Source organism: Saccopteryx leptura, chromosome 6 (genome assembly GCF_036850995.1).
Source record: "Saccopteryx leptura isolate mSacLep1 chromosome 6, mSacLep1_pri_phased_curated, whole genome shotgun sequence".
In the NCBI taxonomy this organism is placed as follows: Eukaryota; Metazoa; Chordata; class Mammalia; order Chiroptera; family Emballonuridae; genus Saccopteryx; species Saccopteryx leptura.
The window spans coordinates 36,913,041-37,057,219 of record NC_089508.1 but is presented as its reverse complement, the minus strand read 5'-3'; the positions used below and the strand labels follow the sequence as shown (position 1 = coordinate 37,057,219).

The 144,179-nt window shown below is 42.0% G+C and overlaps 2 protein-coding genes across 3 annotated transcripts; one reads left to right on the top strand and one right to left on the bottom strand.

Moving 5' to 3' along the window:
* Positions 1–52,711: 52,711 nt before the first annotated feature.
* On the bottom strand, positions 52,712–109,185 carry SGPP1 (sphingosine-1-phosphate phosphatase 1). Of its 2 annotated transcripts, XM_066342800.1 has the most exons (3): positions 108,341–109,185; positions 69,036–69,125; positions 52,712–55,101 (listed from the first exon to the last, which is right to left on the bottom strand). In XM_066342800.1, the coding sequence occupies exons 1-3, from the start codon at positions 109,034–109,036 to the stop codon at positions 54,550–54,552; spliced, it is 1,338 nt and encodes a 445-aa protein (XP_066198897.1). In that variant the 5' UTR covers positions 109,037–109,185; the 3' UTR covers positions 52,712–54,549. The 2 variants fall into 2 exon arrangements, with proteins under 2 accessions (XP_066198897.1, XP_066198898.1); XM_066342801.1 differs by lacking the exon at positions 69,036–69,125.
* Positions 109,035–129,310, top strand: LOC136377037 (uncharacterized). Its single transcript, XM_066343614.1, has 3 exons — positions 109,035–109,595; positions 127,594–127,680; positions 129,221–129,310. The coding sequence occupies exons 1-3, from the start codon at positions 109,035–109,037 to the stop codon at positions 129,230–129,232; spliced, it is 660 nt and encodes a 219-aa protein (XP_066199711.1). The 3' UTR covers positions 129,233–129,310.
* The last annotated feature ends 14,869 nt before the right edge of the window (positions 129,311–144,179 follow it).

Genomic DNA, 144,179 nt, shown 5'->3' with positions numbered 1-144,179 from the left:
ATATATTACTTTGGAGAAGAAAAGTAAGCACTATTAGCAGAAAACCTTACTAGCTTCCCTGCTCCCTGTTGCCTACATAATAAGCCTTAAATCTCCACAGCATGCTCTTTAAAATCAGGCCTCACCCTGCCTTCTTTTTTTTTTTAAGACCCTTTATTTTACTTTATTTTCTTAGATTTATTCACTTTTACTGGAGAGAGAGAGAGACAGAGAGAGACAGAGAGAGGAAAGAGAGAGAGAGAACAAGGGGAGGAGCAGGAAGCATCAGCTCCCATATGCGCCTTGACCAGGCAAGCCCAGGGTTTTGAACCAGCGACCTCAGCGTTCCAGGTCTAAGCTTTATCCACTGCGCCACCACAGGTCAGGCCCACCCTGCCTTCTTATCTTCTCTATCGCCCTCCCTCCCAGCCTCACACTTCCTGTACACCAGTCAATTATTCCTTTAGGAACATGTATTGTGTTCCTACTGTGTGCTAGTGAATATGGAAAGATGTTTAACCATTTTCACAGAACTGTGTAATGGCAGAAACAGATGCACAAAAAACTGACACACTCCAGTGAATTTGATGTATAGATGAAAGCATGGACAATGACCTATTCTATGAGAATCCCAAACAGAGCAGAGTGTTGCCCAAGTTTGTCTTTCAATGGTGACTCCATGCCCTTGATAATGCTTGTTTGTGTGTCTGGGGCTTTTTGTGTATGTACAGAAGGACAACATGGTGCTTTCTCTTTCGAGTCCTGCCCCCCGCCTCCTCCAAGAAACAAAGGCTTTTTCTTCCTTGCTGCCCAGTTACTTTGCCCATTGTGCTCTGGTTTTATTTCAGTCAAAAAGTATTCATTATAAGATATTAAGAACTCCAGCTTTGGTGTCAAGGCACTCCTTAGACAGGTGACAGAGCAGGCTACATATCTGCTTAGCATCCAGTTGCTTCATTTCTTAGATGGACAGTAGAATTACCGGTATAATAGGGTTTGTTTGCAGATTATGTGAAACTGCATTTGAAGTGCTTGGCACGTAGTATTTATTATGGTCATGTCAGTCTCCCCCATCGGATACGTTCCTGAGGGCAACAGGCAGTGTGTTTGATTCAACTTTCCAACTTTCTGTCACCAATGTCTGGCCCAGAGCTTAACCCAGGGGTAGTCAACCTTTTTATACCTACCGCCCACTTTTCTATCTCTGTTAGTAGTAAAATTTCTAACCGCCCACCAGTTCCACAGTAATGGTGATTTATAAAGTAGGGAAGTAACTTTACTTTATAAAATTTATAAAGCAGAGCTACAGCAAGTTAAAGCATATAATAATAATCACTTACCAAGTACTTTTAATTTTTTTTTTTTTTTTTTGTATTTTTCTGAAGCTGGAAACAGAGAGAGACAGTCAGACAGACTCCCGCATGCACCCGACTGGGATCCACCCGGCACGCCCACCAGGGGCAACGCTCTGCCCACCAGGGGACGATGCTCTGCCCCTCCGGGGCATCGTTCTGCCGTGACCAGAGCCACTCTAGCGCCTGGGGCAGAGGCCAAGGAGCCATCCCCAGCGCCCGGGCCATCCTTGCTCCAATGGAGCCTTGGCTGCGGGAGGGGAAGAGAGAGACAGAGAGGAAGGAAGGGGGAGGTGGAGAAGCAAATGGGCGCTTCTCCTGTGTGCCCTGGCTGGGAATCGAACCCGGGTCCCCCGCACGCCAGGCCGACGCTCTACCGCTGAGCCAACCGGCCAGGGCCACTTACCAAGTACTTTATGTCGGATTTTCACTAAGTTTGGCAGAATAAGTCTTTATAAAACAACTTACTATAGTTAAATCTATAAATCTATCTTTTAATTTATACTTTGGTTGCTCCGCTACCGCCCACCATGAAAGCTGGAACACCCACTAGTGGGCAGTAGGGACCAGGTTGACTACCACTGGCTTAACACCTACCAAATAGATTGCTGTGATGATATGAGAAGAGAGAGACTGTGGAATCTTCATGAAGACTACAGGATCTGAACTGGGTTAAAGTATGGATAACATCTGGCCATGTCATGGGCGTGGCCAGTAAACAAAGTGCATCATTGGGAAAGAGCATGTGGTAGCCAGTGAGGCCATCTGTCCTTCTGTGGAGAGGGCATGTGCTGGGTTAATGGGAGATAAGGTTGGTAGGTGGCATCACATTGTGAGAATGAACACAGGCAGAGGTGTTTATATCTCAGGCGGTAAACAGGGACTCTGTAGGCTCTTGAGCAAGAATAATATGACACTAGCAGGATGCAAGACAATTCCTGACCTGTTTCTTTCCCTCACTCAACACACCAAATGAGTCACCACGCTTGGGATGGAGCTAAGGGAAGAGCATGCATCTGAGAAGTTTTGCAATAAAGGAAAAAGAGAGATGAGTCAGCGCTACCTATAAAAAGCAGCATAATCAAGCAAAGATGAATTTGAAAAGGAGAGCAGATTTAGGATTAAACTGGGAGAGCAACTTTCATTTTTTAATTCAGCAAATACCAAGAAGTACTGTGATGAATACAGAGTTCTTCTCTCTTTACATAGAGGGAATGATACAGGTATACATATCTCCATGTACAAAAGAAAACATTCGTGCTGGGAGAGAGAAGATGAATGAAGGAGAGAGCATTTTAAAACAGTAATTCTCAAACTTTTAGGTGTCAGCACTTCTCTCTTTCACTCTTAAAAATTACTGAGGGCCTGACCAGGCGGTGGCGCAGTGGATAGAGCATCGGACTGGGATGCGGAGGACCCAGATTCAAGACCCCGAGGTCGCCAGCTTGAGCGTGGGCTCATCTGGTTTGAGCAAAGCTCACCAGCTTGGATCCAAGGTCGCTGGTTTGAGTAAGGGGTTATACGGTCAAGGCACATATGAGAAAGCAATCAATGAACAACTAAAGTGCCACAACAAAAAATTGATGATTGATACTTCTCATCTCTCTCTGTTCCTGTATGCCTGTCCCTATCTATTCCTCTCTCTGACTTTCTCTCTGTCTCTGTAAAAAATAAAATAAAAAAATTACTGAGGGACTGCTTGACTGGTGGTGATGCAGCAGGTACAGCATCGACCTGGGACGCTGAGGTCCCTGATTCAAAACCCTGAGCTCTCCAGCTTGAGTGCAGGCTTGTTGGCTTGAGTGCAGGGTGGCTAGCTTAAGCCCAAAGGTCACTGGCATGAGCCCAAAGGTCGCTATTCCTCTAACCCTATACAGCACAATGTATTATAAATTATTTTAGGCCCTGGTTAGTAGGTTCAGTGGTAGCGCATCAGCCCAGCATGTGGATTTTCCAGGTTTGATTCCCAGTCAGGGCACACAGGAGAAGCAACCATGTGCTTCTCCACCCCTTCCTCCCTCTCTCTCTCTCTCTCTCTCTCTCTCTCTCTCTCTCTTCCTTTCCTACAGCCATGGCTCCATTAAAGCAAGTTGGCCCCAGGCATCGAGGATGACTCCCTGCCCTCTGCCTCAGGCGCTAAGAAGAGCTTGGTTGCTGAGCAATGGAGTAATGCCCCAAATGGGCAGAGCATCACCCAGGTGGGCTTACCAGGTGGATTCCAGTCGGAGTGCATGTGGGAATGTTTCTGCCTCCCCTCCTCTCCCTGAATAAAAAATAATATAAAATAAAATAAAAAATAATTTTAGTTTTATCATCTGATAAAGTGCTATTGCTTTATAGTTTTTATTTGCATTTCTATTTTTATAAAGTGGTTTCCCTTTCAATGAGCTATTTTATTTCTTGCTTGTTTCCCTATTTGATCATTGGTTTTACTGATTTGTCAAAACTTTTTACATAAGAAAGCAATGCTGAGATGGATTCTGGCAAGCCTGGAGATATATAGTTCATGCTTGGCAAATGTGGGACAGGATGTCCCCATAACGGAAAAAAAAAAACAAAACAAAACACTGAAAGGGGCAGTGAAAGGATGTATAAGGACAGCTTTTTCTCTTTCACACATAGTATAGGCCTGTGCTTCCTGATGCAGTGATCTCCAAGATGGAGTTTATAAGGCTCGGGAAGGTTCACTGATGTTTAGGAAGAAAAATATTAGAATTTGTAAATTAAATTTATTTTTTATGTAAAAACAGGAAATTAATTTTTACTAATATTTAAATGTGGAATGCCACTAGCATCTTTACTCAGCTCAAAGGTTAGACAGACAGTCACATAAGGCAGTGGGCATCCAGGAATAAGAATAGGAATTCCACACGTGTCACCTTCATGTATTTGCTCCTTTTCCACACATACTGACACACTGTATAATTGGCAAAGTAAAAGATTTAAAGATTTACCAGTTATCTACTTATCTTCTTTTTTTTTTTTTACAGGGACAGAGAGAGAGAGTCAGAGAGAGGGATAGATAGGGACAGACAGACAGGAACAGAGAGAGATGAGAAGCATCAATCATCAGTTTTTTGTTGCAACACCTTAGTTGTTCATTGATTGTTTTCTCATATGTGCCTTGACCGTGGGCCCCCCTTGCTCGAGCCAGCAACCTTGGGGTCTTGAACCTGGGTCTTCCGCATCCCAGTCCGACGCTCTATCCACTGCGCCACTGCCTGGTCAGGCTACTTATCTAGTCTTAACTGAATTAACCTCTCAAAATGGGTGTTGAGCCTGACCTGTGGTGGTGCAGTGGATAAAGCGTCAACCTGGAATGCTGAGGTTGCCAGTTCAAAACCCTAGGCTTGCCTGGTCAAGGCACATATGGGAATTGATGCTTCCTGCTCCTCCCTCCCCCTTCTCTCTCTCTCTCTCTCTCTCTCTCTCTCTCTCATTCTTTCTCCTCTCTAAAAATTAATAAAAGTTAAAAAAAATCTTTAAAAAAAAGAAAAAAAAATGGGTGTTGATACCCTGCCACGCCCCTCCGTACTGGTCACTGCACCCATTCTCCATATGCTGTGAAACTTGGCTGCTAACAGCTCGTAACTGGACCCTTTTGCTTGGGAGAGTAGCCCTTAAATGGTGGGAGCTACCAAATCAGGGAGGTTATACACTACCGCCACACTCCCACGCTGACCCCAGGCAGCTGGTAGCCAATGACTGAATGATGAAGGGGTACAAAGCAAAAGGCCTGCCTCTTTTCCTCAAGCTGAGACAAGTCCCAGTGCCATCCACACTCCAGAGCGCCTGAGAATAAACTTGAGCAGAAAACCTATCTTAACTATTTTCTTCACCGCCACACAAATTTCATCTGACATCACCCTGTCAGAAAACCACTGGCACAAACATCCTCATCTCAAGCTGCTTTTTGAGAAACCTGGCCTAAGACAACAACCATATGATTTTAATTTAAAACAGGCATGCAAAAAAGAATTGAAAAGGTCAATAATAAAAGCAAAAGCAGCAACAATAAAAGGGCAGAACTAGATTTTCCCAATTTCCATTGCACTCTCTTCTCAGCTCAAATCTGTGATAAAAATGACAGTTTAATGAAATCCAACAAGAAGTCAACTAAAAGTATTAGAAACTATAAAGAAGAACACTTGAAATACGGGTTTCTATCCATTTTTCTAGCAAATGCATCTTGCCGTAGTGGCTTACAAAATTAGCTAATGATAACATTAAAATGCTAGTAGCAAGGTATTTAATAACTATGCACCCAGAAGCTAAATCTCAACAATCTTTCAGTGATATTTAAAATTATGTGACAGGCAAGCCCTGCCTTAGAAAGATGAAAGAATCAGAGTATTATTTGGTCACACAATGAACCCTTAAAAGAAATAAAAATATGCCTGACCAGGCGGTGGTGCAGTAGATAGAGCATCGGACTGGGATGAGGAAGGACCCAGGTTCGAGACCCCGAGGTCGCCAGCTTGAGTGTGGGCTCATCTGGTTTGAGCAAAAAAAAAAAGCTCACCAGCTTGGACCCAAGGTCACTGGCTCGAGCAAGGGGTTACTCGGTCTGCTGAAGACCCGCAGTCAAGGCACATATGTAGGAGAAAGCAATCAATGAACAACTAAGGAGTCCCAACGAAAAACTGATGATTGATGCTTCTCATCTCTCTCCGTTCCTGTCTGTCTATCCCTCTCTCTCTGACTCTCTCTCTGTTCCTGTAAAAATAATAATAATAAAATAAAATAAAATTATGTGACAGGCAAGCCCTGCCGGGCAGCTCGCTTGGTTAGAGCATTGTTGGATATTCAGAGGTTGCCGGTTTAACCCCCCCATCAGGACACATACGGAAACAGGTCAATATTTCTGTCTCTCCCTCTCTCTCTTTCCCTTTCTCTCTCTCTCAAATCAATAAATTAAAAAAAAATTAATTATGTAACATGTACTACTTCATGCAGTTTCAGTAAATTAAGTGATAAATATGAAGAGTTGTAAGATTTCTTCTGCAGTTTCTTACTTACCAGTGAAAGACAAAACAAAAGTAACAAAAGATTCCACTGGGGAAAAATTTCTTTCCTGCCACAGTTAAAGTGGCTAAAATAATTTAAAGAATTTTACCAAAGGGACAAACTAAAACACATTCTTTAGAGACTATGCATAGAAAATATTGTGGGAAGTTGAAGAAACAGGTGTTAGAACAAATAATGCTGTGTAGGAGGTTCTGATTAATTTGGATGAAAGTATAGGTGTTTCTAATGTGTCTCAGTTTATGCTATTTGTTAAATTCTGGATGGCTTCTTTTTCTTTTCTTTTCTTTTCTTTTTTTTTTTTTTTTTTTTTTTTTTTTTTTTTGCAGGGACAGAGAGAGAGTCAGAAAGAGGGACAGACAGACAGGAACGAGAGAGGTAAGAAGCATCAATCATCAGTTTCTCGTTGCAACATCTTAGTTGTTCATTGATTGCTTTCCCATATGTGCCTTGACCGCGGGCCTTCAGCAAACTGATTGAACCCTTGCTCGAGTCAGTGACCCTGGGTCCAAGCTGGTGAGCTTTTTATACTCAAGCCAGATGAGCTCGCGCTCAAGCCGGCAACCTCGGGGTCTCGAACCTGGGTCTTCCACATCCCAGTCCGACACTCTATCCATTGCTCCACCGCCTGGTCAGGCATCATGGCTTCTTTAATAAAAACTTTTTCAGGGAAAACAAAACTGATTTTATTTTTTAGTGGAGCAACTAAATTTCATGAGAATAAATAAATTTTCTGGAATACCCTTACAGTACTAATAACATAAAATCAGATCACTGAATTCTTTATTGGCAAGTAATAATAACAAGAAAGTTGAACCAGATTGTACAGACTTCTACAGGATATCATAATAAAATTATTATAATAAAAGCAAGACTTTAAAATTTTGGTGTAGACTCTTTACAGTACTTTTCAAGTATCTATAGAATAGGCATAAAATTGTTTTCATACAACAGAGAGAAGTTCACTGATATTTTGTGGGAAAATAATTTTAACAGCTGCCAAAGTGAAGATGAGTCACGGATTTTCCTTTTACAAAAAGGAAAGTGTTTCAGATTTCCTGTTCTTTCCTGCACTGACAAGTGGCTCTCTGTTAAATACAATGTTGACAGATATTTTGAGAAACAGAAAAAGGAACACTTTATCTGTTCCTTCAAGGTAACAGTGACCTTTCAATAATGAATGGAAAAGTAATTGCTTATCAAAAGCAACTATAGTTTGAAAACAAGTTTTGAAATGCTTCTATCATTCTGTGATTTTTATTGCTGAAAATGACATAAGTTCTCATCTTTAACATTTCAAATATGCTGAAATTTGGAAACAGAATTATCAAATTTGTTTAAAATTTTTCCAGATGAAGAGTACATATAATTTATTAGAGATTGGTGATCAATACTTAAAAATTTTTATGATGAATGTATGATCAACAAAGTTTGGTACTACTGGTTATACTTTAATCAGACTCTTCAAGCTACTACAATTAAATATTTTAATTGCATTCTAAAATAGGCAAAAATCCAATGAAAATTTTTCCATTTTTTTTCTTGGCCGAGCAACCTGAAATTTTACATGAAGTAACTCAGTGTGTGTAACTCAAACATCATTCCTATAATGGGGGAGTTATGTCAACAGCCTGATGCATGGTGGGTTGGGGTCTGCCGTACTTGTTGACTATAGAAAGCCAAAAGAAATGAACAACAGATGAGCCTTGCCCTTTCACACATTAATTCCACCCAGTACAGAAAGGTGATTCAATAGATGCCATATTCTCACCATTTCATCAAACAGACAAATTACTCTTACATTTACAGTGGTAGAGAGAAGACAGCAGCAGCAACCCCCTAGAGTTCCCTAAAGAATGGAAGTTTTGGCAGACATTTCTAAACTACTGGCTGCGCCAAAAATGTACAAAAATGAGAGAATGAGTTCCCTCAAAATCTTAAAGGCAGTTGGTTAACAAATTTAATTCACAAAGATTAATAGCTTTTCCATAAATGGAAAAGAACCAGTTAGAAAATAAATGAATAAAATATCTCATATACTATTTAAAAGATGATATATTCAGGCCCTGAACAGAAAGCTCAGTTGGTTAGAGCATCATCATGAAGTGTAGTGGTTGTCAGTTCAATCCCCGATCAGGACACATACAGGAACAGATCGATGTTCCTGTCTCTCTTTCTCCCTTCCTCTCTTGCTAAAGTCAATAGATAAGAAAAATTTTTAAAAAGATTGTGTATTCAGAAACAAACCTACGAAATGTGCTGGATCCACATGAAGCCAATTGGATAGTGAAGATGATCTGAGTATAATGTTCCACGGTCAGCTCAGTTGTCACTGCTTCAGGGAACACTGCCCCCACTCACCTTCCCAGATTATATCACATCACTTAATATAAGGCCACATATGACCATGTATCTCTCTCTCAAAGCTTCACAGTTTTATGTTTATACATACAATTATTTTCCAGCTTTTATTTTTTTAAGTTGATTGATTTCAACTAGAGAAAGGGAATGGAAAGAGACAGAAACATCAATATTTTCTCTTATGTGCCCTGACTGGGGATCGAACCAGCGACTTCTGCTCTTCAGGACAATGCTCTCACCAACGAAGCTATCTGGCCAGGGCTATATGTACAATTATCAATTATTTGATTAATCTGTATTTCCCCTCCTGGATTTCACAAAAGCTATGATACCAGATATATTACTTTAGTTACATTTATATCTTCAGTTCCAAGCAGAGTTCCTGGTATAATAGGCACTCAATAGATGTTTCTTGACTGAGTGATGAATGAAAGATAAAATGCATGAATAAGATGGAAAGACATATATTGTGCTTGGTTAGAAAGAGTTAAGATTATAAAAACGTTATTTCAATGTAAATTAATCTATACATCCAATAAAACAACAATTTGATATCAACAGCATTATTTTGGGGAACTTGAGAGTGTTAACAGAATTCATCTGGGGCTATTTTATTAACTATTTTATATAGATTCTGGAGATGGGTGGCGGTGATAGCCACACAACAACATGAATGCGCATAAGAAAACTGTACACTTAACAATGGTTAACCTTGACTGGTGGTGGCCAGTGGATAGAGCATTCTCCTGGGATGTTGAGGTCCCAGGTTCAAAAACCCACAGTTGCTAACTTAAGCGTGGGCTCACTGGCTTGAGTGTGTAGCTTGAGGATAAGATTATCAACATGACCCCATGGTTACTGGCTTGAGCCCAAGGTCATGGCTTGAGCAAGGGGTCACTGGTTCAGCAGGAGCCCCCAGTCAAGGCATGTATGAGAAGTAATTAATGAACCGAAGTGCCGCAACTATGAGTTGATTCTTCTCATCTTCCTTCCTGTCTGTCTGTCTGTCTGTCTCTCTCTTGCTAAAAAAAAAGTTAATCAAATAGTTCATCTCAAAACATTCTGATTAAGTTTAACATTTAGCTATAATTTGATACACTTTAAAGTATAGATAACATTAAAATTTACAACTTGCCTGACCAGGCGGTGGCGCAGTGGATAGAGCATCGGACTGGGATGCGGAAGGACCCAGGTTTGAGACTCCAAGGTCGCCAGCTTGAGCGCGGGTTCATCTGGTTTGAGCAAAAAGCTCACCAGCTTGGACCCAAGGTCGCTGGTTACTCAGTCTGCTGAAGGCCCGCGGTCAAAGCACATATGAGAAAGCAATCAATGAACAACTAAGGTGTCAAAACAAAAACAAAAAACAAAAAAAACTGATGATTGATGCTTTTCATCTCTCTCCGTTCCTGTCTGTCTGTCCCTATCTGTCCTTCTCTCTGACTCTCTCTTTGACCCTGTAAAAAAGAAAAAAAATTTTACAACTTAACTCATTGATCTCCAGTTTATTTTACATAATGACATATCAATAAAGTTGACTTGTGTGTGTGTGTGTGTGTGTGTGTGTGTGTGTGACAGAGATGGAGAGAAAGAGAGAGACAGAGAGAGAGACAGACAGACAGGAAGGAAGAGAGATGAGAAACATCAATTCTTCATTGTGGCACCTTAGTTGTCCATAGATTGCTTTCTTCTACGTGCATTGACCTGGGGGCTACAGCAGAGCGAGTGACCCCTTGCTCAAGCCAGTGACATTGGGCTCAAGTCAGTGACCAGGGGGTCATGTCTATGATCCTACGCTTGTTACATCCCAGGAGACAGACCACAGCAAACCCAAAATGAATTTTATAAGTTTTATTGCAAACCTGCACAGGGACTGCAGGCAACCCACGCAAGGGAACACTGCAGCCCCGAGCTTCTAAAATGGCTCCTTTTTATAGGGTGGCTATCTAGGCTGAGCAAGCAAGCAACGTTTACAAGGGCGGGAGAGGTGCGATTAGCTGACCTTGTTCTTAGCTAAGTCTCTAGGGTAGGGGCTTCCTTGATGTTGGGTACATAGAATTCTGTGGAAAATAGTGCTACATTTCTAACAGTTGTTTATCTTTTTTTTCCTCCAGCCATGTACTGAATGTACTCAATTTTCATGGCTGGTGGCCTGCACCGCTTGTCCTAAGATGTCACATTTCCCTGTTTTCTTCTTACTAGTTCAAATCATTGAACTTTGGTATTGCTCATCCGAACTGGGTATAATCTAGTAGGGCTGAGCTAAGACCTTAAGTCTTATAGTATCTATTCTTTCTCGAACAAATGCTGTGGTGCAATCGCAACAAACTGGAACTGGACCCTAAACTGATGTAATCAATTTGGGTTTTATACACTGATCAGTGATTAGCCCACTACGCCTCTCACAACGGTCAGCGATGAGCTCAGGGGGAGAGGGGTTTTTATCGGCAAAACCTACAAGGTTACAATGTTTTCAGCATGTTTGTACAATATTTTTGCAAAAGTACACAAACACACACTGTTTTAAGATAATAAACTACTTTCCTGCAATATCTGCAGGGCTGATACACAAGGAACGTGTCCTGCCTTGTATTTTTCTTCTCTGAACTAACTTCTTACAACTTGCACAAACCTTCTGCAACTTACATAAACCTTTAATTTTTATGCACTTTCTTGTCCAGAAATAACTGGCCTTCATAACAACTTGCTTTTCCTTTTTCTTTCAAAAGTATTTCTATACCTTATAACTTCTATTATCAAAACCATACAATTCCTTTCTAGTCAGAACTCTTGATTTAAAAATCTCTAACCTTTAGTGACAATTAAGTTGACTTTCTTTTTATCCTAGTTTCCCTTTTCCTAAAGCCTGATTAAAAGAGTCCTTAGTTTTTTTTCTCTAGGCATTAGCCATGTGTGGACCAGTTAACTTCTGGTTTGTGGCTGAAGCAGGGCATGCTGTCCTTCTCAGGGTCAGCTTACAAGGGTTGGCGGGGTCAGTCTTTGCTGTCTACAAAGGTGTCTCTGCTGGGACTGCAAGCTTCAGCTGGCTGCAGTGGACCCAGGCGGGTATGCCTTCTACCTTGGCAGTAGTGGGAGTGGTCAGGATCATGGTGTGTGGACCCGTTTACGTGGGAGTCAGTCCTTGGGTGGTGTACTTCTAGAAGTGCCTCTTGAACAGTCTTTGAACAGTTTGCTGAGTAACCTATAAAACCTGCAAGTACTTAGGGAAAGGGTGTTACATTTCTACACTTTGCAGTTAGAGTTTCAATCCTAGTGACCACTGCTTCTAGCTGGAATTAGCAGCAGGTCCCAGCCTATAATAGGCATGGGGCATTGAGATAAGAGGAACAAAGGAGATACTAAACATTAAATAGAGCAATAAAATCAGACTGTCAATACCCACAGTAGAGATCTTTGAGGGATAAATAAAACTTAAATATTCAAGCAAGGCATAGTATATGGCCCTTGCGTTTACAAGAAATGAGATTAGATTATCTGCTACTTGAAAGAAATATCTTAGGCTCGTGAACGATGTCCTTGGGCCTTCAGTGGCAATTCCCAGCACGCTGGGCAAGGTCAGGTCACAGGTAGCTGGAGCAGGGCTAGAAGAGACTGAACCCTCCCTCCATGGAGCAAGGGGGCAGGCAGCTTACCTTCTCATGTCCCTCTTTCCACAGCACAGGTGTGTCAACCGGTGGGGCTGGGAAGCCTGGCAGGCTTCAGTTCAATGACCTTTCTTTCCACTCTGGAGCAGGGCCTTGATGAAATGCTATGAAGCCCCTTAGGGCGCTGGAGCCAAAAGTTGGTATTTCCTGACTTCTTTTGGGCCTTGTTTGCCTTTTCTGTTACTTCTTTGGTCATTATAAACCTTAAAAGCCATGCTCAGAAGATCTCACTGAGGGGCTTGACTAAGAGAGCAAAATTGGGAATCCTGTATTTAAAGAAGCCTATTAGACCGAGGAAAGAAAAGATTTGATCTGTGGTGGTAAATCAGGTGGAGGTTCAGGATTATGTCTCTAGAGTTCTCCTTTCTACCTATTATGTTAAGAATTCTTCTATTAAACCAATCAATAGTAACATTTGTTACTCTAGGTTTTGTGACCTAACATTGAACAATTAACAATTACTGAATTATTATATATCCCCTAATATTTAAAATAAAATTTTAACATCACAGGCTATGAAATAGCAAATGAAAAGGAGAATTAACAAAAGACTGTTGAAATAACATATACATTTCTAACATAGAAAATGTTTTTTTGGGTTTTTTTTACAACAACAGATCCTTGGTACAAAAAGGAAGTCTTTGTATTTGACAGACTATACAATTCCATATGCTTTACTATTAGTATAAATTTAGTACGATTTACAATAAGAGATTATACACTACTATTCCTAATGAACTACTTATTTTCAGAGAAAAATAAGGAATGGTCAAAATGTAGTTACTATTTTGTGGCTTCCTAGCTGGCAAAGAGATGCTAACCCTCTTTTTACCTATAGAGCTTTACAACTTTAAGTCATTATAAGGGTCGGGGTAGTAAACTAAAAAAACACACAATTTTATAAACTTATTTTCTTAACAGTGGGGTATTCTAGTTTACATAAGGTCCTCAATTTTCTCAGGGACATAGTAACCCCATAATTCCCTAAATCTTCTCCTCTGGTCTGGCTCCACATGGAGGCAGAGATTTCCTGGAGCCAAAGCAGAGGAGGGCAGGGGCTGTAGCAAGGTGACGATAACTTCTAGCTTACTGCACTGTTATCTTTTGCCTGACTAAGCAGTGGCGCAGACCCTTAGCTAAGAAAGAAGTTTCTTTGTTATACAAAAAAGGGAATCAGGGTGCCTGGGATTCCCAGTGCCCAAGGGGGAGGGGCAAGTGCCTGAAACTGTGAGGGGAGCCTGCCGCTTCTTTTTTTTTTTCCTTTTCTCTGCCACTTCTCCTGCAGCCAGCCGCAGCCTGGCTGCCTTTTCTTTCTCTACCTTTGCTGCTATACTGGGCTGCATACTGACTGTGCCACCTGCCTGTGGGTGGGTGCTGGTGATAGTACGCTAAACTCTCTATGTTTTCTATGGGTCTAGCAATCCTTGGTTTGGCCAGTCTGCTCTTAAGTTGGCCATTCTAGTTCACAAAGAGTCCGCAACGTGGTGGAATCAACAGGAGTCCCATAGTCTCGTGCCCTGCGAGAGAAATCAGAAAAGTTATCAAGCAAGCACTGAAGAGGTGTTAGGGCAGCAGATTGCCCCTGACCCATGGCCCTTGACTCTCAAAGGAATCCTGTGAGGAAGCAATGGGTGAACAGAGAAACAAACCAAATATGCACACAAAACAAACAAAACTTCTAAACCAAAACCAAATGGAGAAGACAGCATCCTGCATTCCCCTACCAACCGACCAGGTGGGGAGAAATCAGGTGGCATCCCGCCTGCTCCACTACACCCTTTTCTAACCAGAACTCTGTTCCCAAATATTCAAAGAGGAAGCTTTCTTACCAAACAGTCTCGAGACTCCAAATGTTTCGAATCAGCCAAATTCAGTTTCCAAACGGCAACTGCCAGAGGATGGCCAGCTACCAACATCTGCTGCAGCCCACTCCATGAGGAGGGGTCTTACACAGCCTATCTCGCTGGGGCCTCCATGTGTTACATCCCAGAGACAGACCACAGCAAACGCAAAATGAATTGTATAAGTTATATTGCAAACCTGCACAGGGACTGCAGGCAACCCACGCAAGGGAACACTGCAGCCCCGAGCTTCTAAAATGGCTCCTTTTTATAGGGTGGCTATCTAGGCTGAGCAAGCAAGCAACGTTTACAAGGGCGGGAGACGTGCAATTAGCTGACCTTGTTCTTAGCTAAGTCTCTAGGATAGGGCTTCCTTGACGTTGGGTACATAGAGTTCTGTGGAAAATATTGCTACATTTCTAATGGTTGTTTATCTTTTTTTTTCCTCCAGCTATGTACTGGATGTACTCAATTTTCATGGCTGGTGGCCTGCGCCACTTGTCCTAAGATGTCACATGCTCAAGGCAGCAACCCATGCTCAAGCTGGTGAGCCCACGTTCAAGCTGGATGAGCCTGCGCTCAAGCCAGTGACCTTGGGGTTTCAAACCTGGGTCCTCTGCGTCCCAGTCCGACGTTCTATCCACTGTGCCAGGGCCTGGTCAGACATATATATATTTTTAACAATTTACAATTCACTGCTGATTAGTTTTAGGATTTCTCTATTAAAGACAGTGAACATACGTTGTTAATGTTATTTCCTGAATTTGCAAAACTCAAACATATGTTTTGAACAGCCGCAAATAAATAGAGAAGTTCTTTCTCTGGAAGAAAAAAAAACAACTACTGTTGCATTTTTCTGTGGTTACACATATTACTAAGTTTTGAAATATAAATGTAATTTTTATTCTAGTGAGAGCATGCTTCTTCATTAGATAAAAATATTGAGACTATAGTATTCTAGAAATGGCATATGCAGAAATATAACAGAACCTTTTTTTAAAATGCCAACCTATATCACCAGAGTTTATACTGAACAGTTATTTGAAATATTCCCATATTGAAAACCTTGAAAAAGGTAGTTCCCACCAGTATTGCTAGTGATATAATATATATTGGTAGGTTTATAATATTGGAAATTACCAACAAAATATTAGTCATGCTTTCTTTTGAACTCAGTAGAGAGGAAGATCTGTGTTAAATCTAAGCCACAAAGATTAATTTCCAATCTGGTAATAATACATTTTAGCCCTTTCAAGTTTAAACTGGTAGCTGGTAGTTAATTATTAACAGTTGGTAAGTCTTTACCCTTTTGTTATTGATTTATTTCAGACCTAGAAAAACATTCCTCACCTCTGCTCACTCCTTAATTCTTTATTTTGGAGTCTTAAGCTCCAGTAGCAGAGGAGTTATGTGTTTCTTTCTAGCTGATTTATACCTTTATAATTATTATGGTATTAATTTGTGGTTGTTTTTTTTTCCCCCTGCAATAGAAATGTCTTCAAAGTAAAGTATATCAAGTTCAGGACTTTAAGAAATGCTGCATAGCAGAAGATAAAGTGCTGATTTGAAAATCTGGATAAATTTAGGCAAAAGTCAGAAATTTCCGTTTGTTCAACTTACTCTGGAAGAAACTGAGTTTATTAAATACACAGAAATAAAGACCTAAATATTCACAAGGCAGAAAAGGGAGAACTTAACAAGATAAGCATGCTTTCTAGATGAAGGGCTCTTTCTAAGGGATCTGATAATTTAGAAATGCAGTGTCATATGTATGTAACAGCACTGTAACAGATGTACAGATAAACTGTTGGGGAATCAAAGGGGGAAGAATTTTTGCAGGGCAAATGTTGTAAATAGATAGTGAGCCAAAAATACACAAAACAGTATGTTGGGCACAAACAAATGAGTTAAAAATTACTGTACAGTTTTGATGTGCTAGGAATTGGCTCTGGCTGCCTGAGACTTCTCAGTTCAGGCCATGGGGAGTTAGGGAGAGGAGAGATTTTCTCACTTGGCTGGATTGCTGGTTCTCAAATGAGTAATCATCTTTCCTCCAGAAATGTGCTGACTGCCTCATTGCCTAATTCCTTTTTCCCCTTAATTCATTATCTGACTATTGCCCTGTAAAGCCAGTAGCCACGGCCACCATCACAGCCGCCTGGCCCATGCAGGTTCGCATTAGATTCGGACATACAGTCATAAAACAACGGAGCCAAGAACTGGTGGGCCATTACCTTTAATCTTAGCTTGCACCTGGCGGGCAAGAAATACACACACCGGGCTCCAAAACCCACTCATTCAGTGCTCACAAGGCTACTGACTTATCCGAGTTTTCTAGAATCAAAGGTTTCTCACAAGACTTATTGACCTCTGTTCCCCTTCTCCTTCTCTCTGCACAAACTCTGCACAAACTGGCTTCTCCTTCAGCATTCTGCCATCTTGGCTGCTTCTCCTCTCCTCCACATGGCGTTTTTCTGCTCTCCTCTCTGCCCTCCTCCTAGAACGTAATCCCTCTTCCCTGGAACAACGTGATCTCTCTTCCTTTTAAAACCTTTTGGCGTGAAAGCCCTCCCCCCCACACACATTAATATAATCATGCCCATCCCAAGCAAGGAGGGAAAATAATATTATCACCTGGGCGACGGGCTTCCACATGGGCAGCGTCATCTTTAACAAAGTGAACATAATATATTTTATCTGCCCAAAATGCCCCTACCAAATATACTAGTGAAGTTGCTTTCTTACAGGTTAGCATGAAAACCATGGCTTTTCTCTACCCTCATCCTGAATCTTTCAATTTTTTTTTCGTTTTTTTCCCTTCCTTCCTCCCTCCCTCCCTCCTTTCCTTCTTTCCTTCCTTTGTTCCTTCCTTCCTTCCTTCCTTCCTTCCTTCCCTCCCTCCCTCCCTTCCTCCCTCCTTCCTTCCTTCCTTCTTTCCTTCCTTCCTTCCTTCCTTCCTTCCTTCCTTCCTTCCTTCCTTCCTTCCTTCCTTCCTTCCCTCCCTCCCTCCCTTCCTCCCTCCTTCCTTCCTTCCTTCTTTCCTTCCTTCCTTCCTTCCTTCTTTCTTTTTTTTCATCCTGAATTTTTCTTTCTATTAGCATTTGACACTGTTGATCTCTTTGTTCTTCTGGGAACTCTCTTCCCATTAGGTCTGGATTTTAAAGGCACTCTTACACCTACTTAGTCTGTCTCTCGTGAACTGGCAAAAAAAAAAAAAAGGGTTGCCAGTAACACGAACCTGGCTTATTCTGGTAACATGGTGATTTCTGAGATATTAGAGAATTTTAAATCTAACTAGGCTGGAACAAAGAATACATTCTGGATGATAAAGGAACAACTTCTTCCTTCAGTCTGAGCTATTAAAAATAACAAACTTGTTTTACATTTAAAAATTACTTTGTGTATTAGGACTCTTTAAATCTCTGTGGGAAAAGGAAATGAAAATAATGTCAGGGAAGAGAACAGGATAGTCTTATTTATTTATCTCTTGTGGGCTCCCTGTTTAATGCAGTCACAGCAATTACCTCAAAGATACAAGAATCTTCAGAGTAGCATTGTTAGAGCAAAAATTAGCAGTGATCTGAAAGTTCATTAATAGGGTAATGGTTAAGTAAACTGTGAAAGGTTTAAGTAATTGTACCATACAGCAGTATAAAATAATAAGGTAGACCCATTTGGTCATTCATAGGACAAATATTTATTGAGTCCCTACTAATTCTAGGTACTGAGAATAAGCAGAAAAATGTGATAAATATGATCCCTGGTATCATGAAACTTCTATGCTAGTGGGGGGGAAAATATAAAGGCAAACAAATAAACAAGAACATTTCAATGCTATAAACAAAATACAACAGGATAATTTGACAAAAGAAAACATAGGAGATGGGGGTTCCACTAGATAAGGTGACCAGGGAGCACTTCATTGAGAAGATGCTATTTAAGCTGGGATCTGAATAATAAGGGTAAGTCATCCTTGGGGAGTGTTAGCAAGAAGGGTTCCAAGCAGGGAAGATGGCAAAGGCTCTGGTGCTTCAGTTATAGAACTAGACCAGTATGACTAGAATGGAGTTTAAGGCAAAGTATCTATTCTAGAGGCCAAATTATATAGCCTTTGATGACATTGGGAAGGCATTTAGATTTAATTTCAGCTACAATGGGAATACACCACAGGGTTTTTAAAAAGTGAGTGGCATAACCTTACTTACATTTTTAAATGTCTCTATGTGCAGAATGAATCACTGGATGGATAAGGAAGCCAACGTGGAAGCAGAAAGATCAGTGAACTATTAGACAGTAGGCTAGAGAAGAGTGGAAGATGATGCTTTAGGCCTTTGTGGAAGCAATGGCAATGAATTGCAGGTATTCAAATTATGCTTTGAAGGTACATGGATTAGTTTGTGAAGGGTAAGAAAAGTGGATAAACGACAATTAGATTTTGAGGTTGGCAGTACCATCCTGCGGACCAGCGCGGCTCCTAATAATGGTGCGGAATTAAGGAAACACACTTATTAAGAAAAAATGGGACTAGGAGGACTCTTCAAATGCTGATGGCAATATCCGAGTGCCCCATAGCCCCAGTTTGCTTTATTATATAGCCATATGCAAATCAAGGAAGTCCTTGATACAAAATTACACATCCAAGGCTAAAACAGGAACTCTCCCAAGGCATAAACAGGAATCCCCCCTCCATGCATAAGTGAAATCAACCAACATCTAAACAAAGAGTAAGAGGAAGGGCATGTAAATTTCTTCCAGCAACTTAAGGAAGCAAGTGAAGTGGGTGCAAATACTCAGCATCATAGCCAATATGGAGGTGAAGTGGGGAGAACTTAGCCTTTTGCTAAGCCTTGAATCTACAATGGCTTTTTGCCATTTACAGTCCACAACAGTACCACTTACTGAGATGAGTAGGATGGGTTAGGAACAGGTTTTTGGAGAAAAATCAAGAGTTCCACTTTGCATATGTTAGATTCAAGATGCCCACTGGAAATCTAAGTTGAAAGGTCAGACATTGGGATATATGAATTGAAGCTTGGTAGGGAGAAGATTGGAGTTATCCAGAAACTGACTGAAATTACCTAGGGCCAGAACGTGGACAGTGAAGGGAAAAGAGTTCAGGAACAAGCTCTAAGGCATTTCAACATCAGGGAGTTGGCAGAGGAGGAACAGCCAGCGGAGGAGAAGGAAGGTCAATGAAGAAGAGAATGTGTTATCATAGAAGGTACAAGAAAGTGTTTCATGATGAAAAGGGTGTGGACTGTGAAGAAAGCTGCTGAGAGTTCAGAAAGATGACAAGGTAACATTGGATGTAACAACATGGAGGCTGCTGTTTACATTGATAATGGAATTTCAATGAAACAGTGAGGATGGAGGTCAGATCGGAATGAACTGGGGAGTAAATGATGAAGACAAAAGAAAGTATGAGAAAGAGAAAACATAAAACAAGATGGCAGAAAGGCCCAAATATACCAGTAACTCCAATAAATGTAAATAAACCAGATTCACAGATTAAGAGAGATACCAAGACTCCCAGATTTTATTAAAAATACTAAATCTAAGTATATGTTCTTAAGAGACATACTATAAATGAGACCACATAGAAAATTGTTTATATAAAAAAGAAAATTTAAGAGAGAAAGAAGAATATGTCATGCTGATAAAAGGAATTATCCATCAAGTTGATATGACATTCATACATATAATATGTACAAGCACTTGACATCATATCTTTGGATCATGTGAAATAAAAACTGACAAAGCTGCCCTGGCCGGTTGTCTCAGTGGTAGAACGTCGGCCTGGTGTGCAGGAGTCCTGGGTTTAATTCCCGGCCAGGGCACACAGGAGAGGCGCCCATCTGCTTCTCCACCCCTCCCCATCTCCTTCCTCTCTGTCTCTCTCTTCCCCTCCGGCAGCAAAGGCTCCATTGGAGCAAAGATGGCCCGGGTGCTGGGGATGGCTCTATGGTCTCTGCCTCAGGTGCTAGAATGGCTCTGGTCGCAACAGAACAACGCCCCAGATGGGCAGAGCATTGCCCCCTGGTGGGCATGCCAGGTGGATCCTGGTCGGGCGCATGCGGGAGTCTGTCTGACTGCCTCCCCATTTCCAACTTCAGAAAAATACAAAAACAAACAAACAAACAAAAAAACAACCTGACAAAGTTACAAAGAAAATGGATACTTTTATAATCATAATGGTAAAATTTAAGTAATCTCTCTCAGGGCCTTGGCCAGGTAGCTCAGTGGATAAAACTGTGATTCTTTCCACATTACTTTAAAAATTAATGTAATAACAGTGTGGTTTAGGGAACTTAACCAGATTCTGAAGTTCACATGGGAAAATAAAGCAAATGTTTAAGACAATTTCGAAGAACAAAGGTGAAAATTCTACCTGACATATTAAATGCTCAAGTAAGAAGTATAGTATTGTAATATATTAATATAAAAAGTATAGTATACTAATGTCAAAAGCAGAGGAGACAAAGAGATTGATGAAACAAAACCGGCTAGAAATTGATCCATGCGCCCTGGCCAGTTGGCTCAGTGGTAGAGTGTTGGCCCGGCATGTGGAAGTCCTGGGTTTGATTCCCGGTCAGAGCACACAGGAGAAGCGCCCATCTGCTTCTCCACCCCTCTCCCTCACCTTCCTCTCTGTCTCTCTCTTCCCCTCCCGCAGCCAAGGCTCCATTGGAACAAAGCTGGCCCAGGCACTGAGGATGGCTCCATGGCCTCCGCCTCAGGTGCTAGAATGGCTCCGGTTGCAACAGAGCAATGCCCCAGATGGGCAGACCGTCACCCCCTAGTGGGCATGCTGGATGGATCCTGGCTGGAGCACATGTGGGAGTCTATCTGCTTCCCCGCTTCTCACTTCAGAAAACTACAAAAAAAAAAAAATTGACCCATGCAAATATAGGAACTTAATTTGTGATATAAGTAACATCACAAATAAGCAGTTCTTCAATGAATGATATTAAGATAATTAGGCCTCCATAAAGATAAAAAATAGGTCCCATAACTCACACACAAAATACAGATGGGGCAAAACAACCCAAATTCTATAAATACTAAAGAAAATATGGGAAAATATCCTTATGACCACAAGGTAGGGAAGGCTTTCATAAATAAAACTTTAAAAGCAGAAGCTGTAGAACAAAAGACAAGTTTACTATCATATATTAGAAAATGTCCATACTGCAAAAGATATGACACACAAAGTTAAAAGACAAATGACATACTAGAGATACTTGCAATTTATATGGACAAATAATAAAGAATTCCTAAAATCAATTTTATAAAGACAATCCACTAGCAAAATGAAGCCAAACACATGAGTAGGCAAGCCACAAAAGGAAACAGGCTAATAGTGGGGAAAGTGCTCAATTGCGCTAAGGAATAGAGACACAAATAAAAGCAATGAGCTCTCATTTCATGCTCATAAGATTGGCAAAAGCTGAAAAGCATAAAACTGGGTGTATTGGCTATGATGTGAAGGAAAAAGTACTGTTATTGGGAGTGTAAATGGTATACTTGCTTAGGAGAGCAATCTGGTTGTATCTACTAAAATTATAAATGCATAACTCATAACCCAATAATTCCACTTTGGATAGGTACACAAGAGAAACCCTTGTGTAATTCAACAGGGAAACTGGTACAAAGTTGTTTATAGGATCTTCTATTTTTAGCTTTTGTTTTTAAAAAATGTGCAATTCTATGTTGTTTACTCACAAAGTTGTTGCGAGCATCACCACTATCTAATTCTAGAACACTATCACAATCTTCAGAAGAAACCCCATACCCATAGCGGTTATTCCCAACCTCTACTCCCTCCAGCATAATTTATCTACTTTCCATTTCTATAGCTTTGCCTATTCCGAACATTCCATATACTGAGTTCATACACTATGTAGTTTTTTATATCTGGCTTCTTTCATTTAGCATAGTATTTTCAAGATCCATCAGTACTTAATCCATTTCTTAACATTTATTTATTGATATTGGAGAGAGAGAGGAAGGGAAAGAGAGAGAATGAGAGAGAGACAGAAATAGCCATCTGTTCCTATATGTGCTCTGACTGGGGATCGAAACTGCAACTTGGTGTATCAGGACGATGCTCTAACTAACTGAAAATCTGGCCAGGGCTTAATTTCTTTTTTTTTTTTTGAGAGAGAGAGAGAGAGAGCGAAAGAGGAAGAGAGATGAGAGGCATCAATTCTTTGTTGCAGTACTTTAGTTGTTTATTGATTGCTTTTTCATATGTGCCTTGACTGGGGGGGCTCCATCCAACCCAGTGACCCATTGCTCAAGCCAGCGACCTTGGGCTTCAAGTCAGTGATGTTGGGCTTCAAACCAGCGACCTCTGGGCTCAAGCTAGCGACCATGCGGTCATATCTATGATCCCATGCTCAAGATGGGTGACCCCATGCTCAAGCTGGTGAGCCTGCGCTCAAGCTGGTGACCTTGGGGTTTCAAACCTGGGTCTTCAGCATCCCAGGCTCTGTCCACTGTGCCACTGCCTGGCCAGGCTGTCCATATTTTTTATTATAGTAATATTAGTGTGTGAAGAGATAACTCATTGTGGTTTTGATTTGTAGTTCCCTAATGACTAATGATGTTGATCACCTTTTCATATGCTTAATGGTTACCTGCATACCTTCTTTGGAGAAATGTTTTCCAAATTTTTTGCCTATTTTAAAAATTGGGTTGTTAATCTTTTTGTTTTGAATTGAGAGGTTTTTATATATCCCGGATACTAAACCTTTATCAGATATGTGATACAAATATTATTCTCCCATTCTGTGGATTACATTTTCCCTTTTTTGATAGTATCTGTTGATACACAAAAGTTTTTAATTTTGATGTACACATTTTATCTATTTTTCTTTACTTGATTGTGCTTGTAGTATCATATATAATAGATTGTTGCTGAATCCAAATAATAAATATTTGTTTTTTCCTTCTAAAAATGTTATAGTTTTAGTTCTTAAATTTAGTCCTTTGATCCATTTTGAGTTCATTAATGTAAATCTATTTTTTTGAGATTATTGCTTTTGTAATTTTAGATCTATAGAAAACTGAGAAAATACAAAGAGTTTCCATATGTCCTCTAATTCCCTTCCCAACTTCCATTATTATTAATACCTTGCATTAACATGATACATTTGTTATAATCGATGAACCAATATTGGTATGTTATTATTAACTAAAGTCCATAGTTTACATTAGGGCTACTTCTTTGTGTTGTATATTGAAGCACATTATTTTAATATAAAATAGCATATTATTATGTGAAAGAAGCCAATCTGAAAAGGCTAATACTGTATGAGTCCACCTGTATGACATTCTGGAAAATACAGAACTGTGGAGACAATGAAAAGATCAGTGGTTGCCGGGGCTTAGGAGGAAGGAGGGAGGAATAAGTAGAGCAGGGGAATTTTTAGGGCAATGAAATTGTTTTGTATGACACTATAATTGTGGATACATGTCATTATTTATTTGTCAAATGTACAACACAAAAAGTGAGCCCTAGGCCCTGGCCGGTTGGCTCAGTGGTAGAGCGTCAGCCTGGTGTGCAGGAGTCCCAGGTTCGATTCCTGGCCAGGGCACACAGGAGAAGCACCCATTTGCTTCTCCACCCCCACCCCTCCTTCCTCTCTGTCTCTCTCTTCCCCTCCCGCAGCCAAGGCTCCATTGGAGCAAAGTTGGCCCAGGCGCTGAGGATGGCTCCATGGCCTCTGCCTCAGGTGCTAGAATGGCTCTGGTTGCAATAGAGCAACACCCCAGATGGGCAGAGCATCGCCCCCTGGTGGGCACGCCGGGTGGATCCTGGTCAGGCGCATGCAGGAATTTGTCTGACTGCCTCCCCGTTTCCAACTTCAGACAAATACAAAAAAAAAAAAAAAAGTGAGCCCTAATGTAAACTATGGACTTAGTTTGATAATGAGGTGTTACTCCTGGTCCAACTGTTATAACAGACGCATCATGCTGGTGCAGGGTGCTGGTGGTAGCAGAGGCTTTGTGCCGTGGCGGGGAAGGGATGCAGGAAGAGGTGAGACTTCTCTGTACTTTTCTCTCAGTTTTACTGAGAACCTAAAACTGCTCTAAAAATAAAGTCTACTAATTATTTTTTGTTTTTTCTTTTAAATTTAGTTTTTATTAAATTTTTAATGAAAAGAGAATACTCATTGCTGATCACTTGGTTATTTTGAAAATAAAATAAAATTTTACCGAAAAATATTAATAATCTATATTGTCCATTCTATAAGGAATAAATTAATTGTGGCATAATTATATGATGAAATACTATGTACAGCTGACCCTTGTACAACATGGGTTTGAACTGCACAGATCTATATATTATACACAGATTTTTTTTAATTTATTTATTCATTTTAGAGAGGAGAGAGAAAGGGAGAGAGAGAGACAGAGAGGGAGAGAGAGGAGAGAGACAGAGAGAGAAGGTGGGGAGAAGCTGGAAGCATCAACTCCCATATGTGCCTTGACCAGGCAAGCCCAGGGTTTTGAACCGGTGACCTCAGCATTTCCAGGTCGACGCTTTATCCTCTGCACCACCACAGGTCAGGCTACACAGATTTTTTTTAATAAATACAGAGTATTGTAAATATATCTTGTCTTCTTTATAATTTTAACAACATTTTCTTTTCTCTTGCTTACTGTGTTATAAGAATATGATATATAATAATACATATAACATACAAAATATGTGCTAATTGACTGTTCACGTTATTGGTAAGGCTTCCAGTAAATGGTAGGCTGTTAGTAGTTAAGTTCTGAAAAGTTGAAAGTTATATACAGATTTTCAACTGCGGGGAAAGGACAGCACCCCACTCCCTGTGTTGTTCAATGGTCAACTTCAGTAGGTAACATTTTTTTAAATGATGAAATCACACTAACTTTATTTTCCCTTGAAGGAAACAAAAATCTGTGAACCTCCATGATTTGAAACACTTGGAGGACCTAAGAAATGCAGTGTTTGGAATTGTAAGATAAAAAACAAAAGATCATGAAATGCTTCTAAATGAAGTAATTTATGATCCAAATCAAATTTGCTGAATTTAAGTCATATTCCACTGTTTTTTTTTCCTGAAGTTGGAAACGTGGAGGCAGTCAGACAGACTCCCGCATGCGCCCGACCGGGATCCACCTGACATGCCCACCAGGGGGCGATGCTCTGCCCATCTTGGGGTGTCGCTCTGCCGCAATCAGAGCCATTCTAGCGCCTGAGGCAGAGGCCATAGAGCCATCCTCAGCGCCCGGGCCAACTTTGCTCCAATGGAGCCTTGGCTGCGGTAGAGGAAGAGAGAGACAGAGAGAAAGGAGAGGGGGAGGGGTGGAGAAGCAGATGGGCGCTTCTCCTGTGTGCCCTGGCCGGGAATCGAACCTGGGACTCCCACACGCCAGGCTGATGCTCTACCACTGTGCCAACCGGCCAGGGCTGTAGGTAACATATTTTTTAAATTTATATTTTATTTATTCATTTTTAGAGAGAGAAGAGAGAAAGAGAGTGAAGGGGGGAAGAGAGGAGCAGGAAGCATCAACTGTTATATTATGTGCCCCGACCAGGCAAACCCGGGGTTTTGAACCAGCGACCTCAGCATCCCAGGTCGACAGGTCGACTCTTTATCCACTGCGTCATCATAGGTCAGGCAGTAGGTAACATATTAATTAAATCTACAAATTATACACATGGATATATCTCAAAAACATCATACTGAACTGAAGAAAAGCAATCATTGAATGATTCCATTGATGTAAATTAAAAACAACACAAAAATATTTATATATATATTGGTTATAGATACACAAATACGTACATGAAAGTATGAAAAATGGACTTGAGGAGTCATGACAACAATTGCCTCTGCAAAGCACGAGAGGAGATGGGAATGTGGCACTGATTAAAAGATGTTTTAGGCTCATCGGTAAATATTTTACTTCTTTAAAAATAGACTTGGTCAAGCACAAGTAGTAGTCATCTGCAGATCATTCTGTAGTTCATGCCAGGTGGCCTTGGGCAAGGCACAGGCAGTGGCTGACCTTGTACCTCCTGGAAAGCCCCCGAGCCAGTGCACCCAGTAGACAGCTTCAGACCACACTGGATTACAACCTGACCACCTCCATGAGCAAAACACTCATGAAACACATTCCACAGGCACCAAAGCCCCACAGAACTGAGTCCTACTTCATGGGACAGCTGCTGCACAGCAGCTCCTTCACTGTAGAACCAGCCAGTCTCTGCAACCGATTGGCATGGGAGATAATCCTTCCCAGTGATGTGTCAGCACAGATCAAGGCTCAACTACAATAGGAGGGTATACACAGCCCACATGGCAGACCTGGAGTGCCCGGCTCAGGTGATCGGGCTAGTTGGACCCTACAGGATAGGGACTACATATGGCCAGTCTACCAATTCCAGAAAATGTAGGAGCTCTACCTAATTGATAGAAAAAAATACAGGGAAGCAGCCAAAAAGAGGAGACAAAGAAACAGGTCCCAAATGAAAGAACAGGAGAAATCTCCAGAAAAAGAACTAAATGAAATAGAGGCAAGCAAATCACCAGACACAAAGTTCAAAACAATGGTTATAAAGATACTTAGGACCCTGGCTGGTAGGCTCAGTGGTAGAGCATCAGCTTCACGTGTGGATGTCCCAGATTCAATTCCCAGGGCACACAGGAGAAGTGACCATCTGCTTCTCCACCCGCCCTCTCCCCCTTTTCTCTTTCTTCCCCTCCTACAGCCATGGCCCGATTGGTTCAAGTGCATTGGTTCTAGGCTCTGAGGATGACTCCATGGAGCCTCTGCCTCAGGCATTAAAAGTAGCTCAGTTGCAAGCATGGTCCTAGATGGGCAGAACATCAGCCCCAGATGGGGGTTACCAGGTGGATCCCAGTTGAGGCTCATGCAGAAGTCTATCTCTCTGCCACCCCTCTTCTTAATAATAATAATAATAATAATAATAATAAAAGGATATTTATAACTTAAGGAACTTAGTGAGAACCGCAATATCAGGAACTATAAAAAAGAACCAGTCAGAAATTAAAGTTACACTAACTAAAATGAAGAATAAATTACAGGGAAGCAATAGTAGAGCAGATAAAGCAGAGAATCACATCAGTGATTTGGAATATAAGGAAGCAGAAAACACCCAATCATGGCCCTGCCCGGTTGGCTCAGCGGTAGAGCATCAGCCCGGCATTTGGAAGTCCCAGGTTTGATTCCCTCCAGGGCACACAAGAGAAGTGCCCATCTGCTTCTCCAACCTTTTACCTCTCCTTTCTCTCTCTATCTTTCTTCCCCTCCCACAGCCAAGGCTCCATTGGAGCAAAGTTGGCCCGGGCGCTGAGGATGGCTCCATGGCCTCCACCTCAGGCACTAGAATGGCCCCAGTTGCAATGGAGCAGAGCCCCAGATAGGCAGAGCATCGCCCCCTAGTGGGCTTGCCGGGTGGATCCTGGTCGGACACGTGGCAGTCTGTCTCTCTGCCTCCCCGCTTCTCACTTCAGAAAAAAAACACCCAATCAGAACAGCAAAAAGAATAAAGAATTTAATAAGATGAAGATAGAATAAGAAGCCTCTAGGTCAATTTCTTCAAACATTCCAACATTCACATCATAGTGGTGCCAGAGAAGAGAAAGAATAAGAAATTAAAAACATTGGGAAAAATAAAGACAGAAAACTTTCCTAACTTGGTGAAAGAAATAGACATACAAGTCCAGAAAGTGCAAAGAGTTACAAACAAGATGGACGTAAAGGGTCCTGTAAGGCCAGGAGCCGCCATCGTGGCCATTCACATGCAGGTTCCCATTGGATTCGGGCAGACGATAAAGAAATGGCGGAGTCAGAGGATGGGGGGCCATCCTATTTATTGGTGTCTCACCAAGACAGGCAAACCACAAAAGAAGACAAGGGAAAAGCAGAAAACCAGCTCTTCCCATGAAGGGCCAGGGATCAGGGAAGCCCCTGCAATCGTGATAGCAGGAACTGTGTGTCCAAGCTCCTGGTCTGTCCCACTTTATAGTGTAGAAAACCAAAATCCCTTAATCCAATATAAACAAGGAAGTCCCCGATACAAGTCACTTATCCAAGGCATAATTGGATTCCTCATGAGAGTGCACCACCCAGATCATACAATCAGTCAAGGGTGTGGGGAAAAGCTTAGTCCCAAAACCAAACCTCAGGCTACAACGACCTGGCCTGCTTATAGCCTGTCCCCCACACCCAATATAAGTCACAAGCGAGCAAACATATATATCATATTTACAAACTTATTTGACCAACATTCCACCCCTTTTGCTCGCTTTACAATCTAAAACCACAGGCATCTTCCATGATGGTCACTGTGCAAGGAGTAGGATACATTGCATAAACAGAAATAGTACCAACTACAGCAATAGGATTAACAGATCAAAAACTATGGGCGAAATGAGAGAGCTGTCAGTGGCACCAAGAGAGGCAAATCTTTTCCCTCTGGCAGAATACAGGCCAGAGTTTTGTCTGCAGACAGCACCGTAGCTGGCACCAGAGGCCGCCCTGAGCGGGCATACCAAACCTTATTGGCCAATACACCAGCATCTGCTGGTTCTATGTGTAGTAAAATAGGGGAACTCATTATTGGCCATAAAGAAATTACAAAGGTGCCCTTCAAAATGCTGTCCCCTTGAGCACTCAAGGGATAATACACTTCTACCTTAGGTGGCCAGGTGCTGGTTGCCCAAGGGGTCAACTGGAGGTCCACCTCTAACCCCTTTCCCCATGGTGCCAACAAGGCCACCCATCTCAGATGGGGGGCCTGTACAGTCCAGGGCCAAGTCCATTGAAGCCGTTGTCCTTTAAGAAGGGCTGTTGGAGCAGGCAAGAGCACATTGCCCTGCTGTCCGAAACCTGGCTTGAGTAAAATGTCCTTGGTGCGTATCTGCAATTGAATAGGGGCAGCTGTCCGATGCAGGAGGGCCTCTACTGGAGCTGGGCTTCCCCGTCGAGGTCGCTCATTCAAAATCCGAAGTACTGTCCATAAGCGGCGTGTCCATCCAGTAAGAGAGCCGGTGCCCCCCTCCTGCCGCAGTCCCTGCTTTAAGAGTCCATTATAATGCTCAATGATACCAGCAGCCTGGGGGTGGTAGGGAACATGGTACTTCCAGTCCACCCCCAGCTTTTGAGCCCATTGCCTCACCGTTGAACCAGTGAAGTGGGTACCATTGTCACTTTCAAGGACCAGCGGTCGCCCGTATGCAGCACTCAGGCGGTCCAGAGCCTGTATGACTGCCCTCTGGTCAGGGTTACGAGCGGGGTAAGCAGCAAGCAGCCCGGTGGCAGTATCTACACAAGTGACTGCATACTGGTACCCTTCTGACTTTGGTAAGGGTCCAATGATGTCTATCTGCCATCGTGTCAGTGGGACATGACCCCTCTGGATCTGTCCAGGTGACACCAATGGTCTCCGAGGGTGTTCCTTGGAACATACTGCACATTGCTCACAGGCTGCAAGTACCTCTGCATAGGACACAGGCAAGTTCCACGCCTTAACCGTAGCCCACATAGTTTTCTGTCCTGCATGGAGCAGGCGCCGGTGGAGCCACTGTGCCACATCACCTGCAGGTGCAGTCTCCAACCATCGCACCCTTGCCAACGTATCTGCCTCATCATTCCCAGGATGGGCTAGAGGGGCATGCCCTGTGACATGATATACTGTCACCTGCTTCTGGTGTCCTATTTCCCATAAGTCCTGCCACATGGCCTGACCCCATAATGGACGGTGCATTACCATCCACTGGTTAATGTGCCAAGTAGCAATCCAAAGGGTCAGTCCACGATAGACAGCCCAACTGTCAGTACAGATCACCAGAGGTGAAGGTTCATTATGGGCAACTAGCCAAACAGCTCTTAATTCTGCCCATTGGCTGCTTTGGCCTGTACCCGTGTCCATCCAAATAGTCTCAGTGGCCGGATGGAAGGCGATAGCCGTCCATTTGGCAGGTTGGCCCCTGCTAGAACCATCAGTATACCAGGCATCTTCGGGGATGGGCACCCGCCCCTCCTGGTAGGGACTGACCTCAGGTTCTGCCTCCTGAGCCCCAGTTGCACCTGACTCTAAGGTCGCATAGGTGACTGGACCCAAGACTTCCTGCAGTTCTGCCCTCAATGGGCTGGTGCTAAGAGCACAGCGTTGTTGCAGATAGGCACCCCACTTGGCCAGGGTAGACATTTGGGCCATACCACTACGTGGCTTAGTTGCCCAATCTCTCACCCATCCAGCTATAGGGTATGTTGTTTTGACTGTAACTGGTGTTGTGGTTGTAATACTCTCAGTTGCCAGGAGGGCAGCATACACAGCTGCCAGCTGCTTCTCTACTAATGAGTAACGAACTTCAGCACCTTTCCACAATTGGGACCAAAATCCAATAGGTTGCCGTAGGCGCTCTGTCCGCTGCCACAAGCCCCATCCAAACCCCTCCGAGGTTACATGAACATCCAGTTCACAGGGCCTGGCAGGATCAAACACATTCAAGGCCTGTGCCACCTTGACAGCTCTCTTAGCAGCTGCAAATGAACCTTGCGCCTGCTCAGTCCAATCCCAGCGAACCCCCTTTTGAATAAGGTTGTACAAGGGGCGTAGTAACTGAGCCAAATGCGGTATAAATGCTCGCCAATACCCCAACAAACCTAAGAATTCCTGTAACTGTTTTACCGTAGTGGGCACGGGGTATGCTTGAATCTTATCTATAACTGCGTCAGGGATAACTTTTGTCTTACCCGACCAGACAACTCCCAAGAATTTAACAGATAACCCAGGTCCTTGTAATTTGTTCTCGTTAACTGCCCAGCCACATGCTTTCAAATGGGATAGCAGGGTAGGGACTGCTTGCTCCAATTCTGAAAGAGAATCACTAGTTAACATAATATCATCAATATAATGGTACATGCGGACTACCTCTGGCTGTTTCCATTTAGCCAGGTCAGCAGCCACCAGCCCATGGCACAAGGTGGGGCTATGCAAATAGCCCTGGGGTAACACTGTAAAGGTCCATTGTCTCCCTTCCCAACTGAAGGCAAATTGGTCTTGACTCTCTGCAGCTATATCAATAGAGAAAAAAGCATTGGCCAAGTCTGCCACAAAGTGGTATGTCCCCAACTCATGGCTTAGCCGATCCATCATGTTAGCTATCGAGGGAACAGCAGCGTGCAAAGGGGGAACAACTTTATTAAGTTCCCTGTAATCTACTGTCATTCTCCAGGTTCCATCTGCTTTGCGCACAGGCCATACTGGGGAGTTGTAAGGACTGTGTGCTGGCCGGATGATCCCCACCTTTTCTAGTTCAAGGATTGTCCCTGTGACTTCTTCATAACCACCTGGCAGGCGGTACTGCTTGGTGTTAGTCACACGCCGAGGGACGGGTAATTGCAAAGGGGAATGTGATGCATGTCCCTGCAATACTGCCTTCACAACCCTGATCCGCAGCCGGAACTCCCCAGCTGTAGTTTCCAACCACAGTCCTTGCAAGACATCTACCCCCAAAATATATTCAGGAATAGGAGATACATACACCTTATATGGCTTAGGAGGCAGTCTCCCTATCCCCAATGGAATAGTTATTGGCTTCACTTGAACAGTTTGGCCCCCATAACCGTCAATGGCCACTGGGGTCCCTGCGAACCGCTCTGGGTTTCCATAGAGAAGGGAACATTCTGCACCTGTATCCACCAAGGCCAACACCTGTTGTACATTGGAAGGGGACCAGTGGATAGCCAGTTCCACATGTGGCCTCCGGTCCCCGCCCATCCCCGTTAGACGGGTCCCTCGGCCTTTTTCCTATTCAAACTGGTACAATGGGTCTTGGGAGTTCCCCTCTCCCTCGGCCGTCTCTATCATATAATCTTGTAACCGAGCTGTGCGCGCACCAAACGTTTTATTGGTAGCTGCTGGGGCCTTTCGTCTCAGTGGCTGGAACTTCTGTTCTGGTTTAAGCTGCCGCCAAAGCTCCAAAAGAATTTTATTAGACTGGACATCCAATTTCCCCTTATCTGCTCCAGCCGCAATCAAGTCTACCCACATCTGTGTTCGGGTAACCTTTACAGGCCCGTTTCCCTTGTTAGTTGGGGGGGAAATATAGGCAGCAGCCCTCATTGCTTTATGATCCCGAGCGGCCTCCAGCTCTCCCAAATCTGCTACCATCTGTGTAACTGCATTGATGGGCTGCCCCACATAGGGGCCCAAGATAGCCACAAGTGACCCAAAAAGGGCTGATGGGGCGCTAGCAAGGACAAATTCCCTCATTTTGGCCGTAAACACTTCCTCGTCTGGCCCACGAGACCCAGGGTTGAAAACAGCATTCTTCATACCTAGTTCTCGAAGGACCTTTACTAACTCACTGTAGCACTGCCACCGACTCATTGCCCCCGGCAGTTCTCCAGCATTCTGCCAGACCATACGAATGGCAGCCATCACCCATTCTAATAGGGTATGGTCTCCTGGGTTGCCATGGCAGTTCTGAAGACGCTGCCTCAAGGAAGAGTGTGTGGTAATGGCGGCCAATTTCTCCATCTCTGTTCCGGAGAGCATGATGCCATCTACCCCTATATCCCATAATCGTAGTAACCAGGCTACCAGGGATTCAGTAGGTTTCTGCCTAAATTGTGCCCCCAACTCCATCAGCTCTGCCTGGGTATAGGGCCGGACCACAGAGTGTTCCATTACCTGGGCAGGAGGCTGTGGCTGCCCCTGAGGGACTCTTTGTTGCTGGGTTTTTACCTTCTTGGCGACAACTGGTCGGGCTCTCAGTGTGCGTATGGCAGCTTCAGCCTGAGCCTTCTCATCCTCAGAAGAGGAGTCGCAAGCGCCTGCTCCCGCTGACTCAAAGCCAATCCACCGGCACGGATGCTGCTGCTCCTTTGGTGACCGTTTAGGCTCCTGTGGCTGCTGGCTTTGGGCCGGAAGCTGAGACTCGAGCTCTTGAATCCGCAGTTGTTTCTCCAACAACTGCCGGTGAAGACGTTCAGCTTCCAGGGTAAACTGCAACTCGCGAACCCGTAATTCCTTCTCCAGTGCTCGCTCCAGTTCCAGCCTTTTCTGCCGTTCTATTTGCAATTCATGCTAAAGCTTTTTTATTTTATTTTATTTTATTTTATTTTATTTTATTTTTTTCTGAAGCTGGAAACAGGGAGAGACAGTCAGACAGACTCCCGCATGCGCCCGACCGGGATCCACCCGGCACGCCCACCAGGGGCGACGCTCTGCCCACCAGGGGGCGATGCTCTGCCCATCCTGGGCGTCGCCATGTTGCGACCAGAGCCACTCTAGCGCCTGGGGCAGAGGCCACAGAGCCATCCCCAGCGCCCGGGCCATCTTTGCTCCAATGGAGCCTTGGCTGCGGGAGGGGAAGAGAGAGACAGAGAGGAAAGTGCGGCGGAGGGGTGGAGAAGCAAATGGGCACTTCTCCTGTGTGCCCTGGCCGGGAATCGAACCCGGGTCCTCCGCACGCTAGGCCCATGCTGAAGCTTTTGACCTCGGGCAGTTTCCTCTTGAGTAAAAAACATGTAGCCCATGGCCCCTAAAAGGACAGCCATGGGGAGCCAGAGCAGCAACCAGTACTCTATCCCACCCATCAAGGGTGGTGGCTCTGAATCCTGCCGGAAACTACGCCAGTTGTAAGGCCAGGAGCCGCCATCGTGGCCATTCACATGCAGGTTCCCATTGGATTCGGGCAGACGATAAAGAAATGGCGGAGTCAGAGGATGGGGGGCCATCCTATTTATTGGTGTCTCACCAAGACAGGCAAACCACAAAAGAAGACAAGGGAAAAGCAGAAAACCAGCTCTTCCCATGAAGGGCCAGGGATCAGGGAAGCCCCTGCAACTGTGATAGCAGGAACTGTGTGTCCAAGCTCCTGATCTGTCCCACTTTATAGTGTAGAAAACCAAAATCCCTTAATCCAATATAAACAAGGAAGTCCCCGATACAAAGTCACTTATCCAAGGCATAATTGGATTCCTCATGAGAGTGCACCACCCAGATCATACAATCAGTCAAGGGTGTGGGGAAAAGCTTAGTCCCCAAACCAAACCTCAGGCTACAACGACCTGGCCTGCTTATAGCCTGTCCCCCACACCCAATATAAGTCACAAGCGAGCAAACATATATATCATATTTACAAACTTATTTGACCAACAGGTCCCAAACCAAGACACATAATTAAAATGCTGAAAGTTAAAGACAAAGAGGGAATCTTAAAGCAACAAGGGAAAAGCAGTTAGTTACTTACAAGGAAGCTCCCAGAGGCTGTCAAGTGATTTATCAATATAAACTTTGCAGACCAGAAAAGATTGGCAAGAAATATTCAAATATTCAAAGTCATGAAAAGCAAGGACCTACCATCAAAATTAGCCTACCCAGCAAAGCTATCATTTAAAATCAAAGGAAAAATAAAGAGCTTCCCAGATAAGAAAAAGTTAAAGGAGTTCATCACCACCAAACCTGTATTACAGGAAATGTTTAAGGGTCTTTTTTAAGAAGAAGGGAACCTCACCTGCAGTGACTGGTGACGCAGTAAACAAAGTATGGACCTGGAATGCTGAGGTCGCTGGTTTGAAACCCCGGGCTTGCCTGGTCAAGGCACGTACGTTACGGGGGGAGGGGGGAAAGGGAGAGGGAAAGGGGGAGGGGCACAAAGAAAACTAGATAGAAGGTGACAGAGGACAATCTGACTTTGGGTGATGGGTATGCAACATAATTGAATGACAAGATAACCTGGACTTGTTATCTTTGAATATATGTATCCTGATTTATTGATGTCGTCCCATTAAAAAAATAAAATTATTTAATTAAAAAAAGAAACAAAAAAAAAGCAAAGCACGTACGTGAAGCAACTACTATGAGTTGATGCTTCCTGCTTCTCCTGCCTTTCTCTCTCTCCTCCCTCTAAAATCAATAAATAAAATCTTAAAATAAAAAAGGGAAAAAGAAAGATCAAAGTGCAACTCACTCTTGAGTTGTCTGTGTCCAAATGGACGGGCACTTTTCACCTCACTCCCAGCGGCGCCCACAGCCTGGCGGCTTTCTTTTTCTCTGCGGGAATAAAGCTTGCCTGGCTGGAGAGCTCTGTTGGTTAGAGCACTGTCCCAAAACACAGAGGTTGCCAAGTTTGGTCCCTGGTCAGGGCACATGCAGGAACAGATGTTCCCGTCACTCTCCTGCTCTCCCTTCTCTCTAACATCTATAAACATTAAGAAAAACCTTGCTTTGTTCTAAAAAAATGATAAAAAAAAATATGAATAATAAAATGGCAATAAATACATATCTATCAACAGTTATTTTAAATGCTTCGATCAAAAGTCATATGGAACAAATCTAGCCTTTTATATGCTCTGTATAAGAGATGCACAACTCAAAAGACACACACAGACTGAGAATAAAGGGGTAGAACCCTTGCCAAGTAATTCAGCTGGTTTGAATTGTCCCAATACACCAAGGCTGTGGGTTTGATCCCCTGTTAGGGTTCATACAAGAATCAATCAATAAGCCTGACCAGTGGGAGTGTAGTGGATAGAGCATAGACCTGAGACACTGAGGTCTCATGTTAGAAACCTCAAGGTTGTTGTCTTGAACATGGGCTCGTGTTTTGAGCATAGGCTCACCAGCTTGACTATGTGGTCATAAAAATGATCTCATGGTCCCTGGCTTGAGCCCAAAGATTGCAGGCTTGAAGCCCAAGGTCACTGGCTTGAGCAAGAGGCCATTCGCTCAGCTTGAACTCCCTAGTGAAGGCATGTACAAGGAGCAATCAATGAACAACTAAGGCACTGGTTCTCAAACTTTTTGAAGTCGGGGTGCATTTAAAATCCTACAAATAATTGTAGGCACACTATATACAAATTTCTGAGAAATATGTTATAATAATTAAGTCAAATATTAAAGAAAATAATATAGTGTCCAAGCATGATTTTATGGTAATTAAACAAAATAAATATGACAAAATTCAATTTATTCTGATATTAAAAAACATTTTTATGTTACATTTTTTGAGTTATGCTTTTTATAATTCATAATAAAGGGTTAAAAAATAAAAATGTTATCTTTTTATATATATAGATACATTCTTAGTAAGATTTAGTAAAATCAACAGGTCCCAGCATGAATGTGTTAAGTTTTATCATTTTTGTGTTTATGAGAAACATGAGCCTGATGTGTTCTAGTGATTTCTTCAATGTTTGGGCATATATTTGAAAAGCAAACTCTCATTTCCTCGTCAATACATTGAAGAGTTCCTTTCTTTTTACTCTTAATTGTGTTGAGTGCAGAATACCCCCACCATACATATCATCTTAACTTTACACGAAACAAAGGATAGAAGAAACTTGCCTCCAGTCTTTCCGGGGAACATGGGGGGGGAGTGTAAACAATCCAGCACCACAGCTTAACAGCCTTTTGCAACCTAATCAGGCAAGTGAGGTGGGGGGTTGGGCAGACTGTCAGCTTACAGCCAATTCCCCACACCTCTGTTCTCCAAAAATCTAAACTCCAAAAACCCTGTTGGTTATTTGGTCCCCAACAGGCACATATTTCTCTGGAATACCATAGGGCGCACCAGGAAATAGGGCACACCAGTGCACCCTGGCACATACTTTGAGAACCATTGAACTAAGGCGATGCAATTAAGAGTTGATGCTTCTTATCTCTCTCCTTTTTTGTCTTTCTAAAACAGGTTGGGAACCTATGGCTTGTGAGCCAGATGTGGCTCTTTTGATGGCTGCATCTGGCTCGCAGACAAATTTTTAATAAAAAATATAATAACATTAAAAATATAAAACATTCTCTTGTATTACAATCCATTATTTCCTACTGCTCATGTTTATGGTTGCACGTGGCTGGAGCCAATCACAGTTGTCCTCCAGGACAACACCAAATTTTTATTGGATAATGTGTAATGTACACGGGTCGTTGTATGGCTCTCATGGAATTACATTTTAAAATATGTGGCGTTCATAGCCCTTTTATTTATTTATTTTTTTACAGAGATAGAGAGAGTCAGAAAGAAGGATAGACAGGGACAGACAGACAGGAACGGAGAGATGAGAAGCATCAGTCATTAGTTTTTCATTGCGCATTGCGACACCTTAGTTGTTCATTGATTGCTTTCTCATATGTGCCTTGATCGCAGGCCTTCAGCAGACCGAGTAACCCCTTTGCTCAAGTCACCAACCTTGGGCTCAAGCTGGTGAGCTTTTGCTCAAACCAGATGAGCCCGCGCTCAAGCTGGCTACCTTGGGGTCTCGAACCTGGGTCCTCGGCATCCCAGTCCGATGCTCTATCCACTGCACCATCGCCTGGTCAGGCGGGTTCATGGCTCTTTTAGCCAAAAAGTTTCCCGACCCCTGTTCTAAAAGAAAAAAAAAAAAATCATTGAATACATAAAATAGTGGAACAACAAATGATATTTCTCTCCCCCCCTCTAAAATCAATAAAAATAATTTTAAAAAGGGATGGAAAAATATATTTCACAAAAATAGAAACATAAAATGTTGAAGTAACAATACTTTTTAAAAATTATTATTGATTTATTTTAGTCAGAAGAGAAAGAGAGAAAAAGGGGGAGGAACAGGAAGGAAGCAACTCCCATATGTGACTTGGCTAGGCAAGCCCAGGGTTTGCACCTGTGACCTCAGCATTCCAGGTCAACACCTTATCCACTGTGCCACTACAGGTCAGGCGGAGCAGCAAGCAATACTTATACTAGGCAAAATAGACTTTATCTTTTTTTTTTTTACAGGGACAGAGAGAGAGATAGAGAGAGGGATAGGGACAGACAGACAGGAATGGAGAGAGATGAGAAACATCAATTCTTCATTGCGGCACCTTAGTTGTTCGTTGACCGCTTTCTCATATGTGCCCTGACCGTGGGGCTACAGCAGACCAAGTAACCCCCTGCTCGAGCCAGTGACCCTGGGTCCAAGCTGGTGAGCCTTGCTCAAACCAGATGAGCCCACACTCAAGCTGGCGACCCCGGAGTCTCGAACCTGGGTCCTCTGTATCCCAGTCCAACGCTCTAGCCACTGCGCCACCGCCTGGTCAAGCGGCAAAATAGACTTTAAAACAAAGGTTATAACAAGAGATAAAAAAGGACCCAGCATCTATACTTCTTGATATTTATTCAAAGAAACCCAAACACTAAGTCAAAAAAAATGTACCTCTATATGTTCAGTGAAGCATTATTTATAATAGTCAAGATATGGAAGCAAGCTTTGTGTCCATCAATAAGTGAATGGATAAAGAAATGGTACACAGGCCCCGGCCGGTTGGCTCAGTGGTAGATCATCGGCCTGGCATGCGGGAGTCCTAGGTTCGATTCCCGGCCGGAGCACACAGGAGAGGCACCCATCTGCTTCTCCACCCCTCCCCCTCTCCTTCCTCTCTGTCTCTCTCTTCCCCTCCTGCAGCCAAGGCTCCATTGGAGCAAAGTTAGCCCGGGCGCTGAGGATGGCTCTATGGCCTCTGCCTCAGGCGCTAGAATGGCTCTGGTTGCAACAGAGCGATGCCCCAGAGGGGCAGAGCATTGCCCCCTTCCCCCCCCCCCCTCGCATGCCGGGTGGATCCTGGTTGGGCGCATGCGGGAGACTGTCTGACTGCCTCCCCGTTTCCAGCTTCGGAAAAATGCAAAAAAAAAAAAAAAGAAGAAATGGTACACATATACAATGGAATATGATTCAGCCACAAAAATGATAGAAATCTTGCCATCTGCAACAAAATGGTTGAACCTAGAGTGGGGTCCCCAAACTACGGCCGGCAGACCACATGCAGCCCCGAGGCCATTTATCCGGCCCCCACCGCATTTCTGGAAGGGGCACCTCTTTCATTGTTGGTCAGTGAGAGGATGCATCCTGTGCTCCTGGAGTACTCTATGTGGCAGCGCGGCAAAGCGCGGCATCGCTCACGTACAGTACTACTTCCGGTGACACGGGATGCACGCGTCACAGCTCCGGAAGCACGTCATATCACTTGTTACGGCTAGCAGTGACAAATATGGAACTGGACATTGACCATCTCATTAGGCAAAAGCAGGCCCATAGTGCCCAGTGAAATACTGGTCAGTTTGTTGATTTAAATTTACTTGTTCTTTATTTTAAATATTGTATTTGTTCCCGTTTCGTTTTTTTACTTTAAAATAAGATATGTGCAGTGTGCATAGGGATTTGTTCATAGCTTTTTTTTATAGTCCGGCCCTCCAATGGTCTGAGGGACAGTGAACTTGCCCCCTGTGTAAAAAGTTTGGGGACCCCTGACCTAGACGGTATTATGCTATGTGAAATAAGTCAGACAGACACAAATGCCAAATGATTTCACATATATGTGGAATCTAAAAACCAAAATAAACAGAATAGAAACAGACTCATAGGTGCAGAGAATATTTTTATTGTTGCTGGATGGAAAAGGGGTGTAGGGGGAATAGGTGAAAAAGGTGAAGGGATTAAGTAGTATTTTTTTTTTTTTTTTTTTTTTTTTTTACAGAGACAGAGAGAGTCAGAGAGAGGGATAGACAGGAACGGAGAGATGAGAAGCATCAATCATTAGTTTTTCGTTGCGCATTGCAACACCTTAGTTGTTCATTGATTGCTTTCTCATACGTGCCTTGACCACGGGTCTTCAGCAGACCGAGTAACCCCTTGCTGGAGCCAGCAACCTTGGGCTCAAGCTGGTGAGCTTTTGCTCAAACCAGATGAGCCCTCACTCAAGCTGGCAACCTCTGGGGTCTCGAACCTGGGTCTTCCGCATCCCAGTCTGATGCTCTATCCACTGCGCCACCACCCAGTCAGGCAGATTAAGTAGTATTAATTGGTAGTTACAGATTAGTCAGGGATGTGACATACGGCAGAGATGATATAGTCAACATTATAATAACTATACATGGTATCAGATGGGAATGAGATTTATTGAGGTGATCACTTTGTGATCTGTATAAATGTCTAATCATAGTATTGCATGCCAACTATAATTTAAAAAGAAAAGGAAAAACAGACTGGCTCACTAATCATCAAATAAATGCAAATCAAAACCACAATGAGATAGCACCTCTTTTCTATCAGAATGGCTATTATTAAAAGGACAAAAATAACAAGTGTTAGGAAGGATGTGGAGAAAAGAGAACCTTTGTGCATTGTTGGTGGAAATGTAAAATTGGTGGGGAAAAAAAACAGTATGGAAGTTCCTCAAAAAATTAAAAATAGAACTACCAGATTTTTCAGTGACTTTTGGGTATTTATCCGAAGAAAATGAAAAACTACCTCGCCTGACCAGGTGGTGGCGCAGTGGATGGAGAATCAGACTAGAATGCGAAGGACCCAGGTTCGAGACCCCAAGGTCTCCAGCTTGAGTGCGGGCTCATTTGGTTTAAGCAAAGCTCACCAGCTTGGACCCAAGGTCTCTGGCTTCAGCAAGGGGTTACTCGGTCTGCTGAAGGCCCACGGTCAAGGCATATATGAGAAAGCAATCAATGAACAACTAAGGTGTCGCAATGAAAAACTGGTGATTGATGCTTCTCATCTCTCTTCATTCCGGTCTGTCTGTCCCTCTCTATGACTCTCTTTCTGTCTCTGTAAAAAACAAAACAAACAAACAAAAAAAACTATCTCAAAAAAGATATCTACACTCCCCTGTTCATTGCCGCATTTTTTATGACAGCCAAGATGTGGAAGCAATCTAAGTGTCCATTGATGATGGGTGAATAGGAAAAGAAAATGTGGTTGTTGGGCAGATAAAATATATTATGCTCGCCTGACCTGTGGTGGTGCACTGGGTAAAAGCATTGACCTGGAATGCTGAGGTTGCTGGTTTGAAACCCCAAGCTTGCCTGGTCAAGGCACATACGGGAGTTGATGCTTCCTGCTCCTCCCTCTGTTCTCTCTATCTCTTTCCTCTCTCTCTCTAATAAAAAAGAATAAAAAAATCAATAAATATTAAAAAAATATATATATATATATATGCTCACTTTGTTAAAGATGGCGCTGTCCATGTGGAAGCCCGTTGCCCCGGTGATTGTATTAGTTGCCCTTCTTGCTTGGGATGGGTGTGATTGAATTCATGTGTGTTGGAGGAGGGCTTTCGCACCAAAAGGTTTTAAAAGAAGAGAACACGTTGTTCCGGGGGAAGAGTGATTACGCTCTAGGAGGAGCCCGTGCTAGAGAGCAGAGAAAGGCCACGTGGAGGAGATGAGAGGCAGCCAAGATGGTGGAGTGCTGAGGGAGAAGCCAGTTTGTGCAGTTTGTGCAGAGAGAAGGAAATGGAGAACAGAGGTGAATAAGGCTGGTGAGGTAGAAACCTTTGATTCTAGGAAAACTCGGATAAGTCAGTGGCTTTGGGAGCCCTGAATGAAAAGGAAAGTGTTTTCCCACTGTGTGTATTTCTTGCCTGCCGGGTGCAAGCTAGGATTAAAGGTGATGGCTCACCAGTTCTTGGCTCCATTGTTTCATTATCATCTGTCTGAATCCAATGTGAACCTGCATGGGCCAGGCAGCTGTGATGGTGTCCGTGGCTACTGGCTTTACAGTGGTATATATAATGAAATATTTTTCAGCCATAAAATGAAGGAAATCTTGTCATTGCAATAACATGAACTGTCAGGCAAAGAAATACAAATACTGAATGGTCTTGCTTATGTGAGGAAGCTAAAAAAAAAAAATCAAACTCATAAATACAAAGAACAGATTGGTGGTTGACAGAGGTAAGAATAGGAGGTGGTCAAAATTTGAAGCTGGTGAGAAAGGGCAAACTTCCAGCTATAAAACAAGGCATGGGGATGTAATATACAGCATGGTGACCATAGTTAGTAACACTGTATTGTATATTTGAAAGTTGTTGAGCAGTGTTAAATTTTAGAAATGTTCTAATGAACAAAGGCAGTGATGTTATGTTCTGCTCATTTAAAAAAATTTAACTTGATAATGTGCTCTGCAATTATCCGATGGTCTATCCACTGTGCCACCGCCTGGTCAGGCGGAATCTGGTCATTTTTTTAAAATAAAACATCGTGCCTGACCAGGCGGTGGCACAGTGGATAGAGCATTGGACTGGGATGCAAAAGGACCCAGGTTCAGGACCCCGAGGTCGCCAGCTTGAGTGCGGCCTCATCTGGCTTGAGCAAAAAGCTCACCAGCTTGGACCCAAGGTCTCTGGCTTCAGCAAGGGGTTACTTGGTCTGCTGAAGGCCCTCGGTCAAGGCACATATGAGAGAGCAATCAGTGAACATCTAAGGTGTCGCAACAAAAAACTGATGATTGATGCTTCCCATCTCTCTCTGTTCCTGTCTGTCTGTCTCTATCTATCCCTCTTTCTGTCCCTAAAAAAAAAGATAAAAAAAATAAAACATCGTTCAGACTTAAATATAAATAAAACAGAAATAATGTAAGTTATTTATTCTTTCTTTGCGGACAGGTACCAAATGGCCCACGGACCGGTATTGATCTGCAGCCCAGGGGTTGTGGACCACTAGTCTAGAGGGTCTATAAAAAGCGTTAAAACTTTCAAGGTAACACAATAGGGATGTTGTTTTACATATCAAAGACATTCATAAATCTTTTAGTGTCTATCTCCCCTCCTTTGCCTAGATGTATATGTTACTGTCAGGATTCCAAGAAGGGAGTGAGAGTTAAAATCAGTGTAGGGTGATATGTAAATTTTGTCTCTTATTTGAAAGGGAAAGGAAGTTCTTCAGATAAACTTAATCCTTTCAGAGAATTATATTTAAACTATATGACCCAGTCGTCCTTGTAAGTCAGGAAACTCCCATATCCTTCTCCCTCCATTCTCTAAAGCAGGGGTTGGGAATCTTTTTGGCTGAGAGGGCCATGAACGCCACATATTTTAAAATGTAATTCTGTGAGAGCCATACAACAACCCGTGTACATTAGGCATTATCCAATAAAAATTTGGTGTTGTCCTGGAGGACAGCTGTGATTGGCTCCAGCCACCCACAACCATGAACATGAATGGTAGGAAATGAATGGATTGTAATACATAAGAATGTTTTATTGTTGGGCAGATAAAATATATTATGCTCACTTTGTTAAAGATGGCACTGCCCACATGGAAGCCCATCGCCCAGGTGATATTAATGTGTGTTGGGGGCGGGCCGTGGGCAGGCAAGATCCTTGTAGCCTAGGGCTTGGTTTTAGGATTTAGCCTTTCCCACCCTTTTTGATGTGGGGTGCATGCCTCAGATAAGGGACTTTGTATCAGAGACTTCTCTATTTTGTATATTGGATTAAAGGTTTTGATTTCTGCACTATAAAGTTGGGCAGACTGGGAGCTTGCTCTCTCTCGGTTTCTGAGATTAGTATTGGAGTAGAGAGCAGAGAAAGGTCACATGGAGGAGGCTAGGAGAAGCAGCCAAGATGGCAGAATGCTGAGTGAGAAGCCAGTTTGTGCAGAGTCTGTGCAGGGAGAAGGAAGGAGATGGGGAACAGAGGTGAATAAGTCTGGTGAGCTAGAAACCTTTGATTCTAGGAAACTCGGATAAGTCAGTGGCTTTGTGAGCACTGAATGAGTGGGTTTTGGAGCCCAGTGTGTGTTTTTACTTGCCCACTGGGTGCAAGCTAGGATTAAAGCTAATGGCCTACCAGTTCATGACTCTGTTGTTTCATTACCATTTGTCCGAATCCAATGGGAACCTGCATGTGAATGGCCACAATGGCGGCTCCTGGCCTTACATTTATATTTTTAACATTATTATTTTTTTTATTAAAGATTTGTCTGTGAGCCAGATGCAGCCATCAAAAGAGCTACATCTGGCTCACGAGCCATAGGTTCCTGACCCCTGCTCTAAAGAAAGGACAGGGCAAGAAACCTGACTTTCTCTCCTAAAATACTAATATTAATTTTTGCAATTCTCTGGTACCTTACCACAATACAAGGGTATTATTTTCTAAAATGTAACATGAATCTTCAACGTTCATGTGAGATTTATTCTTCAAACTTCTTTATCCAACATTCTTTTTTTTTTTTTTTTTTGGTTGTTGTTCTGAATGAGATTCCCAAAGGAGATTTTCTTCCTTTTCTCATTTATATATCCATCTCCATTGCTAGTCTCCATTGCTAGCAAGATTTGTTGAATTTTGGAATTACTGAGGTCTTTGGGGTCTTCTCTGTCCCTCTCTTAGTTTTTTTGTTTCGTTTTGTTTTAAACAAAGAACTTTCTGCTTAGGGCGATTTTAACTCAGAACTATTAAGATAGTAGATTGGATTAGGTAACACCTAGTGATCACTTTAAACCTTGTGATTCAAACAAAAGTTATGAAAAAGCCTTATAACTTCCTGTTATTACCCTTCTTTTTTTTTTTTTTTTGTATTTTTCCGAAGTTAGAAGCAGGGAGGCAATCAGACAGACTCCCACATGCGCCCAACCAGGATCCACCAGGCAAGCCCACGGGGGGGGGGGGGGGGGGGGGGATGTTCTGCCCATCTGGGGCACTGCTCTGTTTCAGCCAGAGCCATTGCAGCGCCTGAGGCAGAGGCCATGGAGCCGACCTCAGCGCCTGGGCCAACTTTGTTCCAATGGAGCCTTGGCTGCAGGAGGGAAAGAGAGAGATAGAAAGGAGAAGGGGAACGATGGAGAAGCAGATGGGCGCTTCTCCTATGTGCCTTGACTGGAAATCGAACCCGGGACTTCCACATGCTGGGCTGACGCTCTACCCCTGAGCCAACCGGACAGGACCTGTTATTACCCTTCTCAAGCAATTAACATTGCTTCTCTTTGGAAAAATGTCTAACTTTCTTAGAGGAATGTATACAAACTTTTTACAGACAGAGCAAGATAGGGTTCTTCAGTAAAACTGGAGCAAAATTCTTTATTTTTTATAGATTTTAGTATCTTAATAAAAATAATAGAAACATTACTTTGTTTTGCATGCTTGATCTAATACAGTTCATTAAAATTTAATGTTGAAAGTTATCTTAGAGAATATCATGTCCAACTTCTCCATTTTATGTGATGATATTATGTCTCAGGAAGTGGAGCTATTGCCTAAAAGGGTCTTCTGATTTCATCTGTAACACACTAGCTTGAACCTATTTATTTTTCTTCTTCTTTTCCAAGTGAGAGAAGGGGAATATATAGACGGACTGACTTGGGTATGTGCCCAGATCGAGATCCACCTGGCAAAGCTTTCTGGGGCCAATACGCTTAAACCAATCTAGCCATGGCTGCGGGAAGAGAAGAGAGAGTCCTAGAGAGAGAGTCCTAGAGAGAGAAGGGGGAGGTGAAGGGTGGAGAAACAGATGGCTGCTTCTCCTGTGTGCCCTGACCTGGAATCAAACCCAGGACATCCACAGGCTGGGTTGATGCTCTACCATTGAGTCAACTGGCCAGAGTGGAACTTGCTTTTAAAACCTGCCACCTAGAAATCTGGGGTGGTCTGCCTCTTTCTTTGGTCTCTCCCTGCCCTTCATCAGGGACCAGTTTCAGATTACACCTGGGAAGTCTCTGAGGAGGTTGCAAACTAACATGTGGGGGAGTACAACTTCACAAAGTTTAAGCCCTCTAGGAGCTCCTCCAACTGCAACTACAGCAGTTACGATTCATGTCACCAAAACTAAAGGCCTTGAGCTGCATCCTACAAAATCCAGGAGTATCTGAAATAGTCTTATTTTCCCTCTTAATAGGTAGACAAAATTTGGAGCAAAACACATAATTCTCTTTTATCGCAACTTGAAAAAGAAACAAATACTTAATAATTAAATATCAAACAATAGTTTTGATTACCTTCAAGTTGGGTGTAATTTCATCCACTAGCTAACAAGCAGTAAATAGTGCTGCTGGTAACGAAAGGCAACACTTCAGTATACCCTCTGTTCACTGAACATTTTAACAAACTGGAAGCTTTATATCCTACTTCACCCTTGCAGGTGCCTTGATGCTCAAGACCAACTGTAATTCATTTGTTTGCCTACCATGTCTAAAACAATCCCATTTCCATGTATTGGTTAATCCTATTTCTTCTACCAAAAGTGTATCCTCTGCCCCACCACACTGCTCTTACCATCAAAATTTTATTTCACTTAGAACTGTTCAGGCCCTGGCCGGTTGACTCAGCAGTAGAGTGCTGGCCTGACGTGTGGAAGTCGGGGGTTTGATTCCCAGTCAGGGCACACAGGAGAAGCAACCATCTGCTTTTCCAGCCTTACCCTTTCTCCCTCTCTCTCTCTCTTCTTCCACAGCCATGGCTCGAATGGTTTGAGCAAGTTGGCCCCTGGGGCGCTGAGGATGGCTCCATGGCTTCGCCTCAGGTGCTAAAATAGCTTGGTTGCCCGATCAACAGAGCAGTGCCTGCAGATGGGCCGAGCATGACCCCTTAGAGGGCTTGCCGGGTGGATCCTGATCGAGTGCACACAAGAATCTGTCTGTCTGCCTCCCTGCCTCTCACTTAATAAAAAGGAAAGAAAAAAGAACTGTTCAACAATGCATACAGTCTGCCTGAATGAGGAAGAATTTAAGAAGATTGCATAGGATTACTGCTAATTAATTATAGATTTATGAATTGGGTAAGAAGTTGCCATATGTGAGTTCTGAGACCCCATATACATAAAATATTTATAATTCAGTAATCACCCTTGATGTATACAACAGAGGGAAAACATTATTTATAGAAAAGGTAGAAAATTATTTCAGATGTTATCTTTGGTTTTATAATTAATATTTATAAATTATGTTAATTTAAAAGTTTTATAACCTGACCTGTGGTGGCGCATTGGATAAAGCATTGACCTGGAATGCTGAGGTCGCTGGTTCAAAGCCCTGTGCTTGCCAGGTCAAGGCACATATGGGAGTTGATGCTTCCTCCCCCCATCTCTTTCTTTCTCCTCTAAAATGAATAAATAAAATTAAAAAATAAAATAAAAGTTTTACAGCTTGTCACTGAATTATTTAAATAAGATTTTTGGAATTACTGCCAAAAGAAATATTTTTAACATTTTTTTGTAAAGCTATTTGAAACATTTGCAGAATATAAAATGTTAGTTATGACTTTTTTTTAACTTTTACTATTTTAAAAGCATTTCACAGCATTTCAGTATGAACTGAGTAAAAATAACACTATCTAATAAAGTAAGTTTGGTAGATTTTAGCCCCTAATTCAACCCAGGTGGAAAGGGGAGTTCCCTTTAAATACTAGAGGAATTAGAATCCATTTTATTGTCACCAACCTCAACTGAATCCCATAAATCTAGGCCTGGCCGGATGTTGGTGAAATTGGTGAAGAGAATTTAAATGTACAAAGTTCCAGTTATAAAATAAGTCTGGGAATGTAATGCACAGCATGGTGACTAACTACAGTTAATACTGTATTGCATAACTGAAAGTTGCTGAGAATAGTCCTTATCATAAGAAAAAACAGCCTGACCGGTGGTGGCAACATCACCTGAATAGAACAAGTGGATAGAACATCAACCTGGGACACTGAGGTCCCAAGTTTGAAACCTAGATGTCGCCAGTTTGAGCATGGGCTCATCCAGTGCTAGTTTGAGCCCAAGGTCACTGGCTTGAGCAAGGGGTCACTGCTCAACTAGAGGCCGCACCCAGGTTAAGGCATGTATGAGAAGCAATTAATAAATAACTAAAGTGATGCAACTATGAGCTGGTGCTTCTCATCTCTCCGTCACAATAAAAGAAAAAAAAATCAATTTTTAATTATGGATAGGGACAGATGTTAAGTAGAGTTTTACTTTTTAGATTTTATTTATTGATTTTTTGAAAGGAGAAAGAGGGAAAGAGGGGGGAGAAGCGGGAAGCATCAATCATAGTAGTTACTTCCTACATGTGCCTTGACTGGGCAAGCCCAAGGGTTTGAACTGTCGACCTCAGTGTTCCAGGTAGACACTTTATTCACTGCACCACCACAGGTCAGGCCTAGACTGGTTTTTTAAAATTGATTCTAGAAAAAAAAAGAGAGAAGAGAGAAACATCAACCTTTTGTTATACCTATTTATATATTAATTGGTTGATTCTTGTATGTGCCCTGACTGGGGATCGAACCTGCAACTTTGGCATTTTGAGATGACACTCAAGCCAAATGAACTACTCGGCCAGGGCCTTAACTTGACTTATTGTGGTCATTTCACAACATTTACAAATATTAAATCATTATGTTGTATACCTAAAACTAATATAATATACTGCTCACAAAATCTAGGAGATATTTTTGCCTGACCTGTGGTGGCGCAGTGGATAAAACATCGATCTGGAATTCTGAGGTCGCCAGTTCAAAACCCTGGGCTTGTCTGGTCAAGGCACATACATACAGGAAGCGACTATGAGTTGATGCTTCCTACTCCTCTAACCCACCTCTCCCTCTCTTCCTCCCTCCCTCTCTCCTCTAAAAATGAATAAATTAAAATCTTTAAAATAAAAAAAATTTTTTTAAATCTAGGAGATATTTCAAAATGAATATGAACAATAAAACATCCCCTAATTTTTGTGAGCAGTGTATATGTCAATACTTCTGTTTAAAAAATTGTGGGCCTGGAGACCTTGGGACAAGGGGAGCCTTTCAATGTTCTTAAGTGAAAAATTGATATTTAAGCCCAGAATATGTACCATCTACATTTTAATTATAACACATTAAATATAAAATTCACAGATTGTGAAGTAGCTGGTTATACAAAAGATTAAAGATCAATGGTACAAAGTAATATTCTCAAACATATTTATAGATCTTACTACTAAAAACAAGAGAATAGTTCCTTTCAGGAATAGAGAATAATTCCTTTTCAGGATACTTTTTTTTAGTGAGAGAGAGACAGAGACAGACTGGAAGGGAGAGAGATAAGCACTGACTCATAGTTGCAACACTCTCAGTTGTTCATTGGATTGCTTTTCATCCGTGCCTTGACCAGAGGGCTCCAGCCGAACCAGCAACCTTGGACTGAAGCCAGCGACCTTTGAGCTCAAGCCAGCGACCATGTGATCATTTCTATGATCCCATGTTCAAACTGGTGAGCCTGTACTCAAGCCGGATGAGCTGGCACTCAAGTTGGTGATCTTAGGGTTTTGAACCTGGGACTTCAGCATCCCAGGTTAACGCCCTATCCACTGTGCTTCCACTTGGTCAGGCAGATTTAGTTTTAATTATAAAGAAAGTATCTTAAGTGAAAAAATTCTTACCAGATAAACTGAAAGCATTTATTTACAACCTAAACTTTAAAATAGCCAAAACAAGAAGTAACATGTAGACTGTTGTATAACTTGAAACCTTTTTAGAACACTGACTCTGATGCAAGTAACAGAACTTTTCCCCAGAAAAACTGAGTATTCATTCAATATATATATATATATTTTTTTATTTTATTCACTTTTAGAGAGGAGAGAGAGAGAGGGAGAGAGAGAAACAGAGAGAGAGAAGGGGGGAGGAGCTGGAAGCATCAACTCCCATATGTGCCTTGACCAGGCAAGCCCAGGGTTTCAAACCAGCGATCTCAGCATTTCCAGGTCGACGCTTTATCCACTGCGCCACCACAGGTCAGGCTCATTCAACATATATTAATGCCTACTGTCTCCCAGGATCCAGAATAAACAGAGGCACAAGTTACTTTTCTTCCTGGAGCTTACGCCACACAGAAGACCAAACAATTTAAAAACACACAAGTAAGCCAATTACAGGGTTAAAATGCGCCACACACAAGTAAGACGATTACAGGGTTAATATGTGCCACACACAAGTAAGCCAATTACAGGGTTAATATGTGCCACACACAAGTAAGACGATTACAGGGTTAATATGTGCCACACACAAGTAAGACAATCACAGGTTTAATATGTGCCACAATGGACTTCAGTTATGAGAACCACTAATTTAGAACAAGTGATAAACCTCAAATTTGAAGAAGTACTACTATTGTAATTAAAATTTAAAAAAGAATCCATTTTATAGCTCCTAAGAAAATGTCATTATAGAACAAAGGAAACTTAAAAATATGTATTATATCAAACAAATATTGCAAACCACATAATAGGTAAGTTTAGAAAAAATTTTTTAAATAGTTGGGGCCCTGGCTGGTTGGCTCAATGGATAGTGTTGGCCTGGAGTATGGACATTCCGTTCCTGGTTTGATCTCCAGTCAGGGCACACATGAGAAGTGACCATCTGCTTCTCTTCCCCTTCCTCTCCCCCTTCTCTCTCTTTCCCCCTAACACAGCCAGTGGCTCAACTGGTTCAAGCGTGGGTGCTGAGGATAACTCAGTTGTTCTGAGCCTCAGTCTCAGGCGCTAAAACTAACTCAGTTGATTCAAGCATCAGCCCTATACAAGATTGCTGGGTGGATCCCGGTGGGGTGCATGCAGGTCTATCTCCCTTCCTCTCACTTAAAAAAAAAAGTATAATTGGCATACATTATATTGGCTTCAGGTGTACCATAAAGTAATTTGATATTTACATACTTTATGAAATGCTCACTATACTAAGTCTAGTAACCATCTGTTAGTGTGCAAAGTTATCGCAATATTACTGACTATATTTCCCTTCACCTTTCTTTTGACCATCCCCATACACCCTCCCCTTTGATAACCCAGTTTTGTTTCTGTCTGTTGATAAATGTATGAACTTTTAAAACCTGAGATAATGGATTTCATGACATTTAAGGTTGAAAATAGACCTAATGATGCTGCAAATATCATGCATGATACAATGTTTGTATAGGTCATAAAGCAATTTTAAAATTCATTTGGATTTTGGAAAATGGGGGGAAACCCACTTAAAAAACAAGTAGATATTCTGTCATATCCTGCTGTTTGTAGTGCTAGGGCTGGGCATTTTAGACATCCATGGAAATGCAACATACAGGACTAAAGATCGTTAAAGGAAAAAGGACAAATTAGGAAATACCAGCTCATTAGTGTTTATTTCCATAAACATTTTTATTTTAAAAAACATTTATTTTTCTTTGAATTTTCCCACCTCCGTGTCTCACACAGAAGAAATGTTGTATAAGGAGCTGTAGTGGTCTGCTGTACTTAAAAATGAAGAGTTTTCTCAAACAGCCTTTACAATCAGTGTGTTAGATTTATTTTCATTGTACTATTTACAGGTTATATAAGCACAATTAAAATTCAAGTGTCAAGTTTTTTCTTCTTCATTTATATATACAATAGAAGAAACTGAAAGAACATGACCAAAATCTGACAGAATATCCAGCAGGCTCTGTGCAATTACTCTTTCTCAAACTATTACCTCTTCCCTTTCTCAAAATATCTTCTTAGCAACAACAAAAGCTCCCTTCAGAAAAACAAATTCAACTGTCAAGTTGAATTTTAAAAATTGAACCTACTGATGTCCAGATTAGTTTCACTTTCAAATCTAGACTGAACATTCTTTGTTAACAAGAACTGCTTTGGCAATAAAAAAAAAATCTTTGCCATACAAAATTGTGATTGTATATTCAAAATGAAAACATTTACATACTATACTTTACCAAATGTCTTGTGAAAATTTGCCTTTAGGCCCTGGCCGGTTGGCTCAGCGGTAGAGCGTCGGCCTGGCGTGCGGGGGACCCGGGTTCGATTCCCGGCCAGGGCACATAGGAGAAGCGCCCATTTGCTTCTCCACCTCCACCCCCTCCTTCCTCTCTGTCTCTCTCTTCCCCTCCCGCAGCCAAGGCTCCATTGGAGCAAAGATGGCCTGGGCGCTGGGGATGGTTCCTTGGCCTCTGCCCCAGGCGCTAGAGTGGCTCTGGTCGTGGCAGAGTGACGCCCCGGAGGGGCAGAGCATCACCCCCTGGTGGGCAGAGCGTCGCCCCTGGTGGGCAGAGCGTCGCCCCTCGTGGGCGTGCCCGGTGGATCCCGGTTGGGCGCATGCGGGAGTCTGACTGTCTCTCCCCGTTTCCAGCTTCAGAAAAATACAAAAAAAAAAAAAAAAAATTGCCTTTAAGTTATACTCCTATCATTGAATTAATTTTTGTCTTTGAAAGATAATTAAAAACTACTTATAAAGAAATCTAGTAAATAAAATTATGTAAACCTGAAGTAGCACTGGTTGATATTAGGTCTTATAATGAATGAGGCTCTGGAAGACATGATATTTGCATTTCACATAGCATGGCATTTAAAATTACAAAATGAAATATCCGTGTTCATTCTGCTTGAAAAAGTACCTGTTCCTAGTATTATGATTAATTCCTGAAATAATGGATTAGCAGTCAACCACCTACTGCTGGCCACAGATTTTACTGAAACATGTTTTATACAGAAGTTTTTCCAAGAAATATTTTAAAACTTTTTACTAAAAGTACAATGTCAGAATGTTCATAAATGGAGCCCAAAGTTAGCTTGAGCCTTAAAGAATTTCTTTAGTGTCTTTTATTATTGAAAACAGGATGCTGATTTTGAATAAAATGCTTCAGAGGAAAAGCCTAGTAGAACTGAGAATTCTACACATACATTTTATAATTCTCTACCAGATAATGCAGAGACAAATGCATAGAAAGCAAACAAAACAAAACACCCTGCAATACTGAATTTGGCTTTTATTTTTAAATATATTTAGCATGGAACTATCATTGAACAGAAAATAATAAAACACAAACAGAATTATTTTCAAATAATTTTAAAGCTAGATATAAAAATTAATAAGATAGTATAGCCCCAAATTATAGGAAATAGTCCCTAAAATTTAATTCATTCAACACATTTTGAAAGAAAAGTTCTTTGCACATTTTCCAAAGTACCAATTATGTTCCCAAGTGCCTTGGCTTCTTTTTCAGAGGTAAAGGTCCCAATTTAGTTGCTTCATTAAAATGATCAGATTCAGTACTGGTAAAAATTACCATGTCCCTAAATTCTCAATCAGTATTATAAAAATATGAGCTCAAAGAGTTATACTGCCCAGAATAGAAACATCTGAAGTGATGCTTCTGAATATTAAGACAGATATTGCACTAAAGTAATTCCATACCTGATGCTCATCTATATGGAAAGTTAATTCTCTCCTTTATGAAAAACTTACTACAAACAAACTCAATGTTAACCTAATTATAGTTACACTTCAAAATATAAAGGCACAGACGAATAAAGAATAGTTTAATAATATACCTAAAATTTCCACTGAAAATAAAAAAATTGAAAAAATAATAGGATCTGAATACTGATATTTTTAGATTTTATAATTTACCTTAAGTGGCTAATAAGTGGGTTTTGAAGGGTAACTGCTAAACCAAATCCTTTCCAAATAAACTTAGAAAAATGGTTTACACAGGAAGCTTGTGCATTGTCCCATCTATAAATTTCAATTACTCTTCCATTAACTGGAAACATCTATCTGCAGTATAAACAATCAAGACAATGTACAAAAAATATATCTTGTTCCTATAACTTACAATGCACAGAAAAATACCTACAAAAATGGAAATACTTATCCATTTAGTTTCCTAATAAATAAGTGAGAAAGTTTAGCCCATTCCACATTTCTTTCTAAACAAAGGCTAAAGAATTGAGGTGTTGTAACTTCTAGCCCTGTTAGCTTGACAGATTTTAAAAACATTTGCCAGATTATATGTAAGTTAAGTTAGCATATTATTTTTATATCACAGTATACATGGCATTTCTTAATACAGCAACAGAAAGGCACAATTAGCAAGAAATAAAATTCAGTACCTGAATTATTAAACTGATGTCCAGAACAACTACGAATAAATTACATTCAACATAGTATACAGAACTAGAAAAAAAAATGGATGCAAAAAGTAATTTCTGAAAATTTGGTCCATTAAAAATGCCTCCCATGTTCAACATCATGGGTAACATGATGGCAGTGTAAAATGAGGCATAAATCAGTATATGGTAGCATATGAATTAAGGTCTAGTAATTATGCATTTTAATTAGGAAATGGCTCCCATAGTAAATAAAAATTAAATATATCTGTTAATAACAACATGCCTGTATTAAGTTCAAATATACAGGCACAACTGTTGCATATTATTACTGATTTTATAATACACCCCCCAGTTAAAAAAATTAGCTATATTATTTTATATAACATATATTAGATACATAATTATATTATGTACCTTAATATGTACTATATATCTTGAATCCATAACTGCATAAAACTTCCCAAATATTACATGAACAGTCTAAATGAATACTTAATCATTTTCTCAGTGTTGAAATAGCTCAGCTCACCTAAAACAGTATCTGGATGTGCAATGGTATAAAATGCACTGACTCTATAATTTATTTAATCATTTAAGTTAAATTTCTGCAAAAGCCTAACTGATTTGGCTTTTAAGTAGAATATATTTTTAGATATCAGTAACTGAAACTTTTCTTTCTTGTCATAACATTTTTCCATCAAGAGAAACCAATAAAGAAAAATAGGTAAGGAACCAAAAATGTGATGGAGAAACCAACCATTCCATAGGTAAGGTACCGATAAGGAAGTTCCACTTCCATGTGCTGTCTTGCTCTTCGAACATCATCACATGGTATACTGAAGATTTTACAGGCTAATGGAATTGTGATCCTTTTCATTATATCTCTGACTATTAGTACAAATACCATCCCTATAAGGATCCGCAACATGGCTTTTCCAAACAGAGTCACAGTAATAGGGGGCCTAACTAAAGGTAACATATCCAGAGAAGGATCTAACTTTAGACCCATGTAATAAGCAACATGAGATCCACATGCAATTCCAGCACCACTTCCTAGAATCTCAGCTGTGTCTCCTCGGGATGTACTCCAGGTGTCAAGAGTAAAAGAAAAGATCCCCAAGGCTAAATGAAGCCCAATGATGATTAATGGAGCGTATTTGTGAGTTTGGTTGAAGTTGTCAATCTGGTCCACCCATGGATAGAAGATAGTTAAGATTAAAATGGTATACAGGAACCCAGCAACAATATCCTGGGAAAAGAGAAAAGTAGAGTTGTTTAGTATAATACAATTTTTGGTATTAAAATATATATATATATTTCATATCTCAAATGTTAATAGATACAAATTTAAAAATATGTCACATTCTCAAAGTAAACTGTACTAACTGGCCATATAATGAGGACTAAAAACTGTTTTAATGACAAAAAATATTTATTAATAATTAACTGTTTTCATATTCTATCCTTTTGGAAACCAATTTACAATGTAAGTTAAAAGTTTATATAAGTATTTATAAGTAAATATATATATAACTACACACAGACTTATATTCAAATCCTGAACAATTAAAAATCCTTAAATTGTGTAGTTTTGATTTATGAGAAAAAGAATATACTTAATTTTCAAAGATACAGTCTTCATTTTTATAATCCATAATTAAAGAGGATACAAAGTGTGGGTAGTTTTCTCATTCATTTGTACATTCATTCATTCACTGAACAAATATTTATTGAGTAAGTACATGTGCCTGGCACTGTTTTCGGAACTGAGGATACATTGCTTAAAAAATTACAAGAATCCTGCTGTCATAGAGCTTACATTATAGTGGGAAAGACTGACAATAACCCTGTAAGTAAAAAAATAGATAAATGCCTGACCTGTGGTGGCGCAGTGGATAAAGCGTCAACCTGGAAACACTGAGGTTGCCGGTTCAAAACCCTGGCTTGCCTGGTCAAGGCACATATGGGAGTTAATGCTTCCTGCTCCTCCCCCTTCTCTCTCTCTCTCTCTCTTTCTCTCTCTCCCCCGCCATATGAATAAAAAATAAATAAAAAAAAATAGATAAACATTACAATTTTAGATAGTTATACGTGTTAGGAAGAAAACTAAAACAGGAGAGTGGGATAGTCTGATGAAAGACCCTATTAGAGTGATTATGGAAACCTGACTGAGGAGGTGACACTCGAGCAGAGGACACGTGATTCCATCACGAAAAGGAGTCAGCCCTAACTTTAGATCTAAGGAAAAGCATTCGAGGTAGAGGGAATACTAAGTGTTAAGAGCTTGAGGCAGAAAAGAGCCTCGTGAGTTCAAGGAACTGAGAGAAATCCTGTGTGACTCGTAGTGAGCAAAGGAAAGAGATGTGGTGTGAAGTCAGAGATAAGCAGAGGCCAAGTCCTGTAGGGCCTTTATAGACTAGGTAGGAAGTTTAAATTTTATTTCAAAAGTGATAGGGAGCTACCGAAATAAGAATGCATCACTCCATCTGCTATGTAGCAGATGAATCGTAGAGGAAGAGACAGGAGACCACTGGAGACACGGGGGGGAGGCTACTGCAGTGGTTCACTCTAGACAGGGTTCATATCTACATGAAGAAAAGCACACAGAAGGATTTAATAAACTATTTTAACGTTTAGGTCGACAACATCAACTTGGTGACAGATTGTAGGAAAGAAGCAAAAGAGAAAGGGATCAAAGATGACTCTTAGTTTTAGGCAAGAAAATTTGGGTAGCCTAACCAGGCAGTGGCGCAGTGGATAGAGCATCAGACTGGGATGCGGAAGACCAAGGTTCGAGACCCCAAGGTTGCCAGTTTGAGTGCAGGCTCATCTGGTTTGAGCAAAAAGCTCGCCAGCTTGAACCCAAGGTCACTGGCTTGAGCAAGGGGCTACTCGGTCTGCTGAAGGCCCACGGTCAAAACACATATGAGAAAGCAATCAATGAACAACTAAGGTGTCGCAATGTGCAACGAAAAACTAATGATTGATGCTTATCATCTCTCCGTTCCTGTCTGTCTGTCCCTGTCTATCCCTCACTCTGACTCTCTCTCTGTCTCTGTAAAAAAAAAAAAAAAAGAAAATTTGGGTAGGTAAAGAAAATGATTTACTAGAGAAAACAAAGCTATTATTATAAGAACGTTTGTTTCTGGATTATTCAGACATGAACAAAACTTTCAGAATTTCCACCTTAAAACAAAATGAAACTCCTGGGATCTACTCTCTATAACTGAAAAAAAAATTTTTTTTTTCATTTTTCCAAAGCTGGAAACAGGGAGGCAGTCAGACAGACTCCCGCATGCGCCCGACCGGGATCCACCCGGCATGCCCACCAGAGGGCGATGTTCTGCCCCTCTGGGGCGTCGCTCTGTTGCATCCAGAGCCATTCTAGCGCCTGAGGCAGAGGCCACAGAGCCATCCCCAGCACCCGGGCCATCTTTGCTCCAATGGAGCCTCGGCTGCGGGAGGGGAAGAGAGACAGAGAGGAAGGAGAGGGGGAAGGGTGGAGAAGCAGATGGGCGATTCTCCTGTGTGCCCTGGCTGGGAATCGAACCCGGGACTCCTGCACGCCAGGCCGACGCTCTACCGCTGAGCCAACCGGCCAGGGCCTATAACTGAAAATTTTATCAAGAGTTGTTTATATTCACTGCCTCTAATTCCTCAGTTCCTGTTTTTTCTAAATTCATCACTACACTGAAACCACTCTTTTCATACTAGTTATCTTTAGTAAGGTGACTAATTGTCCTCCTTTAGGGAGGACAGTCCTTCTTTTGTAAGTTCCATCCTCCCTCGAAAAGTGTCCTCCTTTTTTATATTGGAAGACTAATCTGTAAATGTCCGTGTTCAATCGATGCATAGTCAATCCATTGCGTGTGATGTGATATATCTGTATCTAAATGAGTACTTTTTTCTTAGTTATTAAAAATTAATAGGCATGTAAGCATAATGACAATGTAAAATATTACAAATTTTTTTATTATGCATTTATCATATTATAGTGTATTATTGTTGCAATGAATAAAATGTTTCTTTTATTTACAATACTGTTTTCTTCAATTTATTTTTGTCCTCCTTTTCATGGTAAAGAAGTTGGTAACCGCCTAACCAGGCGGAGGCGCAGTGGATAGAGTGTTGGACTGGGATGCGGAGGACTCAGGTTTGAGACCCCGGGGTTGTCAGCTTGAGCGAGGGCTCATCTGGTTTGAGCAAAGCTCACCAGCTTGGACCCAAGGTCGCTGGCTCAAGCAAGGTGTTACTCGGTCTGCTGTAGCCCCATAGTCAAGGCACATATGAGAAAGCAATCAATGCACAACTATGGTGTCGCAACAAAAAGCTAATGATTGATGCTTCTCATCTCTCTCCATTCCTGTCTGTCTGTCCCTCTCTCTCTGTAAAAAAAAAAAAAAAAAAGTTGGTAACCTTACTTTATGCGACCCATAACAATGGTCAGTCAACATCATTCAACACAGTAAAGCAGACTAGTTTCTTAATGTTTTTCTCTTATAATTCATATTATATGATACTTGCTACATAAAGATATATGGAGTGTATATGAACTTAAAAGTTATATCTATGAAATCAATGCCCTCCAAAAGAACTATAATATTACTTTATAACAGCACGTTGAATCCACTGGTATGCCATCTCCCAATTCTATCACTGCATCCTTCCTAGAGGCCATTATAACCCTAAGTTGTAACTAAATAAACACCTGTTTTTAAAAACTGTTTTACTACATATCTTCAAACAAAATATTATCTAGTTTTGCTTCTTTCTGAGCTTTATAAAAATGTCATAATAGAGTATGCAGTATCCTTTGATTTTCATTTTACACTAAATATGTATATTAAGTTTTAAGATTCATTCATTGTATGTAGTTGTCGGTTATTCATTTTCACAACTGTGTAATATTTTTTTGTGTGTGATTATACAATTTATCCATTTTGCCACTGAGGATCATGTAGGTTCTTTACAGGTTTTGGATTAGTTCATTGGTTATGGTTGAACTTGAATACTTAATTGGTTATGTATTCTTAAGTATTAATTAATTGGTATATATTCTTAATTGGTATGTATTCTTAATTGATATGTATTCTTAAGTATTATACACAATGCTATTATTTTTCTTTTGATGTTCCCTGGTGTGGGTCTGCAAGTGTTTCTCCAGGATATAGGCCTAGGAATAGAATGGCAGAATCTTAGAATAGTGCCTGCTCAATTTTAGAAGATAGTAATGTTTGCAGAAATTTATATTCCACATATCACTGCACTTTCCTGATTATTTTTTCCTAAGTCTATAGGCTATTCCTTTTCTATACAATGTATATATTTGTGTCTTTTGGGCAAGTGTTCCTTTGAAGTTTCTTCTTGCTGATTTACATAGTTTCTTTATATAGTTTTCATATAAATCCTCTATTAATAAAATTTATCAATAATATGTGTTGTAAACATCTTTTTGGAATTTGTGGCTTGCCTTTTCATTTTCTTTATGGCATCTTTTGATGAACATAAGTTCTAATTTTAATGTCATATTTATCAGTGTTCTTGTTTAAGAAAGCCTTCTCTGATGCAAAATCATAAAACAGTGCTATTCAAAAAGTTTGGCCCTGACTGGTCTGCTCTGTGGGTAAAGCACTGGCCTAGCATGTGGATGTCCTGGGTTTGATCCCCGGTCAGGACACACATGAGAAATGACCATCTGCTTGCTTATCTTCCCCTCCCTCTCCCCCTTCTCTCTCTCTTCCCCTCTTGCAGCCAGTGGCTCAACTGGTTTCAGCATTGGCCCCAGGCACTGATGACAGATAGCTTAGTTGATTTGAGCAGCAGTCCCAGACAGTGGTTGCCAGGTGGACCCTGGTCAGGGTACATGTGGAGTCTGTCTCTGTATCTCCACTCTTCACTTAAGAACAGCTATAGAAATACAGACAATTACTAACAGACTAAGAATTTGATATTCAATTAACATTTTTTGAGGAAATAGACTATATTTTGTTCATCAAAACTGTATTTAGTACCTACAAGTAGCTTAGTATATTGTAGACACTCAAATATTTGTATAATGAATCCTTTACTGGAATTTGTTTAATCTATTTTAACAAAATTCAGTAAGTTACTCATAGATGAATATCTTTACTGTTTTTCAACAATTATTGTATTATACATATTAGAAAAATATTTCTATACAAAACAAGTTCTCACTGATATTTTCCTATTCTATAATATGAAGGTAATTTAAAATTTTAATTATTTCATATAAGTGACTCCTTTATTTATTTTTTTTTATTATTTTTATTTTTTTTACAGAGACAGAGTGAGTCAGAGAGAGGGATAGACAGGGACAGACAGACAGGAACGGAGAGAGATGAGAAGCATCAATCATTAGTTTTTCATTGCGTGTTGCAACACCTTAGTTGTTCATTGATTGCTTTCTCATACGTGCCTTGACCACGGGCCTTCAGCAGACCAAGCAACCCCTTGCTGGAGCCAGCAACCTTGGGTTCAAGCTGGTGGGCTTTTGCTCAAATCAGATGAGCCCGCACTCAAGCTGGCGACCTCGGGGTCTCGAACCTGGGTCCTCTGCATCCCAGTCCAACGCTCTATCCACTGTGCCACCGCCTGGTCAGGCAAGTGACTCCTTTTATAGTAGGTCCAGGAAAGACATAATCAATTAACAAAATGTTTCTGAAAGTGTCAACTAAGGCAATAAATACCACTGGTGTATTCAAAGTTCTTAAAAGGACACATAAAGTTGTTCATATCTAGCTTCTGCCTATCATTAAGCTTCAATTCCAGATCCAGATCCCATAATAAATGTATAGACTCAATTTTCTCTTCTTTTGGAATTACCTTTTCCACCTATATTTTAGGCAAACTATTAAATATCCTTTGAGATTCTGCCCAGGCATCTATTTCCTCCATAAACGCTCCCCTCCTACTCTATAATAATAAACTTCTGCTTCTCTGCTTCCTTAGCATTTTCTACATACCTGCTACAGCAGTTAACACATTGTTTTCCTTTTCTTTGCCTGCTTATTTCTCCCAGAGAACCGAAGGTTCACAACTCTTGCTGCCCATTAAAATCACTCATTGTTGCCTGGGCCAATCCTCAGAGATTCTGATTTACCTGAATTGAAGTGGGAATGGGGCATCAGTATTTTCAAAAGCTCCCCAGTAATCCTGCCTGACCAGGCAGTGGCACAGTGGATAAAGCATCAGACTAGGATGCAGAGGACCCAGGTTCGAAACCCCGAGGTTGCCAGCTTGAGCGCGGGCTCATCTGGTTTGAGCAAAGCTCACCAGCTTCAGCCCAAGGTCCCTGGCTTGAGCAAGGGGTTACTCGGTCTGCTGTAGCTCCCGGTCAAGGCTCATATGAGAAAGCAATCAATGAACAACTAAGGTGCCGCAATGAAGAACTGATGCTTCTCATCTCTCTCCCTTCCTGTCTATCTGTCCCTATCTGTCCCTCTCTCTGTCACAAAAAAAAAAGCTCCCCAGTAATTCTATAGTGTAGTCCCACTTGACAATTGCTGCATTATATATTTATATTACATATTAGTATTTAGACTGTGATTTCTCAAAAGCAAAGACTTTATATTACTTATACATATATATCCAGTGTCTGGCACACAGTAAGCATGCAATGAATACTTGGTTAGTTAAAATAATTCTTTAGACCCATTACATTTTGCCTGACAACTCTGTAAGAAATAGATCAACAAATTTCTTTTTGTTTTTAAGGATTTTTATTTATTCATTTTGTAGAGAGAGGACAGAGAGAGAGAAAAGAGGGGAGGAGCAGGAAGCATCAACTCCCATATGTGCCTTGACCAGGCAAGCCCAAGGGTTTGAACTAGTAACCCTAGCATTCTAGGTTGACGTTTTTATCTACTGTGCTACCACAAGTCAGGCCAAACATAATTTCTGAAACTTAGGCTAAAGACATTTTCAGGGAATAATGATACTTTCTGTACTAAAAACATTGTTGTAATAATTAACATTTATTCTCACAACCACTGTGATATGGCTTGCCTGGGCCAATCTCATTTTGCTTTGTTGTCCCAAAAATAAAGATTAAAAGTATATTTTTTCCCTTTTAAAGTGTCTAAATTTGATGAAAATGTATAGTTAACTTAATTAACCAGTTTTTAAAGAAAGAACACTAGACTAAGGTCACATAGTCATTTAATATCCTAGATTGAAGGTGCTCAATGTTTTTGGAGGAAAAAAAGGAATATTCTCAGAATTAGGTATTAAATACTGAGAGTGAAAAGAAATTAAATTTTCAACTCATTTTCTTTTAACATGAAGTCTTGCATGAAAAGTTCCTAAAACACACTAATAGTTACCAAAAAATTCTGGTTAATTTAATTTTAATGCAATTACTCAGATTCCACTAGGAAACCAAACTCTGACCATACTTTAGAATATGGAGATCTCTAATTATGTGACTGTCAAACTCTATTCTTCACTTTTCAAAAAACTCCTAATTGCCAAATAATTTCACTTTTATGAGATTATGTTCCTTTGTTTGCTATCATGTGCTTTCTTCCCTAACTTGCAATTAAAGGCAGAGGTCTCTTGCCTAACTGGTGGTGGGTGCAGTGGATTGAGCGTCAGCCTGGGACACTGAGAGCCATAGTTTGAACCCTGAGGTCACCAGCAAGAGCGCAGGCTTGTTGCCTTGAGCAGGGGGCTTGTCAGCTTGAGTGCGGGTCGCTGGCTTCAGCATGGGATCATTGAGCAAGGGTTCAATGGCTCCCTCCCCCAAGGCACATATGAAAACCAATCAATGAACAATTAAAGTGAAGCTACTATGAGTTGATGTTTCTCATCTCTCTCCTACCTTCCTCAAATAGAGATAGAGAGAAAGAGAGAGAGAGAGAAAGAAAAAGAGAGAAAGAGAGAAGAAGGAAAGGAGTGAGGGAGGGAAGGAGGGGAAAGAAAGGGGAGGGGGAGGGGGAGGGGAGGGGGAAGGGGAGGGGGAGGGGAAGGGGAAGGGGAAGGGGAAGGGGAAGGGGAAGGGGAAGGGGAAGGGGAAGGGGAAGGAGAAGGAGAAGGGGAAGGGAAGGAAGAAAGAGGCCCTGGCTGGTTGGCTCAGTGGTAGAGTGTCGGCCTGGCGTGCAGAAGTCCCGGGTTCGATTCCCGGCCAGGGCACACAGGAGAGGCGCCCATCTGCTTCTCCACCCCTCCCCCTCTCCTTCCTCTCTGTCTCTCTCTTCCCCTCCCACAGCCGAGGCTCCATTGGAGCAAAGATGGCCCGGGCGCTAGGAATGGCTCCTTGGCCTCTGCCCCAGGCGCTAGAGTGGCTCTGGTGACAACAGAGCGACGCCCCGGAGGGGCAGAGCATCGCCCCCTGGTGGGCAGAGCGTCGCCCCCTGGTGGGCATGCCGGGTGGATCCCGGTCGGGCGCATGTGGGAGTCTGACTGTCTCTCCCCGTTTCTAGCTTCAGAGAAATACCAAAAAAAAAAAAAAAAAAAGTTAAAAAAAAGAAAGAAAGAAAAAGAGAGAGAGGGAGGAAGAAAACAAAAAAGAATAGAAAAGAATAAAAAAGAGAAGGAAAGGCAGGCAGGCAGAAATCTCAAGGAGCAACCACAGGATTTTTGCTCCCCAGGACAAAATTTTAAGTTATATACTATTGTGAAAATGTTTTGAGCCTTATAATTCTCATACACCATATGTACCAAGTTATATGTTTTAAGAAAATGACAATGATAAGTTATTTACATAAAACCATATATATTTACTCTAAGGATATGTGAAAGAAGGGTTGATGGCTCTAAAGGTAGCTATTTTTTTTAAATTAGAGTTATTTTCATACTATAGATATAAATACATGTTCATTTCTGTAACTTTTTTTATACCTTAAAAATGAAAAAATTAATCAATTACATTTTAAGCCATTTTGTTTAACTTTTACATTAAGAATTCTTTAAAATGATAACACATCAATTATATTTTTAGAATATATTTCAATATGACATAAAACATCTAATATTTCTTGTACTCTATTTTTTTGTGTATCTCCATGAATATTAAACTTCTATTTCTGTAAGACTTAATATAAATCTGTTTCCCTTTTTTTTTCCCCAAGTGAGAGGAGAGGAGATAGACTCCACATGCACCCTGACTGGCATCCACCCAGTAACCCCAGTCTGGGGCTGACCTTGGGACTGAGCCATCCTCAGCACCTCGGGCCTACGCTCCAACCAGTAAAGCTACTGAGAAGAGGGAAAGGAGGAGAGAGAATGAGAGACAAGCAGATGGTCACTTTTCCTGTGTTCCCTGACAGGGAAGTGAACCTGGGACATCCATACACTGGGTTCACACTCTACTCACAGAGTCAACCAGTTCTTCCTTCTCTGATTCAGTTATTGTTTATGATATTACCCTGGACAGTAAGGGCATAGTAAACTTCCATGCAACAAAACCAGAAGAAATGACTGATCAAGTTCAACACATAAAAACAGTGGCTACCATTGGGATATTTAATGTATAAATTAAAATGTATAATTAAGTGCTTTTAAGCACTATAGTACAATGTGCAATAAAAAATATACAGTGTTGGCCCAGTGTGTGGAAGTCCCAAGTTCGATTCCCAGCCAGGGCACACAGGAGAAGTGCCCATCTACTTCTCCACCCTCCCTCCTTTCCTTCCTCTCTGTCTCTCTCTTCCCTTCTGCAACCAAGGCTCCATTGGAGCAAAGTTGGCCCAGGTGCTGAGGATGGCTCTATGGCCTCCACCTCAGACGCTAGAAAGGCTCCATCCCCAACAGAGCATTGCCCCCTGGTGGGCATGCCAGGTGGATCCCGGTTGGGCACAGGCGGGAGTCTGTCTGACTGCCTCCCCGCTTCTAACTTGGGAAAAATACCAAAAAAAAAACCCACAAAAAAAGAATATTAATGCTAAAGGTAACAAAGAACTCAAAGTAGCAAATTTTTCTTAAAGAAATTTAGCAAATAATTTTAGGTACTTATTAATTAAAATTTTTATGCTCTGGAACATTCAGGGTTATCAAACTTATGGTAGAAGATACCAAATGCCATGAATTCAATGAAGATTTATTATGTAATTAAATCTGAAATTTTCTCCTTTATATTTTTCCTGATGAAGAAATAGAACAAGAGAGACTGGTCATTAGCCGGGACTATAATTTAGAATTCTAGTTGTCCTCTAGTGGTATTTTTCTCTTAATTATAATATGATACATTTCAGGTGTATGGCTTCTAATTTTAATATGCCAGTGATACAAACAGGGTTTGCAATAAAATGTATTGTTGAAATGGACTGTTTGATTTTCTTTAAGATAAAATTTTCAAAATCTATCCTTAATAATAAAATTCCAACTTAATACATGCTCACTATAGAAAACTTAAGATAATACAGATAAACAATAACAAATAGTTATTATCCAGGAATAACCACTGTTAAAACTCACCTCTATTAAAATTCTTAGTGTTTACTGTTCTAGATCTTTCTCTATGAAATGTTTTCATGGTATTTTTAGTTAGGTTGATTTTATTTTAATTTCTTGTTATAAAAACGGGTTAGAGGTGCAGACTATTTTATAATCTCACAATCCCTTTCTAAAAAGCATTTCCATATATAGACATACAAACTTTTAGTATAATTATGGGTAGATGTAATTACAACATATTCATAATTTTATTAATATAGAAACAAAAGTAATTTGACAAGTATTCAGTCTAGTAACTTGAAAATAGCTTGTGTTTAAATAAATTAAATTTTGAGAGCTAGGTTTGATAACAAATACAGGAAGAAAATGGATGTAGTAACTTTCCTCTACTTTCCTAGGGATAAAGAAAACCAATTTAGGAAAGTAGGTGTATACTAAAAATAAATAAAGCTGTTACTCTCCGTGTTGCAATGATAACAAAGCATATGGTAAATACTGAATAAAGTGTTCATTATAAATTATTTAGAACACATTAGAATTCTCTTCTTAATGAAGATACCTGCTTAGATAATATGGTATCTAAGCACCTATTAGCAACTTCTAGGGTACACTCTGCCTATAGTTCCATACCAACTTCACAATAAACAGTGAAGAAACAAACTATGATTAAGAAAACAGTTCAAGGCCCTGGCCGGTGGCTCAGTGGATAGAGTGTCGGCCAGGGGTATAGATGTCCCAGGTTTGATTCCTGGTCAGTCTGGGCACACAGGAGAAGCAACTATCTGCTTCTCTTTCCCTCCCTCTCAGCTTGAATGAACTAAACTCAGCTTGAATATTTGACCAATCCACTACATCCACTAAATATTTCTTTTTGTTTTAAGAGCAGCATCTTTGAGATTATATATTAACTATAATCCGATTCTTATTACTTCTTGTATGATGATAATGAAGCTAGATATAGATAAAATTATTTCATATCGTTTCCTTCAAGAAATATCAAGGATTCTTTTTTTTATTACTCAAATATGCATAACCATTTGAAAGTTGTTTTTTTTTATAATTTTTAAAAAGCATTTTAATTTTATTTATTTATTTATTTTGTGACAGAGAGAGTCAGAGAGAGGGACAGACAGGAAGGGAGAGAGATGCATCAGTTCTTCATTGTAGCACCTTAGCTATTCATTGATTGCTTTCTCATATGGGCCTTGACAGGGCGGTGGGGGGGGGGGGGCTACAGCAGACTGAGTGACCCTTTGCTCAAGCCAGTGACCTTGGGCTCAAGCTGATGAGCCTTGCTCAAACCAGATGAGCCCATGCTCAAGCTGGCTACTTTGGGGTCTCAAACCTGGGTCCTCCGCATCCCAGTCAGACACTCTATCCACTGCGCCACTGCCCGGTCAGGCTGAAAGTTTTTTAAAGTAATATTGCTAACATTTTTTTGATGAGAGACAGAGAGAGAGTGAGAGAGAGGAAGGGAGAGTGAGAGGGAGGAGAGATGAAAAGCATCATCTCATAGTTGCTTCACTTTAGTTGTTCACTGATTGCTTTTCAATGTGCCTTGATGGGGGCTCAAGCCCACATCCTTGAAGGCAGCAATCTCTCTCTCTCTCTTTTTTTCTTTTTAAAGGGACAGAGAAAGAGTCAGAGAAAGGAATAGACAGGGACAGACAGGAACGGAGAGAGATGAGAAGCATCAATTATCAGTTTTTTGTTGCGACACCTTTGTTGTACATTGATTGCTTTCTCATATGTGACTTGACCGCGGACCTTCAGCAGACCGAGTAACCTCTTGCTCGAACCAGCGACCTTGGGCTCAAGCTGGTGAGCTTGGGGTCTTGAACCTGGGTCCTCCGCATCCCAGTCCAACACTCTATCCACTGCGCCACTGCCTGGTCAAGGTAAGGCAGCAATCTTGACCTTGGGATCACATTGATGATGTTGCACTCAAATCAGTGACCTCAGGGTTTTGAACCAGGGCCCTCTGAGTCCCAGCTCAATGCTGTATCCACTGTGCCACCACCGGTCAGGCAATATTGCTAACTTCTGGTAGTAGAAGGGAGTAACTCTAACAGGGCACAGAAATGGATAAAAAAACATTTTCTTGTGACAAATATTATATTTGATATAGGACTGTGATTCTTAGCCTCATTATAAAGTTACTAGAGATTAATACAAAAGAATTGTATATAAATTCACTTGTATTAATATAAATAATTATAAAAAGTCAAACAAATAATTTGCTTATTAAAGTCATATTTGGGACCTCTGAAAGTTTACTAGTGAAGTGGTAGTTGCTGAAAGCAAACAATCTAAGTAAGAAATAGGAAGCCTGTATTCCCACAGCAATGACAAAAGCTAACGAGATGTTTTTATGAGTAGAAAATTCTAAAAGAGAAAGTTGTTAAGGACAAGAAAAATCCAATGTAATTCATTAGAAAATTTGGAATCTGTGAATTAGCTCATATATCTCTACCTTTTTTCTGACCTTTTACCTATAATATAATATATAATGTGTTCACAGAATGTCTTAAGAGACATCACATTAGATGCAAGGGATAGAGAGAGAAAACATAGTTACTTTTTTCATGTTATTTATTGTCTAGTGGAGGGTTCCAGATAAGAAAAAAAAGCATTTTTAGTTTAGGATAAGTGCTATGCCAGAATTATGCTCAAAAGGCTCTGGGAGCCCTGGCCAGATAGCCGGTTCAGAGGATCATCCTGAAGCACAGAGGTTGTTGGTTTGATCCCGGGTCAGGGCACATACCGGAACAGATGGATGTTCCTGTCTCTCTGTCTCTGTCTCTCTCTCTCTCCCCCTGCTGATTCAGCAGGTCTGCGAGGGACACCCCCACTTTCATATTAAAAAGGGGGGGGGCTCTGGGAGAAGGGTTACCCAGTTTTAAGGAAGGAAAGGTGGGAAAGATAAGGCTTTTAGGAGAGAAGGACTTTTTTTAATCTTGAAGAATGGATAGGTTAGGTAGGCTAAGACAAGTAAAGGGCATTTCATGCAGAGGTTACAGCAATACTAAAGGTATGGAGGTAAGAAACACCCTTTGCGTTTGAGGAAATGTAAAGTCATTCAGCATGGCATCATAGTTTGTTGTGAGAAGTATACTATAATGAGAGACTGAACTCAGCATGGAACGGTGTCAGACCGGAAAGAGGACTACCTATGAAGAAGCTGTTGCAGTAATCTGGTTAGAGATGACTAAGGGAATGTCAATAGGGATAGAGGAAGGGAAGTGAGATGTAGCTGAAAGAAAGCACGGTCCCTCTGTTGCTGCTTTTGAAGTGGAATTGCTGCTTTCTTAAAATAAAACATCTTCTATGAGCCCAAAAACACTGTTGGGAAAGAGAAGAAAACTCGAGTTTAATATGTAAGTATAAGAGGTATCAAAATAGTTTAAGTGCTTTTCAGTTTCTGGTTAATGGGTCTTCTTTAATCAGTAGAGCTCTCCCTGGTTTCTGTGTTCACATTTGGGTTTTGACTCACTGTTAAAAGAGGCATGGAAGAGTGAGAAGAAAAATAAAACCGAGACTGAAAGAAGGGAGCAGTGTTATTCAGAGCATAACACCTGGTTACTGGGATGCTGACAACACTTTTTATGAACTACACGATTAGTATGTTAAAACTTTACAAAGTATCATGTTGACATTTTTGCAAAATACATCTCATTTAGGTTTCATGTAAGTTTACAAATGATTAAAAATTATTAAATTGCCTGTTACTTTCAGGGAAAAAAAGCACTATAAACACAACAGTTTTCTTACCAGAATGGAGTGCATGCCCATGTAAATTCTACTTAGGCAAACTAGGGAACTCCAGCAGGGAATAAGAATCAGTCCATATATAAGAGGATACTAAAGGGGAAAGAAGGTAAAATTAAATAATTAGGCTTACTAGAAATAAGCAAATTAAAAACAAATCACTGTAAAATTCCCGCCAAAACCCCAAGAGCTATGGCTTTTATTCCCCAATGCAGTCCCAGCACTAACCCTAAACATGGCCCACAGCAGACATTCAAGAAATACTTTTACATGAAATGAACAAGTGAATGAACTCTTATGTTTCCACACTCTTGATTGTGGGAACTGCCCCATTTTTCTTCTACAGTAAAGATTCAATCACCCGCATGCTACAGAGGAAAAAAACAAAACAGGTAGAAAACATACTTTTAATATGGCTACGAAATGAAAGTTCCCCTGGAATAGTACATGAATCTGGGTCTTCACTTCCCTGGGGAGGCACACAGAGCATTACCTTCCTCTCACTTCCATTAGTACCCACTATCCGCAATTCTTATTGATATTTCCCCATTTTGTATTCAATATCTAACACCTTGTAATTTGTTTTCCACTTCTGCTCCACCACTAAAATTTCAAATGGTAACCTTATTGAAAAAAATTTTGGTGGAATACTGGGAGCAGTAGGCCATGAAAAAGAAAAACAAAATGTAGGTAAGTCTTGGTATCATTGGCATCAGTTTATGAGTTGGCTTTGAATCTTCTGACATTAGAGAAAGAAAGGGTGGACAGGCGCAGTGGTAAATTTCTAAAGAAAAGGGGGACATATTTGAGGCAGTTTGTACCTCACTTCATATTTCTCAAGAATTTGAAGCCAAGGTAGTTCAACAAAAAGTGGTGCTGAAAAAAGGAAGGTGAATAGGGTTGTAAGAATAAGGCAAAGATTTAGTACACAGTTATTTTCATTTGACTTTTCTACTGCACTTAACATGGCCCACCACTCCCCTGATTTTTATAACATCACACTCTCCTGGTTCCCTTTCATCCATCTATTTTTTCCTGTTTCCCACAAGAGTGTTATCTGCTGCTTGTTCCTTAAACTTTGGTATAAATAAGAACTCATCCCTTAGTACAGCCGTTCTCAACCCGTGGGTCACGACCCCAGCAGGGTCGCCTAAAGCCATCGGAAAATACATAATGCACATCAGGTATTTACATTCCGAATCATAACTGTAGCAAAATTACAGTTATGAAGTAGCCACCAAAATTATTTTTTGGTTTGGGGTCACCGCAACATGAGGAACTGTATTGCGGGGTCACGGCATTAGAAAGGTTGAGAACCACTGCCTTAGTAGTTATTTGCAGCCTCACTTTATCTTATTTTTTAACCTTTACTTACCACACTTTCCCCACAACCACCTCAAGATCTCTATAGACTTAAACTAACAATACCTCAAGTTGAACTCATCCTTCTAGCCAATCCTCTCACATCCCCTATTTCATTCCAAAACATCATAATACAACAATCTAAATCAGGGGTCTCAAACTCAACTCAGCATGTGGGCCGCAGAGCAAGATCACAGCCGTTTGGCGGGCTGCACTAGGTCTACAAAAGGCAACTGTTACGCAACACTTTTCTCACTGCAGTTGAAAACAAAAAAAAATCAGTACAACAAGCACAATCGTACATGCAGTTTACTCAGTGTCACAAAACGACCAGAAACTGTAGTTCGCATCACAACTGCTGTTAACTAAGCTAATATCTAGCTAGGATGCTAGAGAAATGAAAAATACAAGTAGGCCCCTAGGCTTACTTAATTTTATCCAAAATATTTTGAACTTCGTGGATTAGTCTGCAGGCCGCACAAAATTGTTCGGCGGGCCGCGAGTTTGAGACCCCTGATCTAAATGATAAACATAAATTATCTTTGACTCCTTTCTCATCCCTCGTATGCAACCAATAACCAAGTTTGGCTGATTTTACCTTCTAAATATTTCTTGATCCTGTCATCTCTTCTCCATCATACTAATACTGCCCTTGTTCAGATCCTCATAGTTTCTTTTCTAAGCTGTACCTAGTTTTCCAGCTATTTTCCCATGTTCATGAGGAACTTGGTTAATGGCGCAAACAAAATGTAACTATATAATGAGGAGTATACTAAAAGGAATGGGGATTTAACTTAGTTTAAGGATGCTAACACAGCCTCCCAGATTAAGCAAGATTCAGGATGCCCTGAAAGATAAGTGGAGTTAGTCTTTAGAGAAAAGAAGGAATAAGTACAGGACAAAAAGGTGGAGGATACTACAAACATCAGGAACACCATAAGCAATGGCTGTGTACAAGACATTGTAAGTAGTGTTGTTTTCTAGTAGTGATATGGGGAACTCAAGAGTTAAAATTTTAGCTTGAGCCTGACCAGGCAGTGGCGCAGTGGATAGAGCGTCGGACTGGGATGCAGACGACCCAGGTTCGAGACTCTGAGGTCGCCAGCTTGAGCGCGGGCTCATCTGGGTTTAAGCAAAAAAAGCCCACCAGCTTGAACCCAAGGTCACTGGCTCCAGCAAGGGGTTACTCGGTCTGCTGAAGGCCCACGGTCAAGGCACGTATGAGAAAGCAATCAATGAACAACTAAGGTGTTGCAACGTGCAATGAAAAACTAATGATTGATGCTTCTCATCTCTCTCTGTTCCTGTCTGTCTGTCCCTGTTTATCCCTCTCTCTGACTCACTCTCTGTCTCTGTAAAAATAAATAAATAAAAATTAAATTAAAAAAAATTTTTTAGCTTGAGTGGCTTTAGTTATAGTCAATAAGCTTAATGGTTAGCAAAAGTAAAAGCTTTGGCCCTGGCAAGTTAGCACAGTAGTACAATGTCGGCCCAGTGTGTTGATGTCCAAGGATCAATCCCCAGTCAGGGCACATAGGAGAAGAAACCGTCTGCTTCTCCATCCCTTATCCTCACTCTCATTCTCTCTCTCTACCCCTTCTGCAGCCATGGCTAGATAGGAGCAAGTTGGCCCCGGCTGCTAAGGATAGCTCCATGGCCTCACCTCAGGCACTGAAATAGCTTGGTTGCTGAGCAATAGTGCAGCAGCCCCAGATGGGCAGAGCATCGTCCTGTAGGGGGCTGGGTGGGTGGATCCCGATCGGGCACATGTGGGAGTCTGTCTCTCTGTCTCTAAATATTAATAAAAGAAAGTAAAAGCTTTGTTCCAGGAACTAGGATACATGAATGGGCCTACAGGACTTAACCAGATCTGCAAGCAATCTACCTTTGTGCCCCAGGGACTGCAAGTAATCCACTTTTGTGCCCCAGGAGATCTGCAAATATCCCTTGTGCTCCAAGGATGAACACCCCCTGACTGTGATCCAATTCAGTTTGACCATGATGTAATTAACTATCCCTTGAAATTCCAAAACCCTTACATACCCCTTTCCTTCCCTTATAAAAAGGTTGCTCAAGACAGGAGGTTGAGACACCTGGAAGGATATATAACTCCCACCTCCTCAGATTGCTGGCCTTCTGAATAAAGTGCCCATAAGGAGTCAATCATTGTCTCTACTTATTTGGTTGAAGTGGTGACAGACAGCATGAACGCCGATAATTCAGCAGAATAACCTTACATTCTTGCTGTGGGGAAGGTACTAAATAGTACACATAAAAATATGTAATATATATACATACATGATATATAAATTTTACGAACATAGTAAGTACTATGGAGAAATAAAAGAAGATGTGGGGTGGTCAGTAATGGGACAGTCACGTGAGGAACCCAGGCCCAGGAACTTAGCTAGAACCACCCACAGCCAAGCGCATCAAAAGAAACTTCCCAGGATTCCTTGGGAAAAAAGCAATTGTCCATCAGCCAGTGAGATTTCACCACGTCATATTAGCTTGACCACCCTAGACGGGACTCTTTAAATATCCCTCACGTGGGTCACTCCGTGCGACTTCCCTGGCCTCTCTGTCCCCAGGGCCAGGGAACCTCATCGGGTGTGAAGCGCTCTGTACTCAATAAAGCCTTTTATTATTCCCCACTTCATGGCTCCAGCCCCTTCCTTCTTCCTCGGAGGGGAAAAAATACCTTACAGAGGAAACATTAAATGTTCATCAAATATTCTTTATGCTCCTCCGACATTTTAAGGTTCACCTGAAGTTAGATTGGGAACCAAGTGACTACTTTTGGCCAGTGAGCAGGGAAGATGTGACTTATGCCACTTTCAATCAGTGTATGAACTCTTTTCCCTACAGATGTGATCCTAGAATCCACGTGCATCACAACGGAACCAGGAGATGCATCACAAGATGGACAAACTTCCATCAGCCTGTGTTCTTGAGATTCTAAGTAAAACAGAGCTGTTTGCTAACCCATAATGAATTTGCAGCACAAATGAGAAATAAGTTTTGTTGGAGCACTGAGATTTGGGGGTTAAGTCATTCCCAGAGTACAATCAAGCCTCATAATTAAAACAGTAACAGAAATAGAATCAAGAGTTTGGGAGTGTGCATGGGCAGGGTAAAACAGTCCAATGCAGACTTTATTGAGGAGCTGAGATTTGAAGCAAGGTTAAATAGAGATGAGAGAATTAGTCAAAGAAATATCCAAGGGGAGAACATATGCCATGCAAGGGGATCAAGTAAAACAAAGTCTCTAATGAGGAAATGAGACTGGCAAGGCGGCTAGTGTGGCCAGATCATAGAAAGCAAGTGGGAGGAGAGGTGAGAGAGGTAATGGGGCTACAGTAAGCAGAGGCCTAGAGGCTAATGTAAGAAATGTGACCTTCATTGTGAATCAAACGGAGAGCTATTACAGGGTTTTGAGCAGAGCAGTGTCATGATGGCTGTCATGTTGTAATTAGCAATAAGGGATCAAGGGTGGAAACAGGAAGACCAGTTAGAAGGCTGTTGGTATAATCTAGGTCAGAGAGAACAGTGGGTTCTCTCTCTGTATCAGGCAGTCAGGCCTGTTTAATTTTTCTGTTAATTTTTAATAAAACTGAAGTTGCTTACTTCTTTTGCAAAGCAGAGCAAAAGAAGTAAGCAACAACAACCCAGAAACTCCCCTATGCTAGCCTCTTCTTTCTCTTTTTTAACTTAGACCAAATAAGGAAGAAAAATGTACAAAGTTATTGATGGAAATTATTTGTATACAAAAGAGTGAAGAAAAATCATTTATAAAGTCTCAAAAGCTAGAGCTGAAGATAGGGGAAAAGGAGAATTTTGGAGTAGGGACAATAAAATTGAATTTAACAACTCAATCCACATTAATTCAGGTTTACTGGGTTCAAGGTGTTTAAATGGGAGAGCTGGCAATTCAATCAAGCTAGGTACCGAGGCTAAGGAAGAAACAACAAGCTTTCTTATTGCCCTTTCCCCTATTCCAGAGCACCTTTAGACTCCACTGGGGTAAGGTGCCTAGTTGAGAAAAAGAATGAGTCTTTTATTCTTACTGATTGATGTTTTTCAGCTATTAGTCTGTACAGACTATTTCTCTAGTTCAGCAGTGGTTCTCAACCTGTGGGTCGCGACCCCGGCGGGGGTCGAACGACCAAAACACAGGGGTCGCCAGGTTGAGAACCGCTGCTCTAGTTGTTTTCTTTTTCTTTAAAGAAGCATATTTAGGGGTATATCTAGTCCAATTCTGTCTACATGACTCATATTTACTCCACATTGAATAACATAATTCTGAATCACAAAGTACCAAAGCTAAGAGAATATTATTTAATTCTAAGCAGAGTAAGAAAAAAAAGACCATAAATTTAATGACTACAGGAAATAAAAACTAGATAAACTAGATAAAATAATGCAAAAGTGGGATCATATAGGGTGGGGAGAATTATACTTAACAGATTCATGTACAGAGATGTTATAGAATTGGGCGACTGAAACCTGTATAATTATGGTAACCAGTGTAACCCCAATAAATTCAATTAAAAAATAATGACCTCACCTGTCACATTTGTTTCTACAGGATGAGGCAAAAATAAGCTTACAAGTTGTTTGTATGGAAAATAATAGTTAATAAATAATAATACAAGAATAAACTTTCGTGCACCTACAACTGTACACGTACCTTTGCCCCCCCTGTATTTAAGAATATCCAATATGTATCTACTTTTAATTTTATATTAAACTGTCTCTAAAAACAAATTTAGAATCACTACCCTCATTTAGATATAACTGGAAGGAAAACAGATATATGCAGAATCTCTCAAAATATTATAATTTATGCAGAATCCCAAGGATATGTAATTTATCCTTTCCCAAGAAATATTATAATTTATCACCAATATAGAAAATACACACAGACCACTCCATTTAGTTATCTTTTGTTAGTTCCCTTTTTCTTCACAAAATACTCAGTATTATTGTGCCCCAGGGCTTAGTTCTAAGGAGACTTCATTTCTCAATCTATACTCACTTCCTTAATGATCTCAGGAATTACATATAATCCACATGTCCATAACTCAAATTCCTGTCTCTAGCCAGAATCTCTACTAAATTCCAGATTTGTATACCTAACTATCAACTTGCTGATTCCACTTAAATGCCTTATAGGCATCTTAAATGTAACATGACCAAATCTGAACTCCTGATCTCTCTTCCATCCCCTCATCTGACCAGCTACTCCTATAGATACCTCCTTCCCAGTAAATGACTTCTCTATTGTTCTATTCATCATGCTGTTATCTTTGACTTCCTTAAATCATGTGTATCATCCAATCCATTAACTGTATCAACTATACCTTCAAAATATATCTCAATTTCAATTGTAATCAGCACAGCAGTCACAAAGAAAGTGTCAAAAATAGAGCATCATTCAATTCCCTGTCAGGGCACATACAAGAATCAACCAATGGATGCATAAATAAGTGGAACTGATAGATATATGAATTTACCAGAAAATTCCAACTGCCCTTTTGTTGTCCCACCTGGCTGCCTGACTTCACCCTTACATACTGGATAATCGCCCCTGAGGCAGAAGAGTTCCAGGAAGCTGGTCACCCTGCCCCAAGACGGAGCATTCCAGAAAGCTGAAATCCTAAAACCGTAAAAGGGAACATAGCAGACCTTTTGACTCAGTACTCCCTCAGGCTCTCCAAAGTACTATAAAATTCACCTCTAATCTGTAACCGGTGCCCTTCTCCCGGAAGAAGTGCCCAGCAGGTCTTTCTTCGCTAATAAAGCCTGCACATCTGGTGTTCGAGCGCTGTCTCATTCTTACATCTGGTGCCGAAATCCGGGATAGGGTACTAACTGCCTGGATGATCCCTCTTCGCCGTCCCAAACTTACAACCAAGGAAGCAGTAGGTAACAGCAGCTCATCCTGGGCTTACTCCCTGATTCTGTTTGGATGTATTAGTAGGTTGGCCAGCGAGTTGTCCCTGTCCCGAACCCCTGCCGGACCAGAGAAAGGTAAGGAGTTTCCCCCTTCCCTCTCCCGGTTGGCTTTAATTCGACCCATAAATCCCTAACCCATCATCAGACGGCTTTCTCCGATGAGCCTCACATTTTGAGGGGTATGCCATTTTTCTGTCTCAGGAGACAGCACATTCCAAAAGTCTAAGCGCTTAGCCAAATCCCCCCACATTCTCTTGGAGCTCCTTCTTGGGCGGTGACGACCCCTAAGTAGGACGACTCTACATTCCCAGGAGAGCTTTCTCCTTTGAGATTGTGATTGGAGGCGGGGACACCCTCTCTAGATCACTGATCTCCACAATGGGCTCTTCAGAGTCAAAGCCGTCTGACCAAACCCCACTGAGCTGTCTTCTAAAAATCTTACTAAATTAGGTCTCTCTGACCTCAAGCCAAAGAAATTCATTTTCCTTTGCAACACAGCCTGGCCTCACTATAGGCTTGACAATGACTTCCATTGGCCTGAAAACGGGACCTTTGATCTCAACATACTGAGAGATCTAGATATTTTTTGCTACTGGATGGGAAAGGCTTCTGAAATCCCTTACATGCGGGCCTTCTTCTATCTCCAATCTAGACCTTCTCTTTGCTCTTCATGTTCTACCTCTCAAGTTTTTCGGCCAGAACTTCTTCCTCACAATCTACTCACTCTCCTCTCTCTAACTCTCCATCTGATACCTTTGACCCTCAAGACCACTCTGCTATCCCTTCCGCACCTGCTTCTCCATCTCCCTCTCCAACCACCACTCCACCTTATCAGACAAAATCACCATAAAATACCCCTCTCCCCCCTCCCACAGTACTCCTCCAGTTTCTCCCCCTCACCTACACCCACATAAGCCACCCCAGCCAGGCATGTACCCTCTCCGAGAAGTTGCAGGAGCCGAGGGAATCTCCCTCTCTGACCTTGCCCAAATTGAGCGTCGCCTAGGGTCATTCTCCTCAGACTCGGACACTTACATAAAAGAATTCAAATACCTTACCCACTCCTATGATTTAACCTGGCACGATTTAAGCATTACTCTCACCTCCTCTCTGTCGGCCAGTGTCAAGGATCGTATAGGGACCACTGCCCAACAAATTGCAGATGAGGCAAACGGTAGGAACAACAACTTCCCCATGGGTCGTCTAGCAGTTCCCTCGGACGATCCCAATTGGCATTATCAGGTCAATCATGCCGATCAAAAATTAAGGGATCAAATGATTGATTACCTACAACAGGCCCTCAGCAAACTTGCCAATAAGGCTGTTAATTATGACAAAATTAAGGAAATCATTCAAAGGCCTCAAGAGAACCCTGGAAAATTCCTAGAACGCCTTTCACAGGCCTTCCAAAGGTACACTCGCCTGATCCAACAACTCCAGCAGGGACCACACTCCTACACTCCCACTTTATCTCAATCTGCTCCAGACATCAGGCGCAAGCTTAAGAAGCTTGAGAAGGGCCTGACACTCCCCAAAAGGACCTTTTAAATCTAGCTTTCCAAGGTCTTCAATAATCAGGAGGACACAGAGAAGGAGGAACAACAAAGGCATCAACAGGAGAATTACCTAATGCTAGCAAAGGCCCTGCAAGGGAACCCTACTAGGGGCTCAAAGGCCAGACCCTTCTGGGGTCAGTCTTCTAAATCCAGGCCCTTGCTACCAGTGTAAGCAACCAGGACACTGGGCTAACCAATGCCCTAGTCCCCGTCCTCCACCAGGACCTTGTCCACATTGCCGTCAGGAGGGGCACTGGGGAGTCGATTGCCCCAGTCACCAAAGAGGGATTGGGTCAAACCTCCCCGCTAATACCCAGTCAGTAACTGACTTCTTAGGCCTGGCAACGGAGGATTGAAGAGGCCCTGGGACACCAGCCCCGGTACACAGCACCAACAGTGAGCCCAGGGCAATACTTCGTGTAGCGGGTAAGGTTATCTCCTTCCTCATTGACACCGGGGCCACCTACTCCATCCTCCCTGAATTTGGAGGACCTGAGTCCATCTAATACTTTCATAGTTGGGGTCTCAGGTGTACGCACTAGCCCTCTTATAACTCCACCACTTACTTGTATACTAGATCAGACATCATTCACACATCAGTTCCTAGTGATTACACAATGTCCCACTCCGCTACTAGGACGGGACATCCTAACTAAATTCAATACTACACTCCAATTATTTCGATTTAATTCTACTCAAACATTACAACAAACTTCCAATATTCTCCTTTTGCTGGCCAGTGGTTCATCACCCCAACATACCAACTCCCCGTTTCCTTCTCCCCTTCCTTCCTCTCTGGTAAACCCGTCAGTTTGGAACATTCAACACCCGTCCATAACTAGACATCATATCCCCGTCCAGATTTCCCTCAAGGATCCCTCCCTCTTTCCTAACGTACCCCAATATCCCATTTCCCACAAACACCTCCTAGGACTAAAACCACTTATTACTAAATTTCTTAATGCAGGACTTCTTATCCCTACCAGTTCGCCATACAACACTCCTATTCTTCCAGTGGTTAAACCCAATGGCACTTACAGGCTAGTGCAAGACTTACGAGCCATTAACTCGGCAGTTCTTCCCACCACTCCCGTAGTCCCTAACCCCTACACTATCCTATCTACATACCCGCCAATACACACTTTACAGTATTAGACCTTAAGGATGCCTTTTTTACTATTCCCTTACACCCAAATTGTCAAAACCTCTTCGCATTTACCTGGACTTATCCAGACACTTGACATTCACAAAAACTAACCTGGACGGTCCTACCTCAGGGCTTCTGGGACAGTCCCCACTTTTTTGGACAGGCATTAGCTACTGACCTCAAATCACTAACTCTGTCCCAGAGCAGCATCTTACAATATGTTGATGACCTCCTTCTCTGCAGTCCATCCTTAGAGACTTCCCAGTCAAGGCACCATTCAACTACTCAATTTCTTAGCTCATTTGGGCTACTGGGTAGCTCCTACTAAGGTGCAGCTCTCCTTATCACAGGCCACATATTTAGGACTGCAGATGACCTTTTGCAGGACAAAAGGCCATCACCACTGATAGGAAACATCTAATATCCTCCATACCAACACCCTTTACCAAAGAGGAGTTTCTCTCCTTTCTCGGAATTGCGGTTTCCTCAGATCATGGATCCCTAATTGCAGTCTGTTAGCGAAACCTCTCTATGAGGCCACTAAAGGGGACCTCACCAAACCCCTAGATCCTAAATTTCCAATACAAACACCCTTCACCAAACTCCAACAGGCTCTCCTCCAAGCACCTGCCCTACACCTCCCAGGCTTAAAAACTCAGAATTCATACTCTATGTTACAGAAAAACAAGGGCTTGCCCTTGGGGTCCTTGGACATCAAAAGGGACCCTCCTTCGCACCAGTCGCTTTTCTCTCTAAACAGCTAGACCCCACTTGCAAGGGATGGACACGCTACCCTGCTTCAGAGCTCTGGCAGCTGCGGTCCTGTTAGCCCTTGAGAGCAAAAAGCTCTCATTAGGACAAAAGGTCATCATCAGGTCTCCCCATAACCTACAGGACCTTGTTACTCATAAGGCCTTAGCCCATTTATCACCCTCTTGATTACAAGTTCATATCATTTTTCTTGAAAATCCCGAATTTTCTTCCCAGCCCTGTTCTAGTCTAAATCCGGCTACACTCTTCCCTACCTCCTCCTCACCCCCAGCTCATTGTTGCATTGAAACTCTCACACGTTTTGCTACCCCCTTCCCTCACCTCTCTTCTACACTTCTTCCCATTCCAGACCTCTCCCTCTTCATTGACGGGAGCGCACTTAAGACCCGACAACAGTCCACTCAGGCAGGCTATGCAATCATCACCGACCAACACCTCATCCTCGAGGCTCAGCCCCTACCACAGGGTACAACCTCACAACAGGCTGAGCTTACAGCTCTTACAAGAGCACTGACTCTCAGTTCTAACAAAACAGCTAAAATTTACAAGGACTCAAAATATTATCATATTCTTCACTCAGCTGCAGCTATTTGGAGGGGAACGTGGATTCCTTACTACCAAAGGCGATCCCCTCCAAAACCACACATACATACAAAATCTTTTAAATGCAGCTCTACTTCCCAAGCAAGCAGCCATTATTCATTGCAAGGGACATCAAATAAGCACCTCTCCTATATCCATTGGAAATGACTTAGCCGATCAGGTAGCCAGGAAGGTTGCAACCCAGTCTCCTGACTCACAAATTTACTTCCTCATTCCACTAAGGAGAAAACTACAACTCTCTCCCACAAAAGGAGGAATGGTTTCTTAAGGATGGTAAAGTCCTCCTTCCGCAATCCCAGACTCAGACCATCTTATAGTCCATACACGAGTCTTTCCACTTAGGCTACCAACCTCTTCTAATCTACACCTCCTCCTTCCTCATGGGCAACAGTATTTCTGCCACCCTTAAATGCATAACCTTGTCCTGTCGTATCTGTACCTCTTGCACGTCACAGGGAGGAATACACCCCAAATCTGTCCCTGCCCACCGGGCTCGGGGACAACTACCAGCCCAAAATTGGCAAACAGACTTCACACATATGCCTAAACATAAGGGATTCAAATACCTCCTCACCGTAGTAGATACCTTTTCGGGATGGACTGAGGCATTCCCCACTACACAGGAAGATGCTGGCACTGTTGCCACCATCTTAACTGAGCACATTATTCCCTGATTTGGTCTCCCTTCTACACTTCAATCAGATAATGGCCCTGCCTTCATTTCTCACATCACCCAATCTCTCTCCTCCTACCTAGTACTCAAATGACAGTTATACATTCCATACCATCCTCAATCCTCAGGGAAGGTCAAACGAGCAAACCAGGTTCTCAGAAATCATCTCAAAACTCATCCTAGAACTACACCTACCTTGGCCCCAGCTCCTTCCCTTAGCCCTCATGAGAATTCGAGCTATGCCCAGGAAACCATTAAACCTAAGCCCCTTTGAGATTATGTATGGTAAACTCTTCGTCTTAGACTCCAGTCCCCTACACCCTCTGATCCGGCTATAGCAGGGGTCCCCAAACTACGGCCCGCAGGCCACATGCGGCCCCCTGAGGCCATTTATCTGGCCCCCACCGCACTTCCAGAAGAGGCACCTCTTTCATTGGTGGTCAGTGAGAGGAGCATAGTTCCCAATGAAATACTGGTCAGTTTGTTGATTTAAATTTACTTGTTCTTTATTTTAAATATTGTATTTGTTCCCGTTTTGTTTTTTTACTTTAAAATAAGATATGTGCAGTATGCATAGGGATTTGTTCATAGTTTTTTTTTATAGTCTGGCCCTCCAACGGTCTGAGGGACAGTGAACTGGCCCCCTGTGTAAAAAGTTTGGAGACCCCTGGGCTATAGGGTCCTACTTTCCTGCCCTGGCTCACATGCAAGCCAACCTACACACTGAGGTCAACAAGCTGCTACCCCAACCCTTTCCAACAACTAAAACACACTTTTCCCTCCTACCAGGAGACCAGGTATACAAGAGGACCCGAGGAAAAACACCACTCCAACCAGTTTGGACGGGACCCCACACAGTCATCCTGAGTACTCCCACAGCTGTTAAAATAGGAGATACCCACTGGATTCACCTTTCTCATATCAAACCCTACATTAGCAAACCTCCTAAATCCTATCTGTCCACCCCTACAGGACCCTTAACCCTCAAGCTCTCCTCTATTCCAGAAGAATGAGCCCACTTCTGTGCCAGGTCGGCTTAACTTCCCACATTATGTTTTCTCTTATATTTCTTATATCACTTTTTAGCTCCCAATCCTATGGCCAACAGCATGTCTGGAGATTTTTTGTTGAGGAAACTACGGGGCCTTTCAAAAAGCCGGACAAGCCTAACACTATTGCGCGGCAGATTGCTCTCCGACAGGTTGTCAAGCTCGAGTCACTCTCGTCATCGAGTTAAAAAATATGAAAACTCTCCAATCTGCTTTAACAGGCGGCCTACCTCTAACCCAGCCCTCTGCTTTCCACATATGCAGACAAACCTAAACTGCCAAAGATATACAGCCACAGGAGGTTGCCCTGGGGCCCCTCATCAATAATAGCTAGATATAGGTACCTCCGCATTTATTACCCTAACCCTTGGACAATAATACCTACTGAAAGTCCATGTAATCCAATTTGGGAGATAGGATACTCGGCCGCGGTCTACCCGGCTCTATCCGAAGTCCACCCTTCCGGGCACCTCAAAATTTACCGCAAATGGGTCAGGGTAAAATCCACCAAAGTTCTCGAAGAACTCACTAATTTTATCCTTACCCATGAGGATAAACTTAAGACACAAGCATCTAACTCCTACTCCCGACCTTTCTCATGGCTAGGACTCATCAAGCAGGGCATCCAAGTTCTCAACCTCACTTCTGTATACAACACTTCTCGCTGCTTTCTCTGTGCCTTTTTAAACAAGTCTCCCATCACCGCAGTTCCTTTACCATACCCACTCAATACCACCAAAATTCAAGACCCTTTTTCTCTCTCTGGAGTTCCTCTCTTCCAAAAAGACCTCACCTTGTATGTCTGCTACACCAATCGGCCTACCCTATCATGTAAAAATACTATTCAGGGCCCTGGCCGGTTGGCTCAGCGGTAGAGCGTCGGCCTGGCGTGCGGGGGACCCGGGGTCGATTCCCGGCCAGGGCACATAGGAGAAGCGCCCATTTGCTTCTCCACCCCCACCCCCTCCTTCCTCTCTGTCTCTCTCTTCCCCTCCTGCAGCCGAGGCTCCATTGGAGCAAAGATGGCCCAGGCGCTGGGGATGGCTCCTTGGCCTCTGCCCCAGGCGCTAGAGTGGCTCTGGTCGCGGCAGAGTGACACCCCGGAGGGGCAGAGCATCGCCCCCTGGTGGGCAGAGCGTTGCCCCTGGTGGGCGTGCCGGGTGGATCCCGGTCGGGCGCATGTGGGAGTCTGTCTGACTGTCTCTCCCCGTTTCCAGCTTCAGAAAAATACACACACACAAAAAAATACTATTCAGGTTCAAACTTCTCTAACCAGCCCCAATGGAACTATTCTGAAAACCTTAAACGCCTCTTCCCCCCTCCCTTGTGTCCCAGTAATAACTGCACCACAATTAATATATTATGGAGAGGAAGAATTCTCAGTCCAGCTGAGGAAAGACAGGAATAAACGGGCTGCCTTCCTCCCAGTCCTCCTTGGCCTTGCCCTTGCCACTTCTATAGCGGCTATAGGGATAGGTGGGGCTGCCTTAGGCCATAGCAAAGGACTACTAACCAACTAAAGGCAGACCTGGAACAGGCCCTTGATAATTCAGCTATCTCTCTAGCCTCCCTCCAAAGACAACTGACCTCCCTACCTCAGGTCACCCTACAAAACCGAAGGGCTTTAGATCTACTAACAGCTGAGAAAGGCGGTACTTGTCTCTTTTTACAGGAACAGTGTTGCTATTACATCAACGAGTCTGTCCTGGTCGAGGAAAATACCAACTCTCTCCGAAAACTTCAGGAACGAATCCTCAGTGGTCAAGCCGGTATGGACCCTACTCCGAACAATGGTGGAAAAATCCCTTGTTCTCCATGCTAGCACCAATTATAGGACCAATCCTAATTCTGTGCCTAATATTTATGCTTACCCCCTTCTTTATCAAGTTCCTGCAGGTCCGAATGAGAGAAATCTCCAGGATTACCTACAATCAAATGCTTTTACAACCCCTACTCCAACTACCCCAAAGGGGGGTTCACACAGGAGGCCCCCAGTAGGGATAACAGCAGGAAGCAGCTCCAGAGATGGCCGGTCCGAGACAAACCTCCTTCCTGAACCCCATACCCTCTCCTTCCCCTCACCTCTTTTCCTTTTTATCATACCACAGAGTTTAGAAATGATAGATACATGAGTTTACCAGAAAATTCCAACTGCCCTTTTGTTGTCCCACCTGGCTGCCTGACCTCACCCTTACTTACTGGATAATCGCCCCTGAGGCAGAAGAGTTCCAGAAAGCTGAAATTGTAAAACTATAAAAGGTAACATACCAGAACTTCTGACTCAGTACCCCCTCAGGTTCTCCAAAGCCCTATAAAATTTGCCCCTAGTCTGTAACCAGTGCCCTTCTCCCCGAGAAGTGCCCAGCAGGTGTTTCTGTTCTAATGAAGCCTGCACATCTGGTGTTCGAGTGTTGTCTCATTCTTACAGGAACAACTAATAATCTCTCTTTCTCTTTCTCTCTCTCTCTCCCTTTCCCTAAAATCAATTTTAAAAATGAATATATATATTAAAAATATACACAAAAGGAAAAATGAGAAGAGAATCAAATGCTATACTACAAAAAAATCAATTAAACACACAAACAGTAATGTAGAAAATGGGAAACAAAATATGAGTAAGACACATAGATAACAAATAGAAAAATGGCAGAAGTCACTCCTTATCAGTGATTACTTTAAATGGAAATGGTTTAAATCAGTGGTCCCCAACCTTTTTTGGGCCACGGACCGGTTTAATGTCAGAAAATATTTTCACAGACCGGCCTTTAGGGTGGGATGGATAAATGTATCACATGGCCAAGACAAGCATCAAGAGTGAGTCTTAGATGGATGTAACAGAGGAAATCTAGTCATTTTAAAAAAATTAAACATCGTTCAGGCTTAAATATAAATAAAACAGAAATAATGTAAGTTATTTATTCTTTCTCTGCGGACCGGTACCAAATGGCCCATGGACCAGTACCGTGGCCATTTAAATTACCCAGTCAAAAGGCAAAGATTTGCAGAATGAATAAGTATACAGGACCCAACTATATGCTGCCTAAAGAGACTTACTTTGGATCCAAGGAAACAAATTAGTTAAAAGTAAACAACCAGAAATACATATTCCACGTAAAGGATAACCAAAAGAGAGAGCTAGGTGGCTATACAATATCAGAGAAAATAGACCGTAAGGCAAAAACTGTTGTAAAAGACACAAGAACAGTATATATTGATAAAAGGTCAGTTCATTAAGGAGATATAACTATAAACAGAGGCCACAAAATAAATAATGCAAACACTGACAGAACTGAAGAAATAGGCAGTAGAAAAGACAGTTGCGCCGGCATTAAAAAACTGCTCTTCCATATAGTCCTTTCCCTATGAAACAGTTAACAGATATTTTAAAGTTCTCCTGCAGCCTCTTGATTTTGCCTCAAGATTATTGCAAGTTTAACAGTTTTCATGCCTTTTAAAAATGCAAGCCAACGCTACCTTAGAGAGTTTAATACTTTATTTGGAGTAACATGACTTTAAATTTCCTTGTCTTTTAGCCTAAAATAATGCTGTTCACTATGCTTTCTTTTTCTTTTCTTTTTAATTTCTTTTATTAATTCATTTTTAGAGAGAGAGTAGAGAGAAAGAGAGAGAGAGAGAAGGGGAGGAGCAGGAAGTTTCAACTCCCATATGTGCCTTGACCAGGGAAGCCCAGGGTTTTGAACCGGCAACCTCAGTGTTCCAGGTTGATGCTTTATCCACTGCGCCACCACAGGTCAGGCTCTTTCTTTTTCAATTGATTGTCATCTCACAAATCCACAAATTTGGCCACTTTTCCATAACTTCATCATATACTTCAGGTACTACTTTAGCATTTTCCTTACATACATGTCAGTGGATTTCCTTTTTCTAGATACACTGAATTACTGATTCATTATATGGCCAACAGATCTATATCTGATGCCTGAATAAATCTTATCTAACACATGTATATTTTCTTTGTAAAGAACAGCACACCTTTCTTGTGTTAGGAAGACTAGACACCATTGTAGCATTGTGCTTGAGTACCATTTTAAACAGCAAAATCACCTATAAAAAACACAAAAACATAAAAAACATGGACTCTTGAGCTGACACAAGAAAGTAAAGCAATGCCTTGTTCAACTTCAGTCGGGAACATGTATGCTAGGTGACAGACTTTTTGCCATTCTGCACATCTGTGAATATATTGAGCAGGTAAATTTACAAACATGCAATCCATGAATAATGAGTATCAATTGTTTGTAGAAATTAAACTACTCTTAAGTAATCATAGGCCAAAGAAGAAATCACAACAGAAATTATAAAATACTTAGAGATGAATGAAAAAACCACAACATACCAAAAATTAAATAATGCAGTTAAAATAGCACTCAGAGGGAAATGTATAGTAGTAGAGGCTTACATTAGTACATTGGTATATTTACACAATGGAATACTCCTCAGCCCTAAAAAAGGAGATTTTACCTTTTGCAACAGCATGTATGGACCTAGAGATTATTATGCTAAGTAAAATAAACCAGTCAGGCCCTGGCCGGTTGGCTCAGCGGTAGAGCGTCGGCCTAGCGTGCGGAGGACCCGGGTTTGATTCCCGGCCAGGGCACACAGGAGAAGCGCCCATTTGCTTCTCCACCCCTCCGCCGCGCTTTCCTCTCTGTCTCTCTCTTCCCCTCCCGCAGCCAAGGCTCCATTGGAGCAAAGATGGCCCGGGCGCTGGGGATGGCTCTGTGGCCTCTGCCTCAGGCGCTAGAGTGGCTCTGGTCGCAACATGGCGACGCCCAGGATGGGCAGAGCATCGCCCCCTGGTGGGCAGAGCGTCGCCCCATGGTGGGCGTGCCGGGTGGATCCCGGTCGGGCGCATGCGGGAGTCTGTCTGACTGTCTCTGTTTCCAGCTTCAGAAAAATGAAAAAAAAAAAAAAAAAACCAGTCAGAGAAAGACAAGTACCATATGATTTCACTTACACATGGAATCTAATAAACAAAATAAACTAAATAGACACAGACTCATAGATACAGAGAATAGACTGACAGCTATCAGCGGGGAAAGGGTTTGGGGGCTGGGTGAAGGGATTAAGCAAAGGAAAAAAAGCTCAAAGATGAGACAACAATGTGGTGATTACGGGAGGGTAAGGGGGGGGATGAGGAAGAAGAGGGCAGAGGGGGACACGGCGATGGAAGGGGACCTGACTTGGGTGATGAGTGTGTGGTGCAGTGTACAGCTGATGTAGTATGTAGTGGTACACCATTTGTTATTTTATTACACCCTTTGTAATTTTATTAACCAATATCATTTCAATAAATTCAATTTTAAAAAGTAAATAATAAAATATAAACAGCACTCAGAGGAGAATGTTTAGCTGTAGAGGCCTACATTAAAAGAAAGATCTCAAATCAGTCACAACTCTAACCTTAGGGACTAAAAAAGAACAACATACTGAATGCAAAGGAAGCAGTAGCAGGGAAAATTAGAGTGAAAAAAAACAGAAATTAGGAAAACAATAAAAAACCGTAAGATATTTCTTTGAAAGGATCAGCAAAATTGATAAACCTTTACTCTCGCTGACAAAAAAAAAAAAAAAAAAAAAAAGAAAAGAAAATACAAATAACTAATTTCAGAGATGAAAGTGGGGAATTACTATTCATCAGAAGGATTGTAAGAGACAACTGCAAACTGTATGCCAACAAATTAGATAACCTAGATGAAATGGAAAAATTCCTAGAAACATACAAATTACCAAAACTGACTCAAGAAGAATCAGAAAGTCTAAACAGAGCTATTTCAAAAAATTTTTTAAGCAAAACAGAGAGACAGAAAGAGGGAAAGATGAGAAGCATCAAGTCGTAGTTGTGTCACTTTAGTTGTTCATTGACTGCCTCTCATATGTACCTTGACTAGGGTAGGGGAGCTTCTTGCTCAAACCAGTGACCAGACTGGGCTAAAAGCTAGTGACCATGTAAATGATCCCACGCTCAAACCAGCAACACCGGTGAGCCTGCCCTTAAGCCGGATAAGCCTGTACTCAAGCTGGTGACGTGGGGGTTTCAAACCAGGGACCTCAGCGTCCCCATCCACTGAGCCACCATCAGTCAGGCCAGACCTATAACAATTTTTAAAATTTCATCAGTAATTCAAAACCTCACAAAGAAAGGCCCAGGTATAGATGGTTTCGCTGGTGAATTCCACCTAACATTTAAAGAAGATTTAACATCAATTTTTCTAAAACTCTTCAAAAAAAACAGAAGAGGAAGGAACACCTTCAGACTCATTACATGACACCATTATTATGCTAATAGCAAAACCAGACAAAGACATCACAGGAAGAAACTACAGAGGAATATTCCTTGTGAATACTAATTAAAAATCTTCTAGAACAGTATTAGCAAACTAAATCCAACAGTACATTGTTAAGTATTATACACTGTGGCTTAGTGAGATTTATCCCAGAAAAGTATTGTGGTTCAACAAAGAAAAATCAATCAGTGTAATATATACCACATTAATAGAATGAAGTAAAACATATACACACATACACACACACCGACACACACACAGTGGTCCCTCATCTGTCATGGGGGTTAGGTTCCAGAACCCCAATAGGCGAAAATCTGCGCATAGCGACCTTTTATTTATTTTATTATTTATATATATTTTTAAAGCTTTATAAACCCTCCCCACACTCTTATAAACACTTCCTATGCTCTTAAAAACTTTCTAAATAATTAAAATAATATATAAAAATACCTATATACTGCAAAATCCCGCAATATAGCAAAAGATCCACGATATAAAATTAGATATATACAATTTAAAAATCCGTGATACAGTGAGACTGCAAAGTGAACCATAATACGGCGAAGGATGGCTGTATACAAATGATCATCTAGCACTCAAATAAACTAAGAATAGAAGGGAACCTCCTTAACACAATAACAGGCATTTATGAAATATCTACAGATAACATTATACTCAATGGTGAAAGACTGAAAGGTTTCTCCCCAAGATTAAGAACAAGACAAAGATGTCCACCATTTACCACTGCTATCTAACATTATATATACAGGCAGTCTCCGGGTTACAAATGAGATAGTTCTGTAGGTTTGTTCCTAAGCTGAATTTGTATGTAAGTTGGAACAGGTCCATTTACCTATTAAATGCAACTTGGACAGATGTTTGTCATAACATAGTATTTATTTTACCTTCCTGTGCATATAAATACTTAAACATTTTCAAACCTACAGAACTTATCTCATTCATAACCCACGGACTGCCTGTAGTAAGTTCTAGCCAGGGCAATTAGGCAAAAAGAAGTAAGACATATAAATTAGAAAGGAAGAAGTAAAACTTTATTCACAGATGACATAATCAGAAAAATAGAAAATCTCAAAGAATCCATATTAATTTATCCATTCTTACTAGAGTGGTTAATAAATGAATTCAGCAAAACTTCAGGGTTCAAGGCCCTGGCCGGTTGGCTCAGCGGTAGAGCGTCGGCCTGGCATGCGGGGGACCCGGATTTGATTCCCGGCCAGGGCACACAGGAGAAGCGCCCATTTGCTTCTCCACCCCCACCCCCCTCCTTCCTCTCTGTCTCTCTCTTCCCCTCCCGCAGCCAAGGCTCCACTGGAGCAAAGATGGCCCGGGCGCTGGGGATGGCTCCTTGGCCTCTGCCCCAGGCGCTAGAGTGGCTCTGGTCGCCGCAGAGCGACACCCAGGATGGGCAGAGCATCGCCCCCTGGTGGGCAGAGCGTCGCCCCTGGTGGGCGTGCCGGGTGGATCCCGGTCGGGCGCATGCGGGAGTCTGTCTGACTGTCTCTCCCCGTTTCCAGCTTCAGAAAAATACAAAAATGAAAACAAAACAAAACAAAAAAAAACAAAAAAAAAACTTCAGGGTTCAAGATCAACACACAAAAGCTGTGTTTCTATAAACCAGCAATGAAAAATCAGAAAAGGAAATGAATATAACAATTCAATTACAATAGCATCCAAAAGAATAAATACCTAGGAATAAATTTAAACAAGTAAACGAAAGACTAGTACACTGAAAACTACAAAGCATTACTGAAGGAAATTAAAGAACTTATCTTTGACATAAGATATATTTATGCATTTGGATATATTTTATATATGTTCTTATGTGTACATATATAATATATCCTTATATATAATATTATTTAGATTATTATCTCTGTCCTCAAGAATTAAAGTCCCATTGGAGCAAGGGACTTAAGTCTGTTTTGTTCACTGTTACGTTACCAGTGACTACAACAGTGTCTGCACAAAGTCAGCAGTCAATACTTGTTCAGTGAAGTAAACATAAGCCTTCAGCCACTAAGGATATCAATCTGAGAGTATCACATTCATGATAACTTGGGGTTACCAATGATCTCATAGTATCATTCAGTTACTGACCTCAAACCTGGGCTGTGTTAACCTTTAGTTCTAGGAGCATCTCTGGAGTCCACCATAATAAACTGCGATCTGAAAATCCCATTGAATAAATTTAGGAAAGGGAATTTCCAATGCCTTTCTAATAAATAATGTTTTAGAATAAACATTATTAGGCACAGATCAGAAACTAATATACACTTTCTTTTTTTTTTAAGTGAGAGTAAGGGAGATAGAGACAACTCCCACATGCGCCTGGACCAGGATCCACCAGGCAACCCCTGCCTGGAGCCGATGCTATCTTGGGCCATTGTCAACCAAGCTATTTTTAGTGCCTGAGGTGGAGGCTCCACCCAGCCATCCTCAGCGCCCAGGCCAATGCACTTGAATCAATTGAGCCATGGCTATGGGAGGGAAAAAGAGAAAGAGAGAGAGAGAGAGAGAAGGGGGAGGAGAGGTGGAGAAGCAGTTGGTCACCTCTCCTGTGTGCCCTGACCGGGAATCAAACCTGGGACTTTTATATGTTGGGTGGATGCTCTACCACTGAGCAAACCAGCCAGCACCTAATATACTTTCTAAAACAAAGCTGGATAGAAATATAAAACCACTTCATAGGATAGCACATTATGAACTATATTTTCTATATTAAAAGTAAAAACCAACCAACTTAATCAAAATAGCATGTTTTCCTTCATGGTACTTTCCACACTGGTATGCTAATGTAGAGTATTATACGGGTTCAAATAGATAAAACAAAAAGTGACCCATATACCAGTCAATTAATGTACATATTAATGATAAAAATGTGAACTGAAACATTTTCAACTCAATCTACTGTTTTGACCTATTCATATCTGATGTCTTCTTACTGTTTCTCTTTTTCACAAAGTGTCAGTTTAACAACAGAACTCATCACATAAATATTAATTATGACTTTAAATATATTTTATATTACAAACCATAATAAGGAAAGCACTACTTCTTACCATACTAATTGATGGTTATGTTAACAAAACAGGATCCATTTCTCAATTCCTATTATAGGAACAGGATTTATGAGGAAAGAGAGAGAAGGGCTATGTGTTATAGCTTGTATCATTTTAGAACTGCAGGCAGACCAAGGCTTCCCAGATAGTTATGAACAAGACATTCCTGACTGTATCTGCAGGAACCGGGAAAGGAAAAAACAAACAAAATCCAGTCTTCCAGGCAGTTTCCAATCATTAATTCATTCCAATTCTAACCTATCAAATAATTTTTTATCTGTCTCTTAGATAACCCAGCCCTATTTGTTACAAGGCCCCAGAAAACGCCTCTAGTGTCTAGTGTGGATTCTGTGGTGATTTATTTAAAAATCTCTATTCAAATCTCCTGGGTTGGAAGCAAATCTAGTTTAGGGTGACAATAGCTCTTCGGAAGCTGCATGGGCACTTTGGGAGAGTAAACAGAGTAGCGGTAATTAAGTAATTTCCAAAATGCAAAGGCATTGTAATAGAACACTCAAATTCTGTCTTTTCCACATTGACACGTTTGGCAATTCTGTAAGAACACCAATTTCTATTTTTTAAAAAGTCAGAACTAGAAAGACTAGGAAGGACTACCTCTTCTCCCTTTTCCTCTGCCACAGCAATCTGACCAACTTCTCTCTCGCTCGGATACACATCTGTTGAATGATCCTCCACTTTCACTCTCTATTTCTATTCCTACCTAATCCAATCCTTTATTTCTGATAAACTGGCTGGATTTCTTAAAACCAAAATTCAATTCTAGGCAGATGTTAAAAGAAATGAATTTGGATTTGTTCTTTACTGGAACATTAATAGATGACACAACTTAACATACAATTTACTAAATACCAGGCACTAAGTCTAAGAGCTTTACAATTTTACAAATAGAGCTCATTTAATCATTAGAACAACCCTATGGGGTAGGTATTCTCATTTAAATTGAGGCAAAGAGAGGCCCGAGATCAAAGAGATATGTATTAAGTTACAGAGCTGAGATTCAAACACTGAAAGTCTGATTAGGGAGTCTGAGCTCTTAACCACTATGTTAAGCTGCCCTTCATGTATAGATTGTATTGTTTGTATCCCTAAGATCAAGCAGATGATCACTCGGTTATTTTTAATTAGGTTTTTCTTATAATGGAAGCTAAGTACAAATTTCACTTAATTCGAGGTGTAAGAGATCTTAGAGGTATTAATTCCACATTCCTCTCTGAACAGATAAAGAAACAGATCCAGGGAATGCTAAATAACATTTAGCATTATATATTAGAAGTCTATTGTGATGTCTTTTACAATTTATCATGCTTGTTACTTTACAGTTTACACTTTTATCACTACACAATTAGGTATTAATTTTATGTTTGGTAGGAGTTGCTAGTTTCTTTTTCTTGGATAGTGCTGACCTTTACTTGCTGAATGTATGTCTCCTCAAATAAGGCTTTTACTTAAATTCAATCTTTAGATCTTATTTTTTTAAATGAAAGAAAAATTTACAAGTCCTTGTATTATTTTCAAATGAATAAAAGTTTACCAAATCCAAAACAGTTCACAGGACCTCCTAGATGCCTTTAATTTCCTACCGCCACCTAATCTTTTCATTGCACATCCTACCACAGGAACACTTATCTAAACAGTTCCTTCAGTTGTTCTAGTGAACGGTTTTATTCTTACTGATATGCTTTCCTCAACTATTTATCACACTTAATCAGGATTACTTTTTTATATTATGGCATTTATCATTCACATTCATGGAAGTATGTAAAAGAATTCAGTAAAATTACTTGCAATTAAAGCAACTGCAAAAACTATCTTTAATAGAATTAAAAATTTTCAGAGTAATGTAAATATAGGACAAAGGCAGATACCAGAAACAATTACATACACACACACACACACATACACAAATAACTTTTTATTTACTGATTTTAGCAAGAGAGGAAGTGGGGAGAGAGAGAGAAAGACAAGAACATTGAACTGCTCCTGTATGTGCCCTGACCAGGGATGGAATCTGCAACCTCTGCACTTTGGGACAATGCTCTAATCAACCAATCTATCCAACCAAGGCAAAAAAGAATTATATTTTGCCCTGGCCGTTTGGCTCAGTGGTAGAGCGTCAGCCTGGTGTGCAGAAGTCCCAGGTACAATTCCCGGCCAGGGCATACAGGAGAAGCGCCCCATCTGCTTCTCCACCCCTCCCCCTTTCCTTCCTCTCTGTCTCTCTCTTCCCCTCCCACAGCCAAGGCTCCACTGGAGCAAAGTTGGCACGGGTGCTGAGGCTGCCTCCATGGCCTCTGCCTCAGGTGCTAGAATGGCTCTGGTTGCAACAGAGCAATGCCCCAGATGGGCAGATCATCGCCCCTTGGTGGGCATGCTGGGTGGATCCTGGTCGGGTGCATGCTGGAGTCTGTCTGACTGCCTCCTCGTTTCCAACTTCAGAAAAATACAAAAATACAAAAAAAAAAAAAAAAAGAATTATATTTTGAATTTGAGGAACTGATAGTGTATATGTAAACAACATTTGACATAACACATTAATGATACAAGTCTTGTTCTTATACACTGCTAGTGTAATGAAAATTGATGCAACCTTGGAAAGCTTTTTTTTTGTAACAGAGACAGAGAGAGGCAGAGAGAGGGACAGAGAGGGATGTCTAGACAGGCAGGAAGGGAGAGAGATAAGAAGCATCAATTCTTCACTGCAGCACCTTAGTTGTTCATTGACTGCTTTCTCATATGGGCCTTGACCTGGGGACTACAGCAGACTGAGTGACCCCTTGCTCAAGCCAGGGACCTTGGGCTCAAGCCAGTGACCTTGGGCTTCAAGCCAGTGACCTTTGGGCTCAGGCCAGCGACAATGGGGTCATGTCAATGATCCCATGCTCAAACCAGCGACCCTGCACTCAAGCCTGTGACCTCAGGGTTTTGAACGTGGGTCCTCTGAGTCCCAGTCCGACGCTCTATCCACTGTGCCACCACATATAAAAAAGTTCTAAATGTCCTAAATATATACACATTGATCTAGTAATCTCTCCTAGAATTTTATACTAAGGAGATAAAAAATATATATATAACAAAACAATAAAGTCAATATTTATTGATCATAATATTGAAGTTTAAAATACGGGCTTTTGGCCCTGGCCGGTTGGCTCAGTGGTAGAGCATTGGCCTGGCGTGCAGAAGTCCCGGGTTCGATTCCCGGCCAGGGCACACAGGAGAAGCGCCCATCTGCTTCTCCACCCCTCCCCCTCTCCTTTCTCTCTCTCTCTCTCATCCCCTCCTGCAGCTGAGGCTCCATTGGAGCAAAGATGGCCCGGGCGCTGGGGATGGCTCCTTGGCCTTTGCCCCAGGCGCTAGAGTGGCTCTGGTCACAACAGAGCGACCCCCGGAGGGGCAGAGCATCGCCCCCTGGTGGGCAGAGTGTCGCCCCCTGGTGGGCGTGCCAGGTGGATCCCGGTCGGGCGCATGCGGGAGTCTGTCTGACTGTCTCTCCCTGTTTCCAGCTTCAGAAAAATACAAAAAAAAAAAAAAAAAAAAGATTAAAATATGGGCTTTTAGAACTCGACAAACCTAGCTTTAGCCATTTACAACATACACTTACAGGGACTCTAAATAAAAATGTAAATAATATAAATCAATTTAAATTATCTTGAGAGAAAAAAATGTATTTTAAGGATACAAAGTATCTCACAGAACCCTACAGCCCAATGAGGCTAAGCTTCAAGAAGCAGCTACAACTATAAACTGGACAGTCATAGGGCCATTTCTTTTTATATATTCACTTCATTCTTCTTCATCTCCAGACCAACTTCTCTGCTCTTCAGTCCACATGGTAGGTGATGGTTTCTGAATTTACTTCTTCATTGGGAAAACCTGCCCAATCTCAGCAACTATTCTCAATTTCTGGTGGTCAAGATCATGTAGAAAAAACATTGTTGCCCTATAACTGAGGGAACTTATTGAGGGCTGTCAGTGAGGCAGAAAAAGGTGCCTACTTCTACAGGTGTGGAACCACCGGCTAGTTTCATAATCTCTTGGCATCTCAATTTCCTCATCTATAAAGGAAGATGATATCTACAATAATAACACCCTATAGTGTAAAAACTATTTTGTAGCAATATAAAAATATTTCATTCATTAAGAATGTTTTCCAGCCTGACAGGTGGTGGTACAGTGAATAGAGTGTCAACCTAGGATGCTGAGGACCCAGGGTCAAATCCCTGAGGTTGCTGGTTTGAGCACAGGCTCACCAACTTGAACACAGAGTCACTGGCTTAGCTGAAGCCCCCCAGTCAAGGCATGTATGAGAAGCAATCAATGAACAACTAAAGTGATGCAACTATGAGTGGATGCTTCTCATCACTCTCTAGTTAAAAAAAAAAAATGTTTTCTAGGAATTTTTACTGATTGGGAAATGTATGGCATTTATTAGAGTTCTCCAGAGAAACAGAACTATTGAAGTTAGTAAAAGTCAATAAAATGACTTGCAATTAACTTTACTAGCTTAAATAGAATGTTTATATACATAGAAAGTTATAAGAAATTGGCTTTATTGTTGGATTTATTTTAGAACTGTGGGCACTGGCAAATCTAGTATCTGCAGGGTAGGCCAGCAGGCTGGAGACCCAGGGAAGAGCTGATGTTGTAAAAGGCAAGTCTGCTAGCAGAATCTCCTTCTTGGGCAGAACAGTCCTTTTTCTCTTAAGGCATTCAAATGATTGTGGGAAATAATTCCACCCACATTATGGAAGATAATCTATTTTACTCAGTCTACTCATCTAAATGTTATTGTCATGTAAAAAATATCTTTACAGAAACTTCTAGAATAGTGTTTGACCAAAAATCTGGGTACTGTAGCTTAGCCAAATTAACAATAAAATTAACCATTACACACAATATTGCATAAAAAAATAAATGTCATATACTACAGTGGTCCCCAACCTTTCTTGGGCCACGGACCAGTTTAATGTCAGAAAATATTTTCACGGACTGGCCTTTAGGGTGGGATGGATAAATGCACAAAATAAAATTATGCGACTGGTGTAAAAACTGTGGTATTTTTAAATATAATTGTCAAACTTACGAGACAAGCGTCAAGAATGAGACTTAGACGGATGTAACAGAGGGAATCTGGTCATTTTTTAAAATAAAACATCGTTCAGACTTAAATATAAATAAAACAGAAATAATGTAAGTTATTTATTCTTTCTCTGCAGACCGGTACCGAATGGCCCACGGACTGGTACTGGTCTGCGGCCCAGGGGTTGGGGACCACTGATATACTATACTGCTCACAAATATTATGGGATATTTCAAAATAAATATGAAGCTATAAAATATCCCTATTTTTTGTGAGCAGTGTATATGGTCTCAATTATTTTCAAATTGTAAGAAAAAAGTTAGCACTATATTTTCCCTACTATCATATTTTTTATATTCCAAGTCTTCTGTAAGTTTCAGTACTTATCCTGCTTGTCCTCTAGAATTTAATAATATTAACTATTTTCTTTTTTAGGAACTCCTTCTTTTCTTCCTCTTGTAGTTTCCCTTAATAGTATATTCTTTTTATGATATTGTCCAATCTACATCCCTCCCCACTTAGACCCAGGAGTGTGGCCCTAGAAACATGCCCATATTGTGTGATCTGTCGCTCTCTTGACCACAGCTATTGAATTATCAGGCATAAATATTTGACCCTAGGGAAGCAAATCCATTGGCTGGACTGAGTTGATTCGATTTTTCCCCAGCAGTAATTTGAACAAAAGTCAGAAAGAAAGTCAGTCAGTGTCTGTTATGTGCTTGAATTTAGAAATACTGCAGACTAGGGGTTAGACATATACACATGCCAAAGCAGAGAGAGGAGAAGAAAGAAGAAATGAAAGACCATGAACTTAAAAAACAAAGATGGATGGTATGCCTTTGTTCTGACAGCATTCCAGAGCCTGGCTCCACGCCTTCAAAAGACCTGAAAGCACTTTCTTCTCCTTGACTTCCCTGAGATATTCCCTCTAATCTTCAAATAAACCTCCCCTTTTTGTTTATTTGCTTAATCTAGTTCAAACAAGTTACTAGAAGCCCTACACACACACACACACCCTCTCAAACTGCTACTTGTCAGATTCTGTTTCAGGTTCTTTTTACTCTATCCATTCAAGGCTTTCCTAGACCCTCTGTTGTTCTCCCAGTGTATACATTCCCAGGGCAATCTCATCGTCTCTCATCACTTCATTCCACACAAATATGCCGATGACACAAAACATGTGCAGGTCTCTTTCACGTATACAACTGCCTCCTGACAGTCCCAGACAGCTGTCTTATAGGCATCTCTAACCCAACATAAATCTAAAACAGAATTCATCTCCTCTATGCTCTTGCTCCTTTCCTCCAAATCTGACCTGCTTTTAACATTTTCTATCTCTATAAATCAAACTACTATTTCTTAGCTTTCCAAATAGAAAATCTAGGAATAATCCTTAACTCCTGTTTTCCCTCCTAACTGCCAAATCCACGTAATCATTATGTCTTGTCAGTTTTAACTCTTGATAGCTCTCAAATTCATCCATTTCTCGCTACTGTCACTGACACTGTCTAGAACAGGTGCCGGCAAACTTTTTCTGTAAAGAGCCAGACAGTAACCATCTTGGGCTTTATGGACTATATAATTAATGAATATCACAATTACTCAACTCTTCTGTTGGAGCACAAAAGCACCACAGGCAATATATAAATAAATGGATATGGCTATGTTTCAATAAAGCTTTCAATATAGCCACTAAATTTCTCAATTTCATATTTACATATGTCAGAAAAAATTCTTCTTTCAACTTTTTCAACTATTTAAAAACATAAAAGCCATTCATATAAAAGTATAGGAAATTAGGCAGCAGGCCGTTGTTTACAGTCTCCTAGTCTAGATTCCCATCCTCTCTCCCTGGGGACTGGCCCAGTGACCTCTTATCCGGTCTGGTCTCCTGCCTCCGTCCTGCTGTCTCTCCATTTCCCATACCATAGACATAAGTCTTTCTAAAACACCAATCTCATCTCCTCCAGAAAAAGGATTTTATTTGTTTTATTCTCCCTGATATCTGTAGGGCTTATGATACTGCCTGGTTCTTACTAGAAATGAAAAGATTATATTCGTGGAATTCAGCATCATTACCTTGATTAAAGTTTTTTCACTCAGCAAGAGAAAAATGTATAATTTAACAGAAGTCTTTGTCATTATTCTCAGTTACCATTATTTTCTCTATAGAGAACAGACAGAATATACATACATTATTAAATTAATGGAGAGTTGTATAATGCTGTTATACATACAATCAATGTATAAAAATCAAGTGTATTTGATTATTCCAGCCACAAAAAAGAATATTTGAATTTTAACGAGATATTATTTACAACAGTAACAAAAAATATAAACTAGAAATAAATCTAACAAAAGATATGCTTGATCCGTATGGAGAAAATTCTAAAACTTCATTGAAATACATTTTTAAAAACCTAAATAAGATTTACCATATTCAGAGATAAGAAGAATCAATACTGCAAGGCTATCAATTCTCTCTACATTAATTATAAATTCATTGTAATTTCAGTAAAAGTCCAGAAAGAAAGGGCTTTTCATGGAAATTAAAGATTTAAAAATGTATATACTGAGCCTGACCAGGCGGTAGCGCAGTGGATAGAGCATCAGACTGGGATGTGGAGGACCCAGGTTCAAAACCCTGAGGTAGCCTGACCATGCGGAGGACCCAGGTTTGAGACCCCAAGGTCACCAGCTTGAGCGAGGGTTCACTAGCTTGAGTGTGGGATCATAGACACGACTCTATGGTCAGCCCAAAGGTCACTGGCTCGAGCAAGGGGTTACTAGGTCTGCTGAAGGCCCGCGGTCAAGGCACATATGTGAAAGCAATCAATGAACAACTAAGGTGTCAAAATGAAAAACTGATGATTGATGCTTCTCATCTCTCTCCGGTCCTGTCTGTCCCTATCTATCCCTCTCTCTGACTCTATCTCTGTCCCTGTATAAAAACAAACAAACAAACAAAAAAACCCTGAGGTCACCGGCTTGAGTGCGGGCTCATCCGGCTTGAGCACCAGCTCACCAGCTTGAGCGAGGGGTCACTGGCTTGAGTGTGGGATCGTAGACATGACCCCATGGTCGCTGGCTTAAGCCCAAAGGTCACTGGCAAGATTGCTAGTTTGAGCCCAAGGTCACTGGCTTGAGCAAGGGGTCACTAGCTCTGCTGTATACCGCCCCCCCACACACACCAAGGTCAAGGCACATATGGGAAAGCAATCACTGAACAACTACGGAGATGCAAATGAATCTCTCTCCCTTCCTGTCTGCCTGTCTGTCCCTATCTGTCCCTCTCTCTGACTCTATGTCAAAAAAAAAATGTATACTGACAGCAAATATTCAAAAACAGCCAAAACAATATTGAAGAACATGGTAGAGAACTTTCATGAACAGTACTCAACACTTATTCTAAAGCAAATAAAATTTAATACAATGATATTGATACACAGACAAAGAGAGCCGTGAAACAGAATAGAGAACCCAGAATCAGACCCATGTATGTGGGAACTTGACATATAACAAGTGGCATTACAGAAGTGGAGAAAGGATAACTACTCAAAAATGTGATTAGGTTGAGCCTTGGCTGGGTAGTTCAGTTGGTTAGAACACTGTCCCGACATGCTAAGGTTGTGGGTTCAATCCCCTGGTCAGAACACATACAAAGATCAACCAATAAATGCCTAAGGGGAACAATAACTTGATGTTTTTCTCCCTTCCTCTGTTTATTATTTTTTTTTTTTTCATTTTTCCGAAGCTGGAAACAGGGAGGCAGTCAGACAGACTCCCGCATGCGCCTGACCGGGATCCACCCGGCATGCCCACCAGGGGGTGATGCTTTGCCCCTCTGGGGCGTCACTCTGTTGCGTCCAGAGCCATTATAGCGCCTGAGGCAGAGGCCACAGAGCCATCCCCAGGGCCCCGGCCATCTTTGCTCCAATGGAGCCTCACTGCGGGAGGGGAAGAGAGAGACAGAGAGGAAGGAGAGGGGGAGGGGTGGAGAAGCAAAATGGGCGCCTCTCTTGTGTGCCCTGGCCAGGAATCGAACCCAGGACTCTTGCACGCCAGGCCGACGCTCTACCGCTGAGCCAACCGGCCAGGTCCCCTTCCTCTTTTTAAAATCAATAATTTTTTTTAAAAAATGGTACTAGGTCAATAATTATCTATTTGAAAAAAATTACATCAGATCCATCCTCACAACATACACACAACCAATTAAAGGTAAATTAAAGTCTTAAATGAGAAAGGACTTTAATTTTCCAATAAAAAAAGTAACAATAAATAAAGTTTACAGCCTGACCAGGCAGTGGCGCAGTGGATAAAGCATCAGACTGGGATGCCGAGGACCCAGGTTCGAGACCCCGAGGTCGCCAGTTTGAGTGCGGGCTCATCTGGTTTGAGCAAAAGCTCACCAGCTTGGACCCAAGGTCACTGGCTCAAGCAAGGGGTCATTCAGTCTGCTGAAGGCCCATGGTCAAGGCACATATGAGAAAGCAATCAATGAACAACTAAGGTGTCACAATGCACAATGAAAAACTAATGATTGATGCTTTTCATCTCTCCATTCCTGTCTGTCTGTCCCTGTCTATCCCTCTCTCTGACTCTCTGTCTCTGTAAAAAAAAAAAGTTTACAAAAAGACAAACAAAATCTAAAGCACATATTTTAAAGTAAACATGTACAGTGGAGGTGGTAGCTGTGCTGAGGACCATGGGGCAGTGGTGGCTGGTGGGTGGCCATGGAAGATGGGGGGTTTCACCAGCCAACTCTGGAACTGGGAAATCTAAGTAGGAGAGACTACTTGACTAACAGTTCCCTGAAGTGTGGAAGGCTGGAACACTGCCCAAGCAAAATCTTATCAAGTTTGCCAAGAAGCAAATGATGCTAATACAAAAAGCTAAATCAAAATGTACAGATTTGGCCTGACAGGTGGTGGCACAGTGGATAGAGCCTGAAGCTAGGATGCTGACATCCCAGCTCAGAACCCAGCTTGAGTGTGGGTTCATCCAACCTGAGTACAGGCTCACCAGCTTGAGCATGGAGTTGCCAGCTTGAGCATCAGATCAAAACCACAATCCTATGGTTGCTGGCTTAAGCCCAAGGTCACTGGCTTAAGCAAGGGGTGGCTGGCTCTGCTAGACTCCCCAACACCCCATTAAGGCATGTATGAGAAGCCATCAATGAACAAGTAAGGGATGCAACTACGTGTTGATGCTTCTCATCTCTCTCCCTGTCTCTGTCTCTCTCTCATCTTCAAATAAAGTAGAAAGTTAAAATTTTCAATGTGCCTCCTCTCTCACTCTCCCTCTTTCTCTAGAGCAGGGGTAGTCTACCTTTTTATACCTACCGCCCACTTTTGTATCTCTGTTAGTAGTAAAATTTTCTAACTGCCCACTGGTTCCACAGTAATGGTGATTTATAAAGTAGGGAAGTAACTTTACTTTATAAAATTTATAAAGCAGCCTGACCAGACAGTGGCGCAGTGGATAGAGCGTCGGACTGGGATGCAGAGGACCCGGGTTCAAGACCCTGAGGTCGCCAGCTTGAGAGCGGGCTCATCTGGTTTGAGGAAAAGCCCACCAGCTTGAACCCAAGATCACTGGCTCCAGCAAGAGGTTACTCGGTCTGCTGAAGGCCCACGGTAAAGACACATATGAGAAAGCAATCAATGAACAACTAAGGTGTCGCAAAGCGCAATGAAAAACTAATGATTTCTCCATTCCTGTCTGTCTGTCCCTATCTATCCCTCTCTCTGACTCTCTGTCTCTGAAAAAAAGAAAAAAATATTTAAATTGCAAATGTATGGTAATTGGTAATAAAGAATTAAAGTTTTGTTCTTTTTCAGTTTCAAAAGAACAAGGTTTTTCCTGTTTTTATTGTTCTACTCCAGATAAATATAGTAGAGGCCTGACCTGTGGTGGCACAGTGGATAAAGCGTTGACCTGGAAATGCTGAGGTCACTGGTTTGAAACCCTGGGCTTGCCTGGTCAAGGCACATATGGGAGTTGATGCTTCCAGCTCCTCCCCCTTCTCTCTCTCTGTCTCTCTCTCTCTCTGTCTCTCTCTCTGTCTCTCCTCTCTAAAAAAAAATAATAATAAATAAATAAATAAAATTAAAAAATATATATAGTAGAAAAAATTTTCTAACTAGAAAGCAAAGTTTCTACATTTTATTAAAATAGTTATGTCATATGGTGTTAATCAGGTACTTAACTTAAGAAAACCATCTTTGGCCCTGGCCAGTTGGCTCAGTTGTACAGCGTCGGCCCAGTGTGTGGATGTCCTGGGTTCGATTCCTGGTCAGGGCACACAGGAGAAGCGCCCATCTGCTTCTCCACCCCTCCCCCTCTTGCTTCTCTCTCATCTCCTCCCCTCTAGCCAAGGCTCAGATTAGAGAGAGGTGGCTCTGAGAGCTGAGGATGGCTCCATGACCTCCTCCTCAGGTGCTAAAAAATGGCACTGGTTGCAACGGAGCAAGGGCCGCAGATGGACAGAGCACCGCTCCCTAGTGGGTTTGCTAATGGAGGGCAGGGCACATACGGGAGTCTCTCTCTGCCTCTCCTCCTCTCATTAAAAAATTTTAAAAAGCCCTGGCCAGTTGGCTCAGCGGTAGAGCGTTGGCCCAGCGTGTGGAAGTCCCAGGTTCAATTTCTGGTCAGGGCACACAGGAGAAGCACCCACAGGCTTCTCCACCCTTCTCCCTCTCCTTCCTCTCTCTCTCTCTCTTCCCCTCCCGCAGCCTAGGCTCTATTAAAGCAAAGTTGGCCCGGTGGCTGAGGACAGCTCCATGGCCTCTGCCTCAGGCACTAGAATGACTCTGATTGCAGCCGGGTGACACCCCCGATGGGCAGCGCTTCGCTCCCTAGTGGGCATGCCGGGTGGATCCTGGTGGGACGCATGCTGGAGTCAGTCTCTCTGCCTCCCTGCTTCTCACTTCAGAAAAATACAAAAAAAAAAAAAAAAAAAAAGAAGAAGAAAAGAAAACCATCTCTCTCAAGCCTAAGAACTAAAGTTTAGCTTGTGTTCATGTTTAATACCTTTTACTGTCACTTTGGGTACATAACAATATCATTTCATAATAATACACTCTTTTAGTCAAGAATGTTTTTTTTTTATTTTATTTTATTTATTTTATTTTTTTATTTATTGATTTTTAGAGGGGGGGAGAGACAGAGAGAGAGAGAGAGAAAGGGGAGGAGCAGGAAGCATCAACTCCCATATGTGCCTTGACCAGGCAAGCCTAAGGTTTTGAACTGGCAACCTCAGCGTTCCAGGTCGACGCTTTATCCCACTGCGCCATCACAGGTCAGGCAAGAATGTTTGACAGACTTTCTGAGGCTGAAAATTTTAAGACATTTTCTTTTTTATTGATTGATTGATTGATTTTAGAAAGAGGAAAGAGAGAGAGAGAGAAGGAAGCTAGAGAGGGAGAGGTGGAAAAGCAGATGGGCGCTTCTCCTGTGTGCCCTGACCCGCACTCAAACCCGGGACTTCCACACACTGGGCCAACACTCTACCACTGAGCCAACCGGTCAGGGCTTGGTTTTCTTTTTTTTTTAAAGATTTTATTTATTGATTTTTAGAGAGAGGGGAGAGAGAGAAAAAAAAAGAAAGAAAGAAAGGGGAATAGGACCAGGAAGAATCAACTCATAGTAGTTCTTCTCATATGTGCCTTGACCAGGCAAGCCCAGGGTTTGAAACCGGTGACATCAGCATTCCATGTCAATGCTTTATCCACTTCCTACCACAGGTCAGACTAGAACGTCATGTTTGAGAGAGAGACAGGTATAGACTGGATGTCACCAGAAAGCTCTAAGGAATTAAGATTGACTTTGGAAGCCAATAAAAGCCCCTTGGAACAACCACCTGGTAGCCTGCTTCACGGCAGTCTTTCCAAGTGAAAAACAAAGGTTGCTCTCCTGGGAGATGGCAAAGGAAGGACCTCAAGGCTTTTGAGGGGAACTTCAAGAACTTGAGGAATTCATCGAAATCTATGGGTATTGCAGGCAAAGTCTGATGGTAACTATGTAGTTTGGCTTCTTTGCCTTGAGAGGCTAAAGTTCAATCTGGAGATTCCTTAGGAAAATCCAGCACAGCAGATTTAAGACAGCCTATATAATCAATTGCTATTCTTGTTGAATTTTTGCAAATAAGCCTAATTTATTGAAACTAGACTTACGTAGTAAACAGTCTTAAGTTGACCATCTCTGAGAAAAATGGGGGTGATTTTAGAGAGGGAAATTGTGTTTTCATAGAATCTACAGGGTGAGGCAAATGTAGGTTTACAGTTGTTCATACAGAAAGTAATACAATAATAAATAATAATTATAAATTGTTTTGCATGCTCACAACTGTAAACCTACTTTGGCCATATTTTGTGTAATATACAGTTGTGAATATTAGACTATAGTTCAGTTAATTGTCGTTAAATTTTTATTTTTCACCTATATACTGAACTGGATCCTAAATTCTTCTTTTTTTAATTTATTTATTCATTTTTAGAGAGAGAGGAGGGAAGGGGGAGGAGCAGGAAGCATCAACTCCCATATGTGCCTTGACCAGGCAAGCCCAGGGTTTCAAACCGGCGACCTCAGCGTTCCAGTTCGACACTTTATCCAATGCACCACCACAGGTCAGGCCATTTCTTCTAGTTTTCTTACATATTTGGCTGTAACCCTCTGAATTAATGTTTCATTTTTCTCCCATCTTTTGATTTGGAAATTTACTAAGAAGTAAAATTTTTCTGAGCCTTGCAATTGCCAAGTGGCAGCTAAAGGACATCCATAACATAAACTTCAGAAAAACTGCTACAACAGCTCATACTTAAACATTCTCAGTCACTAATGTTCTGTAAGCTGTGCAGAATTTACCAGAGCACCGAAGGACATCGTCAAAGACTTTCAAATAGCAGACAAGGAAGATCTATCAGTCACTGCCTACCTTCATTCCAGCAAAAGAAACTTTGAGCTTTATATTCAGAAATCTTCTCCACTGACAGCTTTACACACTCAGAAACTGATTTAGAATTTGCTCTGATCATTACCCTTTTTGTTCCCTTCTGTATTCATGGACATACTCCTTATTAAAGACCTGACTGCTTACATACAGTACAGGCCTCACTTTGGGAGACCATGTGCACACAGCCTCCTAAAATGAGACTCAACACATTTAACTGAATTATTTTCAGAACTGAATGATTGAATCAGTGAAATATGGAGCAATCTACCAATTTAGCTTGAAATGTAAAAGTTTATTATTTAAAGTTTCAAAGGAGAGACTAAAGAGACAAAAATCATGCCAACCTGAAGCAGCTTTTTTGGGATACTGACTTGAACTATTTATTATATTAAGAAACAAAAACTCAGAACCTCCCCCCACCCCCACCCCACTTCCTGCCTAAGAGATACAGAGAAAAACCGGCTTCAGGAAGGAGATTTTTAAGATGTTGCCTTAGCATAATTTGAATTAAGCATGGTAAACTAAAAGGATTCAGGCACGTGCCTGTTGCCTGGATATACCCCAAGTGTCCCCTTGTTTCTGAGTCACCTAGGGGAATTTTCCTGCCAACTGTTTTCTGCTCTTTTTCAACTACCTGTAAGTGGCCCGTTCTCATTTCTTAACTACCCTTTTCCCTTTGTTTAAATAATTGTATATACCCAGTGTTGCCACACTGTCTTGGAGAATGTTCATGGATTTTTCATGTCTATGTGAATTCCCCATGAGCATGCATTAAACTTTTATTTTCTCCTATTAAAAAAAAGGCATTTTGGTTTTTGTACTGAATTATTACAATCAAGTATCTGTAAAATAGAACTTTTATGTAAAAAAGAACTTTCATATAAGAACTTTCTTTCAAAACAACTAACCAAAAGATAACATTACTCAAATTTAAAAGAGTACACAAATTTATAGAGAAAAATGTAAAATAAGAAATTTAAACTGATTATGTAAGATGACAGTTTGAAACTAGGACATTTCCAAATCCTGTCTAGCTCAAATTCTCAAATTGTATGATATACAAATTCCTAAAACTTTGAATTAAATAACTAGGTTGTTCAAAAACTGTAAGATAAGCTTATTTTGATAATTCATACACCTATGAAATGTTAGAATACTGATAGCTGCATCCTGTAAACAACCTATCAGTACTGTTTTCAGACTTCCTCTTAGCATGTGTTCTGAATGAATGATAAGCAATAAATATTTTCTCTTACTTGGACTGCTAATATTAATAGTATGCAATATGGCTACTCTTTGAAAAGGAGTTATAAAAGGCCCTATAATTATAGAATCCTCAAGTCTCATGAACATAAGAGAAACATCATTAATTAACCAGTGAATATCATGCCAATCATAACAATGAATACCTTAAATTCTGAGATATTTAAATTAAATAAAATTGGAGATATTTATCTACATTCAAAACAGGCAGCACTACTTCACAATTCAAATATCGCTGTCAATCTCCTTTGGTTCAATAGAGGGAAAACCTGTCCACCTGGTACTCTTCCTTCATAATTAATTGTCGTTCTTGTTACATACATTAGGTATTTTCCGTGAACTGTAAGAGAGATGCACTGCATAGAAGTGTCCATGGGAACAAGATTTTATCTATACTGAAACTAAATCTGGGAGAATCAGGTTCATCATAAAGGGGTTTTACACACAATGTGCATTTTTTCAATATAAGATGATTTTATGCTGTAACAGGAAAAACATTGATAGAGTCTGATTCCTTGCATCTTCCATAATTATTTACTTTATTCTTAAATTAAGGGACTGGTCTCTCCTTACAATTTAAAACACAGATAAAACTAACAGCAGTCTAAGAATAAGATTTGCATCTGTGAGAAAGTTTTTAAACCAAATTTATGAACCATGAAAAACTGAAAAATGGGAAGCCATAATATAAAACGCTTACCACTAAATATTCATCCCAAATTGTCAGGGTGACTCTATTGTCATACTTGCTGTTTTTGTAAACTCACTAATCCGACCAAGAACCCTAATTTTAAGAGTAAAGCCATGCATTTTTAAAGCTAACACAACAATCATAATTCAGTAGTAGCTCAACAACTGATACTACAGGTTAGTGATCCAGAAGATAAACTTTGCTTCTATCAGCAAATTAGCAACCACACCCCTGAAAAAAGAGAACTCAGGCTCTTCTCCATTCACTTCCTTAAAGGGTGGCTCTTGTTTAAAATTCATTACTTCATTGCCTCGCCCCACCATGTTTGTTTTGGAATTACACTACTGTATAAACACTGTCTCAGAAGAAAGCAAAAAACTTGACCTACGCCTCAAACTATCAGTTTGGGGGAAGGCACCATATACTACGGGGAAATCGAGTTTTAAAGTTACCTAACAATTCCTTCTAAAGACATTATAACTAATCATAATTGTATTCTGTGCATCACAAGAACTAAAACCGTTTAAAAACTAAACCAAAGCCCAATGACAACGTACTACTTTACAAACAGTGTTTCCTCTAGGTTCTAAGAAAGGCATTACTATTAAAATATGGTCTGAGAGCTAAGTGTCTAGGTTTCCCCGATCATTTAAGTTTTTAAACCTAGAAAGGTGCCTGTTTGAGGGCCCAGTAAAAAGCTGCAGAAAGATGTTTGGGAGGGGAACCAACAGTCAAATTAAAATAACCGTGGAGAGTTAACTCCCCAAGGCTGAGCGGGGCGAGGAGGGGACCTTACCTGCCAGCGGCCGTAGGTGAGGAGGACCATGGAAATAGGGATGGCGGTGCCGGACATGGCATGGGTGGAGGGCATGCTGTACTCCGAGTTGTAGAAGACCTCCAACTTGACCACGGGCGGCGAGGCGGGCCGCGGCCAGCGGATGATGTCCTTGGTGCACTGGCCCAGGTACATGACCAGCACCCAGATGACCACGAGCCTCCGGCCCACCAGGGCATCCAGGTTCCAGATCCAGAAGGGGAAGAACAGGATGTAAAACAGTTCGTTGCCCAGCTCCGTGCCGAAGCAGAACAGGTAGTAGAGCGGCCAGTTGCTCACGTGGGCCAGCTCGCCCTCCTCGCCCGTCAACGAGTTTCGCCGCAGGGCGCCCGCTCGCCGCGGCGAGGCCGGGCCCAGCTCGGTGGCCAGCCCGTTCCGCACGCCGTTCGGGGCGCCGCCGCCGCCTGGCTTGGCGGGACACGGATTGCAGTCGCCCCCGGGGGGCTGGGGGGCTGCGCGCGCCCCCGGCTGCCGCTCCCGGCACCGGGAGTCTCCGGAGAGGGGCGCCTCCGCTTTCTCATCTTCCCTCGGGTCGGCGGCGGCCGCGGCGGAGCGGCTTGGCGGCGCTTCCACCCCGCACAGCCGCTGGAAGCGGGCCACTTTCTGCGGGTCCTGCAGACGGCCAGCCAGCAGAGCCAGGCGCTGCCTCAGCGACATGATAACGGGACCCGTGGGGCCCTCGCACGGGAGGACGGCGGCAGGCGGGCGGGCCGGCCCCCGGCGCAGCCCCGAATCGCGCGCCTGGCCAGTGGCAGCAACAGTAACAGCAGCAGCAGCAGCAGTGCCCCGCTCAACCCGCTGGGTTCTGCCAGCTGACGGCGCCACAGGCCGCAGCGACGGCCCCGCGCCCCTCCTTCGCCGGCGCGCGCTCCGCTACCGCCCGCGGCCTCCACGCGCCGGCGCGCGCCGAGCCCCGCCCCGCCCTCATCGCGGCTGGGGCGGGTGTCGCGCCGCGCGCGTCCGCTGGAGCGCGTCCGCCGGAGCGCGCCCCGCGGCGTCTAGGTGCTGGGGCTCGGCCCCGCGGCGGCCCTCAGGTTCGCCTGAAATACCCACCAGGCGTCGCGGCACTCGGCGCGCGGGACGTTGGGCGTCCTCCCTCCCCAACTTGAGCCCTTCGCAAGCTGTCGCCGTGGAACATTGGCTCAGAGGGGCGCCTACCCTGGTGTCAGCTTCGTTGGAGTTTGTGGCCAAACATCCGGATATCCTGCTGGCACAGGTGAATGGTGAATGAAGGTGAACTAACCTCCACGCGCCCGGAACCATTCGACCTAATCGTCACAAGTAATTATAAAGCTGTCTCAACAGATTGATGTCCTGAAAGCCACGTGCCGATTGACAGTGGTGGCAACGCTAGACGTAGGTCCCAGGACAATGCTGTGTCACCAAATATTGTGGTGTAAGTTAAAGAGATCTCAGGTATTTCTGAGTTACATGTAGCATCATTACCTTTTAGTAAATTCTAATTATCTACAGGGCTTGCACAGAAATTAATTGGTGGCTGAGTGCAGTGTGTAGATTTTTGAGTTGGATAAAGTCGATTTAGTGCCTCACAAGTTACAGACATGACTTCTAGAAAGAATAGTTTTTATTAGAAGATCTTAGAACTCTAAGTTCAGGAAGTTATTTTGGTTGAGCTTAATGCCTATAATTAAAGAATTTGAACCTCTTCCAAGAAACAGGCTGGAAAATTCTGCCTTTATGTCATTAGAAATATTTTCCGCTTTCCCAGGGAGTTATTCTCCTTCCACTCCACTTGTCTGGCCGTCCCTATCCCTCTCCCCAAGATGTTCACAGTATAAATGGGAGACAGAGCTAGGCCCACCTCTAGAGTACACAGAGAAGTACTGAAATAGAGACCTAAACAGCATGTTCCAGAAGAAGAAACAAGTTCACTGTGACAACATGAATCGTGTTAACAGGTGATCCTGTTCAGATGGATTTAATTAAAGAGCAAGATACCAATAGTTAGAGAAGCCCATCTTAGGAAGAGAGAAAATTAATAAAGAGGGTATGGAAATATATATATGTAAAGATGTATTTTGCAAACAATAGCCCATAGAGTAAAGAGTAGGAACGTAAGTGATGGGAATGAAATTAGAGAAAGGAAGTATAGGACCAAATTGTCAAGTCTTGAATGGCAAGCTGGGGATTATATTTTATAGGCAGTGGAGAGTCATGCAAGGCTAAGCAAGGAAGTGACATTAGAACTGTGCTTTAGAAAGATAACTGGGAAGAAAATCAAAGGTAAGTTGCCAGCTGTCAGAGACCAAAGGCCAGGTAAATAATTAGATGATTGCAGTTAATAGGTGAGAGAATGAGGGCTGGAACTAGGCTGTTGGGCAGACAAGTATGTTACAAGTGTGTTAGGTTTGCTCGCTTGCACTTTGCCTGATTGGTGCGTGAACACGGGGCAGTTCTTCGTGTGTATAGTCTATGTAAGGCTGGGGGTGCTTGCCCTCAGGGTGGCTGTAAAGCCAGCAGCCACAGCCATCACAGCCACCTGGCCCATATAGGTTCGCATTACAGACGGTAATGAAACAATGGAGCCAAGAACTGGTGGGCCATTACCTTTAATCCTAGCTTGCACCCAGCGGACAAGTAAAAACACACACTGGGCTCCAAAACCCACTCATTCAGTGCTCACAAAGCTACTGACTTATCCGAGTTTCCTAGAATCAAAGGTTTCTAGCTCACTAGCCTTATTCACCTCTGTTCCCCATCTCCTTCTCTGCACAAACTGGCTTCTCTTCCAGCACTCAGCCATCTTGGCTGCTTCTTTCCTCTCCTCTACGTGGCCTTTCTCTGCTCTCCTATAGCATGGGCTCCTCCTAGAACATAATCACTCTTCTCCCTGCACAAACTGGCTTCTCTTTCAGCACTCCACCATCTTGGCTGCTTCTCCTGGACTCCTCCACGTGGCCTTTCTCTGCTCTCCTCTCTAATGCTAATCTCAGGAACTGAGAGAGAGCAAGCTCCTGGTCTGCCCCACTTTATAGTGCAGAAATTAACACCTTTAATCCAATATACAAATAAGGAAGTCTCTGATACAAAGTCACTTATCTGAGGCATAATGGGATTCCTCATGAGAGTGCACCACCCCCACATCAAAAAGGGTGGGAAAGGCTTAGTCCTAAAACCAAACCCCAGGCTACAAGGATCCTGTCTGCGCCCAACACACATTAATATAATCATGCCCATCCCCAGCAAGAAGGGCAGCTAATATCACCTGGGCGACGGGCTTCCATGTGGGCAGTGCTATCTTTAACAAAGTGAGCATAATATATTTTATCTGCCCAACAGTGGCAGATTGTAAATTGCAGATTGCTTGCCGCCTTGGGGTTGGGGGGGCATTGTTTGCTGGTGAAGGGGTTTTTGCCCTGGTCTGTTTTGCTCGTGAGTCCTAAGAGCGAGGGAGAAGTAGTTTTCTCTGCCTGCTTGCTCATCTGCCATTGCGAGACTCTAATAAACGGAATGGCCCACCATTTTCCAGCTCCACAGTTTCCTTACCATCTGCCCAAATCCAGTGTGAACCTGCATGGCCACGGCCACCAGCCTTACAGCTATGATTCTGGGAATTGGAAGAAAAGGGATCAATTCGAACAGGATTTTGGAAGTAGCAAAAAAATTAAAGCATTTCATTTCAATTCATAGGTCTGTTGGCAAATAGGTTTGCAATATATACCTATCAAATCATTATGTTGAACATCTGAAACTAATACAATGTACTATGTCAATTGTACTCTACAAAACTGTGGGGGGGGGGACTGTTACTTAATAAAAAATATTAAACTGAATATTCACTGATGTCAGTTTATTTTCTTTTGATTATCTGGACCTCACTTAATTTCTTGTTTGTTAAACTATAAAATTTGTATATTGCAAACTACTTATGATAAATTATTGCTATTACTAGAATATTTTTGACATGTAGGTATCAGTACGAAGCACATTATCAATATCAACAAATGGTGATTATGAATTTGTTATTTTTAAAAGATTAAACTTGTTGATTAAATTCTTACATATACACCTAATGGTTTTATCCTGCATCTTTGATTAGTTTGTTTTTAAGTGAAAGGAGGGGAGATAGACAGACTCCTGTATGCATCACGACTGGGATCTATCCAGCAATCCCTGTCTGGGGCTGATGCTCTGCCCATCAGGGGCCATGCTCACAACCAAGATATTTTTAGCTCCTGAGGCAAAGGCCCCATGGAGCCATCCTCAGGACCCTGGGTGATGTGCTCATTGAGCCATGGCTACAAGAGGGGGAGAGAGAGAGAAAAGGGGAGGGGAAGGAGTGGAGGAGCTGATGGGCACTTCTGTGTGCCCTAACTGGGAATCGAACCTGGGACATCCACACGCCAGGTGATGCTCTACTACTGAGCCAACTGTCTGGGGCTATTGATTGATTTTCTTCGAGAAAGGATGAGAGAGAGGGGAGGGGTAGGGGAAGAATTCACTTGTTTTACTCAGTTGTGCATTCATTGGTTGCTTCTCGTTTGTGCCCTGACCGGGGATCCAACTTGCAACCCTGTCATTTTGGGACAACACTCTAACCAATTGAGCGAACCAGCCAGGGTCCTACTTTTCTTTTTCTTTTAATTTTTTTTTCTTTTTTTAATTTTTTTTAAGTTACATGAAGTTCTGCAAATTGTGTGGTTTTTTTTCTTTATTCATTTTTAGAGAGGAGAGAGAGAGGGAGAGAGAGAGAGAGAGACAGAGAGAGAGAAGGGGGGAGGAGCTGGAAGCATCAACTCCCATATGTGCCTTGACCAGGCAAGCCCAGGGTTTCGAACCGGCGACCTCAGCATTTCCAGGTCGACGCATTATCCACTGCGCCACCACAGGTCAGTTCTTTTAATTTTTATTTATTGATTTTAGAGACAGGAAAGGAGAGAGAGAGAGAGAGAGAGAGAAATATTGATTTGTTGTTCCACTTATTCATGCATTCGCTGGTTGATGCTTTTTTTAATGTTTATTTTATTGATTTTAGAGAAAGGTAGGGAAAGAGAGAGACAGGAATATCCGTCTGTTTCTGTATGTACCCTGACCAGGGATTGAACTGGCAACCTCTGTGCTTCAGCACTCTATCTAACCAAGCTATCCAGCCAGGGCGCTGGTTGATTCTTGTTTGTTCCCTGACCAAGGGTTGAACCCATAACCCTACCAGTGGTCGGCAAACTCATTAGTCAGTAGAGCCAAATATCAACAGTACAACGATTGAAATTTCTTTTGATAGCCAAACTTTTTAAACTTAAACTATTGAATATATAGGTAGGTACATTCCTTATCAAGATAGCACCCGCACATGATATTTTGTGGAAGAGCCACACTCAAGGGGCCAAAGAACCGCATGTGGCTTGCGAGTCGCAGTTCGCCAACCAGGGCCCTAGCCTTTGAGACAATGCTAACCAACAGCTTCCTGACCAGGGCTCACTTTTATTCTTAAAATCTGACTCATGGCTTTTTTTTTTTTTTTTTTTACAGTAATGATTGGAAATACAGGTGTATACCCAGGTGTATACAAAAGATTATTTTTTTAAGTTTAGGACTTGAAATCTCCAAGCACACCTGCCCATCATTCATCATTGTAGACATTTTGGTAGGTGTTGATTTGTCCCTAATGATTTTATGTTTGCAATATACTACAAACATAAATTCTCCATTAATCAGAGTGGTTAATTAAATTTTCTAAAGAATATACAGTGTTTTATATACTTTAGCTCTTGGTGAAAATATTTGCAAAATGTATATTTTTTGAAAGTACAGTAAAACAAGCAACATCCTTTTGGGGGGGCATTTTTATTGTCAAAAATATGTAACGGCCCTGGCTGGTTGGCTCAGTGGTAGAGCGTCGGCCTGGCGTGCAGAAGTCCCGGGTTCGATTCCGGCCAGGGCACACAGGAGAAGCGCCCATCTGCTTCTCCACCCCTCCCCCTCTCCTTCCTCTCTGTCTCTCTTTTCCCCTCCCGCAGCCAAGGCTCCATTGGAGCAAAGATGGCCCAGGTGCTGGGGATGGCTCCTTGGCCTCTGCCCCAGGCGCTAGAGTGGCTCTGGTCGCAACAGAGCCACACCCCGGAGGGGCAGAGCTTCGCCCCTGGTGGGCGTGCCGGGTGGATCCCGGTCGGGCGCATGCAGGAGTCTGTCTGACTGTCTCTCCCCGTTTCCAGCTTCAGAAATATACAAAAAATATATATATATGTAACATAAAATTCACCATCTTACCCTTTTTTAAAAACCTATCTTTTTTGTGTGTGGTTATTTGAGGACTTTGAAGACTTAAGATCTGGACTTAGAAATGAAGATGGAGCCCTGGCCTGGTAGCTCAGTTGGTTAGAGTAGTGGTCTCCAACTTCCGGGCCGTGGACCGGTACCAGTCCATGGGCCATTTGGTACTGGTCCGCAGAGAAAGAATAAATAACTTACATTATTTCTGTTTTATTTATATTTAAGTCTGAACGATGTTTTATTTTTTTTAAATGACCAGATTCCCTCTGTTACATCTGTCTAAGACTCACTCTTGATGCTTGTCTCGGTCACGTGATACATTTATCCGTCCCACCCTAAAGGCCGGTCCGTGAAAATATTTTCTGACATTAAACTGGTCCGTGGCCCCAAAAAGGTTGGGGACCACTGGGTTAGAGCATTGTCCTGACACACCAAGTGTATGGCAAGGAGCCGCCATTGTGGCCATTCACATGCATGTTCCCATTGGATTCCGGCAGACGGTAAAGAAATGGCAGAGTGGAGGATAGTGGGCCATTCTGTTTATTGGTGTCTCACCAAGACAGGCAAACCACAAGAGAAGACGAAGGAAAAGCAGAAAACCTGCTTTTCTCGTGAAGGGCAAGTGATCAGGGAGGCCCCTGCAATGGTGATAGCAGAAACCAAGAGAGAGCAAGCTCTTGGTCTGCCCCACTTTATAGTATAGAAATCAAAACCTTTAATCCAATATACGAACAAGGAAGTCTCTGATACAAAATCACTTATCTGAGGCATAATGGGATTCCTCATGAGAGTGTACCACTCCACATTATGCAATCAGTCAAGGTCTTAAAACTAAGCCTTAGGCTATAATGACTGGCCTACTTATAGCCTATCCCCCACACCCAATATAAACTATAAGCAAGCAAACATATATATCATATTTATAAACTTATTTGACCAACATTCCACCCCTTTTGCTCGCTTCACAATCTAAACCAGGGGTCCCCAAACTACGGCCCGCGGGCCGCATGCGGCCCCCTGAGGCCATTTATCCGGCCCCTGCCACGCTTCTGGAAGGGGCACCTCTTTCATTGGTGGTCAGTGAGAGGAGCATAGTTCCCATTGAAATACTGGTCAGTTTGTTGATTTAAATTTACTTGTTCTTTATTTTAAATATTGTATTTGTTCCCGTTTTGTTTTTTTACTTTAAAATAAGATATGTGCAGTGTGCATAGGGATTTGTTCATAGTTTTTTTTATAGTACGGCCCTCCAACAGTCTGAGGGACAGTGAACTGGCCCCCTGTGTAAAAAGTTTGGGGACCCCTGATCTAAACCATAGGGATCTTCCATGATGGTGCAAGGAGTGGGATACATTGCTAAAACAGAAACAGTACCAACTACAGCAATAGGATTAACAAATCAAAAGCTATGGGCGAAATGAGAGAGCTGTCAGCAGCTCCAAGAGAGGCAAATCTTTCCCCTCTGGCAGAATACAGGCCAGAGTTTTGTCTGCAGACAGCACCGTAGCTGGTACCAGAGGCCACCCTGCTGGTTCTATGTGTAGTAAAATAGGAGAACTCATTATTGGCCATAAAGAAATTACAAAGTTGCCCTTCATAATGCTGTCCCCCTGAGCACTCAACAGATAATACACTTCTACCTTAGGTGGCCAGATGCTGGTTGCCCAAGGAGTTAACTGGAGGTCCACCTCTAACCCCTTTCCCCATGGTGCCAACGAGGCTACCCATCTCAGATGGGGGGCCTGTACGGTCCAGGGCCAAGTCCATCAAAGCCATTGGCCTTTAAGAAGGGCTTTTGGGGCAGGCAAGAGCACGTTGCCCTGCTGTCCAAAACCTGGCTTGAGTAAAAATGTCCTTGGTGTGTATCTGCAACTGAATGGGGGCAGCTGCCTGATGCAGGAGGGCCTCTACTGGAGCTGGGCTCCCCCATCGAGGTCTCTCATTCAAAATCTGGAGTACTGTCCAGAAGCGGTGTGTCCATCCAATAAGGGAGCCAGTGCCCCCCTCCTGTCGCAGTCCCTGCTTTAAGAGTCCATTATAGGCCTGACCTGTGGTGGTGCAGTGGATAAAGTGTCAACCTGGAAACGCTGAGGTTGCCGGTTCAAAACCCTGGGCTTGCCTGGTCAAGGCACATATGGGAGTTGATGCTTCCTGCTCCTCCCCCCTTCTCTCTCTCTCTCTCTCCCCTCTCTATAATGAATAAATAAAATCTAAAAAAAAAAAAAAGAGTCCATTATACCGCTCAATGATACCAGCAGCCTGGGGGTGGTAGGGAACATGGTACTTCCAGTGCACCCCCAGCTCTTGAGCCCATTACCTCACCATTGAACCAGTGAAGTGGGTGCCTTTGTCACTTTCAAGAACCAGCGGTCGCCCGTATGCAGCACTCAGGTGGTCCAGAGCCTGTATGACTGCCCTCTGGTCAGGGTTACGAGCGGGGTAAGCAGCAAGCAGACCGGTGGCAGTATCTACACAGGTGACTGCATACTGGTACCCTTCTGACTTTGGTAAGGGTCCAATGATGTCTATCTGCCATCGTGTCAGTGGAACATGACCCCTCTGGACCTGTCCAGGTGACACCAGTGGTCTCCAAGGGTGTTTCTTGGAACATACTGCACATTGCTCACAGGCTGCAAGTACCTCTGCATAGGACACAGGCAAGTTCCACGCCTTAACCGTAGCCCACATAGTTTTCTGTCCCGCATGGAGCAGGTGCCAGTGGAGCCACTGTGCCACATCACCTGCAGGTGCAGTATCCAACCATCACACCCTTGCCAACGTATCTGCCTCATCATTCCCAGGATGGGCTAGAGGGGCATGCCCCGTGACATGATATTCTGTCACCTGCTTCTAGTGTCCTATTTCCCATAAGTCCTGCCACATGGCCTGAACCCATAGTGGACAGTGCATTACCATCCACTGGTTAATGTGCCAAGTAGCAATCCAAAGGGTCAATCCACGATAGAAAGCCCAGCTGTCAGTACAGATCACCAGAGGTGAAGGTTCATTATGGGCAACTAGCCAAACAGCTCTTAATTCTGTACATTGGCTGCTTTGACCTGGACTCATGTCCATCCAAATAGTCTCAGTGGCCGGATAGAAGACTATAGCCATCCATTGGGCAGGTTGGCCCCTGCTGGAACCATCAGTATACCAGGCATCCTCGGGGATGGGCACCCACCCCTCCTGGTAGGGACTGACTTCAGGTTCCGCCTCCTGAGCCCCAGTTGCACCTGACTCTAAGGTCACATAGGTGACTGGACCCAAGACTTCCTGCAGTTCTGCCCTCAATGGGCTGGTGCTAAGAGCACAGCATTGCTGCAGGTAGGCACCCCACTTGGCCAGGGTGGAGGTTTGGGCCATACCACTACGTGGTTTGGTTGCTCAATCTCTCACCCATGCTGCAATAGGGTATGTTGTCTTGACTGTAACTGGTGTTGTGGTTGTAATACTCTCAGTGGTCAGGAGGGCAGCATACACAGCTGCCAGCTGCTTCTCCACTAATGAGTAACGAACTTCAGCACCTTTCCACAATTGGGACCAAAACCCAATAGGTTGCCATAAGTGCTCTGCCACAAGCCCCGTCCAAACCCCTTTGAGGTTACATGAACATTGTTGGGCAGATAAAATATATTATGCTCACTTTGTTAAAGATGGTGCTGCCCACATGGAAGCTCATCGCCCAGGTGATATTAATGTTTGTTGGGGGCGGGCTGTGGGCAGGCAGGATCCTTGTAGCCTGAGGCTTGGTTTTAGGACTAAGCCTTTCCTACCCTTTTTGATGTGGGGTGGTACAATCCCATCATGCCTCAGATAAGTGACTTTGTGTTAGAGACTTCCCTATTTTGTATATTGGATTAAAGGTTTTGATTTCTACACTATAAAATGGGGCAGAACGGGAGCTTGCACTCTTGATTCCTGTAAAGCCGGGAGCCACGGCTGCCACTATCAAAGCAGCCTGGCCCATGCAGGTTCGCATTGGATTCGGACAGTCGGTAAAGAAACAACGGAGCCAAAAACTGGTGGGCCAGAGTCTTTAATCCTAGCTTGCACCTGGCAGGTAAGCAAAAAACACACACTGGGCTCCAAAACCCACTCACATTCAGTGCTCACAAAGCTACTGACTTATCTGAGTTTCCTAGAATCAAGGGTTTCTAGCTCACCAGCCTTATTCTCCTCTGTTCCCCATCTCCTTCCTCTTCCCTGCACAAACTCTGCACAAACTGACTTCTCACTCAATACTCCGCCATCTTGGCTGCTTCTCCTGGCCTATTCCACGTGGCCTTTCTCTGTTCTCTGCTGTGATCTCTCTGCTCTCTCATGCTAATCATCCCAGGAACCAAAAGAGCAAGCTCCCGTTCCATCCCCATTTTATATTGTAGCTTCACAACCTCTAATCCAATATACAAAATAGGGAAGTCTCTAATACAAAGTCACTTCTCTGAGGCATGATTGGATTGTACCACCCCACAGCAAAAAAGGGTGGGAAAGGCTTAATCCCAAAACCAAGGCCCAGGCTACAAGGATCCTGCCTGCCCACAACACACATTAATATCAGCTGGGCAACGGCCTCCACGTGGGCAGCGTTATCTTTTACAAAGTGAGCATAATACATTTTATCTGCCCAACAGTTCCTGAGATTAATATTAGAGAAGAGAGCAGAGAGGAGAGCAGAGAAAGGCCACGTGGAGGAGGCCAGGAGAAGCAGCCAAGATGGCGGAGTGTTGAGTGAGAAGCCAATTTGTGCAGAATTTGTGCAGGGAGAAGGAAGGAGATGGGGAACAGAGGTGAATAAGTCTGGTGAACCAGAAACCTTTGATTCTAGGAAACTCGGATAAGTCAGTAGCTTTGTGAGCACTGAATGTGAGTGGGTTTTGGAGCCCAGTGTGTGTTTTTACTTGCCCGCCAGGTGCAAGCTAGGATTAAAGATGATGGCCCATCAGTTTTTGGCTCCATTGTTTCTTTACCGACTGTCTGAATCCAATGCGAACTTGCATGGGCCAGGCGGCTGTAATGGTGGCCATGGCTACTGGCTTTACAAACATCCAGCTCACAGGGCCTGGCAGGATCAAACACATTCAAGGTTTTGTAAGGTACGAAAAGCTGAAAAATTGATATTGATATTCTGGGAGGAAAGGTCAGGCTTTCTTGTCCCATACCTCCTTTAGGGAGGGGAGGGAGAAGAATGTAGAAGTTTCTGGCTTGCAAGAACAATGAGTCATTCAGTTTCAAATTTAAAATAAAGGTTAACCTAGAAACTTCTAGGTTTCTACTCTTTCAATAGGAGGCAGCATTTACATACCACCTTGCATTGATTGTAGTTCCTCTTCTTCCTGGAATCTTTGGGTAAAACACCTCTAGGCTAGTGAGGGAAGATGAACCCTAAAAGATTTGTAAATGTCTTTGATTGTGTTACCTTAAAAGTCTTAATGTTTCCGTGTATCCCCTAAACAAATGTTGTCAGCCCATGCCATGATGTCATGCTCTCCCCCGCCCGTGTGAGATCAAGGGTATATAAGCAGCCCCTGAACTATTTTTTCACTGCACGATTTGGATCTGATGCTCCTTGTCAGCCATATGCGGCCGGCATATATTTTTTTTAATATTTTATTTATTGATTTTTTTAGAGAGAGAGGAGTGTGAGAGAGAGACAGAGAGAGAGAGAAGGGGGAGGAGCAGGAAGCATCAACTCCCATATGTGCCTTGACCAGGCAAGCCCAAGGTTTCGAACCGGCGACCTCAGTGTTCCAGGTCGACGCTTTATCCCACTGCACCACCACAGGTCAGGCCACAGCCGGCATATTTAATAAATCTCTTCAAAATTCATCTGGACTGGGTGTCTCTACGTGAACTCGATGAAATGAGGTACAGTGCCTTTCAGAATCTGGAGTGCGGTACTTTATAACAGTTGGAGGGGCAACATAAGCAGCAGCCCTCGCTGCTTTGTGATCATGAGCGGCCTCCAGCTCTCCCGAATCTACCATCTGTGTAACTGCATTGATGGGCTGCCCCACATAGGGGCCAAAGATAGCCACAAGTGACCCAAAAAGGGCTGACGGGGCGCTAGCAAGGACAAATTTCCTCATTTTTGCTGTAAACACTTCCTCGTATGGCTCACGGGACCCCAAGGTTCTGGATTTGATTCCTAGTCAGGGCTCATACAAGAAACAACCATGAATGCATAAATAAGTGAAACAACAAATTGATATTTCTATCTCTCTCTCTCTCCTTTTCTCTCCTTCCTTATTTCCCTCCCCCCACCCCTCCTTCTCTTCCTTCCTCTCTAAAAATTAATAAATATGAATGTTGGTTAAATAAGTTTTAAATATGATATACATATATTAATATGTTTGCTATCTTATAGTTTGCATTGTGTGTGGGAGACAGGCTGTAAGCTGGCAAAGTTATTATAGCCTAAGGCTTAGTTTTAAAACTAAGCTTTTGCCCACACCCTTGACTGTTACATGATGTGGGGTGGTGCACTCTCATGAGGAATCCCATCATGCCTCAGATAAGTGACTTTGTATTAGAGATTTCCCTATTTGTATATTGGATTAAAGGTTTTGATTTCTACACTATAAAGTGGAGCAGACTGGGAGCTTGCTCTCCCTCAGTTCCTGAGATTAGAATTAGAGAGGAGAGCAGAAGCAGCCAAGATGGCGGAGTCCTGAAGGAGAAGTCAGTTTGTGCAGAGTTTGTGCAGAGAGAAGGAGATGGAGAACAGAGGTGAATAAGTCTGGTGAGCTAGAAACCTTTGATTCTAGGAAACTCAGATAAGTCAGTAACTTTGTGAGCACTGAAGGAGTGGGTTTTAGAGCCCAGTGTGTGTTTTTACTTGCCCACCGGGTCCAAGCTAGGATTAAAGCTAATGGCCCACCAGTTCTTGGCTCCGTTGTTTCATTACCATCTGTCCAAATCCAATGCGAACCTGCATGGGCCAGGTGGCTGTGATGGTGGCCGTGCCTACTGGCTTTACAATGAAAAATAAAGAAATAAACAGAATTGTAGCCCTAGAAGGGGTTTAGAAGCCGTTTTATTAATTGACTAATTTTATGAGATCATTTAGTTTATTAATCTGTTATGTTAAATGTCAGTTGTGCTAGATTCCTGGAGATGCAATGCTATTAAGACACATATGCTTCCAAGATGCTTATGTTCAAATCATCACTGTGAATACTATTAAATGTCATCCTTCTAGGCTCCTGATTAGATGAGTGGATATTGTCTTTCAAGTTTCCCTCCTCTGAATTCTTTCACGCATTTTTCTTTGTTCCCGTTGCCACACCCCTAAGCCAAGTTCAGGTGACAAAGAAGGAGCATTCTAGGAAGTGGTTGAAGATTTATTTATGTTATAACTGGGGTTTCAAAATCACAGTTGACTCTATATAAGAAACCTATCATGGCTGTTTCAACTAGAACGAATTCTGTGTTTTACCTTTTAGTTTCATTATAATCAGTTTCTACCTTTGCAATTATGTTATTGTCAGTGGGAACAAGAATCAGGCTTGTCTTTCCTTCGTGGACTACCTATATCAGTAACTCGGTCTCCTCTCCCTACCTGGAACACTGGCTTTCTTTCCTTCTACCTAACTATATTGTACCCCATATTCAAGGTTTGTGCCTTCCATAAAGTACCTAAGAAAATGAACACTCAGGGTAATCTTGCTAGCACTTGGTGGAATTGACTCCTCTGATGACCACAAACTCAGCACCCACCTTCTGCTGGACCAAGGGGGTAGGTTCCCTGAGGGTTTTTTTGTGCTTTGGGCAAGTTATAGGTTAGACAAGAGTGATCTCTCTCCAACGGCTAAAGCTTTAACTTACATATTCCAAAATACTGTAGACATAATTCTTCCTTTAGAGCAGCGGTTCTCAACCTGTGGGTCGCGACCCCCGTGGGGTCGCCTAAAGCCATCGGAAAATACATAATGCATATCAGGTATTTACATTCTGAAATATAACTGTAGCAAAATTACAGTTATGAAGTAGCCACCAAAATTATTTTTTGGTTTGGGGTCACTGCAACATGAGGAACTGTATTGCAGGGTCACGGCATTAGAAAGGTTGAGAACCACTACTTTAGAGAAAACAAGTTACCAGTGAAAGAAAGTACAATTGCCGTATAGACAGCGACAGCAACCAGAGGTTTGAGGACCCTTAAAGTCTGAGCCATTTTTCCAGTCGTTCCTAAGAACCACCTCTGCAGCCTTGCCTTTTTTGATGCTTGACTATTCAATCCTTCCTTGGATTTCATGAGCCAATAAATTCCCCTTTCTATTCAAGTTTGAGTCCAGTTTTTGTAATTTTCAAATAAAATATAATCATGCAGGTAGTTAGTGGCAGAATTAGAACCAGAAGCCACATCTAATTGCTGATCTACAGCCTTGCCAACAAAAAATACTGCTGTCCCCTGGAGGCAAGGATGCATGCTGATTTTCTAATTCTTTGTTATTTTTACTAACATAGCGCTAACAGCAACGCTGAATGGTGCATGCAGTTCACTGTTCTGGAAAGAATCCTATCTTGAGTCAGAATGAAATGTGGAAAAGAAAGGTTCTTAGCATAAGTAACTTAGCAGAACTTATTTTTCTAAAAGATTCCCTACCCCTGGCCTTGAAGCTGGTTTCCCAGGCTGTGGCTTTGGGCTGGTTGAGAGGTTGCAGATGTTCCCAGAATGTTTCTCCCTGAATTAATCCTATAGATAAGCATTGTAAATGAGTTTGTTTCACTGCTTTGTTTTACTTCTAGGCTTCTCCTCCTCCACATACCCCAATCAGTGTGTAATTCTGTTTTTATAAAGAAACTTTTTTTTTTTAGATTTTATTTATTCATTATAGAGAGGATAGAGAGAGAGTGAGAGAGAGAGAGAGAGAGAGAGAGAGAGAGAGAGAAGGGGGGAGGAGCAGGAAGCATCAACTCCCATATGTGCCTTGACCAGGCAAGCCCAGGGTTTTGAACCGGCAACCTCAGTGTTTCCAGGTTGACGCTTTATCCACTGCGCCACCACAGGTCAGGCTGTAATTCTGTTTTTAAAACTGGGGTCCCCAAACTACAGCCCCCCGCAGGGCTGCATGCGGCCCCCTGAGGCCATTTATCCGGCCCCGCCGCACTTCCAGAAGGGGCACCTCTTTCATTGGTGGTCAGTGAGAGGAGCATAGTTCCCATTGAAATACTGGTCAGTTTGTTGATTTAAATTTACTTGTTCTTTATTTTAAATATTGTACTTGTTGCCGTTTTGTTTTTTTTTTTCTTTAAAATAAGATATGTGCAGTGTGCATAGGGATTTGTTCATAGATTTTTTTATAGTCCGGCCCTCCAACGGTCTGAGGGACAGTGAACTGGCCCCCTGTGTAAAAAGTTTGGGGACCCCTGCTTTAAAAGCTAACTTCAAACTGTGTTGGGGGCCTGTAAGGCCAGTATCCAAGGCCAGGGCCACTATCACAGCAGCCTGGCCCATGCAGGTTCGCATTGGATTCAGACAGTCGGTAAAGAAACAATGGAGGCTCAAACTGGTGGGCCATAGTCTTTAATTCTAGCTTGCACCCGGCGGGCAAGTAAAAATACACACTGGGCTCCAAAACCCAGTCACATTCAGTGCTCACAAGGCCACTGACTTATCCGAGTTTCCTAGAATCAAAGGTTTCTAGCTCACCAGACTTATTCACCTCTGTTCCCCATCTCCTTCCTTATCCCAAATACAAACTCTACACAAACTGGCATCTCACTCAGCACTCCACCATCTTGGCTGCTTCTCCTGGCCTCCTCCACGTGGCCTTTCTCTGCTCTCCTCTGCTCTCTCTTCTAATGATAATCTCAGGAACCAAGAGAACAAACTCTGTTCTGCCTCCATTTTATATTGTAGCTTCACAACCTCTAATCCAATATACAAAATAGGGAAGTCTCTAGTAGAGTCACTTCTCTGAGGCATGATTGGATTGTGCCGCCCCACATCAAAAAGGGTAGGAAAGGCTTAATCCCAAAACCAAGCCCCAGGCTACAAGGATTCTGCCTGCCTTTAGCCCACCCCAACACACATTAATATCACCTGGGCAACGGCCTCCTCGTGTTATCTTTAACAAAGTGAGCATAATACATTTTATCTGCCCAACAGGGCCGCATGGTTTGAACAACTTAGGTTTCCTAGCGGTCGCAGGCTTTAAAATAAAGACTCCTTAATTAGGCCACTTAATTGTGTGGCAAAACATCTGTTTCTCGCTATTCGGATACAACAAGAAGAGCTAGATTTACCACTGGCTTCCTCTATAAACTTAGGCAGATAAATTACTTATGATCTCAGAAGTACAAATCCTCATTGCAACATGGGAATAATAACAATCCTATCTGCCTGATAGGCTATGGAAAGGCTAAAATGAGCCTATATAGGTAAGAAAATTTTAAAGTAGAAAATTAACAACCACAAACATATAATTGTAGTAATAACAGGAAATTGAACTGAAAGTGCTGAGAACAGAATATACCTTGGAAGTTTTATTTTTTATTTTTTAATTTTATTTTTTATTAAGTGAGAGGCAGGAAGGCAGAGAGACAGACTCCCACATGCACTGTGACTGGGATCCACCTGGCAAGCCCCCTACGGGGGGGGGGGGGGGGATACTCTGCCTATCTGGGGCCGTTGATCAGTTGCTTATCAGCACCTGAGGTGAGGCCATGGAGCCATCCTCAGTGCCCAGGGCCAACTTGCTCAAACCAAGCCATGGCTGTAGGAGGGTGTTGGGCAAATGAGTTGTAAAATCTGTATTTTCTGGTTTTGATCACTCTTATTGTTAAAGATAGCCGGCTGCTATTCACTTGGTGATGCTCTCACATGATACAGCTAATTGCCTTTCATGCTTGGGAAGGGGCTTGGTTATGCTAATGTGTGCTGGAGGAGAGTATTGTCCCACTGAAACGTTTTAAAAGGAGGAGCTAGGAGGCCATTTTAGGGAGAGAGAAATCACGTTGTTGTAGAGAGGAGGAGACCGTGTTGTAGCCGGGCAGAGAGGCCACATGGTTGTAGGGGAAGAGCCAGCCAAAATGGCAGAATGTCGAAGGAGAAGCCAGTTTGTGCAGGAGAAGGAGATGGGGAACAGAGGTGAATAAGACTGGTGAGGGCCTTTGATTCTAGGGAAAAAACGGAAAAAGTCAGTGGCTTTGGAAGCCCTGAATGGAAAGGGAAGTGTTTTCCTGATGTGTGTATTTTCTCGCCCGCCGGTTGCAAGCAAGAATAAAGAGGATGGCTCACCAGTTTTTGGCTCCACTGTTTCTTTACCACCTGTCTAAAGGGAACCTGCACAGACCTGGCGGCTTTGATGGTGGCTGCGGCTACTGGCTTTACAGAGGGGAAGAGGGCGGGCAGTGGAGAAGCAGATGGTCACTTCTCCTGTGTGCCCTGACCATGAATTGAACCTGGGACTTCCACATGCCGGGCTGAAGCTCTAACACTGAACCAACCAGCCGGGGCGGGAAGTTTTATTTAAAGAACTGAATCTCATCTTATTGTCATCTTAAAATCATTCAAATATCCATCAAACTCAGCATAGTTAGATAGAAGGCATTGTCTTCTTCATACTTCTGCCTTCATTCACCACCCACTCAAATCTCTTCTCCACAGTGCTTTCAGAACTGAGAAGAAAATTTGATCACAATTCTACCTTGCTTAAAGTCCTCCAGTGTTTCCCTTTTGCCTCAAGATAAAATTCAAATTTTGCTTTGGCATTCACAAAGAACTGAATTTAGGTCTCTTAGTATACATTGGGAACAACTGATGACTGGGGACTAGTTTACTTAGAACTTTGGTTTCACAAGACTATTTGGCAATCTACCTGGCTTTTTGTTTTCTTCTCCCACTCCCCATGAGCTGTGTAAGCTGAAGAGACTCTAATAGGCCCAGTGAAGGAGGCCAGGTGCTATTCAGGCCTCAGTCAGGTCTTCATCATCCTGCCCCGTTTCTCTCTTGCCACTGCCCTGATACCCTTACTCCTTATTCAGTGATTCTGAAACGAAGTTCCCTGAATAGTTCAATGTAAAGCCAGCAGGCATGGCCACCATCTCGGCCGCCTGGCCTGTGAGGTTCTCATTAGATTCAGACAGATGGTAGTAAAACAACGGAGCCAAGAACTGGTAGGCTCTATCCACTGTGCTACCACCGACCTGGGTGTTTTTAACATGCCTGGTGACAGTCTTACTCCAATAAATATTAGGTTTTTTGAACAAACATGACTTTACAAAAGTATTTTCGATCCTCTAGTAGCAAAACTCATTGATCATAGACATAACTAAAATTTTTATCCTTTACAATTTATCATTTCCAACATATTCAATGTTTGGATATTTCAATAATATCCCAGAACTTCCCAACTTATAATGTTCAACAAATGTGAAATACTTTGCTAATAGAAAAATCTTTAAAATTAAGATTAGCTCTCATTAGAATGTGACTATATATAACAAAAGAGATAAACGTAAATGGAAATCTTCACTTGCCAAAGTTTTTCTCTTAATGGCATTGAGAATGTTTTCTAAAATTATTTAAAAAATAGATTCAGGGTGATAAGAATATTGTAGGCCTGACCAGGTGCTGGTGCAGTGGATAGAGCGTCAGACTGGGATGTGGAGGACCCAGGTTCGAGACCCCGAGGTTGCCAACTTGAGCGTGGGCTCATCTGGTTTGAGCAAAGCCACCACCTTGGACCCAAGGTTGCTGGCTTGAGCAAGGGGTTACTCGGTCTGCTGAAGGCCCACAGTCAAGACACATTTGAGAAAGCAATCAAGGAACAACTAAGGTGTCACAATGAAAAACTGATAATTGATGCTTCTCATCTCTCTCCATTCCTGTCTGTCTGTGCCTATCTATCCCTCTATCTGACTCTCTCTCTGTCTCTGAAAAAAAAAGAATATTGTAGTAATACTTGACACCTTTCTATTTATTTATTTATTTATTTATTTATTTATTTATTTATTTATTTATAATTTATTCATTTTAGGGAAGGGAGGAGCAGGAAGCATTAACTCCCATATGTGCCTTGACCAGTCAAGTCCAGGGTTTCAAACCGGCAACCTCAGCATTCCAGGTAAACATTTTATCCACTGCGCCACCATGGGTCAGGCTACTTGACACCTTTTTTGTGTGGCAGAGACAGAGAGAGTCAGACAGAGGGACAGACAGACAGGAAGGGAGAGAGATGAGAAACATCAATTCTTCGCTGTGGCTCCTCAGTTCATTGAAACTTGACACCTTTAATTGTATATCTATTTCACTTTACTGGCCAAAAAAAATACAAAATGATGTACTATATTGTTGGAGCAGTATTTCTCAACTTAAATTAAATGCACTTATCTAATCAATTCAATACAGAAAAATTATTTCACAGGTACCACACCCTTGCACAACTCCAATGAAAAACATTATAAGCCCTGGCCCAGTAGTTCAGTTGGTTAGAGCGTTGTCCCAACACAACAAGGTTGCGGGTTCAATCCCTGGCCAAGGCACACACAAGAATCAACCAGTGAATGCATAAATAAGTAAAAGAATAAATTGATATCTCTCTCTCTGTCTTTCTCTCTCTCTCTCCCTTCCTGTCTCTCTGAAATCTATTAAAAAATAAATTTAGGCCCTGGCCGGTTGGCTCAGTGGTAGAGCGTCAGCCTGGCATGCAGAGGTCCCGGGTTCGATTCCCGGCCAGGGCACACAGGCGAGGCGCACATCTGCTTCTCCACCCCTCCCCCTCTTCTTCCTCTCTGTCTCTCTCTTCCCCTCCCGCAGCCGAGGTTCCATTGGAGCAAAGATGGCCCGGGCGCTGGGGATGGCTCCTTGGCCTCTGCCCCAGGCGCTAGAGTGGCTCTGGTCGCAACAGAGCGACGCCCCGGAGGGGGAGAGCATCGCCCCCTGGTGGGCAGAGCGTCCCCCCGGTGAGCGTGCCGGGTGGATCCTGGTCGGGCGCATGCGGGAGTCTGTCTGACTGTCTCTCCCGTTTCCAGCTTCAAAAAAATACAAAAAAAAAAAAAAAAAAAGAAATTTAAAAATTACTAATTCATGGCTGCATTTTATTAAACTCTCTTTGTTCTTCACAGCAGCCTAAAGAGAAGTTCTCCTGTGGCTGTAAAGCAGTGAGCTGCCATGCTATCAGAGGGCTGCATGATAAAGATCTGAGAGTGACCTCTAGAATTTGAGGGGGGTCCCCTGTGGACAGATAGCAAGTAAAAAGGGACATCAATCCTATAACTGCAAGGAACAGAATCCTGCAGCAACTAGTGAGCTTCGAGGAAGGCCCAACCCAAATAAGAAAGACCCACAGCTCTGGTCAGCACCTTGATTTCAGCCTGGAAGACCCCAAACACAGGACGAGCTAACCTGTGCTCAGACACTTGATCCACAGACACTGTGAGGTAGAATGAGTGTTGTTTTAAGTCACTAAATTTATGGTAATTTGTCATGCGGTATAGAAAACTGATACATGGGCCTTGGGGGTGGGGAATTGGCTTTTAGGAAGATCTTAGAGCTTAAATTAGCTGCTAGCACCAAGCAGAAGAAGGTAGAACATAGGAAAGACTGTGTAATGACCCTGTGCCCAGAAGTTCCTGAAAGGTAGAAATTCTGCTTCTCATTCACAGATGGAAAAATGAGGCTCAGAGAGACCGGGACTTGCCTAACGTTACACAAGCAGGAAGAGTGAGGCTGGGACCTGAACCAGAGAAATCCCAACTACCTATGGCATGTTCCCATCTGGGGGTATATCTGAAGGTAAAACGTTCATGGTGTGCGGGCAAGGTGATGGACAGGACGCGCAGGGACCTAGAGGAGCCCGTTGGGAATGGAGCAGAACAATAGGTTCCATGTTAAAAGCAGAAAAAAAGAAAATATATACCCCTTCCCTCATGTCATTAATTCTTTAGTGTGGCAATGAAATATTTCAAATTTTTATGTTTTCTTTATTTTCATAATGTCCCTTTCTTCACCTTTTTATTTTTCATAAAAATGTCATGAGACACATAGCAACAATGATAAAGGAATTCAACCTATGTTTCTTCTGGGCTATTTCTAAAATTTTACAATTGTGGTTTTTTTAATGTATTTTATTGACAAGTTACCTCATTATGTATCATGCACTTCATAACTGCCAATTTTAAATACCAACTCTAAACAAAACTGACTTGACAAATTCATTTTATTCTCTGAATCAGTTTTTCTTCCAGTGAGGTATTAAACTATTTTAGAATCTTTCCTTGTCCAAATAAATTTTCTTTCAGTGACCAAAAGATAAGAAACTAGAATAGGGATGTGAGAAAATACTAAAACTTAAAAGCTACAATAAATGCTTCAAAGAAAATAAAAAGAAATAGTAATTTTAGCATGTGGTAAAGAGATCAACAATAATAACTACAATTTATTGAATGTTTCCTATATGTCAGCATTTTGTTAAAATTTTTACATAAATAACCTCATTTATTCTTCACAAAAATCTCTATGAGGTAAGTGTCACTACCTATGCCAAAATCACACAGCTGACAAGTAACAGTGCTAGGAATTGAATCTACTTCTACTTGTCTCTAAACCTTATGTTCTGACCACTATACATACTGCCTTCAACATAACATGTATTGGAGACCAAATTCTGTAAGCGTAATGGAATTGCTGTGAGTGCCATAGGAAGCAGGGAATAAGAGCTTAATACTTACAAATCAAAATCAAAATGGACAAAAATGTCTCTAAATGAGTTCCAAAATCTAGTCAGAAATTCAGCACATGTCTAGCACCTTGGACAACAATACCTGCTTTAGAAAGTAAAAGAATTTGTCCGTGAGGAAGCAAGGCATTAAAAAACTATTGGTGTTGTACTTGTGGAGCCAATGATCAAGAAAATTTGTGAGTTGTTTCCATAAGTCAAATTCTGTATTGGTGCAATATATGACCTTCTTGAGAAATTCTATTTTTAGAGCTGATCCTTGACATATAATATTACTGAGGACTTTCCAGACCCATTTTTTAGAGATGATTCCAAAGTTGAGTTTCAGCCTGGCCTTTGTCAACCTAGAACGCTGAAGTTATCAGTTCGAAACCCGGTACTTGCCCTATCAAAATACATACGAGAAGTAATAATTGTATTTCAAATTGATGCTTCTCATCTCTGTCTCCCTTTCTCTTTTTCTCTCATTGCTAAAATCAATAAATAAAACATTAAAATAAATTTAGATCCTGACTAGATGGTGACGCAGTGGATAGAGCATCAGACTGGGACATGGAGGACCCAGGTTCAAAACCTCGAGATCACCAGCTTGAGAAGGGGCTCACCAACATGAGCGCGGGGCTGCTGGCTTGAACGTGAGATCACATAGACATAAACCCATGGTCACTGGCTTGAGCAACAGTTCACTTGCTCTGCTGTAGCTTCCCGTCAAGGCACATATGAGAAAGCAATCAATGAACACCTAAGGTGCCACAACGAAGAATTGATGCTTCTCATCTCTCTCCCTTCCTGCCTGTCTGTCCCTTTCTGTCCCTCTCTCTGTCTCTCTCTCTTTGTCTCTGTAACAAAAATATATTTAGAAACTACAACAAAACGAATTTGAAATATGAGTGCTTATTGAGTTCTGAAAGTATTTTTTGTGAGCAAGAAATGCAACTGTGGACGTAACAGGCCACTTTAGTGTTGGTAGCAAACTGTCATAGTTACAGTCTTTTTTCTACCCAGAAGATATTTTCTTCCTGTTATCTTGTGAGGACTCCAATTTTTGTGGTTAACATGGGGTTAAGTCCATATGCCCTCTCCATCGTGCATAAACTTCCACATATACCACCACCACCATCACCTTAGGGGTATATAGATGGTGCAGACCTAGCTATATACTGCACACCTGTGGCAGCTAGGATGGCTCTGAGGAGGGGTCAAGCAGGAGTACTCACAGCCCTTTTGGGAACATCTGCCCACAGTGTTGAAGAAAAAGCATTCTTATGTTACTGGGATCACCAGCTTTAAGCTGCAAAGGGACATTCTTGTTACCATTTGGAGAAAGTCTGTAAGAGAATAAAGCCAAAAACAGAAGAAAATGCTGACAGTGGGGTATGTAACAGCATTCGAATGACATCATTTGAGACTCTGAATCTAGCTGTAGCTGAAGCTGGAAACAATCTTTCATTTCTCAGTTACACAGCCAAAAAAAGCCCTTTTGTGTTCAAACTAGTTTGAGTTGGGTTTCCCCCACTTGCAAATAAAAGAGAACCTTGAGCATTGGTACACTATCAATATATACTAAGAATACAGTTATATCCAGATGTTACTAAAATCAGAGGTGCTCACACATCAGGAGTCCATAAGCTCTGGCAAATGTATCACACAGCCTTTGCTTGGGTTTGGTGAAGCACAGCTCCATCACAATGGCCCTGATTTTTAAATTTTTGTTTTAATTTATGTTATTTTGAAACATATGACGCAAACAAAAAGCTCCCAAATGAATCTGCACAATTTAGAAAATACTAAGAAAAGAAACATCCACATACCAACCCCCAGATGAGAAATAGAAAATCACCTGTACATTAGAAGCCCACGTAGTGCCTTTTCCACATCACCTGAGTGGTAAACATTATATATTTTTTAGATAACCACTAATTACAGGGTGGGACAAAGTAGTTTTACAGTTGTAAGTATGTAAAACAGTTTATTCTTGTATTATTATTTATACTTATTACACTGTTTTCTACATGAATAACCTTAAATTTGCCTTTGCCTTACCCTGTACAGTTAGTGCTCGACTGAGGACCACGACTGGTTCCGACAGACTGGTTGTAACACAATTTGGTCATAAGTTGAGTAGGCTATATGTACAGTACTATGAAATGATGTTATAAAAATCTTTAAGTCATATTTTATCATAATTTTCTTTGTTCATTTTATGCCATTTGTATCATCTCTACACCATTTTGTTTCTTATTTTTACATTTGTCAGGTTTAAGTAAAACACTGCATTACCAATACAACTGGTTTAATATTTGCAAAAACAATTTCCTCCTGGTAGACATCTTGGGAGGGATTTGATGAAAAATATCCAAGACACAAAATACAAATTGCTGTACCGAGTCTGGGATAACAGTTGAAATGGTGCACACGGAGATGGTAGTGCTGCCGGAAGCTGGTCCACACTGTCATACGTCCAGCTGGGCAATGCTTGAGCTGCCAGACGTGGCTAGCGATTATAGTCATAAAGTAAAATGGTCGTAAGTTGCATAGGTCCTAAGTCAATAAATATTTGTATATGTATATATACTTTTCTTTGGTCCATATATAAAGAAATGAAATCATACTGTATTTTTCTACTATGACTTAAATTTTTCCTCAAAATTTTGTTTTTGAGAATCATCTATGTTGCTATGTAGAATAAAGCTTAATTAATTTTCATTGCTGTATAGCAGGGGTCCCCAAACTACGGCCAACGGGCCACATGTGGCCCCCTGAGGCCATTTATCTGGCCCCCGCTGCACTTCCAGAAGGGGCACCTCTTTCATTGGTGGTCAATGAAAGGAGCACATTGACCATCTTATTAGCCAAAAGCAGGCCCATAGTTCCCATTGAAATACTGGTCAGTTTCTTGATTTAAGTTTACTTGTTTTTTATTTTAAATATTGTATTTCTTCCCGTTTTGTTTTGTTACTTTAAAATAAGATATGTGCAGTGTGCATAGGGATTTGTTCATAGTTTTTTTTTTGTTTGTTTTTTTTTTTTTTTTTTACAGAGACAGAGAGAGAGTCAGACAGAGGGATAGACAGGGACAGACAGACAGGAATGGAGAGAGATGAGAAGCATCAATCATTAGTTTTTCATTGCACATTGCAACACCTTAGTTGTTCATTAATTGCTCTCTCATACATGCCTTGACCGCAGGCCTTCAGCAGACTGAGTAACCCCTTGCTGGAGCCAGCGACCCTGGGTTCAAGCTGGTGGGCTTTTCCTCAAACCAGATGAGCCCGCGCTCAAGCTGGCGACCTCGGAGTCTCGAACCTGGGTCCTCTGCATCCCAGTCTGACGCTCTATCCACTGCGCCACTGCCTGGTCAGGCCATAGTTTTTTTTATAGTCCAGCCCTCCAACGGTCTGAGGGACAGTGAACTGGCCCCCTGTGTAAAAAGTTTGGGGACCCCTGCTGTATAGAGTACTCCATTGTGGGAAAATGTACAATTTCTTTATCTGTTCTGTTGAAGGACATTTGGGTTTCTCGCTTTTTGCTATCACAGACAGTGCTTCTGTGAACATTCCTACATGTGCTCCTAGGGCACATGTGCCAGAGACATATGAAGATGTACCTGAGTGGAAATGGTGGGTTGTTGGGTATGTCTGTGTTCTTCTTTTCTAGGAAATGCCAAATTGTTTTCCAAAGTGGTTGTACCAATTTGGATGCCTATTAGCAATGTGTCAAAGTTATGCTTGCCCTGAATATCTTTGTCATTTTCTTGATTAACCAACTTTAAATTTTTGTCAGTCTAGTTGTTGTGAATAGGTACTTCTGGTTTAAATTTTCATTTCTCTAATTACTAAAGAGGTTGAACATATTTTTTATATGCTTATGAGCCATTTGGTTTCTTTTTTAGAGAAATCTCTGTATCTTGTATCTGTTTTTTGTTTTTAAGTCTATTAAATTGATTTATATTTTCTTTTGTGGTTTGTGCTTTTTCTGCTCAATTTATGAAATCTTTCTCCACTCTTAGTATAATAAAGATATTTTCCTTCATGCCATTTAAGAAGTTTGATTATTTCTCCTTTCACATTTAGGTCCCAATCAGCCTAGAATTTTCTTTAATGGATAGCATGAGATGGTGACCCGGTGCTTTCCAATAGAAATTCACAATGGCCTCTACTTCATTTATGGAATGCCCGTGCTTTATTCCATGAACTGCAATGACCATTATGCTTGAGGGTTGTTCTGTTTCTTTGGCTTTTATCCTGTTCCACTGATCATTGTTTACAAGTACAAGCCCACGTCAATGGTACTTTGCCTTGCTTAGTGTGGTTCTGTAATAAATCTTGTCATCCGGCAGGTCAGTCTCACACACGGTTCTCCTCCCTCAGGAGTGCCTTTGCTCCCCTTGCTCCTTCTCCTTGCTCTCATATATATATATATATATTTTTTTATTTTTTTTTATTTTTTTTTTATTTTTATTTTTTTTTCTGAAGCTGGAAACGCGGAGGCAGTCAGACAGACTCCCGCATGCACCCAACTGGTATCCCCCGGGTACGCCAACCAGGGGGCGATGCTCTGCCCATCCAAGGGGTTGTTCTGTAGCAACCAGAGCCACTCTAGTGCCTGGGGCAGAAGCCAAGGAGCCATCCCCAGCACCCGGGCCATCTTTTGCTCCAATGGAGTCCTGGCTTTGGGAGGGGAAGAGAGAGACAGAGAGGAAGGAGATGGGGAGGGGTGGAGAAGCAGATGGGCGCCTCTCCTATGTACCCTGGCCGGGAATCGTACCCGGGCTCCTGCACGCCAGGCCGACGCTCTACCACTGAGCCAACTGGCCAGGGCTCCTTGCTCATATATTTTAAGATTAGTTTTCGGGTTCCGTTGAAAGAATTGTCTAGTTTTATTTATTTATTTATTTATTTATTTATTTATTTATTTTTAATTTTTTTTACAGGGACAGAGAGAGAGTCATAGAGAGGGATAGATAGGCACAGACAGACAGGAATGGAGAGAGATGAGAAACATCAATCATCAGTTTTTTGTTGCGACACCTTAGTTGTTCATTGATTGCTTTCTCATTTGTGCCTTGACCAGGGGCCTTCAGCAGGTCGAGTAACTCCTTGCTGAAGCCAGCAACCTTGGGTCCAAGCTGGTGAGCTTTTGCTCAAACCAGATGAGCCCATGCTCAAGCTGGCGACCTGGGGGTCTCAAACCTGGGTCCTTCTTCATCCCAGTGCGACGCTCTATCCACTGCGTCACTGCCTGGTTGGCAAGAATTGTCTAGTTTTAAACTTTAATTTAATGGAATCTGTAGATAAATTTAGGGAGAACTAAAACCACAACCATTAAAGTCTTATCTAATAACACATTTATTTATTTAGGACTTTAATGTCTTTTATAACATTTTATAATTTCCTTCATAAAGGGATCATACCTATTTTATTAAATTTATTTCTAGATACTTTTGTTTTTTCTCTGTTGCCATTGAAATTAGTATGTTCATTTTTATTTACTGGTTTTAGCAAGAGAGGGAGGGAGAGAGAGAACGAAACAAGAACATCAAGCTGCTCCTGTATGTGCCCAGACTGGAGATCAAACCAGTAACCTCTGCTGCTTTGGGACAATGCCTTAGCCAACTGAGCCACCCAGCCAGGCTGAAATTAGCATCTTTTAAATTTTATATCTTCTGATATTTGCTGTTGAATTGCAATTGACTTTTGTGTATTGATTTCTGTACAATCTTGTCCATCTCTTTTATTAATTTAAATGAATTTATTTCTAAATTTTTAGAAATGTACACAATTTCATCACTTATAAATAATGACAGTTTTGTTTCTTCCATCCCTATCTTTGTCTTACTGAAGCAACTAACATTTCCAGTACAATGTTGAAGAGAAGTGATGATAATGGGTATCTTTTACCTGTTCCTGACCTTAAAGAAAATGTTCAATATTACTATTAAGTAAAATGTTTTGTGTTTCTTATAGATTTTTTATAGATAACTGGTATTAAGATAAGGATGTTCCATTGTGTTTCTAATTTCAAAAAAATTAATGTGAATGAATGCTTAATTTTATTGAATATTTATCCTTCATCTACTGAGATGGTTGTATGTTTTTCTCTTTAGATCCATTAATGTGGTAAGTTAATCAATTATCTAACATTAAATCAACCTTGTGTTCCTAGAAAAAAATCTAATGTTCTAGCATTTTAAATACTATTGTTGGATCTGATTTACTAATGTTTCATTTGGAATATCCATATCTCATTTCATGAGTGTAAGTAGCCAGTCATTTTCCTTTCTTGCAATGTTCTTTGCTGATTTGGGTTCCCAAGACCACATTAGTCTGATAAAATATTACCTTTGAAAAGGTACATCTAGAAACTTTATCGGCTCTGAGTCACTCAAATAATAGAATAGTAAATTAAGTTATAGTATATTGCCCCAAGCATTCATTCCATCCATTTCTATTAATATACTTTAAAAACTGCAGGGTACCATATATCTATAGAAGAGGAATACATACATTTGTAAATACAAATATTATTCCTGTGTAAATGGAGATTTCTGAAGTATGTTGAAGATGAACCAGTTAAAGAGTACATGTAGGCAGATATATTTAAAATAAATGCTTTCGCATACACTATCATTCTTTATACTTGAATCATCTTGCACTCGTACATAGAATGATTTCCTGGCTATGTACTGTACAGAGCAGTGCAGTACAAAGAACACAGTATTCCAGCAATACCCAGCAGACTTCATTCTCATTCCAGCCGTGCTCCTTTCTAAGTTGCCTCAACTATAATTCATTATAGTCTTTTAGTAAGAATCAAATGAAATATTGTGTATTGAAATCAATTTTATGTACATATACTATTTAAACCATAAAGTATCATTGTTTTTATGTTCTGGTATTCTTTTCTTTTTTAAATTTTATTTATTATTATTTTTTTTTACAGAGACAGAGTGAGTCAGAGAGAGGTATAGACAGGGACAAACAAACAGGAACGGAGAGAGATGAGAAGCATCAATCATTAGTTTTTCATTGCGCGTTGCAACACCTTAGTTCATTGATTGCTTTCTCATATGTGTCTTGACTTCGGGCCTTCAGCAGACCAAGTAACCGCTTGCTGGACCCAGCGATCTTGGGTTCAAGCTGGTGAGCTTTTGCTCAAACCAGATGAGCCCACGCTCAAGCTGGTGACCTCGGGGTCTCGATCCTGGGTCCTCTGCATCCCAGTCCGATGCTCTATCCACTGCGCCACCGCCTGGTCAGGCTATTCTGGTATTCTTACTATTCTTTTTTTTTTTAATATTTTTTTTAGATTTTATGTATTCATTTCTAGAAAAAGAGGAGAGAGAGAGAGAGAGAAGGGGGGGAGGAGCAGGAAGCATCAACTCCCCAATGTGCCTTGACCAGGCAAGCCCAGGGATTCGAACAGGCAACCTCAGTGTTCCAGGTTGATGCTTTATCCACTGAGCCACCACAGGTCTATTCTGATATTCTTGATAACTTGAGAAGAATATATCATTTAACTTCTTTTTCAGTTAAATATATTATTGAACAAATTGCAACTACTTTTGAAAATCTAAAGTGGCTAAAATTAGTTGTAGAGTTCTATATTTGTATATCTAAAAATATAGAAAAATTAAGTTTTGAAGCCAAAGATTATTCTGTTCTCCTCAGACAGTTAGTGGAAATGTATGGATTTATGACACTCATAATTTATATATGAAACTAAACAATCTTGTTCACCAATGTAAGGTGGTGGGAAAGGGGGGAGGTAACGTGAGAAACCAGACCCAGGAACTTTGGCTATAACCGTCCACACTCAAGCACGCCAAAAGAAACTTCCCAGGAGTCCTTTGAAAAAGAGCTACTGTATGCCAGCCAGTGAGATTTCACCATATCATATTAGCTCTACCACCCTACATACCCTTTAAATATTCCTCAAGCAAATCAACCCATGCAACTTCCCTGGCCTCTGTACCCAGGACCAGAGAACCTCGTCGGGCAGGATGTGCTATACTAAATAAAGCTTTTGCTGTTTCACACTTTGCGGCTAGCCCCGTCCTTCTTCCTCAGCGGGGAAAAATACCTTACAACCAACACACTAACAGGAGAAGAAGGAGGAGGAGAAGGAGAAGGAGAAGGAGAAGAAAAAGAGAAAAGCAGCCTGACCAGTGGTGGTGCAGTGGACAAAGCCGTTCAGGGGCTGGTTATATACTCTTGATCACATACAGGAGGGGGGAGAGCATAATATTATGGCACAAACTGACACCGTTGTTTAGGGGATACACAGAAACATGAAGACTTTCAAGGTAACACAGTCAAAGATGTTTACAAATCTTTAGGGTTCATCTTCCCTCATTAGCCTCGGGGTATTTTACCCTCAAGATTCTAGGAAAAGGGAGGAACTACAATCAGTGCAAGATAGTATGTAAATTCTGCCTCCTATTGAAAGAGAAGAAGTTTCTAGGTTAACCTTTATTTTAGATTTAAAACTAAATGACCCATTGCTCTTGGGAGCCAGAAACTTCTACATTCTTCTCCCTCCCCTCCCCAAAGGAGGGACAGGATAGGAATGCCTGATAGGAAAGCCTGACCTTTCCTCCCAGAATATTAATATTAATATTAATTTTCAGCTTTTTGGTACCTTACAATACCTCACCTCTGACCTATACATGCACTTGTCTCTGGTGTTAAAACTTTTTCATGACACAACCCTGGCTGGACATGTTGGTTGGTTACAGCATCATTCCAAACAGAGGTTGCCCATTTGACCCTCGGCCAGGGAAAATACAGGAACAAATTGATATTCCCGTCTCTCTCTCTCCTTTCCCTCCTCTCTCTAAAATTAGTAAAATAAACATTAAAAAAATTTCCATGACAATTGTTAAGATGGTAAGGAAGATGTTACTCAAGAGGGACTATTGTGATGGAGGTTTTGCAGTAAGGGAGAGAGTAGACTTAATTCTAACTACAGAGAGGACAAGTGGGGATTTCTAGCCAAGAAGGAGGGCAGAGGTGAGTAGACAGAAAAATTACTAAGAGAAATTCTTGCTATGTCAACTCAATAGGCCAGGGTGATAAGATATCAAAGATACAGGATGAGGAACTTGGTCCGATATGGAGGGTGATCAGATAACAAGGGTGGATAATTTCCACTGAACTGACCCAGCAGGATTCTAGATAAAACTGGACTGAGCAGTAGAGTACAGATCTCCAACTTGGAACCTAGTTGAGAAGAGGTTTGGTCAAAGAGAAAGTCTTTGTCCATGGCAGTGATACCTGTCTCTTGACTCGATGGTTTAAAGATCACTTATCACTTCTCCTAGTGTTGACATAAGAAACGTCCAAACCTGTAGAAGATTTTCATGAGCTTATGTGAACTAGACTGACAACAATTGCTGGGAAGCAAAATCTCAACAGGTTGAGAAAATGCTCCAGAAAATGGCAGTTTTGCAGTTTATTTTACAGTCAAAGGAGGAGACTTTTAGAGGTGGGTGTAAAGCCAGTTGACATGGCCACCATCAGAGCCACCTGGCCCATGCAGGTTCGCATTAGATTCAGACAGATGGTAATGAAACAACGGAGCCAGGAACTGGTGGGCCATCATCTTTAATCCTAGCTTGCACCTGGCGGGCAAGTAAAAACACACACTGGGCTCCAAAACCCACTCACTCAGTGCTAACAATGCTACTGACTTATCTAAGTTTCCTAGAATCAAAGGTTTCTATCTCACCAGACTTATTCACCTTTGTTCCTCATCTCCTTCCTTCTCCCTGCACAAACTCTGCACAAACTGGCCTCTCTTTCAGCACTTTGCCATCTTGGCTGCTTCTCCTGGCCTCCTCCACGTGGCCTTCTCTGCTCTCCTCTCTAATGCTAATCTCAGGAACCGAGAGAGAGCAAGCTCCCGGTCTACCCCATTTTATAGTGTAGAAACCAAAACCTTTAATCCAATATACAAACCAAGAAGTCTCTGATACAAAGTCACTAATCTGATGCATAATGGGATTGTACCACCCCACATCAAAAAAGAAGAAAGAGGCTTAGTCCTAAAACCAAGCCCCAGGCTACAAGGATCCTGCCTGCCCACAGCCCGACCCCAACACACATTAATATAATCACGCCCATTCCAAGCATAATGGCAACTAATATCATCACTTGGGAGACGGGCTTCCACGTGGGCAGCGCCATTTTTAACAAAGTGAGCATAATATATTTTATCTGCCCAACAGTGGGTTATGGGTGGAAGAGTAGGGAGGTGGTAAGGAGAAAGCAAAAGGAGGTGGTGTTGTAAAGTACCGCACCCCAGATTTTGAAAGGCACTGTACCTCATTTCATCGAGTTCATGTAGAGACACCCAGTCCAGATGAATTTTGAAGAGTTTTATTAGAGGAGATTTATTAATATGCCGGCTGCATATGGCTGACACAGGGCATCTGCAAGCCCAAATCGTGCAGTCCCAAAAATAGTTCAGGGACTGTTTATATACCCTTGTGTTGGGCAGATAAAATGTATTATGCTCACTTTGTTAAAGAGGCCATCGCCCAGGTGATATTAATGTGTGTTGGAGATCGTTGTAACCTGGGGCTTGGTTTTGGGATTAAGCCTTTCCCACCCTTTTCGGTGTAAGGTGGTACAATCCTATCATGCCTCAGAGAAGTGACTTTGTATTAAGAGACTTCCCTATTATGTATATTGGATTAAGGGTTTGGATTTCTACACTATAAAAGGGAGGCAGAACGGGACTCAGCTCTTGGTTCCTGAGGTTAGCATGAGAGAGCAGAGAAAGTAGAGCCAGCAGCGGAAGGAGGCCACGTGGAGTAGGCCAGGAGAAGCAGCCAAGATGGCGGAGTGCTGAGTGAGATGCCAGTCTGTGTAGAGTTTGTATCTGGGATAAGGACGGAGATGGGGAACTGAGGAGAATAAGGTTGGTGAGCTAGAAACCTTTGATTCTAGGAAACTCGGATAAGTCAGTGGCTTTGAGAGCACTGAATGTGATTGGGTTTTGGAGCCCAGTGTGTATTTTTACTTGCCCGCAGGGTGCAAGGTAGGATTAAAGGTTATGGCCCATCAGTTTTTGGCTCCATGGTTTCTTTACCAACTGTCCGAATCCAATGCGAACCTGCATGGGCCAGGCTGCTGTGTTAGTGGCCCTGGCCGTGCCTGCTGGCTTTACACCTTGCTTACACACAGGCAGGGGAGAGCATGACATCTTGGTACGAGCTGGCAACATTTGTTTAGGGGATACACAGAAATATTAAGACTTTCAAGGTAACACAATCAAAGATGTTTACAAATCTTTCAGGGTTCATCTTTCCTCACTAGCCTAGAGTTATTTTACCCTCAAGATTCCAGGAAGGGGGAGAAACTACAATCAATGCAAGGTGGTATGTAAATGCTGCCTGCTATTGAAAGAGAAGAAGTTTCTAGGTTAACCTTTATTTTAGATTTAAAACTGAATGACCCATTGTTCTTGCAAGCTGGAAACTACTATATTCTTCTCCCTCCCTTCCCTAAAGGAGGGACGGGACAGGAAAGCCTGATAGGAAAGCCTGACCTTTCCTTCCAGAATATCAATATAAATTTTCAGCTTTTTGGTACCTTACAACATTACAGTCATGTGTGAGGAAACAAAGATCTCTGTGGAAGAGGCTGCCCAAGACCTGCAAACCAAGCAGTGGAAGGAACTGGAGCAAACATGGGAGAGAGAGATGCCGACCCTGGAGCTGTAAGAAACACTGGAGGAAGCCGACCAGATTCGCGAGATTTGCTTGGAAATGGAGCAGCCGCTCAAGAAGGAATCACAGGTTCATGAGTTGCAGCATGCCCTGGACTTTGTGGAGAGCCAGCAGCTGTAGGAGGCTGGGGCTGAGACCGGAGGCTGGGGCTGCAAGACCTGCTGAGCAGAAGGCGGCAGCGGCCCGGGGTTCGAGCCTGGCAGCGAGAGCTGGTGTTTTCAGTTCCTCTTTGGAGGATGAGGAGAATCAGGCTGGAGTTACAATCGCAGTCTCCAGAAGGTGAGAGCCCAGCTGGAAGGAGTATCTGCTATGCTCCTGGTAGGTCTGCGATTTTGGGACATAGGGGTGGTTGCCATCACACTCTCTGGAGTAGAGATGTAAATGCTGACTGCCATTGCCACGTACTCCTCTTTGGGAGAGTGTAAGACCTGCCAGGATGGCAGGAATGAGGGGAGTGGCTGAGGTCCCATGTGCATGGACTTATTTCCTGGACTATGAGCAAAGTGGGCACTGGCTCCTTTGTTGGATGGACATACAGATTTTGGACAATGTGAAATACCCTGATGGGGGTGGGGGTGACTTTGCTAGAAGCACTCCCCTGCCCCAGGAAGCTTTTCCCATGGCTAGAAAGAAGTACGAGGACCTTTTGCACTTTTGGCAAAGTGCTCAGAGACTGGTGAAATGTACCTTTGTAATTGTTGAAATTGTATGATTTGTCATGCTGTTATAATTTGTGTAATGTGCCTAATTTTCTTGTGCAGGAATACTTGTACTTTAGATTGTGAAGCCAGCAAAAGGCATGGAATATTGGTCAAATAAGTTTGTAAATATGATATATATGTTTGCTTGCTTATAGTTTGCAGTGTGTGTGTGTGGGGGGGGGGGGGGGACAGGCTGTAAGCAGGTCCTGTCGTTATAGCCTGAGGCTTAGTTTTAAGACTAAGCTTATCCCCACACCTGTGACTGTTGCATGATATAGGGTGGTGCACTCTCGTGAGGATTCCCATTATGCCTCAGATAAGTGGCTTTGTATCAGAGACTTCTTGGTTTGTATATTGGATTAAAATTTTTTATTTCTACACTATAAAATGGGGCAGACCAGGAGCTTGCTCTCTCTCTATTCCTGAAATTAGCATTAGAGGAGCAAAGAAGGGCCACATGGAGGAGAGGCAGCCAAGATGGTAGAGTGCTGAAAGAGAAGCCAGAGGAGCAGAATTTGTGCAGAGAGAAGAAGATGGGGAACAAAGGAGAATGAGGCTAGTGAGCTAGAAACCTTTGATTCTAGGAAACTCGGATAAGTCAGTAGCATTGTTAGCACTGAGTGAGTGGGTTTTGGAACCCAGTGTGTGTTTTTACTTGCCCGCCAGGTACAAGCTAGGATTAAAGATGATGGCCCACCAGTTCCTGGCTTCATTGTTTCATTATGATCTGTCTGAATCTAATGCGAACCTGCATGGGCCAGGCGGCTCTGATGGTGACCATGTCAACTGGCTTTACACCCACCTCTTAGTCTCCTCCTTTGACTGTAAAATAAACTGCAAAACTGCCATTTTCTGGAGCATTTTCTCAACCTGTTGAGATTTTGCTTCCCAGCAATTGTTGTCAGTCTAGCTCACATAAGCTCATGAAAATCTTCTACAGGTTTGGACGTTTCTTATGTCAACACTAGGAGAAGTGATCTTTAAACCATCGAGTCAAGAGACAGGTATCACTGCCATGAACAAAGACTTTCTCTTTGACCAAACCTCTTCTCAACTAGGTTCCAAGTTGGAGATCTGTACTCTACTGCTCAGTCCAGTTTTATCTAGAATCCTGCTGGGTCAGTTCAGTGGAAATTATCCACCCTTGTTATCTGATCACCCTCCATATCAGACCAAGCTCCTCATCCTGTATCTTTGATATCTTATCGCCCTGGCCTATTGAGTTGACATAGCAAGAATTTCTCTTAGTAATTTTTCTGTCTACTCACCTCTGCCCTCCTTCTTGGCTAGAAATCCCCACTTGTCCTCTCTGTAGTTAGAATTAAGTCTACTCTCTCCCTTACTGCAAAACCTCCATCACAATAGTCCCTCTTGAGTAACATCTTCCTTACCATCTTAACAATTGTCATGGAAAATTTTTTTAATGTTTATTAATTTTAGAGAGAGGAGGG

Excerpts from the sequence above, each read along its gene's own strand:
- LOC136377037 (XM_066343614.1), top strand. The coding sequence starts at position 109,035 with ATGATAACGGGACCCGTGGGGCCCTCGCACGGGAGGACGGCGGCAGGC. Across the intron at positions 109,596-127,593 it reads CGGATATCCTGCTGGCACAG|GGAAGGGAGGAGCAGGAAGC; the intron begins GTGAATGGTGAA and ends TATTCATTTTAG.
- SGPP1 (XM_066342800.1), bottom strand. The coding sequence starts at position 109,036 with ATGTCGCTGAGGCAGCGCCTGGCTCTGCTGGCTGGCCGTCTGCAGGAC. Across the intron at positions 69,126-108,340 it reads TCACCTACGGCCGCTGGCAG|TATCCTCTTATATATGGACT; the intron begins GTAAGGTCCCCT and ends TTTCCCCTTTAG. Across the intron at positions 55,102-69,035 it reads TGGGCATGCACTCCATTCTG|GATATTGTTGCTGGGTTCCT; the intron begins GTAAGAAAACTG and ends CTCTTTTCCCAG.